The sequence below is a fragment of the Chrysemys picta genome, chromosome 4 (assembly GCF_011386835.1).
Source record: "Chrysemys picta bellii isolate R12L10 chromosome 4, ASM1138683v2, whole genome shotgun sequence".
NCBI classification, from domain to species: domain Eukaryota; kingdom Metazoa; phylum Chordata; order Testudines; family Emydidae; genus Chrysemys; species Chrysemys picta.
Window position 1 is genome coordinate 35,770,147 of NC_088794.1, and position 144,179 is coordinate 35,914,325.

The window sequence follows — 144,179 nt, forward strand, 5'->3', positions numbered from 1 at the left end:
AGAGCTCAGGGCTGGGGCAGCAGGAGATGTGTGCGGGGGGCATGGTGGGGGGAATGAGGGAGCCCAGAGCTCGGGTGGCAGGGGGTGTGGGTGGGAGGGGAAAGCCCAGGGCTGGGGCAGCAGGGGGTGCGGCGAGGAGCCCAGGGCTTGGACGGGGGCAGCCACATTTTTTTTTTGCTTGGGGCGGCAAAAAACCTAGAGCCGGCCCTGTGCCTCAGTGATTGTATGAAGCTACAAAGACTACCTCAACATTGTTCAAGAGAAGAAAGTGTAATTACAACCCAGCAAAGCCACAATAAAATTATACAATGGCATAGGACAATGTAAATTACAAGCAGAATAGCAAGGAAAAGTATACTGTCCAAAATTTCAGATAGTTCAAAATCACAGAAGCCACTGCTTTCAGCTAAAACAAGTTAATGCATAACCACAGTGACATTAAACCTGAGACATACAATTCGTACAAAAGACACACAAGCAAACCAAAAAAACATAATCAGAGCAGACAACATCTTGTGGCCTCCCTGCAGTGAAGCTGTTAAAACGTTACCAAAATGTATTCAAAGGAATGAGATGTCTTCCAGGCACATTACAGCTGGAAATAGATAAAATGATTGAGCCAATACAGCATCTGCCTTGCAGAGGAACCATTGCATTAAAAGGGAAAAAAAATAACGGGAGCAATAAAACATATGGAAAAAGAAGGCATCGTTGCTAAAGTCACAGAGCCATAAGTTGGATAAGCAGCACATTAGCTTTTGAGAAGCCAGGCAAACTCTGCATTTACATAGAACCAAGCAGTTTAAACAAAGCACTAAAAAGAGTTCACTACCAAATACCTACTTTTGAAGAAACATTTCCTTACTTGGCAAAAGCAAAAATATTCTTAGTACTTGATGCCAAAGATGGCTATTGGCAAGTGCTACTGTACATAAGGAAAGCGGTTACCTCACTACATTTTGGATACCACCAGATAGATACAGCTGGCTGAGAATGCCATGTGGGATCAGACTGCAGAGCGTAAGGATCCATGGGAGCAGAACCCCGGTCACAGGAGCCCGGGACACCTGATGATCCCACACTGCCCACAAGAGGCCACATAGAGCACTGTGGAGAATAGGTACTGCAGGAAGTACTGCCCAGACGTAGGGTTGCCTGGTGTCCAGTTTTCGACCGGAATGCCTGGTCAAAAAGGGACCCTGGCAGCTCCGGTCAGCACCGCGAACTGGGCTGTTAAAAGTCCAGTCGGCGGTGCTGCGGATCTAAGTCAGGCTAGTTCCTACCTTTCCTGACACCGGGCTGTGCCCTAGAAGTGGCCAGCAAGTCTGGCTCCTAGGAGGTGGGGCCCACAGGGCTCCCACGTACTGCCCCTACCCCGAACACCGGCTCTGCACTCCCATTGGCTAGGAACTGTGACCAATAGGATCTGGGGGGCGGTGACTGCTGCGCACAGAGCAGCGCACAGAGCCTCCCGGCCCCCCGCCTAGGAGCTGGACCTGCTGGCTGCTTCCGAGGCACAGTGAGATGCCAGGACAGACAGGGAGCCAGCCTTAGCCCCACTGCATCGCTGCCTGGGAGCTGCCTGAGGTAAGCCTGTGCCCAAACCCTGAACCTCAACTCCCTGCCTCAGCCCTGAGCGCCCCCAAACCCAGAACACCCTCCTGCAGCCCAAACACCTCAACCCCAGCCCCACCCCAGAGCCCGCACCCCCAGCCTAGAGCTCATACCCCCGCCTGCACCCTAACCCCCTTCCCCAGCCCAGTGAAAGTGAGTGAGGGTCGGGGAGAGCAAACCAGCAAGGGAGGGGGAATGTAGTGAGCAGGGGCAGGCCCTCAGGGAAGGGGCAGGGCCTCTGGGAAGAGGTGGGGCCTCAGTGTTCAGTTTTGTGTGATTAGAAATTGGCAGCCCTACCCAGCGAGCCCAGAGCAACAGCAAACTGCAGCCTACTGATTGGTCCATGCTCACTATTTAACCCTGGAGGGAGCTCCAGGATATTGTCTGGGCAACCACACAGAATTCTGGCTTGCTTCGACTCCAGCTGTCACCTCGCTTACTGATCTCTGGTTTCTGACCCCACCCTGACTGACCCTGACTCTGGCCTCCTGATTCCAGCCTGGTGCTATGTCTCATCTCCGGTCTCCAACCCCAGTCTGACTCTAACTCTGACTCTTGCTTATCTATCCTGGCTCTAGCAATTACTCTGTCGCTGCTCATTGACTCCTGCCTCTTGGCCATCCTTGACTTGACACCAGTCCAGCCGTGACTGCTAGGTGAGACGTCCTACACCCCAGTCCCCTGCCCAGACCACCTTTCAACCCCCTCCATGGAAGCACCTTAGCAGGATTTGGAAGGAGTGGGTCTACCACAACCCACTGGACCCCCTGGGGGACAAGAGCTGCAGGAGAGGATCACTCAGCTCCAATCCAAGAACCATAGGCTGCGGTCCCAAGTGGCATAGCTCCTAGCAAAAAATCAGACACTCCATGAGCAGCTAGCGTGCTTCCAGGAAGAGAAGCCTGTGTTCTTTGCTCAGGTTGGGCAACTGCCCTCTGAATAGGGTTCCTCTAGTACAGCTACCCAAACGTTTTGATGGGAACCGCAGGATGTTTAGGGGGTTTGTGAAGCAATCCCGTCTCATTTTCCTGCTCCGCCCTCGAATGTATCCCACTGATCAGGCCAGGGTGGGAATACTGATCAGTTTGCTAGCTGGAGAAGCACTGGTTTGGGCCTCCCCCCTAAAACAGCAGGACATCCCAGTGTTAACTGACGAATTCTTTCCTGTGAGCATTTTCTGCAATTTTTGACAACCCTCATTGTACTCACTCAGCAGAAGCCATACTATGAAGGCTCTAGCAAGGGCAAGAGCCAGCTACCTCGTACGCTCCCCAGTTCTAGAGACTCACAGCCAATGCTGAATGGAACGAGGCAGCCCAACTGCCCCGGCCAGCTTAGATGCTTTTGTTGACCTCTTTATCTATATCAACAATTGGCTGCATGAGCAAAATGAGGAGAGGAGGGGAACTGTGCCACCACCTCACCCATACCCCAGGCTGAAAACCCCAGGCCCAACCACCAACCAATTCAGGGTGATCTGGTCTGCCAACGATTGACCCTGGAAGAAAAGGAATGGTACCAGCACAATAACTTTATTGTGTAGCACCAGGACATGCCCTTGCCTCTTGTCCATTGCAGATTTTGATTAGGAAGGAATCAGGAAACAAACCCAGGCTGTACTGGGGAGAGCTAGCCAGGGCACAACCAGGGTACTATGCTGTGAAACTACCCCCCTACCCCAAACCTCAAGGAAATCCTGATTCAAGACATGTGTGTCCATCCCACACTTCCAAGTACAAATACAGTTATGTTCCATGGGCCAAGCTGATTCTCTGTCAGTGGGCCCTGATCAATTCATGGGCTGCTGATAATTTCATAGATGCTGAAGCCACTCAAGCCTTACAGATCCCCCTCTGTTTAAAGCCTACATCAGTTCTCACAGAGATGATAGATGGGTGACTCCTGTCCCTGGGACTAGTGATGCAGGAAACAGTACCCCTAGCGGCTATACCTAAGGGACATCAGGAGGTGCTACAATTCAATGTGATTCATTCAGCACACTTTCCCCTGATTCTTGGCATGCCTGGCTAGAGCAGCACATTCCTTGCATCTCCTGGTGAGAAGAGGATCAGTTTCCCCTGTGACTATTGCGAAAAGATCTGCCTGCCACATGAAGGCAACCCCAATCCTCCAGTCCTGGGCTTCTGTGGCCGATCAGAAGTGACAGCACTCGCAGGGGAACCCCAGATGGCAGCAGCCAGCCAGAAGGAACCACTCTCAAACCTGAGTCCCCATCTCCTTCATAAGTATCAGGATTATACAGATGTTTTTGAAAAGAAAAATGCAGATATACAACCTCCGCTCGGGGACTATGACTGCCCCATAGACCTGCAACCTAAGGCAAAGGACCCTTATGGATGGATCTATGCATTGTCTGAGCCGGAACTGACAGCCCTTCCTGTGTACATTCATGAAAACCTGGCCAAGGGCTTCATCTGGCACTTCACCTCCCCATCAGGGACTCTTGTCCTTTTCAATTAAGAAAAAAGATGGAATGCTACACCTCTGCATAGACTATCAGTCCCTAAACCAGGTGATAGTCTAAAACCAGCATCCTCTGCCCCTAATCTCAGAGTGGCTAGACCATGTGCAGTTTGCCAGAATTTTTACCGAACTGGACCTCCAAGGTGCTTACAACCTAGTACTCTTTATGGCAGGAAAAGAACGGAAGACTGCATTTCGAACCTGCTGTGGGCACTTCAGATATTTAGTAATGCCATGTGGTCTGACTAATACTCCCACGATGTTTCAACACTTCATGAATGATGTATTTAAAGACATCCTGGACGAGTATGTAGTTATCTATCTCAGGGACATACTTATGTTTTCAGACAACCCTGAACAACATTGTTACCACATTCGTTCCATCCTGTTAAGAGTATAGAAGCGTGGCTGGTACGTGAAACTGGAAAAACGTACCTTTGACCAATCCTCCCAGGAATTTTGGGTTATATTCTTACCCCAGCGGGCCTTAAGATGAACTCCCCAGAAAGTAAATGCCATCCGCAGCTGGGTAGTGCCCAGGCCCCCCTGGGAGTTACAGCACTTCCTGTGCTTTATGAATTTTTACTGACAATTCATTCCGGGCTTTGCAGGGCAAATAGCGCCCATGACTAACCTTCTCTGCAAGGCTATCAAATATGTTTGGATGCCTGAAGCTCACCATGTCTTCAAACAGCTCAAGGATGCTTTCACCTCCACTCCTGTTCTAGCATATCCAGACCCTGCCCAAGCAGTCATAGTGGAAGACAATGTAGCCAATGTAACCATTGGAGCCATACTCTCCCAGAGGCATGGGCCACAGCAATTGCTGCACCCCTGCACATACTCCAGAAAACTCACCCCTGCCAAATGGAATTATGAAATATTATATAAAGAATTACCCACCATTAAATCCACCTTTGATGACTGGCATCATCATAGAATCATAGACTATCAGGGCTGGAAGGGACCTCAGAAGGTCATCAAGTCCAATCCCCTGCTCAAAGCAGGACCAATCCCCAGACAGATTTTTACCTCAGATCCCTAAATGGCCCCCTCAAGGATTGGGCTCACAACCCTGAGTTTAGCAAGCCAATGCTCAAACCACTGAGCTATCCCTCCCCCCAATACCCAGGATCACATATGTTGATGGGCAGATATACATTCCACTGGGCAGTCCCTGCTAGAACTGCTTCATCTCTCCCACAACATCTTCGTAGGCCACCTTAAGTCTTTCTGCACTACTTTCTGATTCTTCTGGTGGCCTCATATGTGAACCAAAGCCCAGAGCTTCATTGACTCTGTGACCTGTGTGTGTGCACCAAAACGCTTCGTGCTAAGACCCTTGGCACCCTGGTGCCCTGGGTATCCCATGTAGACCCTGGGAATCTGTCACACTGGATTTCACAGTGGAACTCCCCATCTCTGACAGCCACACAGTGGTCTTGACCATTGTAGACCAAATGACCAAAATGGTGCATTTCATCCCCTGTCACTGCCTACCATCTGCTGAAACAATGGCTCATTTCCGGATGGTGCACGTTATCCATTTTCATGGACTTCTGACCATATCACTTTGGACCAAAGCCTGCAGTTTGTCTCATACTTTTGGAATGATATTCTCCAGTTACTGAACATTCGCAATTTTCCCTTCTCTGGTACCACAGCCAGCCAGATGGGAAGACAGAGAGGATAAATCAGTACTAGAGCAATAAGCCACTAGCGAACACTTTTTTTAAATATCTACGGCTAGCAGACCCAAAACACTATCAGCTACTGAAGCTGCAATGCTCTAATTTAGATGTATGCTACAAGAAAGGGACTGAGATGTACATATCTGACTTCTTATCCAAAGCGACCTTGCAGCATGAAAATATGGCAACTGAAGAAGAATTTGAAATCCTCAGAAGACACAGAAAGACCTAGAAAGCATCAACTAAATTAGTTATATATCAGTTTCATGGCAGGAGCTAGAAAGAATCCAAGAACAAACTATATATGATACAGATATACAAGTGCTCATGTCCAACATTGTATCAGGATGGCCAGACAAAAGGGATGAATCCCCGACGGCCTACCAGGAACACAGGAACTACCAAGATGAGATGAGCTTACAAGATAATGTTGTATATAAAGCAGCCAAATCAGAATACTCAGGTGATTGAGAACAGAAACTCTATGTTGTGTGGTTTGCAGAATGGCTCCAAACGACCTCATTACTGCAGACTACTATTCAAACTTCTAGGAACTAGACAACCTGTCAGAAACTACCGCAGTGACTATCATAGACCAACCAATAAAGTATTTCAACAGCCACTGTATCACAAACTGTTTAACTTCAGAAAACAGACCCCAGATGACCTGCGGTGAGTTTGTGCAATTTAGATGGCAATGGAAATTCAGTCATAGCCCGTCATCACCATATAACAGTGAGTAAGGGTATCTAGCCTATAAGATATCATTCATTTTATATATATATATATAATTTATATATATATATATATAGTTGAATATTTGGTGGATTTATATATATATATATAATTTATATATATATATATAGTTGAATATTTGGTGGATACAGTTCTTGTGAATACTGGATATATCAACAGAAATCAGAATCTGTTACCAAATGATCTCCAAACAGAAAAAAAGGCTACATTTGTTGGATAATTTCTTTACAATGAATAATGTTATCAGCTCTACTATCATGCATTACCAGTAAATGTGTCAGTATTATGTATGAATGTTTCATTATGGTTTATGTCAATAGTTTTACTTTACATAAGGGTGTATATTTGTTTGTGATTTACGGTTTTAATCACCATGAGAAAGTATTCAAGGGTGGACCATGAATTGCTCATCTCTGTATGCTTGGGACACTTTATTCAGTGCAAACAAAGTTGGAGAGTCCAGGCAATTCTTGGGCTAATCATAGTTAACTTCCCTAATGAAAAACCTCAGAAGAGACCTTTTGACTTCTTTGTGTGGATTTGCCGACCATAACACGACAATTTCTAATTTTCTCTGTACAAAAGGATTGCATGTTTTTCAAAAAGCAATGTAAGAAGCAGCAGCTGGTTTGTGGCTGTCAGTAAGACTGGGGAGCCAATAATTTTCACAGCATTTGGGCAGCAACTCCCCTCTTCTCCCTCCAAGATCAAATACACTGGAAAGTTCACTAAGAACCGACCATACACTGAGGATAAGAAAAAATCATAACTTTGGTGTGGTTTGATTTTGCAAAAATTAAATGACTGGTTTGGGTGTTGCTAATTCAACTGGATTGAACTCAGGTACCATTTGAAATCAATTCCCTTAAGCATCTGCAAGTTCAGAAAAATAAAAGATGGTCACAACTGGAGTTGGTTTTGATTTTCTTAAACCTAAACTAAGGATTGGTTTGAATCCAAGACTCATTTATTCAAATTTTCACATTTGAGAGGGCTTGATATTAATGGGTCCTTATCCATTATATTTACATATGATGGTATGAGTGAAGTCTTGACCATTGTAGACCAACTGACTAAAATAGTGCATTTCATCCTCTGTGACTGCCTACCTTCTGCTGAAACAATGGCTCACTTCCTGATGGTGCACGTTATCCATTTTCATGGGCTTCTGAACCATATCACTTTGGACCAAAGCCTGCAGGTTGTCTCATTCTTTTGGCATGATATTCTCCAGTTATTGGACATCCGCACTTTTCCCTTCTCTGCGTATCACAGCCAGCCAGATGGGTAGACAGAGAGCGTAAATCAGTACTAGAGCAATATCTAAGGTGTTTTGTCAGCTACCATCAAGATATATGGTTCTCCCTCCTGCTTTATGCCGAGTTCTCATACAACTACACTGACCATGTCTCCACGTGGAAGAGGTCCTTTTTTGCAAATTACAAGTTCCACCCTCACTTCCACCTAGCCTTGCCAGCAGCTTCCCCTAACCTAGTGACCGTCAACTGGATCCAACGAATTCCTCATCTCCAGGAGGACCTTAAGAGCCACTTTGAAGACACAAAAACGGACTACAAGCAGTATTCAGACTGTCAATGCCAAGAAAGCCCATCTCTGATAGTGGGCCAAAAGGTTTAGTTTGCAGCAAAATGCCTCCATACAAACAGGTCATCCCACAAGCTAGGGCACCAGTTCCTCAGACCATTCCAGATTTGTCAGCAAATCAACCCTGTCACCTTCAAATTGCAGCTCCCGCCATCCCTTAAGATACATCCTGTTTTCCATGCATCTCTCTTGAAACCTTATATGGAGAACCCCTTTCCCAACAGCTACCCCCGCCATCCAGGCCCAAGTGCATGAGAAATATATAGTCTGTGCTATCCTCAATCCTAAACTGCAGAGGGGGAAGACAGTACTAACTCTTTGATTTTCAGGGCTGTGGGCCTAAAGCACACTCCTGGGAACCAGCTGCCCACATCCATGCCCCTGACCTGGTAAAAAGAGTTCCATCAAGACACACCAGGTCTGGCAGCAACTCAGAGGAAGGGCAATAACAAAAAGATCCTTGGGAAGGGAACCCAAGTGTGTGGAGCCCAGGAGAGCTGACATTCCCATATTGCCACCAGGAGGCTATGCAGAGCCACATCCAAGGAACACTGTAGCGATTAGGTGCTGCAGGAAGTACTGCCCAAAGGGCCCAGAATGACAGCACCCTGTGGCCTTCTGATTGGCCCATGTTCACTATTTAACACTGGAGGGTACTCCAGGAAGTAGTCTGGGCAACCACACACACTTCTGGCCTGATGTGACTCCAGACCTCACCTTACTTTCTGATCTCCAGTCTCATATCAATGCAACCAGGAAGATGTACTAACAGGACTTTCAGGGGTTAGCATCATAGCTGAGACTATTCTAGTGTATGAATGCAGAGAGAGCAAGGTGAAAGCTGTGGCAGATCACAACCACAACCTCATCTGTGTGCTAAAAAGAGCCATGGAAATAAATCTAAAACTGAATAAAAACAAAACAAAATGAAATTACAATTGACTGCAATCTCCTACATGAGACACTCGCTGAGCTCCCAAGGGCTACAGCCTGACCACCAAAAGATAAAAGCAATACTGCAGTTGTGCACACCTGAAGATATTAAATCAGTTCAGAAACTAGATTTGTAAACTATCTGACAAAAATTCTTCCAAGCATCTTTCTACTGACCCCTGAGGTGACTAAAGGACAGAGGTGCAGTATGTACATGGCTTCCTCAACATGATGTAGCTATCATACATATCAAAGATCTGTGATTAATTATTTCATCATAAAATACTGCAATGCCAATGAAGAGGCAACTATGTAGTGGGAAGCCAGTGAGATGGGACCTGGGGCATCACTCGAACAAAAGGGACAGCAGGTAGCTTTCACGTCAAGGCCATTATCACTAACAGAATAAAGATATGTTCAAATTGAAATTGAATTTCTTGTAATTGTGCTCACTTGTGAAAAATTCAACCAGTATGCAGAAGCACTGGAAAACTTTTGAGTATAATGTAGCCATAAGCCACTAGCGAACACTTTTTTTTAAAATCCACGGCTAGCAGACCCAAAACACTATCAAGCTACTGAAGCTGCAATGCTCTAATTTAGATGTATGCTACAAAAAAGGGACTGAGATGTACATATCTGACTTCTTATCCAAAGCGACCTTGCAGCATGAAAATATGGCAACTGAAGAAGAATTTGAAATCCTCAGAAGACACAGAAAGACCTAGAAAGCATCAACTAAGTTAGTTATATACCAGTTTCATGGCCTGAGCTAGTAAGAATCCAAGAACAAACTATATATGACACAGATGTACAAGTGCTCATGTCCAGCATTGTATCAGGATGGCCAGACACAAGGGATGAATCCCCACTGGCCTCCCAGGAACACAGGAACTATCAAGATGAGATGAGTTTACAAGATAATGTCATATATAAAGCAGTCAAATCATAATACTCAGGTGATTGAGAACAGAAACTCTCTATGTTGTGTGGTTTGCAGAATGGCTCCAACCTACCTGTCAGAAACTACCGCAGTGACTATCATAGACAAACAATTAGTATTTGGTGGATACAGTTCTTGTGAATACTGGATATAGCAACAAAAATCAGAATCTGTTATCAAATGATCTCCAAACAAAAAAAAGGGCTACATTTGCTGGATAATTTCTTACAATGAATAATTGTATCAGCTTTACTGTCATATATTAGCAGTGAATGTATCATTGTCAAGTATAAATGTTTCATTATGCTTTATGTCAATAGTTTTATTTTAAATAAGGGTGTATATTTGTTTGTGATTTATAGTTTTAATCACCATGAGGAAGTATTCAACGGTGGATCATGACTTGCTCATTTCTGTTTACTTGGGACACCTTATTCAGTGCAAACAAAGTTGGAGAGTCCAGGCAATTCTTGGGCTAATAGTAGTTAACTTTCCTAATGAAAAACCTAAGAAAAGACCTTTTGACTTCTTTGTGTGGATTTGCCAGCCATAGCACGACAATTTCTAATTTTCTCTGTACAAAAGGATTGCATGTTTTTCAAAAAGCAATGTAAGAAGCAGCAGCTGGTTTGTGGCTGGCAGTAAGACCTGGGAGCCAAATGATTGTCACAGTATTTGGGCAGCAACTCCCCTCTTCTCCCTCCAAGATCAAATACACTTCAAAATTTACTACAACCCACCACACACTGAGGATAAGAAAGAATCATAACTTTGGTGTGGTTTGATTTTGCAAAATTTAAATGACTCATTTGGGTGTTGCTAATTCAACTTAATTGAACACAGGTACCATTTGAAATCAATTCCCGTAATCATCTGCAAGTTCGGAAAAATAAAAGATGGTCACAACTGGAGCTGGTTTTGATTTTGTGAAACCTAAACTAAGACTAAGGATTGGTTTGAATCCAAGCCCCATTTATTCTAATTTTTACATTTGAGAGGGCTTACATTAATGGGTCTTTATCCATTATATTTAGATATGATTGTCTGAGTGAAGTAGTTATGATATACATGGTTTTAAAGGTGATATAAACACCTTAGGTGACTTTTGTATTAAGTTAGTATAATCGATGTCTTTTATCTTGTACGTTTTCAACATAAAGAGAAAAAAATACAGTTGAATCAAGTAGGAGAGAGTATGCCAGGCACTGGAACTACTGATCAGATAACAACAGATGATGTTATATTTACTGTTATACAAGCCAATGTTAATGACCAATATCTACTATTGTAGGTTTTAGAGGTTAAGTTTAGATTTAAAGAGTCAAAAAAATCTGGACTCAGTTCCATTGCCTTCAACGGACCCAGGCTAATTTACACCTACCAGTGACCTGGTCCAAACTAATTGTACGTTATTTTGACAATGAGAGCCTCACTCTTAAGGCTTTAGGTTTCTTGAAATATTAAAATGAGAAAAATGGAAAGTACAAGAAAGAAAAAGGAAAAGGTATCATCACCCGCATGAACAAGTAACATTCCCTTGCGCAAACCACATATTTCAGTTTCACTGCCGGCGGTAATACTGGAAAGCAGCCCCTGAGAGAGGGATTCAGATTGAGTACCTCTTAATTATAAGCAAGATAAGGTCTTGTAAAAACACAAAGTAAACTTGTGTTACTAAAACACTTTCAACCTTGTTTTCAGTGTTTTTTCCTTGGTAATTTATTATACCATATCTATCTAGACTCCATATGGCCCTCCTCCCCATAGTATCTGAGCATCTTTGAGCATCTAAGATAACACTGCTCTACAGCCAAAATGCTTCTGAAATAAATGTAGTCAAACTTTACTAATTCTGGGTCACTGAGAACGAAAATGATGCTTAAAATTGTTGATTGGCTCTAGTTTTCAAGATATGCTATTGGGTCAGTATATACGACCCTGGACTTGGGAATGGCGGAGAATAAGTGAGTTATAAAGGGAAGGGATCTCAATTTAAACCAGGAATGACTAAAATACATCTTTGACTGGATCTATGAATAAATCTATGACTGGGTTTGGACAGTACTTGCTTTTTAGGCAAAACAATGAATGATGCAATCTGAAGCTGGTATTGCATCATATCTGATATGAATTGCATCATGTTATTCCTAGAAGTCATGGATGATGCAATCATAACGAAGCTTACATCACTCTGCTGAACAAATTGCCCTATATCAGCTCTAGAAATCATACAGTGTCGTGCTCTCTTATTTGTCAGTGTTTGATTTTACAAAGGGACACATTTCTGTTTAGCCAAAGTGAGCAGAGATGGCTCGTATTTGTGTGAACAGTGCAGATAACTTCTGCTATGTTTGTGGTGAAGTGACTTTTGCATCACAAAAGCGCAGTATAACCACTATGGTTAAGAAAGCCTATCACCTTTATTTTGGCTGCAAAATTGGAGATGAGGACAGGAGGTGGGCCCCACACATACGCTGCAACACTTGTGCAACAAATCTTCGCCAGTAGTTAAACAGGAAAAGGAAATCTATGCCTTTTGCAGTGCCAATGATTTGGAGAGAGCCAACAGATCATACCAGTAATTGTTACTTCTGCATGGTGCCTCCAGTTGGGAAAGGTGTGTCAAAGAAGAAAAAGTGGACTGTGCATTATCCAAACATTCCATCAGCTATACGCCCAGTACCCCACGGAGAAGGACTGCCGGTTCCTGATGCACCAGAATCATTCTCACTTGAGTCAGACGAGGAAGAGGAAGAGGATGAAACTTCTGGTCCTGAACCATCTATGTCACAGGACCCACATTTTCTCCCATCCTCCTCCTCTGAACCACACCTCATAACACAAGGTGAACTGAATGACCTTGTCAGGGATTTGGAACTACCCAAGAGTAAGGCAGAGCTGTTGGGCTCCAGACTACAGCAGTGGAATCTCCTGGCAGGTGATGTTAGGGTGTCCATGTTCCGTGACCATCAAAAGGATCTTGTCCCATTCTTCTTCATGGAAGGTGATCTTATAGCCTGCAACAACATCGATGGTGTGATGGCAGCCCTCAACATCGTTCACGACCCAGATGAGTGGAGACTGTTCATTGATTCATCGAAGACGATTCTTAAAGCTGTTTTACTGCATAATGGTAATGTTTTGCCATCAATTCCAGTTGGTCATGCAGTCCATATGAAGGAAACCTATGACAACATTAAACAACTTTTGAGGTGCATAAACTATGACCAACATCAGTGGCAGCTTTGTGGCGATTTGAAGGTTGTTGCTCTCTTGCTTGGTCTGCAGACTGGATACACAAAGTACTGCTGTTTTCTCTGCGAATGGGATAGTCGTGCAAGAGATTCCCACTACATCAACAAAGACTGGCCACTCCAACAGTCATTGGAGCCTGGGAGGAAAAGTGTTCAGCATCCACCACTTGTTGAATCAAGGAAGATTTTGATACCACCCTTACACATCAAGCTGGGTCTGATGAAGAACTTTGTCAAGGCCATTGACAAAACACAAGCAGCTTTCAAGTACCTCCGTGGAAAATTTCCATGGTTAAGTGAAGCTAAGATAAAGGAAGGTGTCTTTGTTGGTCCTCAGATTCGTGAACTTCTTCAAGATGATGCATTTGACCATGCACTTGCATGGCAAGGAAAAGACGGCATGGAAAGCCTTCCAGTTAGTGGCAATAAATTTTCTCGGAAACAACAAGGCAGACAACTACAGGCTGTTGGTGGAAAACCTCCTCAAGGCATACAAAAGCCTTGGCTGCAACATGTCACTAAAGATACATTTTTTGCACTCTCATCTAGATTTTTTTCCACCGAACTGCGTAGCAGTGAGCGACGAGCACGGCGAGCGATTTCACTAGGACATTGCAACGATGGAGAAACGCTATCAGGGCAAATGGAGCCCATCAATGCTTGCAGACTATTGCTGGACAGTGACAAGAGATGCTCCATTTAATGAATACAAGAGACAAGCCAAGAAGCGCCGAGTAGACACTGAATAGGACTAAACTATGTACATAATAGTTTTTTGCCTTTTGTTTCATAATAAATTTTATTTATATAACCCTTTTGCTGATTTTTAAAGTGTTACATAAACAGGACAGGTGAAATATTATCATGTAAAGCAACCATAAACACATGAAAAGACCTAGGTTTACAATTTATGATTAAAACTCTACTATCTACACAATATACATAGACATAAAATGTAAAAACTTAAATATCTTAGAAACAGTAGCCAATCAGTTGTTTTAATTGTCATATTTGAATTCAGCACATCAAAATACATAATAAATAGCACATTTTATCTCTGAAGCAGACGACTCCTCAAAAATTGTAGACCAGTGTAATTTATTCTTTAACCTACAAATATCACTTTAACTAACTCTCCATTTGGCTGATAAACTTTTCTTTTGCTGCATACTCTTTAGTTGATTTGAGGCCATTACAATCAGTCAACTCTTACAGCGTGACAGTTTTTGCGTTTCACTTTCCATCAGATGGAGTGAACTAAAATTTTTCCAGACGCCTCAACCATGAGTAACAGGTTTCTGATTCCTCAGACAGAGGAGATTGGAAACAGAGGTCTATGCAACTGGGTAAGGTGGACATTGGAATTTCACTTGGATGTTGTTATTTTATTGGAGAGCAAAGATTTCTTGTTGAATCAGCCAAAGACACTTCATAACAGATGACATTTTGAGCTGACATTTACAAGTCAAAATACCTGATCACTTTATTTTTAATACATGTGCTCATGCAGAGACTAATGTGCAGCAATTTAGTGAAACCAAGCAATACAGCGCACCGTAAAAGAGCACATTAAAGAGGAATGTGCATTCCTGTAGCCACAAAGAGTAGTGAAAAGCCAGAGCTGAAGAGGAGGTGCTGAAAAGGAAAGAGGAGGGGAGGGATAGCTCAGTGGTTTGAGCATTGGCCTGCTAAACCCAAGGTTGTGAGCTCAGCCCTTGAGGGGCCACTTAGGGATCTGGGGCAAAATCAGTACTTGGTCCTGCTAGTGAAGGCAGGGGGCTGTACTCGATGACCTTTCAGGGTCCCTTCCAGCTCTAGGAGATAGGTATAGGAGCACATGATATTAATGTTCTGCCTAGCATCATCCCCAAATGACAAGCTGTGGTGAAAGGAAACCAGATCCAATCCTATTGGGGTACCTAGTATTGTTAACACCTTTCTCATCCATGTCCTTTCCCATCTGAGCATAGAGTGCACCCAGTGGGATTTTGGCTATCTCCTGCTCATTGAGGGAAGGGCTCTCTGTGTCCCCACCAGCCCTTCTCCACCCGCTAAGACAAGATCTGTGTCCAAGGGTTTAAAGTAATAGATGAATCCCACAGAAGACTATGGGCCTGATGCTGCTCTCATTTACACTGGTGTAAAACTGGTCTAAACGAGGGAATGGGCCCTTGTGACTGTTCTGTCTAGTGCTGACACGGTGAACCCTACAGCCAGCATTCTGCACTCTTTTAAACTTAGGTGTTGCCGTAGTTTTGCTCCCTTGCTAAGACATTGGGCCAGATTCTCCACTGGCCTGCATCTTGCACAGTCATTTACACCAAGCATCTGCTCACGTCTTTAGAGCACCTCACTTCTCAGCACATGTTTCACTTCTTCCCAAGGGAAGCAAGTTTTTTGCTATGTCAATGTTAAGAGCTTTTAGTGGCACTGAATGTCATGTCCTGAATAATAAGCATCTCAGCTACCCCAGTGACATCTTTGTTTGGGAATCACTGACTTCTGTGATCTTAATTAAAATCTTATGTTCATGAATATTGAAGGTATAGTTTCTTACTATTTCCTTATTCTTTGGCTCTTATCCCAACAGGGCATCAATGTCTGGAACCCTATGCTCCATGAAGCACTGGCAGAATCCATTTTGTTAGGATAATTTATTTTTTTTACATGCTATGATTTGAACACAAATTGTCTCCCAGGGTATAAAAATAGGGTTCCATGCTTAACTATGGGAAGTCGTGCTTGTGTTTCCTAGCATACACTGATCACTAGATTGGCCCCAAGAAGGAGTCCTGACTCCTGACCATGGTGTCACAAGAGACCAAAGAGGCATCAATTGATTTCAGCCTCAACTATAGGCCCGCTAGAGCCCCAGTTGGCATGTGCATTGAAGTGCATGGAGCTATGCTGATGTAGAACAACTGTTTCTGTGTGTGTCTGAGTAAATTGAAAATTCTGTTCTTGCACTGAAGTCAGTGGAGTTACTCCACATTTACACCATTGTGAGTAGAGTTTGGCTCTAAACATCCAATTGCAGAACAATAGTTCTGATTCTCTACAGCCATATACCTCATGTAGTAATTTAAAGCTATGCAAAGCATAGGCATCAACCCCATGGGTGCTCCGGGGCTGGAGCACCCATGGGGAAAAATTGGTGGGTGCTCTGCACCCACTGGCAGCTCCCCGCCCCATCCCCCACCCCAGCTCACCTCTGCCTCCGCTCCGCCTCTGCCTCCTCCCCTGAGCGCGTCGCCGCATCCTGCTTCTCCCCCCTCCCTTCCAGTGCTTGCACCATGAAACAGATGTTTTGCGTGGCAAGCGCTGTGAGGGAGGGGGAAGGAGGAGGAACGCGGCACGCTCAGGGAAGAGGCGGGGCCGGGGCGGGGATTTGGGGAGGGGTCCAATAGGGGCAGGGAGGGGGTGGAGTCGGGGTGGGGCCGGGGCCGGGGCGGGGGGAGCGCAAGCACCCACCGGTGCCAAGGAAAGTTGGCGCCTGTGATGCAAAGCAGCTGTAAAACACTGCCCCAGTTAGAATTTATACGTGGGTGGCAGATTTTACATCCACTTCACACTCCCTAGGCCTGATTCACCACTATGTCCTTCCACTTTTAGACAGGTGTAATTCCATTGAATTCAATGGAATGATAGCATCTTAAAACTAAAGTAATGTAGTGGTGCATCTGGTCCACTTTGTACCAGTACAAATCACTGCACAAGTGGAGAATCAGACCGTAGGGTATCAAACACAAGACTGGCCCTAGTAACCAATAATATCAGAAGTTGCATGGGGCACCTACAGGGAAGGGGGCAAACAGAAATGCCAACTCTGTCACTTCTGAGCACAGCGTAGAACACGATAGATTGACTAGAACTATATGTACAACAGTAGCAGGATGCCCAATTTGACATACTGTAGATATCTTGTTCAAATATCTAAACAAGCCTAAAGTATATTTATCTAAAACATTTAACTGGTTTGAGCCAACACAAAAACTACATGGCATTTGCCTTCTCCACATACAGATGTATTGACATTAATTACAGGTACTGGCACAGAGTAAATTAATGTCCTATGGGCAGGAAGTCCAGGTTTTTTTCTTTTCTTTATTCCATTTTCCAGGGCTTCTGAACCATGAAGATGTAAACAACTTATTACTGACTCTTCAGATATGATTTCATCAGACATCCTGGATGTCTCGATAGGGATCATATACCGTGCGTGGTATAATAGAAAGGCTAGCATGTTGACCTTATGACTAACACTTGCGCATTTGGCCACCATCTGGAATTCAGTCCAAAAATCTATTAGAATAAAGTTTGAAAGTGTTATTCAGTTTTGTTCATTTTAGTATAATAAAATATTCCATTAGGAACCTGTATTCTTAACATTACATGGGACTGTTGTTAAAAAACAGTTGTACTAACAGCACTTAATGGAATGTAAAAGGGAGCCGAGGTGCAATGCAGTAGCATGCAGAGTGTTATAATTGAAAGCATTATGATTAGGGAGAATGTGTTTCCATTTATAATTGCAAGCAGAGATTTTGAAAAAAGCCTAAGACAGGGTGGACAACCTGAACCTGAGAAGGAGCCAGAATTTATCAAAGTACATTGCCAAAGAGCCACAGTAACACATCAGCAGCCCCCCGTCAGCTTCCCACCCCCACCCCCAGTGTCTCCCACCCGCCAGCAGCACCGCTGATCAGCACCTAACCCTCCATCCCTGCGCCTCCCGCCCACCACAATCAGCTGTTTTGTGGTGTGCAGGAGGCTGGGGGGGGGAGAAGGAAGAGGAGCAAGGGCGCAGCAGACTCAGGGAAGGGGCAGGGGCCTTGGGGGAAGGAGTGGAGTGGGGCTGGGGCATGGGGCAAAGCCAGGCATTGAGCAGTGAGCACCCTGTAGCACATTGGAAAGTTGGCGCCTGTAGCTCCCGCCCCGGGCTTGGCGCCTATGCAAGGAGCCGCATATTAACCTCTGAAGAGCTGCATGTGGCTCCGGAGCCACAGGTTGCCCAACCCTGGCCTAAGAGAATTAGATGCCCATTTCCCACTGAAATTCAGCCCCTAACTTCCTTAGACTCCTTTGACTATCTCAGCTGTAAGAAATTATAGCTACTTAATATCCCAGTTGGTCAGGCAGAAGGGCTCCAGACTGGCCTGTGAGAGGTCACCAGTTTGAGTCCCACCAGACGTGCTGGAGATGATACTTTCCCATTCTCCTGGAAACTTCCTCTCTCCTACAATTTACCTGTCTTATCTCCACTTCCATATATCCTCATCTGCATGATTTTCCTCCAGCCACCTGCAAGCTAGACACACAGTTGTGACTTCTCCTCTCCCCCTACACACATCAGACATGTGATCTTTCAGCTATCCCCCACACATACTCTCTCTTTCTTTGATGCAATAGTCCTCCCACCCCATCCCACACAATGAACACACAAACACAGGCATGCACATGGAAAGAGTGGATACATGCACATGGTGCTGACTCCTGACTCGGTCTGCCAGCTCCATTCTTACAAACTAGCAGGAGATTGAAAATGATAAGAATCAAGCTCTAATATGCTCTCAGAGCAGGAATATCATCAAATACACTCCTCTGTGGGCTCAGAAAAACAGAGCAAACAGATACTACAGATAACTGTTGCAATGTTTATGTTATACCTGACAGGTGTATAACCATATTGGTGATCCTGACCAACACAATGTACTGGACTGCATGTTGGCTTTTGCCCAGTTCATCAGGGTTTTAAAGAATGCCAAAGCCCTAAATTTGAAGATCGATGGGTTTTTTTCCCTAAATAAAAGGAGTAAATTTTAAAATGGAAGATTTAAAAGGCACAAAGCAAGAGTCCAGAAATGTTGACATTGTCTCTTTAAATATAAATTAATTCACATTTTTAAAATGATAAATTATTAATATTGGAGGTAACAATTGTGGAAAGGATTTGCAGGTCCATATCTGTGATCAGTACATTAACAGGTCTTGACAGATTTCTATTAACACAGAACATACACATACAGGGCCACAGTCAACACTCTGTAACACCACTTTTAGCTGTTGTAATTCCAATGATGTGAATGGAGTTAAGCTGGAGCAAAATTGGAGTAACACATTTGAGATTGAATCCCGCAAACATGATCACCCTGATTCTCCTTTCCCTTAAACTGGTGTTAGGTTGCTTGAGTTCAGTGGAATTACTTCCGATTCAGACTGGAGCACGTGAGAGCAGATTCAGACCCATAACTGACAATGGGATGACTCAGCAGTGTATGGATGTGATTCTAGTTCAGCAGACTGCCAAAGTAAAAATGTAGGGTCCAGATTTTCACAGTAACTCATCTCTGAATTTGGATCCAGCATCTAAAACAAAATGGAGGGAAATCTTGTGAAGACAATTAATTTCTCTGGTTTTCACCTCAACCCTCTCAGGATTCCCTCTTACCATTGTCATATGATGAGTTGAGAATCCACAGGCCCCCCAACAATCACGCAAGTGTTTCTGGGGTCTGAACTTCCAGTGGGTGGTGAGAGCAGTGTGGAGTGGACTGCAGTGTTTCTCACCACCCATGTCAATATGAAGGTCGGGTCAGGTTCCACCCTCAGTTAGACCCTTGTGAAATTACAGGGACAGTGGCCTGAATTTGCAGGACACAGAGAGGCAGCTGGGGAAGCGCCCAACTAATACCCCTCAATAGTCCACCCCATGGGCTTCCTCCCATAAGACAACAATTCTGAGTCGAGAATTAAGGTGGAAATGGGGCACTGGGAAAGAAGTGTTGGGCAGAACTGAAGGTATAACCTAGCAGGGACAGAGCCTAATTTCTACTTGCAAACCTTGGCAGTAGAAATCAGCCTTCGATGGGCTCTGGAAGCCTGGAAGATAAACCCAGAGCCACACAACTGGAAAATCTGAAGTGTTTGGATCCAGAGTGCAGGGTTTGGACCAATCTTTAATATAATCAGGATATAAAGCATGGATAAAAACAGCTCAAATCTCCCCAGGAAGATGCATAATGCTTGTTGTCTATGCAGCATGGAGAAATTCTCACTGTATGTGCTCACATAGTACCTGTCCTTTAGGGCTACAGGTCGCTTCGTATCACAAAAAGAATATCCACATCATGAGGCACCAAATTGTTTCTAAAGCAAGGAGGGTCCCCCATGCTGAAATGTTGCATCCTCTTGAGGACTAAGGAAGAACTGGTTTTCACCAGAGAGGAAACTGGTATCATTTACAGAAACTAGAAACATATAAGGTGACCTGCCTGTCATTCAAAAAACCACCAAGTGACTCAAAAGATCTTTGACTATTTTTTCAGGATCTGCTGTTAATGGGACAGGAATTGTTCTACTGTCATTCATGTTATGTTCCTTTATTAGCCAGAACCTTTAGAAAAATAATACTCCTCCCAAAATACAAACAAGCTTGGTCAGTCCCTGAGAAAAAAAGAGCATCCTCTGTTTATCCCCCAAACCTCACCTTCTCAGTCCCTGTGAAACAATCTGGGAGCAAAGCCAAAGTTTCCTGCTATATAAGACCCAGACAGTGCAGGTGAACTATTTCTCCTGACCAACATCTGACTCAGTATCCTTGTGCCAAACTCCACTCAGGATGGGGTTTGGTCAGGGGATACGGGTGTCCGTATGGGCCTTTATGTTAGGTGTCTGCTGTGCCCAAAAACAAGGTAAGAACCCATTCATATTTCATTTTGCTCTGAGAAAAGAAAAGAAAAAGTCTAATTTAATTGGCTCTATATGGATATAGTTTAAACAGTTTTATTTCTTTTACTTTGCAAACCTTCTAGATGGTTGCATTTAAATGAGATTTCTTTGTGTCTTTTTATTTTTGTACCATTTCCATTAAATATTTAATGTTGTGTATTAACTGGACTGATTTAATTTCATCTTGCCTCAAGCCAGTACAATTAACAACATTTGGATGAAGATAGTTTTGAAGATCAAAACAAAATAATAACTATCCATCTCTTGAAATGTCGTGATTTCACTATCAGTTTAAAATGTTTTAAAACATTTTATTTTTGGTGAGTTTTCCACTAGGATTGTTGTTAAATCCTACATTTTTATGTAATCATAAATGTAAAAATTACCCTATACTTGATCAGACCCCCATGGTCCATCAATTCCAGTATCCTGTTAATCACACTCTCCAGTACCAGATGCTTCGGAGGAGGGTGCAAGAAACCCTGCAATAGACAGTCATGGGGTAACCTGCACCCAAAGAAAGTTTTCCTCCTCACTCACAATTGTTAGAGGTGGTCTCAAGCTCTGAAACATGAGGGTTTATGTCCTTTTCAAATTATTTATGTCTGTTAGTATCTGTTATTAATAACTCTAGTTATTCTTGTGATCCATATAAGCTCTTGGATTCAGCGATATTGTGGTAATGAGTTCCCCCGCCTAACTGCATGTTGTTGAATTTGCCACTTTTCATCTGAGTTTCAAATTTGCCACTTATATTTGCCAATTTACATTGATTCTTCCCTTGTTTTTTTGTATAATCAGACAGGGTGAACTGAAGTACCTGATCTGTCTTCTCTATGTCATTCATCATTTTGTATGCTTTGTTATTATGATAATGTTACATTAATTAGAACTAATCCCAAAAGCCCTTACTCATGTGAGTATTCCTATTAAATGTAAAGATTACTTGCATGATTAAGGGCTTGCAGAATTCCTCCTATTCGTATATCATAATTGTTGCCACTTCTTGAGAAGTGTTTCCATAATCCTTTGTGCTAATGTAAATTTTCTCTTTCTTGTTCACCATTCTCTAAACACTGTCAATTGTAAATATAATGATTTTCAGTGAATTTTGTTCTTCATAAAAGTAAGGGCAGGCAGCAAATTGAATCAGGCATAAAATGGAGAAAGCAAGAATTGTACAAGCTTTTATTTAGAGTTCTGCACCTCAGCACTGATCCTTTGCTATTCTGGCCCAGGGACTCTTCTGGGCAGAAAAAGTTATTTCTACTGGATAATGATTACCTGACAGGTGGTTTTGTGATATGGACAGGTGGAGACTAGACTGAGGCCACCAAATTCCTTTTCTCTTGCATCCTACTGTTATGCAAGTGTCTCTTTCTCACATTCTCTGAGTAGAATGACTACAAAATAAGGATGCAATCCTGCTTTGTTAGAAAATGTTAAGGCGGGTGGATTCCTCCCACTACCACCACCCATAAACTTTCTATACTGATTTTTTTTCTTATTTGTCTGCAGCATTTACTACTAATACTCCATCTGGAACAGTGAACTTCATCCCGCCACTGACAACAAGCCCAGTAATAACATGTAAGTTAAGCAAATAGTCTCAAAAATTCCTCCATCTTTCTGAAGTACTGATCAGAAAGTTAAAATAAACAGGGAAACAGACTGATTAATCAAAAAAAATGGGTAGATCAGTGGTGTAAGGAACAAATAGCTGGATAAACATGATATGATGGCAAAACAATGAGTTGATTGATAGGTAGATAGGTGGGCAGACATATGATAGATAAGTAGAAACCCAGAAATATAGATAGGGTTGTACATTATAAATGGCAGACAGAAGATGGGTGGAGGAACAGAGATGGGTTAAATAAGTAGGTGGATAGATGGACAAATTGATTATGTATAGTGTCACAATTGATAAACGGACAGAAAATAAATGGAAGGGGACAGAGCAATGAATAAACTAAGGAAATGAAGGCTTGGGCAGACTGATATAATAATATTCACATTAAGTCAGGGAATTTCCAGTAAATTCTTACAAAGAGTTTTCAATCCACAGCCTTCAACCCTGCTCACAATGGCCGCGTATGCAGTACGTGGGGCAATTTCCACTTCAAGACTTTTGATGGGGACATCTTTTACTTCCCTGGACTCTGCAATTACGTCTTTGCATCCCACTGCAATGCTGCCTATGAGGATTTCAACATCCAAATCAGGCGCACTGTGGTGGAAAATGCTCCTACTATCAACCATATCACCATGAAGCTCGATGGGGTGGTTTTTGAAATGGCAAAGAACTTTGTTGTTGTCAATGGCAACAGGTAGGTTTAGACATATCACTGTGTGTGCTGAACATAGCTGTTTCCTCAAACCAGGCATATATTTCCGCACTTTCTTGGAAAAACTTCTACGCATTTTGATAAACCATGTAACTTTAACCATACACCCATCTCGCCATTCTTCTGTTAAGATATCACACTGTAAAGATGGGCCCAAACCAGAATGCCAGATCAAAATACCCCTGAATTTTGAGGAAGCTTGAATCCAGATCCAGATCCATATTTTTTGTGGCTTGGGCCCATCTTTTTTTAAACTGCTTTTTCTTCCACAATACTGCATTGTCGAAGAACCCACATGGACATCTGATAACACAAGCAACCTTTTCTTCGTATTCTGCATAGCAAAGCAAATACTTAGCATCTCTGATACTTTTTTTCTCCAGGGTTCAGCTGCCTTACAGCCAGTCTGGAATCATGGCTGAGAGAAGCAGCATGTATATAAAAGTGACTGCCAAAATGGGCCTGGTTTTCATGTGGAATGAAGATGACAGCATCCTGGTAAGAATAAATACTAGATGCTTCAGAGAATAGGAAACAGGCTATTAAAACATTTAGACTCAAATTTTTGACTGGCTTAAGAATTTGTTTGGGCACCCATTTGCACGCACTGATTCCACATTTGTGCACACAAACAGCCATGGCATATGCAAATCAAGTAGGTAAAGGTGTACAAAAGAGAAACTGCCTAAATATTTGACCATATTTGCAGGGGGAGGGATAGCTCAGTGGTTTGAGCATTGGCCTGCTAAACCCACGGTTGTGAGTTTAATCCTTGAAGGGGCCATTTAGGGTTCTGGGGCAAAAATCTGTCTGGGAATTGGTCCTGCTTTGAGCAGAGGGTTGGACTAGATGACCTCCTGAGGTCCCTTCCAACTCTATATCTTTAAAAAAAAAAGCCTAAATCTTGAGAGGTAGTACGAAGATATATGGTTAGTCCCTGGATATATTTGCCCCCAGCAGTTTGGGAGCTGCTGTTTCCCCGTGCTGATTATTTCTCCCATTACAGAGCTATGATTGCATTCATGCATTCCTGAAGAAAGCAACTGTGCTGTGTTCCTAGTGGAAATCAGGCCTCCCACTTAAAATGGAAAAAAGCACTTCCCTTACTTCATTAACATAATAGCATCATTACATCAGGTGCCACTCACCTCCTCGCATTTTATTTTCCAGTAGAATTCCACTGTCATAGGACTTCAGTGTCACAGTGGATTTGATTTTCTTTCTGAAGAAAAAAATAGATAGTAAAAAGGCTGATTATAATACAGATATTGCAGTGAAAACTAGTTCTGCATAAATAACTTGGATTCGATGAATCAGAAATCATATCCAAACCTCGTCCATATTCTATCAGCCAGGTTTGAATTGGTCTGCCAAAACATCTACACAACACTGATGAAAATTATGTAGGTGTAGCAGGCACAGCTGCTTGCACTGATTTTGAATACATTGTGGAATGTGTATGTTAACTTCTACCAACTTTTCCCCCATCATTTTAGCTGGAACTGAGTGACAAATATGCCAATTATACCTGTGGGCTTTGTGGGGACTTCAATGGTATTCCAATGTACAATGAGTTCTTTTCAAACAGTAAGTGTTAAAAATAATGACAGACTGTTGGTTTCTAGTAGCGCCAATCTCTACACCATCAATTTTTTTGTGTTCTCCTGGTTATACATCTTCAGCAGGCCTCTCTTCCAACCTGCTGAAAGATTTGCTGAGAACATCAGCACATTTGGATCTTTAGTAACTTGAATTATATATGTATTCATGTATACCAGTTGTCTATTTATTTCATTTGTTAGCCAGTTAGATGTGGGCGAAATACTGATGTTCAAGCATGATTAAATATAGAAATACATCCACAGACCAAAAGACAATAACAATACCAAGCAAAGCAATCACAACAATTTTTGGTTAAGAATGTTCTATTTTAACATGCTCCAAGATGTCACCTCTAAATTACATTTATATAATTTTATATATAAACTATATTTGCAAAGCCGCACACATTTTTGTCCATAATTAACATGCAAACATCAGCCCAACATCTCGATCCTGAGTTGCCCGATCCTATTCCACAGTGTAATTCTAGATTGGCCTACTGATTTACATAATCTTTACACTACCTTCTCCCATCCTATCTTTCTGACTTTATCACTCCCTCCTCTCTATATATTCTTCCAATCAGCTGGCTATAGGCCTCTATCCATCTCTCTTTTCCCACTGTCAGTATCACCATTTTGTTTACAAAGCTTTTAGGCAATTTATTCAAATCTCACCTTTCCTCCTAAATTCTGGCTCACAATAGTCTCTTCTATTCAAAACCTGTCTAAAACTTTCTCTTCTGTTATCTAACTACGGGGTCATCTAACCTCGAATGAGTTTGTCATTTTCCAACACAAATTCCAGTTTGCATGTTCCTGAAATTGTTTTCTGATAGAAGGGTGATGTCATTCAAAGTAAATTGAGTCTATGATGTCACAGTATTAATTTTGTCTATGGTGCATCAGTGTTAATTTTGTCAACATGCCAAATGTAATGTCTACATGAAAGAACTCAAAGAGAACCAACTCCATTAAAAATCCTATATATTATTAATGTATTTATTGCAGATGTCGAGCTGACTGCCACGCAGTTTGGAAATATGCAAAAGATGGATGGGCCAACAGAAGTCTGTGAGGATCCTACATCATCCTCCCTGAACAACTGCACGGACAATTTTGTAAGGATCTTTTTGTTTATTCATGTGTCTTTCATTTAAATGTATCCACTCTCTTTTCCTGTTTCAGGAGGGACACATGGAGAAAACTATGAAGGGATTGGAGGTAGAAGGAGGAGAATACAAGATGTCATTAAAGAATAATTTTAACAAATGGATAACCATATTAAAAACTGATCCTCTCTATTTTGACAGGTTTCAGAGTAGCAACCGTGTTAGTCTGTATCCGCAAAAAGAACAGGAGTACTTGTGGCACCTTAGAGACTAACACATTTATTTGAGCATAAGCTTTTGTGGGCTACAGCCCACTTCTTCGGATGCATAGAATGGAACATATATTGAGGATATATATATATATACTGGGCTATCTTGATTATCACTTCTCTTACTCAATTGGCCTCTCAGAGTTGGTAAGACAACTCCCACCTTTCATGCTCTCTGTATGTGTATATATATTTCCTCAATATATGTTCCATTCTATGCATCCGAAGAAGTGGGCTGTAGCCCACGAAAGCTCATGCTCAAATAAATTTGTTAGTCTCTAAGGTGCCACAAGTACTCCTGTTCTCTATTTTGAGGAATTTGTGGATTTAATAAATTGTTCTGTTTTGTTTTCTCTCTAGGATGACATCTGCCATAAAGTATTGACTGGCCCTGCATTTTCAGAATGTAATGCACTAGTTGAGGTTAGCGAGTACATTAAGTCTTGTGAACAAGACTTGTGCCGCTGTGACCAGTCTAAGAATGCCTTCTGTATTTGTAACACCTTTGGTGAATACTCCCGGCAGTGCGCCCATGCCGGTGGACAACCTCTGAACTGGAGAACCCCACAACTGTGTCGTAAGTGTCTCTAGAACTGGCCTTCATCTGTGCTTGCCAATTAGTCAGCAACAGAGTCCTATAGTTTGTTGGGGACTCATGGGAACTAAATGTTATTAAGTACTGGATTGGTTTCCAGAGGGCTTTTATATATAAATTCCGTACTTCAGGCCAGATCCTGGGGTGCAGCTGATCTCCCTATGGTTAAACTGTGGTCATTAATATTTATCAATGTAAATTCTGGAGTTAAATTCCCCAGGGTATAATTGGATACTTCAGTGATTTCCACAGAACTCAAATATGCATATGCACTGGAAAATTAACGCTTCCAAATTTCACTAGAAATTTAGATTCTTGAAAAGAGGGGACGGCAAAACAAACGCGCCAGAGTATATGCCTCAGAGATCTGTGAGACAATTACTCATGAATCCATAGAATTCCAGACTTTAAGTCACAAATCCAGTATCATACAGTTCTATCTGACACACAAGTTTTTGAAAAACACACCTAAACTACAAAATATGGATTGAGATTTCCAAAATCCAAGGAATCCTTGGAGCTCGGGTTTGGTGTGGCCTCATCTCTAGTGGGGAAAGGTTGAATGAGCATTCATTCTAATATGTAGCAAATGGGGATTACATTTGAATTCAGAAACCTGTCTTCCTTTAAAATTCCAGCCAAGAAGTGTCCTTTCAACATGCAGTACCAGGAATGTGGATCCCCCTGCACTGACACCTGCACCAACCCTGAAAGATCTCAAGTCTGTGAAGATCACTGTATGGATGGCTGCTTCTGTCCCCCAGGCAAGTTTTTATTTACTCCCATCTTTCATAATCTCAATAAAGAGCACTAGCAGATTTACATGTAGGAGTTTAGTAGCTTTCTCAGGGGTCAGGGCTCCTCCAGCTGCCCTCTTCACGGCTTCAAGTGGTAGGCCTTTACCCGTGCACAACAAGTGACAAAACACGTGACTGAATAATTAATTTCCTGTAGATATGCAACATCTGCAAAGTAGTGAGGAACAATCAGGGACCAAAATAGAACATAAAATGCTACCCGTCTTATAGGAATGAGATGGTTTTACTACAGCAATTCAGTATTATTCAATTGAATTCACCTTACAGGGCAGGAAACCCCTTGAAAGACCAATGGGATTTTAAGACTTCCAGGGCAAGACCCTCAGCTGGTGCAATTTGGCATAGGTCCCCTGACTTCAATGGAGCTATGACCATTTATGAGCTCCAAGACTGTATTTTATATTTGTAGTAAACTTTTTAAAACAAGAAAAACTGCATATTGTCTATATGTATAAAACACCTTTGTAATGTATCCGTTTCTTTCTTCATTTAGGAACTGTGCTTGATGACATTAACAATGCTGGCTGCATCCCCCTTTGGGAGTGCTCCTGTACTTACAATGGCAACTCTTATGCTCCAGGGACATCTTTTCACGCCCATTGCCATTCCTGGTAACTTACCTATTTTGCTGTTTCTTTTTTAGTAAAATGAATTAGTTTAATGGTTTATTATACACAATTTCATCATTAACCACCTCTGAGTGCATATTACTGACTTCCCTGCAATTCTAACAGAATCTCAAAAAAACGTTTGTCTCCTTTAGTGTCATTATTTAACAGGCTTTGCATTCTGACTCAAGTTAAAATAAGGATTTGTGATATATAGGTTTCTTACCTCTCCATTAAAATTCTCTCTCTTTGTTTGCTCCCTTGAAGTATTTTGACTTTTCCAAGACAAAAGAAACTGCAGCCACTCACTTATTTGCAAACATAGATTTCCCCTGAAGAAGCCAAGAATAATATGATGGGAACATCAGTAGCAAAACAACAAAACTTAATGACATTGTAACTCCTTTCCTCCACGCTATTATCGCTGATTGTGATTCATTTCTCCACTTTCCTTCCAGTACCTGCAATGGAGGCCAGTGGATTTGCACAAACATTCCATGCCCTGGATCTTGTACAGTAGAGGGAGGTTCACACATCTCCACGTATGATGAAAAACGTTACAATGTCCATGGAGACTGCACTTATGTTTTGTCTAAGGTAAGCACCATCAGGTTTTAATAGGTCATAGAGTCCTATGCAGTTATATGGAGGAAGGAGTGGGAGGGCTGCCTGAGTCAGGACTAGAGAAGCTAACCACACTTAGGAAAGAACATTGGAGAGTTTCCTGTTAAATCAGAAGAGCACTGTATTGAGCGAGAATATTCAACAATTCATGCAAACTGTATTAACTAGTTGTGATGTTGGGAGCAAGGTAAATACTGATGAATTTCAGATTCCAGGATGTGGTAATTGTTGGTAAATGCTGAATATTTGCAAGCAACTGCTGTATTTGGTCTATTTTCATAGCTGTCATACAATTCAACCCCCTTGCTGCGTGGCAACTGTTTTTGCCATGTTACTAGTCCTTGGTCATAACAGGTCAGGCAGGAAAAGATGGGGATAGAGAGTGAAGCGGAAGCACATTTTTTAGAGGGGGTTGAAACAAAACTTTGAGTCTAAACACCAGAACCAGATCCAAATTCTGTGACTAGTCCCAGTCTCTATCACTATAACACTAGTTCAAAATAGCCCTGAGCTTTGGGAAAGTTTGGACCAACCTCTAAGAAATAAATATTTTTCAGACCCGGGAACAAGCCTTTAAAGCAATAGTTGTTGGTATTGGTTTTTTCAGCTCTGTAAAAATGACACATTCGCTGTTCTGGGAGAACTCCGCAGATGTGGCTTGACAGACACTGAGACATGCTTAAAGACAATAGTCCTCAGCGTTAATGGAGGACAAACTGTAAGTATCCAAAACAAGTGGTGAAAATGCTGCAGGAATATTTTATAAAAATGTGGGGAGCATAAAGATTAAGCCAGAATGAGTCAGGGATAGAGCTTTGTTAATAATTGATTTTTCAATTCAGGTCAAAGGAAATGTTTCATTTGAGACAAAATGAAAAGATTTGTTTCGTTTTCAAGTTCTTTTATCTTTTAAAAAAAATAATAAAACTAAAGTTAAAAAGTCATTTGGAGTCAACAAATCTAAACAGTTCATTTTGAATATGTCAGAATGAAAGGTTTAAACTTTTTTCTTTTATTGAAACTATTTAGCAAATGCGACGTATTTGGAAAATGTTTGTCCACTTGAATCTGCATTTCTCAGCATAAAAAAAAGTTTAGTCTAGAAAATTTCACCCAGATCTAGTCAGGGAGTTGCATTTATCCTTCTAAGGATCTGCAGGTCTGAAAATATGTATTAGTTTTTAAAACCAAGGTAAAATAAATGTATCTTTATTTATCATAATAGTGAGGTAAGTAGTATGTTCAGCCCTGTGCTAGTTCAGTCAGAAAAGATACTTTATTCTCAAAACAGGAGAGAAGTTCTCTTTCTATTAAGTAAACAATGACACCATGATCTTCTTGGCTTCTCCCTAAAACTACCAGCTGCACTAGCTGTAAGTCAGTTCAGATACAGAGGCTCTGCATCACTGCAAACCAAGATAGCCTGACCACTGCTGCAGCTCTGTAAAGGACAAAGAATGATTCTTTAAAACAATTCCCTTTCTGAAGGGAAGGCAACCGAAGATTAAAAGGAAGGACAATTAAGATTTTAAAGGAAGGGTAAAAAAATCAGAAAATCAACCCCCTTTCATGAAATTCTTTATCATGCTGATATTACCAATGCATGACATAATGTTCCTTTATCTCTATCTTCCTTGCCAGATCATTGTGATCAAGCCTGGAGGTGGCGTGTTTGTGAATTGGATCTACACTCAGTTGCCCTTCTCAGCAGGTATGTTTCTCTCCCGGGGCCAATACATGACACTCTCAAAACTTCACCTAGATTCCTGCTTATTATTTTAAACTTCAAAGGAGTTGATGTGATGTCAGTATAATGAAGAATCCCATAGCCTAGCATGTTCACACTAGATTCTCACTATGATGATTCTTGACCCAAATGGTGATTCCAGCAATAGAGGTCCAAAGTCTCATGATACATTACAGCCCGTTGTCCAACTTGTTAAGATATTAATTTGGTTTTTGCTGTCTATCCTCATAAAGAATGATCCTCGCTGAAGATTTTTATGCCACCCAGAGCCTGCTCATTCTCCTCTCCACAATGGACTTGCAATGATCAAGATACGAGATTAGACACTAGAACAAAATTATTCTTGTTAATGCTTGATGTAATCCAATTTTTCCATTCATTAGTCTGTGGGAAGGAGCAGACAAAAGGAGCATTCTATTCCTGTGTAACTTTAATACAAACTTCACTTGCTAGCTCCTAGGCAGTCACAAGCAAATATTGCATTGTATTTTTCATTCAACTTTAAGCATATCTTGGCTTTACTCCACACTAGGGGTCTCTATAGTTGCAACAGTAATCCAAGAAGAGCCATAAGAATGGGGTGTTTCCAGCATTTGATCTCTTCTGAAATCTGATTATCCTGTTCTTTGTCCATAGCTAATGTCACCATTTTCAGACCCTCATCCTTCTTCATCATGGTGGAAACAAACTTTGGACTTCAACTGGAGATCCAACTTGTACCCATCATGCAAGCGTTTGTGCGACTGGATCCATCTTTCAAAGGGCAGACTTGTGGTAAGTGAATGTAACAAAACCAGTGACCTGCCTGAAATCCCCATTGGTCTTGTATGAATGATTCAAACTTTGTGCTTTTTCAACAGGTCTCTGTGGAAACTTCAACAATATTGAGACTGATGACTTCAGAGCCATAAGTGGTGTAGTGGAAGGAACAGCAGCTGCATTTGCTAATACCTGGAAAACACAAGCTTCATGCCCTAACATCAAAAATAACTTTGAGAATCCTTGTGCCCTCAGCGTAGAAAATGGTAAATCCATTATAGAAAATTGTCCATGACATGCGGGCAATTTGAAATTAGATTTCTAGTTTTCCCTACAGAGCTAATGGAAAATACTTGACATAAAGCAAAAATTAGAAGAAATAAGAGATTTTAAACATGGTAAAACATACATTTGGAATCAGAAAGAAATGTTAATAAGAGAAGAAAATTAGAGAGAAGCTAAGTAATAAAATAAGTGCAAGAATCATGGATACTTTCCAACAACAGTTTATCTTCACAGACTTAGGTTTAGTGCATAAGATGACAACTTGGTGCAGAATGAGTGTACAATAGCTATATGTTTATAAGGCTTTGGTGAATTCTTTGTTCAATCCATGGTAAGAAACTGCTTTTTCATAACTTTGGCTTTAACAAGTCTTTACCAAATGTTGCAGTGAGCAAAACAATGTGATTGCTATGGTAGAATTTCAGAATTGAGTTTACAAGAGATCATGAGTCACACAAGAGCACATTAGCACTAGGTTTTTGAGCCTAATGAAATAAAAAGAGTAATATGGATTTCTTTCATTTCCTCTATTCACAGAAAAGTATGCTCAGCACTGGTGCGGATTGCTGACGGACAGCACAGGACCTTTTGCCAATTGCCACTTAACAGTGAATCCAGCTGTTTACCACACGGTACTTAGCTATTTTTCTTTTTCCTTTAAAAAACAATCAATGCACTTGTGCACTTAAAACCAGCTGTTTGGAAAGAAATGTCCGAAACACGTCTCCCAGATTATGCTGTGTCTATATTTTAATCTGCATAATACATCACTTCTTTTTCTCTATATATGTTTCTTACTCTAGGTGTATATTTCCTACCCTTATTTCAGTCTGCAGTCTTGGTTTTATCATCCTGAATTGCTTTTACACTCTTTGTTAAACAAGAACTGCTATTTGCCACAGAGCAAGAAAACCAAAATGTAAACATATAAAGAGGAAGTTATATATAAAGTATATAAAATATATGAATTCTATATAAATTTTTGCTTAATAAAGCATAATATCTTCAGAATAATCCATATATTTAGGTAAAATGGGAGATTACGAAGCATACAATAGATTCTTTGGCTCTTATTTTTCAATAATAACTGCCAATATTTGGGGGTCTCCATTATCGCCATATCAAAAAAATCCTAAAAGGAGGTAGGAAAATATTAAAGATATGTTGACACTGCTCACAACTGAATGTATATGGAGAAGAAGCTGATACATAAGACCAGAAATTAACAGGACCTGTTTTTGGATGGGCAGTTCTGTGATGATTAATTAGTTTGTTTCTGCACCCCTAGAACTGTCTGTTTGACACCTGTAATTGTGAAAAGAGTGAGGACTGCATGTGTGCTGCCCTCTCTTCCTATGTGAGAGCCTGTGCTGCCAAAGGAGTCCAGCTGGAGGGATGGAGGACTGATGTCTGTTGTAAGTGTTATAGCCACTCCCGCGGTCTTCTATTCTGAAAGAACCAGTAGTAGAATTTATCTATCAATCATCATTTTATATCAATTTCTAGCCAATCCAGGGCTCTCCCAGTAAATTTTGAAGGAAAGATATTGAAAAGTAAAATTCTAACAATAATTTCCTATTTTTTTTAATGTATTGGAGGTTAGTTATGGTGAATACAGATGGAAGATACAGTTGTGGCTAGGAAAGAGACAACTGCTGCTGAAGGGGCTCTAACTCTCTCCGCAGAGGCTCTAAGTTAACTAGAGTTTCATCTGTCACCGGTTGCCATGGAAATGAATGTGTCAGATCACAGAAACAATATTAATTCTAAACAGAACACTTTATAAATAAAGAATGTTTAAACAAAGGGTTGTTTAAAGTCACCAAGCTGTTTTCTTTGATCCAACATGTCTGTTTCCAGTGCAGGAGTATTTATGTACCTCAGGAGGCCTCATGCCTCAGACTGCACCAAAGGTTTATAGGTTTCTGTTGTAACTGCCAACCTGTTGTGTGGTTTCTCTTTCCAAATCTCATTTGAAGACATATCTTTTTTTCATTTGCATATATCACTTCATTTGTCCCCCATCTACTGTTACCTTTTTTTTTTTTAATATAATGCTGTGCATTATTTAACTCTGAAAGCATGCTGGGATACATTTTGTCTGAAAAATGTGATACACAAAAAAATATATAGCATTGTTGTTTATGTTATTCACACTACATATTGCCCCTCTCTCCCCACCAAATAATATCTGGAACTAACAAATCCGTTAATGTAATTTTTGTTTTTGTTTTTCCTTCTCAAGCCAAATACACAACCTCGTGTCCCAAATCTTTGAGCTACAGCTATACCATCAGTTCCTGTCAACCCACTTGCCGGTCTCTGAGTGAGCCCGATGTCACATGTAACATCAGGTTCATTCCAGTTGATGGTTGCACCTGTGAAAAAGGAACCTACATGGATGAATATGGCAAATGTGTGTCTGCTAGTGAATGTCCTTGTTATTACAAAGGATCTCCCATTCTGTCTGGGGAAGTTGTTCATGAAGATGGTCTTGTATGGTAAGAGATTCTTTTATAAAACACTAAAGCTGCATTGTATAAACTTTCTAAATAAAAGAATACACCTCAGTTAAGCTGGCTGTACCCAGCCCTGCATGATTGTCAATACAATGCTCTGTCCACAGAATAGTTCTGTTAGACTATGAGAGCAGTGCATTTTTCCAGACATATGAGAACTATTGTATTTAGGCGAGATTCCTGCTGTATTCAATGATTTTTCCCAGCATAAAATACAAAAATACACAGTGAGAGGTTTTTAGTATAATAAACATCAAACTCACCGGGAAACACTGTCTGTCACATTTTCGGTCACAATTTTTCCTGGACATCTATAGCCGAGATCATAGGGAAATACCACCAGCTGTTGGGTTGACAAGAAACTTTTTTCTGTAACCACAAGGTGGCATGTTAGAATCCCATGTCCTATTGGAAAGTTCTGTAACAGCAGAAAAGAAGCTCAGTATGTGGGGCTTAGAACAGAAGGCGCTACAGAAATACAAAATAATAAATAATAAATATTATTATTATTCCCTTCCATTTCTGACAGCACTTGTGCACAGGGTAAACTGAGCTGCATTGGAGTTGTGAACCAAATCCCAGGTAAAAACCCTTCTTTAGCTTCTCTTTGCTCTCTAGCCTGTCCTTGGTTTTGCGTACATTTTCTCTTGGTGCAACAGAACAAAACTGAAACACACAGGAAAGTCAATAGGGTGGAAACCGTTGCTTAATTTCATCTACTATTTTTAAAATAAAACATCAGTCTATACAGTGTGACCAGTTAAAAAAAAAAGCACACAAAAATTAACATGCAGGTAATGAAATAATAATTACATGTAATTTCTAAAAGATTATATAAATTAAAAACTGCTGCTTCCTAGGGAATTCATAGCATCCTGTCACATAAGCCCCTGCATTCTTTTTTTAATTGTGCTGAATATGAAGAGCCTAGACTCCTTATAGCAAATTGAAAACGTGTTATTGTTGTGCAAACTCTGGTGCCTTTTCTCATCACTCTCATATCATTCTCTCCCCTAGTTTGTGCTCCTCCCATGGTCTACTTCGACTGCAGAAATGTCACTGCAGGCACCACTGGAGCCGAATGCCAGAAGAGCTGCCAGACGCTTGACATGCAGTGTGTAAGTATGAAATGGCTGGACACTCCTGTACACTAGAACTATTCATTGTTCACAAATATGGTCCTGAAGCTGTAATACTGATAGTCTGTTGTTTGTGCAATGAAACCCTGGAAGCGTGCTATGAAGCATTAACAATGGGATCACTAAAAGTCAAGTTCATGAGCAAATAAAAGTCAACTTTACTTGAAGCTCTCACATAGGTACTGACTGGAGATGCATCAGACTTTGTAGATCTAATTCAGATAACAATACCTAGCAAGAACTAGTTCTCAGCAAAACATCCAGAAGTTTGTCATGTGCACAATCTGTTCAGTAGAAAATTACTGGATGTAATCTTGATTGAAATTGTTAATATTTTTTGTGCCGTGATGCATTTTTTAATAATCTCTTACACATCCAATTATATTACAAAGGCTAGGAACATGATAACAGCGTGATTGGCTGTGTCATTTTATGAGACAGCATCACATGAGATAAATGGCAATCCAACTTAATGCATCAGAAAAAATGTATTAAACTATTCTTTTTTTAACTTATCATCCTCTCAGACACAGATCAGCAGGTCCACAGGTTCATCAGCAAGTCAGGCTGGTACCCAATTCAATATCTTTCCCACTTTCACAATCCATAGACCACCTATGGAGACTGGGACACATGAAATGTTGATGTTTAACAGGTTTTATCTTCCACTAAATCTTCCTTTAGCAACCAACCATATGTTTGAGCAAAATCCATATTTTCCTTCAAGCCATCTCTGATTTTAACTGCATGTAAATCAACAGTCCAGAGACAGGTTCTAAGAACCTAATCTTACTCTCTCTCTACTTGAGTAAGTAAAAAGCAACAGAGGGTCCTGTGGCACCTTTAAAACTAACAGAAGTATTGGGAGCATAAGCTTTCGTGGATAAGAACCTCACTTCTTCAGATGCAGGAAGTGACATTCTTACCCACAAAAGCTTATGCTCCCAATACTTCTGTTAGTCTTAAAGGTGCCACGGGACCCTCTGTTGCTTTTTACAGATTCAGCCTAACACGGCTACCCCTCTGATACTTGAGTAAGTAAGTTACATTTTCTGCTTGGCTTTACAGTACAGCACACAGTGTATGTCTGGCTGCATGTGCCCCTCTGGGCTAGTGTCAGATGGTAAAGGCAGCTGTGTTGCTGAAGAGGAATGTCCATGTATTCACAACGAGGCTACCTACAAACCAGGGGAAGAGATCAAAGTTGACTGCAACACCTGGTATGTATTCATTGAACTGTGTGGTTCATGGAGCCACCACATTGCCCTTTCCAAAGATCCATATATAAGCAGCACAATGGCGAAAAGAAATGTTCATTGGATTGGGTTGGCAGATGGACTTTTCAGTATATTAACCATAACAAGCCAGTTTTCTGTCAATCAAGGTAGATGGTAAAAGCAAAGAGTGGGAGCCAGGAAATCTTTGGGTTTAAGGTTTTCATAGAATCAGATTCATAGAAAAATGGGGGTGGAAGGGACCTTGACAGATGATCTAGTCCATCCCCCGTGCTGTGGCAGGACAAGCCTACCTGGACCATCCATGACAGGTGTTTGTCTAACTTGTTTTTAAAAACCGCCAAAGATAGGGATTTCACAACCTCACTTGATAATCTATTCCAGAGCTTAACTATACTTGTAGGTAGAAGGTTTTTCTTAATATCTAACCTAAATTTCCCTTGCTACAGATTAAGCCCATTACTTCTTGTCCTATCTTCAGTGGACATGAAGAATAATTGATCAAGTCCTTAATATATTTGAAGACTGTTAGCAAGTTCCCTCTCCATCTTCTTTTCTCAAGACTAAACATGCCCAGTTGTTTTTTTTTAAACATTTCCTCATAGGTCAGCTTTTCTAAACCTTTTCTCATGTGTGCTGCTCTCCTCTGTACTCTCTCCAGATAGTCCACATCTTTCTTAAAGTGCGGCATTCAGAACTGAACACAGAACTCCAACTGAGGCCTAACCAATGCTAAGTAGAATGGGAAAATTACGTCAGTCCTGTTAATACACCCCAAAATGATATTAGCCTTTTTTGCAACTGCATCACATTGTTGACTCATATTCAATTTGTGATCCAGTATAATGCCCAGATCCTTTTCACCAACACTACTGCCTAGCCACTTATTCCTCCTTTTGTAGTTGTGCATTTGATTTTTTCCTTCCTTAATATAGTACTTTGCACTTGTCTTTATTGAATTTTATCAACAGTTCTCCAATTTGTCAGCGTCATTTTGAATTCTAATCCTGTCCTCCAAAGTGCTCGCAATTCCTTCCAGCTTGGTGTTATGGGCAAATTTTATAAGTATACTCTCTATTCTATTGTCCAAGTCATTAATGAATATATTGAACAGTACCGGACCCAGGACAAACCTCTGCAGGACCCCATTAGATACATCCCCCGAGTTTAACACCAAACCATTTATAATTACTCTATGAGTACAGTCCTTCAACCAGTTTTACACACACCTTACAGTAATTTCATCTAGACCACATTTCCCTAGTTTTCTCATGAGAATATCATATGGGACTTTACCAAAAGCCTTTCTAAAATCAAGATATATTACATTTACAGCTTTTCCTCTATCCATTAGGCCAGTAATCCCATCAAAGCAGGAAATTAGGTTGGTGTGGCATGGTTTGTTCCTGACAAAATCCATGTTGGCTATTACTTATAGCCCTATTATTCTCAAGGTTTTTACAAATTGATTAATAATTTGTTCCAGTATATTTCCAGGTATTGAAATCAGGCTGACTGATCTATAATTCCCCAGGTCCTCTTTGTTACACTTTTTCCTTCTTCAGTCATCTGGGACCTCACCCATCCTCCATAAATTCTCAAAGATATTCATTAATTGTTCCAAGATTGCCTCAATTATTCCTGAAGTTCCCTAGGATGAATTTCATCAAGCCCTGCCAACTTGAATATAGCTAACTTATCTACATATTCTTTAACCTGCTCTTTCCCTATTTTAGTTTGCATTCCTTTCTCCTTGTTGTTAATATAAATAATGTTAACTATCTGGTCACAATTTACCTTTTTAGTGAAGACTGAAACAAAATAGGCATTAAGCACCTCAGCCTTCTTGATAATGTCCATTATTAACTCTTCTTTCCTGCTAAGTAGAGGACCTCCTTTGTCTTTCTCTTGCTCATAGTGTATTTATAGAACCTCTTCTCATTGTCTTATGTCCCTTGCTAGAGGTAACTCATTTTGTGCCTCAGCCTTTCTGATTTTGTTCCTACATGTTTCTGCTATTCTTTTGCTCTCATCCTTAGCAATTTGTCCATGTTTTCACTTTTTGTAGGATTTTTTTTTAATTTTCAGTTCATTAAAGAGCTTGTGATAGAGCCATATTGGCCTTTTACTATTCTCCTATCTTTCCTTTGCATCGGGATAGTTTGCTGTTGCTCCTTTAATATTGTCTCCTCGAGAAACTGACAACTCTCTTGGACTCCTTTTCCCCCTAGATTTCCGTCCAACAGGACCTTGCCTACCAGTTCTCTGAATTTGTTAAAATCTGCTATTGTTCTTATTTTGCTGTTCTCACTCCTTCCATTCTTTAGAATAATGAAATCTACCATGTCATGATCATTTTCACCCAAATTGCCTTCATCCATCAGATTCACAACCAGTTCCTTCCCTGTTGGTCAGAATCAAATCTAAAATGGCTGTTCCCCTGGTTACTTCCTTCACCCTTTGAAACAAAAAGCTGTTACCAATACATTTCAAGAACCTACTGGACATTTTGTGTTTTGCCATATTACTTTTTCAACAGATGTCTGGGTGGTTAAAGTCCCCCATTACTACCAGGCCTTGTGTTTTCATACAATATTATCTATATTCCTATTAACCCCTTCATGCTGATGATATAGAGCTTTTGCATTAATTGTTTGCTTGGAGAAATTCTAACTTTAACACTTGCGTGAACACAACATTTACCAGGACTGATACATACTGAATTAAATAAATATGTTGTGGGAATTACATGTGCATCAAGTGAGTAATTTTATGATTTAAATGTTTTCTTCTCCTTCTTAGCGTGTGTAAGAACAGGATGTGGAAATGCACCAGTGAACAATGCCTTGGTACATGCGCTATTTATGGAGATGGGCATTACATCACATTTGATGACAAACGGTTTAACTTCAATGGAGATTGTGAATACACATTAGTCCAGGTACTGAGCTTTTGTCTTAGCATTACTACTTGTGGAGTCACCTGTATCCTCCATATTGCAATTATCCATCTGATAACTTCATTTCTCTCTTCAGGACCACTGTGGGAAAAACAGCACAGTCAATGGAACCTTTCGAGTTGTCACTGAAAACATCCCCTGTGGCTCCACTGGGACCACCTGCTCTAAGTCTATTAAAGTCTTCCTAGTGGTGAGTAGCTTTTTTGGTACATTTTTGAAAAGAACATTTTTATTATGTATCCATTTGAGACTCAGGAGGAGCCAGAAGCTTCTGAAGTGAAGACTTTCCAAGGTTTGTAAAATACAATTTAAGCCAAAAACAAACAAAATATTTGGTAGTGCTTCCAATCTTTATTTATTTGTTTGTTTATTTGGTGGCAAAGCTATCCTATGTAGTATTTGGGCCAAATTTAATTTTCCAGGGGAGTTATGTAAAATAAATCATTTTATGGCGCACCCTATAGTACCTCTATAATTGTAGGCATTCTCTCCTTTGATTGACTTAAACATTTTAAAATGTATGTTCTTAAAACAGTTGTACAGTCATATGATTTGAACTATATAAATTAGATTTTTCTCATTTGCCTCAAAAATGAATAATTACTCATCTTTGCTGGATAAATAGTATTGTTCTCTTTAAAATGGAAAACAGACATAGTTAAGATCATTCCCAAACGTTTGTTGTTGGGAGGTGTCTCCTATACCAACAAACCATACTAATTACTGAAAAACTGATCCTTAGTCATTCCTTTGATTTTTTTCTCCCCATTTTAGGGCTATGAGTTGATACTCAGTGAGGAACACCTTGAAGTGGTAGAAAGAGAAAATGGAGGGCAAATGCCATACCAAGTCCGCTATATGGGCATGTACTTAGTTATTGAGACCAACAATGGACTGATCCTCATGTGGGATAAGAAAACCAGCATCTTCATCAAACTCAGCCCTGATTTCAAGGTAAGGCTTAAGAAGGCAGGAGTTTGCTGCCAACTATCATTGACACAAATGATGAATTATCATCCCTCTTGAGTGAGAAAGCAATATTGATTGAAAGGAAACAGAGTACAGTTGAAAGTCTTGTGTAAAATGATAGGAAGTATGTTTAACCATGTCTCAAATACAGATGTTAAAGGCAGTGTGTGGCACTATACTAGAGTTTGTCAACATAGCTATTGATGTGTGAGAAGGGTATTATATACCATAGGAAATGGGAATTTTGTCATCCTATTTGCATACTACACTGACTTTTCCATTAGGGAAATGTATCAGGGAGTGGTTCAGCCAGCTTCAGAAATTTATGTAGAAGTGTATTCTAATGCTATGAGTTCTTTAGCTAAATAATACACCAGAATCAAATAATTTCCCCCCACAAATATGGAATGTATGTATTTTAGATTCATACATACAGCCTAGTATTAACATCAGCCTTGCTAAATTTTACCTGCTCACTTGCCTAGGGTGACATTTTTTGGATGGACAAGCAAAGTATTCATTTTTATCACTGTCATTAATTTTGGTAAAGAGCAAGTGAGTAGATTTTGTGCCTGGAGTGGGCTGCTCATTTTCATGACAGTTTTGTAAGGCTGTTTTATCTATGTATGTCTATTGTATATCTGTACAACACAAGACAAACAAAAGAATATGCAATTAGCTAACTGTAGATTCATCATCGTAACTCACCAGTGATGGGGCACAATAACAAAGCAATTTTCTTATTGTTCAAATTTTTAAATAAATTACTAGGCATATACCCCTCAGACCAGTCATCAGGTCCTTTTACTGAGATAAAAAGCAGATTTTGTGGAAAGTATGTTATCTTAAAAAAACAGAGAGTCAGGATATTACCAAACAGTTAGAGATAACATGCAAAATAGGGAATTCCAGAGGTGCTTTTAGTCTGTGATGTTGCTGCAAATTTTCTATCATCCTTTTGTGTGTGTGTGTACGTACAGGGTCAGGTCTGTGGCCTGTGTGGCAACTTCGATGGCAATGGCATTAATGACTTTACCACCAGAAGTCAGTCTGTGGTAGGAGATGTGCTGGAGTTTGGAAACAGCTGGAAAGTGTCTCTTACTTGTCCTGATGCCAACTCTACAAAGGACCCTTGCTCTACCAACCCTTATAGGAAGTCCTGGTCACAGAGGCAGTGCAGCATCATCAACAGTGAAGTCTTTGCTGCATGTCACTCTCAGGTATAGCAAATCCTCAGAGCAAAATTCTCCTAAATAAAGACTATCTTTTTATATTCCTCAGATGCCTGTGCACTTGACATTGAGTTGTCACTCCTTACATTCCATTGAATACAAGTAGTCTGCTAAACATGGGTGTGAACAAGAGCAACTGGATCCAGCCCCACACTCAACCTTTGGGTGTTTGGATCCAGCTCTGAATTTTACAACTGAGGCTCATCTCTAATATATACACTACATTGTTGAAGAAACCCATCCCTTAGAAGATAGGAGTCAGAGCTAATTACTAACTAAATTGCTGACTATCCAGAAGTTTCATTTGGGTCCATTTTCTCCCTATTCCAAAAGAACTACCCCCATTGAAGGTTGTTCTCATACATTCTGAAACAGGTGCACAATTCATCAGCTAACATATGTTTCACCTTGAATTGTCATAGGTAAATTTCAGGCTGGATTATTCTACCCAACAAGAATGGGCACTGCACCTGTAGAACAATATAACGTTTATTTTACAGGAAGCATTCTTGTTTTTCTTGTGTAAAAGAAGGATAATCTCAAGTCAGTCTGAGTTTTATTTTTAGTGTGGGTTAGTTAATATTTTCGTCATATGCCATGTACAGAATACAAGTGTAACGCCAACAAACCCTGGTCATCAGCGGGTGGCATCGAACCGGGGATTTCTGGAGCTTAGTGCATGAGCCTCTACCTCATGAGCTAAAAGCCAACTGGCTGTTAGCAAAGGCTGTAGAGCAAACTCATTAATCTCTCTTTCTAAGTGGTCTTGGTGCCACTAGATGGGACAGAACACAACACCCAGAAATTACACAAGCTCTTGGGTTACACAAGCTCTATCCCTGGGTTAATTAATAACATGCTGGAGTAGCAGGGGGAAAGAATCAGTGTAGATATCAGCAGCCATCTTAATTCTTTCCATAGATACAAATCCTAATTTTCAAACATAGTTGCCTGTTTGAAACCTGCATTTTGGGTCTCAAATCTGCAATTGTTTGCAAATCTGCTTATGTGAATGATCAAATGTATGATTTAGACATACTGTTTCAGCATCCACATGGGAAAATTGGGCCTAGTTTGTCTAGCAATGCAAATACAAGAAAATGAAAGTTACAGATTTTCCCTTTTTGTGGCATGTTAATATTCTAGAAGCGTTACTCTGGCAAAGCAAGATGACTCCAGAGAAAGTAAAACTTACATTTACTGCTTTCTTTGTCTAACAGGTTGAACCAACTAAATATTATGAAGCATGTACGACTGATGCTTGTGCTTGTGACAGTGGGGGAGACTGTGAATGTTTCTGTACAGCAGTAGCTGCATATGCTCAAGCATGTAGTGAATTTGGTGTCTGTGTAGCCTGGAGAACTCCATCAATCTGTCGTGAGTATTAGCCCATAGCTCAGTGGTGACTGAAAGAGTAGTGTATCAGTTTCAAGGCAATTGTTTTGAGAATGTTATTAAATATGTTATTAAATATATGACAACAATTTGTTCTCAACCCTGTGTTTCATTTCAAACTGGGTTGACAATTATGCAGTTTCAGCTCTTGATTCATGACTTTCAAGACTACCCAAATGGTATAGTAGTGGTATAATGGAGAGCTATGAAAAAACTGAGGCATTTTGTTCTGAACATGTGTTTTCCGGTTTCCCCTCAGCTCTGTTCTGTGATTATTACAACCCAGAAGGGGAATGCGAGTGGCACTACAAGCCTTGTGGAGCTCCCTGCATGAAGACCTGTAGGAATCCAAGTGGAAGATGCCTTCATAAGTTACCAGGTTTAGAAGGTGAAAAGAGCTATGACAGCATGTTGCTTACTGTAGAGTGCACAACTGGTTACCATTTTTTTCCAGCTCTGTCATTGTTGCATCAAATTCTCTCTTCAGATACACCCCATACAATCTTATTTTCTTCAGTGGGTTGCATTGGTATAAGTGAGGGCAGAGTTTGGTCCATGGGGTTTGAAAACATTTGTAGGACTCAGGCCTGGTGGGGTCTCCTAATGATAATAGTTTGTGCTACGTGAGAGAACTGTATTAGTATCTTGGTTCATAGGCTAGCATCACATTCACAGCTTAGGGGCTAGGGGAGCCTTGTTTGCTAAATAATAACACTGTGCCAACCAACAAAGGAACCATTAACAAGAATCCAGAAGCAGTAGTTTCCTTTTATTTAGAAGGACTCATCATATTATAAGGAAGGCAAGCCATAGAAAGTGAGCCAGGGGAAGGAGTACAAATTTGGAAAGCCCTTGTGCCTGAGAAATATAGCCCAAAGTAGAAAAATAAAAAGGAATTACCTTCTGCCTAAAGTTCCAGCTTAAACTCTTCCAGCTTATACTCTTTTTTTTTTTTTTTTTTTTTTTTTTGGTCTCAGGCTGCTATCCAAACTGTCCAGCAAACAAGCCATATTTCAATGAGGATGAGATGACGTGTGTTGATAACTGTGGCTGTTACGATGCCAAAGGAAACTACCACAAACCAGGAGTGAGCTTCTACTCACGGGACAACTGTCAGTCATGGTAAGATTTAATGTACAGTCTGACCATGTTAAGGAGAAAGGACCAAAGCAGTGTTTGAAAGTTATGCGCCGCTATCCCACGGAAAGGTGAGGATGTTGCCTGTGCAAAAGCGAACCCTTATTGTCACATACCAATTTCTGTAATACTAGTGAGCAATATTTGATTCTGTTGAAGTGATTTTTGATTCTGTTGAATTTGTTCTCAGTATCACAGTAAATTCTTCAGCTTAGTGCCCAGAAAAAAATATGATGTGCTTTATAACCCGGTTTGTTCTATTCTGTGCTCCTATCTCATGGTGATATTCCCATAAGGTCACTCATCACCATGATAGAAGAGTGCAGAATAGAACAAACCCAGTTATGTAATATATAATATAGATTTGTTGCTGGGGTTTATTCTACATCCACATATAATTTAAAGTTCATAACTAATATGATCCAATATTCAGACTTTTTCCTTTTCTAGCCTCCGGGCCAAAACACTTGACGAATGTGACAAGTAGCCTCCCTAAAGACTTGTTTCTGTAGTTTCCGATGGTCTTTGACTTCATTCTCGCACAGGAGCTGAGGTCTGATATCAGGGAGATGGTTGGGGAAAGAATGGCAGTCAGAGGAAATGACATGAACTGGCTATAAGGGGGATGGCATAAGAAGAGATTGGTCTAACAGTAAGGGGATGGGAAAGGAATGGACCCTCTTCTTAACCCTCCCTCTGATCCATGCTGCTCCAATGTCAGAACTGGCTTTAGGGAGGAATCAAAAAGCAGCCTCTAAGCTTGACACGCTGCAGGTACTGTGGAGAGGGAGCAGCTCCTCCTCTTAACTATTCAGCTGGGAAGAGGTATTTTAATCAGAGCTGACTATGAGAATATTAGCTGGAAACTAAACAAGTACTTCTCTGAACTTAAGTCAAACCGTAATTCAGAATAACTCCTCTCTGGCTTATGATTAGTCTCTATAAATTCAGTGAAAATACCATAACAGTAAAGCGAGTTCATCACCCTTCATGCATCTTCAGTCTCACATTTCTTCTCTGTTATTTCTTTCAGTACATGCACAATGGAAGGCTTAGAGTGCAAGTTTGATGCTGAAGGTAAGTTGGCAAAGAAAATTTATGAATGAAAACAAATTCTTGAGCTTTTGTTTCATTTGACAGGTAACTAACAATGTCATTCCACCTCTTCTGTTTTACAGCATGTTATTGCTATTATGAAGAACACAAATATAAATATAAGGATGTCATTTATAACACCACAGATGGGATTGGAGGGTGTTTGAGTGCAATTTGTGACATCAATGGAACAATAACCAGAACATTCTTTGAATGCAGTGGAATTACAACTACCATCCCATTCACATTTAGTACAGTTCTACCTCCGAGAGCTGCAGGTATTTCTATGCATTTCTCAAAATATCTGAAAAAATCTTTGCATACTGCGGGGTAAGGGTCACTTACTCCTCTAATTGCACGTGTTTGTACTGTAAGTTGGTAATTTCTACCATAACAGTCAGAAACTCAGCTGGCAGCTCCCCTCACCCCCCATCTTGAGGATTCTCTGCCCAGCAGGTGCAGAGAGATACAGCTTCTATAAATTCTCTCCCTCAGTCCCCACTGTTACCCTGGGTAACACCAACACCAGGTGCTCCCAGAGGAAAGAAAGTGTAGCTAGTTCATCTTTATGCCCTGGAGATCCCTGGCTGCCATGAGCATGAAGTAGAGCAGCTTTAAGGGCAGCTCCCAGAGAGCTGTAGACTGGGCGGGCATTTTTACTACCTCTCCCTATATATATGCTGGACAACAAATAACAATTTTAAAATAAACTGAACACATTAGTGCAATCTCAAAGCTAAAAAATCCAGTATGAGGGAACTTTCAAGGTATTTCAGAATGTCCTTTGACACTCCTCCTGATTGCTAAAGATTTTTTTAACCAGCTAATGCTTTCTTCCTAAAAGCTCATTTACTCCTGCTTGATCCTGCAGTTGATGCATCATGCTGAACTTGCAAAAATGACAAATATATCCATAGCATCGTACAGTAATATCATGAACACAACATGATGAATTCAATGTTGGATCAAGCAGGAGCAACCATTCTGTGAACAAGATGGTGTTTATTCAACATAAATGTCTCAGTAATACCAAGATGCAACAGAAACCTACGTTAAAATAAAGAGAAAAGTTCTAAATATGACTGTCCCAATTGCCATTGACTTCTTCCTTTAGTAGTCACAGTGATGTGTGTGTACCGTTTTGATTGTCTAGAAATCAATTGTAAATGATTACAAAAGAGATAATACAGTGGAAAATCAGTCCCTCTTCTTTACACTGTACACAGTAGAAAAGTGCCTCTTAAAAATTCATTGACTCCTTTATATATTGAGCCTGGATACACAAGACATAACTTGGAATATTTTTAACTGCAAAAGCAGAGAGAAACAGACTATAAGTCAGGTTAAGTTTTGATACTACAGGCACTCACACAGGTGATTGAAATTGCTCTTCCAAAACACTTTGCTGGAGAACAGCGTCTAAGATAATAAAGGTCCCCCATGTGGCCTAAAATAAATTCTCTGAAAGATTAATACCCTAATCTTTCCAAATGCAGTAGTAATAATTAGACATTAGACAGTAATTATTAACAAGAATATTGAATCTAAGGACAAGCAAGTACTTTTTTTTTCTTTCTACCACAGGAACAACAACTACACCACCAGTTACAACAGTGTGTGTTCACAACGTATGCCTTTGGTCAGAGTGGTATGATGTCAGCTATCCAACAGACTCCAACGATGGAGATTTTGAAACATTTGAAAAAATAAGAGCTAAGGGATTTAGTGTTTGCGAAACTCCAAGGGATGTGGAATGCAGAGCAGAAAGCTACCCTGCCATACCACTAAACGACCTGGACCAAAACGTGACATGTAGCAAAGACTTTGGACTCATATGTAATAATAGGGATCAGATTCCACGAAACTGCCTAAACTATGAGATCAAAATATTATGTTGTACTTATGTACCATGTGACTCTTCAACATCTACCCCATCAGTCACAACTAGTGGACATCCAACTACTTCAATAAGTACAGAAAGTCCAACTCCATTCCCACTTCCCATCACTTCATCTGTCACCACCACGCTTGTACCCCCAGTTTCCACTACTCTATCAATCACCTCCACTACTTCTCCTCGAACTCCAGGCACAGCAACAGGCTCAGCTGGTACAGCACCACTGAAAACAGGCACAATCCCACCTCTGACAGGCACACGTCCACAACCTGCACCAGGCTCCACTCTTCCTTCTTCGGGACAAACAACCACTGAAGGCACCACACTACTCGCTACGCAGGCAGCATCACAGCGAAGCACCACCATGCTTCTGCCCCCAGTTTCCACTACGGTATCAATCACCTCCACTGCTTCTCCTCCAACTCCAGGCACGCAGCCACAACCTTCACCAGGCTCTACTCTTCCTTCTTCAGGACAAACAACCACTGAAGGCACCACACTAATCTCTACGCAGACAACAACACAAGGAAGCACCACCATGCTTGTGCCCCCAGTTTCCACTACTGTATCAGTCACCTCCACTGCTTCTCCTCGAACTCCAGGCACAGCAACAGGCTCAGCTGGTACAGCACCACTGCAAACAGGCACAATCCCTCCAGTGCCAGGCATGCGTCCACAACCTTCACCAGGTTCCACTCTTCCTCTTTCGGGACAAACAACCACTCAAGGCACCACACTACTGTCTAAGCAGCCAACATCACAGGGAAGCACCACCACGCTTGTATCCCCAGTTTCCACTACGGTATCAATCACCTCCACTGCTTCTCCTCCAACTCCAGGCACGCAGCCACAACCTTCACCAGGCTCTACTCTTCCTTCTTCAGGACAAACAACCACTGAAGGCACCACACTAATCTCTACGCAGACAACAACACAAGGAAGCACCACCATGCTTGTGCCCCCAGTTTCCACTACTGTATCAGTCACCTCCACTGCTTCTCCTCGAACTCCAGGCACAGCAACAGGCTCAGCTGGTACAGCACCACTGCAAACAGGCACAATCCCTCCAGTGCCAGGCATGCGTCCACAACCTTCACCAGGTTCCACTCTTCCTCTTTCGGGACAAACAACCACTCAAGGCACCACACTACTGTCTAAGCAGCCAACATCACAGGGAAGCACCACCACGCTTGTATCCCCAGTTTCCACTATGGTATCAATCACCTCCACTGCTTCTCCTCCAACTCCAGGCACGCAGCCACAACCTTCACCAGGCTCCACTGTTCCTTCTTCGGAACTAAAAACCACTGAAGGCACCACACTACTCTCTACACAGCGAACATCACAGGGAAGCACCACCACGCTTGTACCCCCAGTTTCCACTACGGTTTCAATCACCTCCACTGCTTCTCCTCCAACTCCAGGCACAGCAACAGGCGCAGGTGGTACAGCACCACAGCAAACAGGCACAATCCCACCTATGACAGGCACGCGTCCACAACCTTCACCAGGCTCTACTCTTCCTTCTTCAGGACAAACAACCACTGAAGGCACCACACTAATCTATACGCAGACAACATCACAGCGAAGCACCACCACTCTTGTACCCCCAGTTTCCACTACCGTATCAGTCACCTCCACTGCATCTCCTCCAACTCCAGGCACAGCAACTAGTTCAGGTGGTACAGCACCACAGCAAACAGGCAGAATCCCACCTGTGACAGGCACGCGTCCACAACCTTCACCGGGTTCCACCTTTCCTTCTTCGGGACAAACAACAACTGAAGGCACCACACTACTCGCTACGCAGGCAGCATCACAGCGAAGCACCACCACGCTTGTACCTCCAGTTTCCACTACCGTATCAGTCACCTCCACTGCATCTCCTCCAAGTCCAGGCACAGCAACAGGCTCAGTTGGTACAGCACCACTGCAAACAGGCACAATCCCTCCAGTAGCAGGCATGCGTCCACAACCTTCACCAGGTTCCACTCTTCCTCTTTTGGGACAAACAACCACTCAAGGCACCACACTACTCGCTACGCAGGCAGCATCACAGCGAAGCACCGCCACGCTTCTACCCCCAGTTTCCACTACAGTATCAATCACCTCCACTGCATCTCCTCCAACTCCAGGCACGCGTCCACAACCTTCAACAGGCTCCACTCTTCCTTCTTCAGGAGAAACAACCACTGAAGGCACCACACTACTCTCTACACAGCGAACATCACAGGGAAGCACCACCACGCTTGTACCTCCAGTTTCCACTACCGTATCAGTCTCCTCCACTGCTTCTCCTCCAACTCCAGGCACAGCAACAGGCTCAGGTGGCACAGCACCACAGCAAACAGGCACAATCCCACCTGTGACAGGCACGCGTCCACAACCTTCACCAGGTTCCACTCTTCCTCTTTCGGGACAAACAACTACTCAAGGCACCACACTGCTGTCTAAGCAGCCAACATCACAGGGAACCACCACCACTCTTGTACCCCCAGTTTCCACTACCGTATCAGTCACCTCCACTGCATCTCCTCCAACTCCAGGCACAGCAACAGGCTCAGGTGGTACAGCACCACAGCAAACAGGCACAATCCCACCTGTGACAGGCACGCGTCCACAACCTTCACCAGGTTCCACCTTTCCTTCTTCGGGACGAACAACCACTGAAGGCACCACACAACTCTCTACGCAGCCAATATCACAGGGAAGAACCACCACTCTTGTACCCCCAGTTTCTACTACCGTATCTGTCACCTCCACTGCTTCTCCTCCAACTCCAGGCACAGCAACAGGCTCAGCTGGTACAGCACCACTGCAAACAGGCACAATCCCTCCAGTGCCAGGCATGCGTCCACAACCTTCACCAGGTTCCACTCTTCCTCTTTCGGGACAAACAACCACTCAAGGCACCACCCTACTGTCTAAGCAGCCAACATCACAGGGAAGCACCACCACTCTTGTTCCCCCAGTTTCCACTACCGTATCAGTCACCTCCACTGCTTCTCCTCCAACTCCAGGCACAGCAACAGGCTCAGGTGGTACAGCACCACAGCAAACAGGCACAATCCCACCTGTGACAGGCACGCGTCCACAACCTTCACCAGGTTCCACTCTTCCGCTTTCGGGACAAACAACTACTCAAGGCACCACACTGCTGTCTAAGCAGCCAACATCACAGGGAACCACCACCACTCTTGTACCCCCAGTTTCCACTACCGTATCAGTCACCTCCACTGCATCTCCTCCAACTCCAGGCACAGCAACAGGCTCAGGTGGTACAGCACCACAGCAAACAGGCACAATCCCACCTGTGACAGGCACGCGTCCACAACCTTCACCAGGTTCCACCTTTCCTTCCTCGGGACGAACAACCACTGAAGGCACCACACAACTCTCTACGCAGCGAACATCACAGGGAAGCACCACCACGCTTGTACCTCCAGTTTCCACTACCGTATCAGTCACCTCCACTGCATCTCCTCCAAGTCCAGGAACAGCAACAGGCTCAGCTGGTACAGCACCACTGCAAACAGGCACAATCCCTCCAGTGCCAGGCATGCGTCCACAACCTTCACCAGGTTCCACTCTTCCTCTTTCGGGACAAACAACAACTCAAGGCACCACCCTGCTCTCTACGCAGCCAACATCACAGGGAAGCACCACCACGCTTGGACTTCCAGTTTCCACTACCGTATCAGTCACCTCCACTGCTTCTCCTCCAACTCCAGGCACAGCAACAGGCTCAGGTGGTACAGCACCACAGCAAACAGGCACAATCCCACCTGTGAGAGGCACGCGTCCACAACCTTCACCAGGTTCCACTCTTCCTCTTTCGGGACAAACAACTACTCAAGGCACCACACTGCTGTCTAAGCAGCCAACATCACAGGGAAGCACCACCACGCTTGTACCCCCAGTTTCCACTACAGTATCAATCACCTCCACTGCATCTCCTCCAACTCCAGGCACACGGCCACAACCTTCACCAGGATCCACCTTTCCTTCTTCGGGACGAACAACCACTGAAGGCACCACACAACTCTCTACGCAGGCAGCATCACAGCGAAGCACCACCATGCTTGTGCCCCCAGTTTCCACTACTGTATCAGTCACCTCCACTGCTTCTCCTCGAACTCCAGGCACAGCAACAGGCCCAGCTGGTACAGCACCACTGCAAACAGGCAAAATCCCTCCAGTGCCAGGCATGCGTCCACAACCTTCACCAGGTTCCACTCTTCCTCTTTTGGGACAAACCACCACTCAAGGCACCACCCTACTCTCTACGCAGCCAACACCACAGGGAAGCACCACCACTCTTGTACCCCCAGTTTCCACTACCGTATCAGTCACCTCCACTGCTTCTCCTCCAACTCCAGGCACAGCAACAGGCTCAGGTGGTACAGCACCACAGCAAACAGGCACAATCCCACCTGTGACAGGCACGCGGCCACAACCTTCACCAGGATCCACCTTTCCTTCTTCGGGACGAACAACCACTGAAGGCACCACACAATTCTCTACGCAGGCAGCATCACAGCGAAGCACCACCATGCTTGTGCCCCCAGTTTCCACTACTGTATCAGTCACCTCCACTGCTTCTCCTCGAACTCCAGGCACAGCAACAGGCCCAGCTGGTACAGCACCACTGCAAACAGGCACAATCCCTCCAGTGCCAGGCATGCGTCCACAACCTTCACCAGGTTCCACTCTTCCTCTTTTGGGACAAACCACCACTCAAGGCACCACCCTACTCTCTACGCAGCCAACATCACAGGGAAGCACCACCACTCTTGTACCCCCAGTTTCCACTACCGTATCAGTCACCTCCACTGCTTCTCCTCCAACTCCAGGCACAGCAACAGGCTCAGGTGGTACAGCACCACAGCAAACAGGCACAATCCCACCTGTGACAGGCACTCGTCCACAACCTTCACCAGGATCCACCTTTCCTTCTTCGGGACGAACAACCACTGAAGGCACCACACAACTCTCTACGCAGGCAGCATCACAGCGAAGCACCACCATGCTTGTGCCCCCAGTTTCCACTACTGTATCAGTCACCTCCACTGCTTCTCCTCGAACTCCAGGCACAGCAACAGGCCCAGCTGGTACAGCACCACTGCAAACAGGCACAATCCCTCCAGTGCCAGGCATGCGTCCACAACCTTCACCAGGTTCCACTCTTCCTCTTTTGGGACAAACCACCACTCAAGGCACCACCCTACTCTCTACGCAGCCAACATCACAGGGAAGCACCACCACTCTTGTACCCCCAGTTTCCACTACTGTATCAGTCACCTCCACTGCTTCTCCTCCAACTCCAGGCACAGCAACAGGCTCAGGTGGTACAGCACCACAGCAAACAGGCACAATCCCACCTGTGACAGGCACGCGGCCACAACCTTCACCAGGATCCACCTTTCCTTCTTCGGGACGAACAACCACTGAAGGCACCACACAACTCTCTACGCAGGCAGCATCACAGCGAAGCACCACCATGCTTGTGCCCCCAGTTTCCACTACTGTATCAGTCACCTCCACTGCTTCTCCTCGAACTCCAGGCACAGCAACAGGCCCAGCTGGTACAGCACCACTGCAAACAGGCACAATCCCTCCAGTGCCAGGCATGCGTCCACAACCTTCACCAGGTTCCACTCTTCCTCTTTTGGGACAAACCACCACTCAAGGCACCACCCTACTCTCTACGCAGCCAACATCACAGGGAAGCACCACCACTCTTGTACCCCCAGTTTCCACTACCGTATCAGTCACCTCCACTGCTTCTCCTCCAACTCCAGGCACAGCAACAGGCTCAGGTGGTACAGCACCACAGCAAACAGGCACAATCCCACCTGTGAGAGGCACGCGGCCACAACCTTCACCAGGTTCCACTCTTCCTCTTTCAGGACAAACAACTGCTCAAGGCACCACACTGCTGTCTAAGCAGCCAACATCACAGGGAAGCACCGCCACGCTTGTACCCCCAATTTCCACTACAGTATCAATCACCTCCACTGCACCTCCTCCAACTCCAGGCACACGGCCACAACCTTCACCAGGCTCCACTCTTCCTTCTTCGGGACTAACAACCACTGAAGGCACCACACTACTCTCTACACAGCGAACATCACAGGGAAGCACCACCACTCTTGTACCCCCAGTTTCCACTACCGTATCAGTCACCTCCACTGCTTCTCCTCCAACTCCAGGCACAGCAACTAGTTCAGGTGGTACAGCACTACAGCAAACAGGCACAATCCCTCCAGTACCAGGCATGCGTCCACAACCTTCACCAGGTTCCACTCTTCCTCTTTTGGGACAAACAACCACTCAAGGCACCACACTACTCGCTACGCAGGCAGCATCACAGCGAAGCACCGCCACGCTTCTACCCCCAGTTTCCACTACAGTATCAATCACCTCCACTGCATCTCCTCCAACTCCAGGCACGCGTCCACAACCTTCACCAGGCTCCACTCTTCCTTCTTCAGGAGAAACAACCACTGAAGGCACCACACTACTCTCTACACAGCGAACATCACAGGGAAGCACCACCACGCTTGTACCTCCAGTTTCCACTACCGTATCAGTCACCTCCACTGCTTCTCCTCGAACTCCAGGAACAGCAACAGGCTCAGCTGGTACAGCACCACTGCAAACAGGCACAATCCCTCCAGTGCCAGGCATGCGTCCACAACCTTCACCAGGTTCCACTCTTCCTCTTTCGGGACAAACAACCACTCAAGGCACCACCCTACTCTCTACGCAGCCAACATCACAGGGAAGCACCACCACTCTTGTTCCCCCAGTTTCCACTACCGTATCAGTCACCTCCACTGCTTCTCCTCCAACTCCAGGCACAGCAACAGGCTCAGGTGGTACAGCACCACAGCAAACAGGCACAATCCCACCTGTGACAGGCACGCGTCCACAACCTTCACCAGGTTCCACCTTTCCTTCTTCGGGACGAACAACCACTGAAGGCACCACACAACTCTCTACGCAGGCAGCATCACAGCGAAGCACCACCATGCTTGTGCCCCCAGTTTCCACTACTGTATCAGTCACCTCCACTGCTTCTCCTCGAACTCCAGGCACAGCAACAGGCCCAGCTGGTACAGCACCACTGCAAACAGGCACAATCCCTCCAGTGCCAGGCATGCGTCCACAACCTTCACCAGGTTCCACTCTTCCTCTTTTGGGACAAACCACCACTCAAGGCACCACCCTACTCTCTACGCAGCCAACATCACAGGGAAGCACCACCACTCTTGTACCCCCAGTTTCCACTACCGTATCAGTCACCTCCACTGCTTCTCCTCCAACTCCAGGCACAGCAACAGGCTCAGGTGGTACAGCACCACAGCAAACAGGCACAATCCCACCTGTGACAGGCACTCGTCCACAACCTTCACCGGGTTCCACCTTTCCCTCTTCGGGACGAACAACTACTCAAGGCACCACACTGCTGTCTAAGCAGCCAACATCACAGGGAAGCACCACCACGCTTGTACCCCCAATTTCCACTACAGTATCAATCACCTCCACTGCATCTCCTCCAACTCCAGGCACACGTCCACAACCTTCACCAGGTTCCACTCTTCCTCTTTCGGGACTAACAACCACTGAAGGCACCACACTCCTCTCTACACAGCAAACATCACAGGGAAGCACCACCACTCTTGTACCTCCAGTTTCCACTACTGAATCAGTCACCTCCTCTGCATCTCCTCCAAGTCCAGGCACAGCAACAGGCTCAGCTGGTACAGCACCACTGCAAACTGGCACAATCCCACCTCTGACAGGCACACGTCCACAACCTTCACCAGGCTCCACTCTTCCTTCTTCGGGACAAACAACCACTGAAGGCACCACACTACTCTCTACGCAGCCAATATCACAGAGAAGCACCACCACGCTTGTACCCCCAGTTTCCACTACAGTATTAATCACCTCCACTGCTGCTTCTCCAACTCCAGGCAAAGCAACAGGCTCAACTGGTACAGTACCACTGCAAACAGGCACAATCCCACCTGTGACAGGCACGCGTCCACAACCTTCACCAGGTTCCACCTTTCCTTCTTCGGGACGAACAACCACTGAAGGCACCACACTACTCTCTACGCAGGCAGCATCACAGCGAAGCACCACCATGCTTGTGCCCCCAGTTTCCACTACCATATCGGTCACCTCCACTGCGTCTCCTCCAACTCCAGGGACACGTCCACAACCTTCACCAGGCTCCACTCTTCCTCCTTCCGGACGAACAACCACTGAAGGCACCACACTACTCTCTACACAGGGAAGCACAATCACGCTTGTACCCCCAGTTTCCACTACCGTATCAGTCACCTCCACTGCTTCTCCTCCAAGTCCAGGCAAAGCAACAGGCTCAACTGGTACAGTACCTCTGCAAACAGGCACAATCCCACCTGTGACAGGCACGCGTCCACAACCTTCACCAGGTTCCACCTTTCCTTCTTCGGGACGAACAACCACTGAAGGCACAACACTACTCTCTACGCAGGCAGCATTACAGAGAAGCACCACCATGCTTGTGCCCCCAGTTTTCACTACCATATCAATCACCTCAACTGCTTCTTCTCCAACTCCAGGCAAAGCAACAGGCTCAACTGGTACAGTACCACTGCAAACAGGCACAATCCCTCCTGTGACAGGCACACGTGGAGAAATGAGAACAGGTTCAGCCTCCACGGGTAAGGGTTCTACCATCACTGGAAGTACTATGCTTTTTTCCACAAGTCCAGCACAGCCAACATCACGGGGAAGCACCACCACACTTTTATCTCCAGTTTCCACTACTGTTGCGGTCTCCCCAACTGTAAGCATTAGAACTCCTCCAACATCTACTCTTTCAGGGCTTACTTCTTCAGTATCTGCAACAACAGAAGGCCCCAGTACAGCCTACAAAGCACCTGAAAAAAGTACGTCTTTCACTTCAAGCAGAGTAACACCGTGTTTATGCCACGTGTCTGGTGATTTCTTTTCTCCCGGTGAGTTTATTGTTTCATGCTTTTAAAAACTGAGATACAATATTAGCATTCACCTTTTTAAAATTATATTTTACTGTACAGTGTAACTTAAAAGTGAGAATGTTTTCTTTATATAAAAATATGATGAATGCATACAAGTTAAAACATTTTAATATTGTTTGTTTGATTTTTTGCTGAACATTTTACTCAGCCATTTTATTTCATTTGTATTATTAATTTTGTTTCATAGGCGAAGTTATATACAACAGAACAGATAGCACTGGTTGTAGTTTTTATGCACTTTGCAGTAAAAGATGTGAAATTGAGCGACTCCAGGGGCCATGTCCTACAACAACTCCTGTTGCATTAATCCCGTCATCTACAATACCAAGCTTATCAACCCCAACAGCTGTATCTTCTTCAGTGCCAGTAACTCCAGAAACTACTCCAATATCAGGTTGCCCTGATGCTGACCCGCCAAGAAAGGTAATCCAATTATCTATTTTCTTTTTCTACAACACCACCATTCCCAAAATTGACCCAAATTCTGCCATCAGATAGACCCACATCCAACTTTCATTAATTTTACTGGGAGTTGCTCATGTATATGTCCGGGCAGGATTTGGCTATTTGAAAATAATCTGGCAAGATGTAATTTTTTGTGAACTTGTGCTGTCAACTTTTCCTGTTTGCAAATTGTCCACAGACTGACTTGCAGTTTTTACAAATTTGTTCAATATTCAGAATTTCTCAATATTTTATGCAAATAAATTTCATCCTAAAGATTGTTTACAAAGTGTTCCTTATAAGTGTTCCTTGCGTATTTGATATTCAAGCTGTATGATTGATCACTGAAGTCATATAGCATAGTTGTCATTCCCTAACTGGATGACGGAACTTTTATACTGGGGTTTTTTTGTTTTTGTTTTTAAACTTTTATCCTGTTCACCCAAAGTGTGTTTGTTTTATGGGTGAAGCTAAATCCTATTACGGAAGTCATTAAAATGTCCATGAATAACTTTTTTCAATATTCATTATGCTCTAAACCCGGATATGTAAGGGCAGTCACTCATAGTCAGCTTCCTCTTCAGATATGTGACCTACTTTCTTTGAATTCCATTCTTGCTAGGTCACCCATAGACAATCTTACTTGAAACAACCTGAATCCCAAAGATTGATTATTATATTATTTTAAGATAGACATCTAAATTCTGCCTCAACCCAAACCATCTGTACAAGAATTTCCTTTTCTCTTCTAGATGAATGAATCCTGGATGTTAAACAATTGCACTATGGCAACTTGTGAGGGAGACAACAGAATTGTTCTATTGCTTCCTCCAGCTGTAGAGATGATTACTTGTGCAAGTGGACTCCCACCAATAAAAGTCTATGATGAGGATGGCTGCAACTACCACTATGAGTGTGACTGTAAGGGAACCAAGAAACAAGCAAAGCACTAATGCTGCACAATATACTTTAATATTGCAGAAAAAAGAGGTTTTCGGAATGTCTTGATTCATCTAGTGTTGTACTATAGCAGGCTTTACCCGCCAAATTATAGTTTACAAATTTATAATATTGTTGTGATGAGTCAATGCTTTAGGCACTCTATTTTTCTCAGAAGATAGAATCAGGCTAAAATGTTTGAATTACAAGAGTATATCATTACATTATAGATTTTTCTATCTAGCTTGGTATTTATTATACATACATTGTAGTAGCATCTGACACTAAGTAAGAATTTAATAATCCAGATCATCGGCTAAAATAAAGCTAGATATATAGACAGAAAAACGGATATGAATACTTAACGCCAACTAAATTCTGCTTCTAGAATCTTTATTTTTTCAGATGTCATACAAGGGAGAAAGATTTTAGTTTAAATATGATATATCACCTTCAATTTCAGTACCAGCAGCCAATCTTTCTTTGACTGGCAGATTAAGGAAATTTGCTATTTTTAGCTTTTGATTATAAATAGATACTTTTCTTTTCTTTTCTTTTCTTTTCTTCCTGATAGGTGTTTGCAGTGGCTGGAGCAATTCTGACTACTTGACTTTTGATGGAACTCACTACACATTCCATGACAACTGCACATATGTGCTGATGAAACAGATTGTGCCCAAATACAATTTCAGAATCCTTGTTGACAATTACTTCTGTGATGTGGCTGATGGACTCTCCTGCCCTAGATCTATCATTGTGAATTACAACTCCATGGAAATAGTGCTAATCAGTCAGATACACCAAGGAGAGAAAAATAATAAGGTAAACCTTAATGGATTTTCACATTTTATAAATTGCTTCAATAAAAACATTTTAATAATAAGAGAAGGCTTGTTTAATAACACCGTATAAAAACAGCTAAAGATTATAAACACAACATTAGATATGTGGTAATTATATTTAATTTCATAAGAACTCCATAGTGTGTGTGTGTTTACCGCGCACATGTGTGTGTGAGAGAGATTATTTTGTAATCTCTTTCTCTTATGCCTCTTTTTTTTCCATGAGGAACATAATGGGGATCTTCAGATCTACAGAGAGGAACTCTGCTCTTTCTTAACTCTTAACACTGCCATCATGTGTTCAAAGACTTGTCTCCCTGCCTAAGACATAAAATAAACCTGTGCTTTAGCTGCTTTTATTTTGTTGGGTTTTAGATTCTTGTCAACAATGAGCCAATCAGTGGAGGCTTCAGCAGAGATGGCATTTCAGTTGCCAATGGTGGAACATACATGGTTGTTGAAATCCCGGACATCAAGTCTTACATCTTCTTCAATGGACTCACCTTCACAGTGAAAATGCCATTCAGCATATTTGGACACAACACTGAAGGCCAGTGTGGTGAGTAGAGTGGTTTAATCCCCTCTTTTCCATAAGGCAATTCTCAGGAGACTTTTTTCTTTATTTATGCTATGGTAAGGTGCACTTTAGCTGATCATTTAAATTTCTAGGTGCTACAGCAAATTAAATAAAATAACCACAGTGGGATTATGGAACATATCACTTTTTCACTATTTCCAGTCTCAGCATCACCTCAAAATGCAATTTACATTAACAAGAATATTTCTACTTTCAGTCTTTCATAAAGTGTTAGGACCAAGTAAGATTAGTGGTATCGTAGTAACCTGAAAATCAGGTAACCAGCCCCTGAGTGTGTTTGTTACATTTAGCGTGAACATTCCCTCTTGTACTTACCTTGCCATGCTGAGTTGCTCTATTGCCAGTGCTTCAATACCTTTCAGACTTGGTTCCATCTGTTTTCTTCTAGGCACATGTTCAAATGACAAAGTGGACGAATGCCGCATGCCAAGTGGCGAAGTAATTTCCTCTTGTTCAGAAATGGCTGCCGCCTGGCAGGTTCAGAATGAAAATAAGCCCAATTGTGAAAGGCCCCCGGTACCACCTGCCACGCCAACAACTCCACCTGTGCCCTGCAATTCTACTTCTCCTCTTTGTGAGCTGATTTTGAGCGAGTAAGTTAAATTCAAGCTTAGGGTACATTTGAATCTTGTGTATTGAAAAGCAAAAAAGTGTTTTGGAAGCCTTAATAATGGTCTCTGAAGTGGCATTTAGTAACGAAAATATACACTGCATTACTGATTGTAATAATAGCAAAGTAGTCTTGGTTTGTTTTTTAAGAATACAGAATAGCTGTGTAGTTTGTTGTGGCTGTTACCAGAGCTGGTTCTCTGGGCATCACTTTAGTCTCTTTTAGAGTTACACTATCTAGAAACCCAGTCTGCCCTTGAAGAATTCTCATTAAATATAAACTGTGTCCCACCAAGGGCTATTATTACATTGTCAATAAAACACTCACCTGGGACTAATATCGTATTTTAGTCCTAAAAGACCATCTAGGCAGTTGATTACCCTTTAATTATTTCACTCGGACAAGTCTAGATTTTTATAGTGATTATGCAGCGCAGCTCAAACTTCTCTTCCATTGTATTTAAAGTCTCTTTGCAGAGTGTCATAAGATTCTGACGCCCAGCATATTCTATGAGAGTTGCATCGCTGATTCATGCCACATTACCAATGAATCTATACCATGCTTCAGCTTGGAAACATATGCCTCCCTCTGCTCTGCTAAAGGTGTCTGTGCCAACTGGAGAAGCAAGACCCAAGGACAATGCCGTAAGGAGCATTAAGAGATACTTTGCCTTGGATCTATGGCGTGCTTATTACAAACTTATTCTGGAAATGTAAACTTCTTCCATTATTTTGGGAGGGAGGAATAGATATGTATCTAAACTTTACTTTAATTTCATTCCTGTGGAGATGGGTGAACTAGTTCCGATAAAATATAAACAACCCTGAACCTTTGCTGTTCTCTCAAATTCAACCAAAGTCACATCTTTTGTGAGGTTCAAAATCATTCAGTAGCTGTTACAAAATATTTCTGCTTTTCTATTTCCTGATCCAAAGGGTTGATGAAGTGAGACCACCAGTGGTTGTTACCCCTCCACCTACATAAAATTAAAAGCAATTGGAAAGCATCATCTCTGCTTCTTTACCTTCATACAATGTTTCATTTTCATATTGATTTTATTTTTGCTCCCACACAGCATACAACTGTCCTAACGGCAAGGTGTATGATGCATGTGGCCCTCTTAATCCTGTCGCCTGTCATTCCGGGTAAGGCTAAACCAAATAATTAGCTTTACATTAGTGTAATGTCACTGTGTTCAACTGTGTCTGTCTTTGGACGGGAGACCTCGTAGTAAAAACCAACTGCTTGAGGACAGGGTGGCATTGATGACTGAGTAAATCCTCAAAGTGGTGACAATGTGTTGTTACTAGAGATGCCATATTTTATTTGTGGCATTGAAACTGAAGTCCTGACTCCTTTGATTATTAAAAATCCCATGGCACTTTTCACGTGAGTAGGAAGGCCAGCATTTAGGGCCTAGCCAATTTCTTCCTTGGATAATTACATTGTGCTACCTAAATCCCTCTACAATTTCAAATGGATGCTGTATTTTCACTTCCTGCTATTTCCTAAACAGAAAAACATGCCCAGCATTGCTGTGAGCTGTTAGGTCGATGTAGTGCTCCACTTCAGAGTTGCCTATAGTTCAGTGATGGGTAAAAATGATTCCCGTACATAGATCATTTCTGAAGGTTTACAAAGTGTTTTGTAATATTTGGGGATAAGGATTACCATATTGTATAAATGTACATTTTTTATATATATTCAGGAAACCTTACCTGATTGTTTAGAGAAATTCTTCTTCATGCCTCAATTATGTTAGTGCTGTAAAAAGTTATTGATCAGATAATGCTGGGAAAATGTACTTTAATATCCATTCCTTTCTTCCTTGTAGAACTGTTAACCATACAAGTGAACATGTTGCTGAAGGATGCTTCTGCCCCAAGGATAAGATTCTCTTCAATTCATACACTGACATCTGTGTGTCAGAATGCGGTAAGTTTGGGGGGGACAGGAAGGAGGGAAGGAGAAAGGGTTGGAGGAGGATGTAAATAATGTGAATATTAGTGTTGATGAAAAAAAGAGATGGACAGGACAACCTAGTTCTAGGTATAGCGTGAAAAAATGCTATGGAAGCTTCTATCACACAGCTCTGCTCATGGACCTTAATCCCGCTCAGCTTTACCCATTCTTGAATATCCAAATTCTGCTAGCTGAACCAGTCTGACAGGTAGTTTTGTAATTATGACAAATTCACACTAGGGACTAAAACTACTGACCGTGTTTCACTTATAATATATCACATTTAAAGCCTGATCCCTCATAGTTTAAGATTCGCATATTAAACCCATTACTTTACCCTCCTCGCCATTTTATATTACATTCCTAGAATTTAGTGAACCTGCATAATATTTACACTGCCAGTGAAATGCCCCATAGACTGTTTTCAGACTCAGCCTAATAGCAGATTTTAGTCTTGCATCATCATCATCATCGGAGTAAATACACCAGCCACTTAACATGTGAATGCTCAGTGCCAAAACTGACTTCCCCTTGAGAATGGCTAGTTATTTCCATTTCCATTTTTTTAGAAAGTGACTGGTAAGTGGCATTAGCATCTGTGTCTACTTGTTGAAAAAAATGGGTCTGAGCTGAATCATGAGACAAGATGAAGGTTTAAAAGTAAATCCTTTGTGGATAAAGTGTGTAGCAATAATAATATCTGAAAAGTGCCTTTATGAACCCTTAATTAAAAGGGTAAGCGAGATTCATTTGTGTATCACATGGGTCATCAGATCAGCATCAATGTAAATCTTTATCCTTTCATTCCCCTCAGCTTGTGTGGGACCAGATGGAATGCCCAAACTGGTGAGTATTTCAGTCAGCACTTTCTCCAAGGCATCTTTCCCAGAAACATCTCCCAAATACAGCTGTTTCCAGGATTTCATTGCATTTTCCCACCTCTTAGTCCTCACTTTGTTATGAAATGTGCAAGGTTGTGGCAGGTTAAATTCTTAGCAGAAATAAAATGGAAGGAGATGATGGTAAGGACTTGATTGCAGCCAATACACTTTGTATTCTGTCATCAACTGCACCCAGTTTTTTAAAAAAATATATCACATTTTAAAACCCCCAAATGCCCCAAAAGAACTAATATGAATTGTGTGTAACAGCTTCAAATTGCACAATGGTGTGTCTATATTGCTTCAGATAAATTGCTAGTACTTCAATTCCAGTGTTGTATCATTCCGTTGCCAAGTATTGGAAATGTTATTTATTTATGGGTCTCCTAACTTGGGAAATTGAAAGCAGCCTGTCTGAAGATTTTCAGCCTGCTCTTTGGGCCAGATTCAAACCCATTGAAATCAATGGGCTTGGGATCAGGCTCCATGAACAGTCTATCTTACTATCCGCTTTGAGGCCTTCATCCAGGTTGACCCTGAAAAAATACCTATGATCATGAGCATCAGAGAACAGGTAAGATAAATTTTTTTTATATTTTTACAGCCTGGAGCCATTTGGAAGAGTAACTGCCAGGAGTGTGTCTGTGACCCATTCTCTGTTACTGTACAATGTAAGTCACTGTCATGTAAGACACCCGAGACACCCGTGTGTGAAAAAGAAGGATTCATACCTGTCCCAGTGTTGACACCAGAAGACCCATGCTGTCCTGAAATGGAATGCAGTAAGTACCGGCTACTATCTTTTATAGCCAGCTCATAAAAATATGGTGGGCCAAATATTGTCCTCAGTTACAGCTGCACATCTCTCACTAGCTAATCTAATCTAGTTAAGGTTTTCATATAGTAACTATCACTGTAATATCTAAGGGCTCTTACAATTAAGCATTATTCCTTGATTGATTCATAACTGTACCTAGGTACCAAAAGTTGATTTCTGAGTTAGTTAGATGTACATTTTTAGTTGGTAAAACAAAATCTTTTTGGTGTGTGTTTGTTGCAGAAGGGGAGAAGAGAGGTAAAAGGTTTTTCTGAGTCTTAAAGTAGCTGATAAATTAGCTCCATATTTGTGGGTTATACAGTGTTTCTTTATACACAGATTTTATGTCTCAGAATGGCAATATTAATTTAAATAGAGCTAAACAGGTGAACAAACACTAAAGCACGAGCCAGTAGCTGTATGTGATATAGTGCTATCTGTTTAGAGATTTTTTTTTATTACTGATATAGTGAAGTCAAAAGGGAGAATGTGCCCACAGTTTATTAGCCTGGAACTAAACAAATGAGCAGTGGAGGGCTAAGCTTGAAGTGGTCCTGTGAAAAATATGAGTGGGATGTGAGATGCTACCAAATGATTTGATTATGATGGTGTGGCATATTTATTTCCTATGAGGATCAGTCGTCCAGCCAAGCCACTTGCAGACAGGTTGCAGAGGACTCAGCCATGGGACAGAGGTGTCTTTTGAATTTATCACACTGCTGTGGGTTATAGAGTAAGAGATGATTTGCTCTAACTTGAGGAGGAGCTTGATAGCAGTAGGAAAAGAGAGGGCTTTCTCAGGCTCCCATTCTAGTTGAAGGCCATTTATCCTCTTAAATCTTCTCTCTCCCTTTAGGGATACATCCCTCCAGCTTCTTCAAGCTTCAGCCATATGCTAGAATGTAACTCGAGCTTTATGCACATCAAGTTTTTAAAAGAAGTTATCAATAATCTTTCTGTGCCAGAAGCTGGGAATGGGCGATGGGATGGATCACTTGATGATTATCTGTTCTGTTCATTCCCTCTGGGGCCTCTGGCACTGGTCACTGTAGGAAGACAGGATTCTGGGCTAGATGGACCTTTGGTCTGACCCAGTATGGTCGTTGTTATGTTCTGCGCCCTTCTTTGTGTTAGGCTCTCCACATGTTCAAGGAGCCGAAGCACCAATTACTTCTAAGCAGGAAAACAACAACTCATATTGCTAGCTTTATCCCATTACGCACTTTCTCTTCTGGCTTATTCCACAGGATGCAATACAAGCGCCTGCTCCCAGACCAAGAAGACTTGTGAGCCAGGGTATCAGCTAGCCACAATCCTTTCAGAGGGAGACTGCTGTGTCAATTATATATGTGGTAAGTTACTGTGTTTCTTCTGACCTCTGGGTTATAAAAGGCTCTAATTTCAATTTCAAAGGAGATATGGAGTTAAGAAAAAATTTATGAGAAGTGAAGAAAGTAAGTTCAGTGTACATTAAATAATCATTAAAAAAAACCCAGTTACCTTCACTGAACTATATCCAGGGGAAAAACTGAACTTTTTTGTGCATTCAGACTCTGGCAGTTTTAAAGATTTTTTTTTTCCATTTCTTTTTTTTTTTAAATAATTGATTCTTTTTTTCAGAACCAATACCAGATGTCTGTGTGCTTAATGGAACTATTTACCAGGTAAGAACAGTAGTACCACACCAAACATACTAACGTATACTGATATTTCAGTAAAAAGAAGAACAGGAGGACTTGTGGCACCTTAGAGACTAACAAATTTATTAGAGCATAAGCTTTCGTGGACTACAGCCCACTTCTTCGGATGCATATAGAATGGAACATATATTGAGGAGATATATATACACACATACTGAGAGCATAAACAGGTGGGAGTTGTCTTACCACCTCTGAGAGGCCAATTAATTAAGAGAAAACAAACTTTTGAAGTGATAATCAAGCTAGCTCAGTACAGACAGTTAGATAACAAGTGTGAGAATACTTACAAGGGGAGATAGATTCAATGTTTGTAATGGCTCAGCCATTCCCAGTCCTTATTTAAACCGGAGTTGATTGTGTCTAGTTTGCATATCAATTCTAGCTCAGCAGTTTCTCGTTGGAGTCTGTTTTTGAAGTTTTTCTGTTGTAATATAGCCACCCGCAGGTCTGTCACTGAATGACCAGACAGGTTAAAGTGTTCTCCCACTGGTTTTTGAGTATTTTGATTCCTGATGTCAGATTTGTGTCCATTAATTCTTTTGCGTAGAGACTGTCCGGTTTGGCCAATGTACATGGCAGAGGGGCATTGCTGGCACATGATGGCATATATCACATTGGTAGATGTGCAGGTGAACGAGCCCCTGATGGTATGGCTGATGTGATTAGGTCCTATGATGATGTCACTGGAATAGATATGTGGACAGAGTTGGCATCGGGGTTTGTTACAAGGATAGGTTCCTGGGTTAGTGGTTTTGTTCAGTGATGTGTGGTTGCTGGTGAGTATTTGCTTTAGGTTCGGGGGTTGTCTGTAAGCGAGGACAGGTTTGTCTCCCAAGATCTGTGAGAGTAAAGGATCATCTTTCAGGATAGGTTGTAGATCTCTGATGATGCGCTGGAGAGGTTTTAGTTGGGGGCTGAAGGTGACAGCTAGTGGTGTTCTGTCCACATATCTATTCCAGTGACATCATCATAGGACCTAATCACATCAGCCATACCATCAGGGGCTCGTTCACCTGCACATCTACCAATGTGATATATGCCATCATGTGCCAGCAATGCCCCTCTGCCATGTACATTGGCCAAACCGGACAGTCTCTACGCAAAAGAATTAATGGACACAAATCTGACATCAGGAATCAAAATACTCAAAAACCAGTGGGAGAACACTTTAACCTGTCTGGTCATTCAGTGACAGACCTGCGGGTGGCTATATTACAACAGAAAAACTTCAAAAACAGACTCCAACGAGAAACTGCTGAGCTAGAATTGATATGCAAACTAGACACAATCAACTCCGGTTTAAATAAGGACTGGGAATGGCTGAGCCATTACAAACATTGAATCTATCTCCCCTTGTAAGTATTCTCACACTTGTTATCTAACTGTCTGTACTGAGCTAGCTTGATTATCACTTCAAAAGTTTGTTTTCTCTTAATTAATTGGCCTCTCAGAGGTGGTAAGACAACTCCCACCTGTTTATGCTCTCTGTATGTGTGTATATATATCTCCTCAATATATGTTCCATTCTATATGCATCCGAAGAAGTGGGCTGTAGTCCACGAAAGCTTATGCTCTAATAAATTTGTTAGTCTCTAAGGTGCCACAAGTCCTCCTGTTCTTCTTTTTGCGGATACAGACTAACACGGCTGCTACTCTGATATTTCAGTAGCTCTCTAAAACCCTGATACAGAGCATCTCACTAGGAGTTTCCATGAGGGAGTTCTTTATCGCCTACATATTAAAGAACCTTTGTATCAAGTTTGCTCCTTGGTCATCAGCCCAGATCTGAAATAGACTTTGTTTGGAGGAGCTCCCCTTTAACAAGGAGCCAAAGTAAAAACTTAACCGTTTTTATTGAGAGGGGTGAATTGGTTCTTTATCCATTCCAGATGTGGGCAATATAACTTTCTGATGGAGCAGAATTTTGAAAGTCTTTTTTTGTGGGGCAAAAGAATGGAAGCCCCTCAAAAAATAAATCTAGGACTTTGGCCTACACCTCCAAGTTGAGACCTTAACTTCTCAGTCAAGATTTTCTCCTTAAGATCACAGCTGCCATCTTGGAATGTGATGTTGGGTCAAATTTTCAAAAGAGGCCTGAAGTCCATGTGTAAAGAATGTGTACATATTTATGCTCATGCAACTGGATACACCAATGGGTAGATGTTTTAATATCCATTTGCAAGAGATGACTGCTTCACCAGCTCTGAAAACAATTCATAATGGAAAGCTTCTTTTGCGACAAGTGTTGTATTGATGAGTTTGCAAAATACTGAGGCGGCTCAAACCAGTCTTATGTAGTACCCAAACTCAGCATGTTCTTTTGATCTTTCTTGGTACATTCTTGCCATCTCTTTACTAGCCTAAGTATTTTGCATAATTTCAATTAGCTTGTTCCTATACATGCTTTTTGCACTGGCCCCACATTTTCATATATTACGTGCAACATAGTTGCTTTATGCTGTCTATTGGGTAACTCAATTTCACTTGTGTATCAGCATCTTTTATGTTCACAAAATTGCTTTAAATTATCTCCATACGTTATGAGGTAACATACAGTAGATCTCCTTAAAATAACGAGATTTGCTCAGACTGAATGTTCTCTCTTTGGCTTCTCCCAGCCTGGAATGTCTGTTCCAATGGACTCTTGTAAGACATGTAGCTGCAGTTCTGAATTAGATCCAGTCTCCAACAGAAACCTTCTGCAATGTGAGCTGGTCCGCTGTGACACCACTTGCCCCCTGGTGAGCTCCATTTTTTATTTCACCTCCCAGTTAGTTTCTAAACTGGTGAAAATGGAAGTCTCCCTTATTGACTCAATGTATTTTCTCTCTCACTTCTTGAACAGGGTTATGAATACATGATGAAAGATGGAGAGTGCTGTGGAGAGTGTGTCCAGGTGGCTTGCACAATCAAGCTGACTAACAACACTGTCCAGGTGCTCAAGGTAACTATTTCCTTTGATTCTCATTACACTTGGTTTTAGCCCACCACAGGGGATAAGTGTTGACGAAAGCAAGGGACAGCTCTCAACCAACTTATGTCCATTTTTAGTTACAGCAGGATATTTTCTACATTTATTCTAGCTGGACACACATTTGAATAACTAAATCACATATTTAGGTGCTCAAATGGACTGGGGGTGGGGGTGGGGGAGGGAATATACATTTTAGGCATCTAACTACAGACCTGAGAGTGCAGGTCTAGGATTTAGCCTTAGGCTCCCCACCTAGGCAGTGAAGTTTCAAAATTAGGCTCCCCGTGTTTAGTGTTTCAGAGGAAGTTAAGAGGGAACAGATGAGTTCCTTCTAGGTGAGAGCATGAAATTGCTCATCGGAAAATCCTACACCAGGCTTTGTCAGAATAATCACACTACACTTATCATAATTACATCATTGATCACATCAGAAAAGCAATAATGCTAAATTTGTTTTATTCCCAATGTCAGCCAGGTGATATCTGGAAGCCTGAAGATAATCCGTGCAGCTATTACAAATGTGAAAAAACCGAAGATCAGCTTGTTTCAGTCACAGTTCTGAGAACATGTCCTGCCTTTGACCCAGAGGACTGCAAGCCTGTAAGTTTCAATCAGTCCTTTATTGTTTGCTATTTGTTAAGTGCTACTACACAGAACAAGGGGCAAAGTATACAAGACAAGACAAGACAACATGGAACCAGTATCTCTAGTTATTAATGGCTCCCACTGTGTAAACAGCCATTTATCAGGAATGGTTTGAGAGTGAACTTAATCTTGTCACAGTGTCAATTGTAATGGACAATCCCTCCAGAACAGCCCTGTCCTCCCAGTTAATAGTCTGCTACCTCTTATTTTTGGATATGTGGATTCAAGAACTACATGGAACCAAGCTGGCAAGATAGCCTTCCTGGTCCACCAGCCATGGTTTCATTCAATATCCACTGCACAGCCCACCTCCTGTTAATGGTAAAAATGCTAACCAGTGCTAGAAAGCTCTTGACTTGTCATTCATACACTAATTCTGAATGCTCTCTCTTTGTTCCTGCACTGAAGGATGAAGTACAGCTGACTCCTGATGGCTGCTGCAAAACCTGTACCTCTGGATGTAAGTAAAGCTATTTTCTGATGTTCTGCTGCCAATAGATTCTGTATAATTATAATATTTCTAACCTTTTTCGCGTGGGATGGGGAAGTAAAAGTTTCCTCCAGGATCCCCACTCAGGTTTTCTTTAGTTCTCATTGTCAAGGGCCCCACGTTACACTGACTGGTCCTTCCAAAGAAAAAGAGAAAACATGGTTGTTTGACAGTGTCAAGATACTCCCCATCTCATCCAAGATCTGTTTATACTGCCTCAGCAGTGCTCTCTGCTACCAATGACCTAATGTTGAAAGATTAAGACTGGGACTTAAACTCAAATCCCCAACTAAATTACTTGTGTGTTTCCTACCTATAGCACGAATCCTGCATAATCAAACATCTTCCTCTCAGAACAGCTTTAAGCATTCGCTTAGCTGTGAATATGAAGAGACGTGAAGCGTTTCTATTTATTTTTTCCTCTTTCTTAGTAACAAAATGCAAAGTTCACAAGAACTCCACTGTGATCCGCCACAATGAATGTGAATCTTCTGAGCCTATTGAACTGACGTACTGTGAAGGTGTTTGTGCCAGCTCCTCAGTGTAAGTGGCAGCGAGTACATTATATCCTCTCCTTGTATCTATTTCTCTTTGTGGCCTCTTTTCATCCAACTGCTCAAGTGGTATTGAGCATGGACTCACCTATGCACTTTCAATTAATTTAATATACACTTGAAAAGCAAGGGTTTCCATTAAGTGTGATGGCTTGTACGTCTGAAGTGTGTGTCAGTATTTGGGGGAGCGGGAGAGTGCTTACTCTATACCACAGTAGTTATCTCCCATCACTTTGCCTGACACACAATATAACATGACGATCCCAATGTCAAACAACCAGACTCACAGAAGTAAAAACCTTGTTCAAGTCACAAAGCAGAGTATTGAGTATCTGACAGCAAAGCACCCATTGGAACAACAGTGAGGAAGATGCACACTGGGGTTCTGATTTTCCTCTGACTTACATTCATTGCCATCAGTAGAGTCACACCTGATATATTGCTGTGACTAAAGAGAATCAGATCCTGCATTCATAAATAAGCTATTACGGCTATTTGGCAAATAGAGTACATCACATATAAATTGGCCCATCCTTCCTATCAGTTGTTCTTTAGACCACCTTGATTTCTCTCTCTGTCTCATACATGCTCAGAACTAACTGCCATTAAATGATGATGAAAGCCAGTGGAGACACTAGAAAACTCAGACTAACACCACAAAATTTGATCTTTCCTGTTTATATTGAGCTACACACACACACACGCTTGAAAGCTGGAAATAATGGGCCCAATCTTGCTTCTATTAAAATGAAAGGCAGATTTGCCACAGAGCACAGTGGGCGCAGGAACAGGCCCTCTATCAAATAGATACGTTTTTTTAAAGTGTGCAATATTTAGCAGAGTGTGTGCTATATGAAGACTTTTACAGAGGGGTATAATTTCTTTTCTTTATCTGGTGGGGCAGGTATTCCTTTGAAACACAGCAGATGCAACACAAGTGTACCTGCTGCCAGGAACTCAACAGCCACAAGAGAGAGGTGACCCTGACATGCAGCAATGGAACAAGCATGAATTATGACTATGTCTATGTGGAACAGTGCCAATGCATGACTGCGTGCATTCCAGAAACCACAACCACACAACAGTTCCAAAAGGAAGAAGAACAGAAAAGAACAAGATGATCATAGGAAAAAAGAACCCAAGAGGTCTAAAGCAGTTAAAATCAAAAGCAACATAGATAAAATAACCTGTGCACCGGCTTAAAACTCTGTTTCTTACTTATTTCAGCTTCCACTATCACCATTTTTCACTTCTTAAATATGAGAATATTCAGCAGCCAAATAACTAAGTCTTCATATGTATTTTTATTTCTAAACAATACAACTTTTGAGGGGGGAAGGATAAACAAAATTATAACTTGCATTGTTAGAGTCGTGAGTTAACCCAAAAATTACTTTCCTTTACCATTTCCCCTGTGAAGTTTGGAGACCATTTAGTTCTATTCTTTTCACCTATTTCTTTTTTTAGTATTCTCACTGTTTCAATGGGTCACCCATTATGGTTATTTGTGTGCACGTGTATATCTAAAAACAACTGAAGACCCCTGACAAATATCCCGTTTACATCATGGGAATTCGCAATTATTCCAGTCAACCGTTTACAACATTAATGTTTTAGCAAGAAGTAGTAGGATGACTCTTTAAAACAAAAATAATGGTGATGGTGAGTTAATGTTTCATGTAGAAAACTGAATTTTATAGTTACGTTGCACTGTCCTTTGCTATTTATTTGTGAGTAGAGAAATAATTTTATTGGGGGGGGGGTTCATTGTCTATGGATTTAAGGTTTTGTATGGGGTTAACATGTAATCTTTTCCTGTTCATTTTGTTCTTACATGATTAATAAAACTTTCAGCATTTTCAATTTTGGTGACTTTGCTGTTTTCACTTGCTGAAACCTAGCCTGACCATGTATCTGATCACTTTGGCTGCAATGTGTCTAGCTGCTCCACTCAGGAGGGTCCATGCCTCAGATAACTACAAATCCACTCCTTAGTTGCACTTGGGCAGGGAGGCAAGTCCTTTGTGAAAACCCTTCTCAAGGGCAGTATACTCCTTGCACACAGCCAGCCTGCTCTGTTGATTGGCATGTAGGTTGGGCAGAGCTCTGGTTTTGTTCCCTCCCAGTCCACCAGCTCCTGAGATGGAGGGGCAGCATACAGGGCCTCAGCCACTGTTTTCCACATGCCTGGAGCTGTGATTTAGAAGGTGTTACTGCAGCCCTGCAGGACTGGGAGAACCTGACTCTCTGCTACTCTCCTGCATTACCATGTTAGACCAGGGAACAATCTAGCTCCTGAGAATTAACTGCTGCTCCTTATCATTGATACAATAATGACATATTTAGACATCTTTACATGTCTGAAGGATTTTTAAATTTTTTTTCTCTGCTAACAACAAAATGTTTATGAATGGTTTTTAAAGATACAAAATGCTATTTAGGATCCCAAACATATTGGTAACTTAAAATGTACAGATAGCTCCATAGTTTACAACTAAACTCATTTTCTTCCTTCGCTTACCTGCCAAATCTTGACTTCCAAGGACTTACACCAGGGAAGAATTTGGCTGCATTTCCCCTCAACAGTTCTTAATATTTGCCTGCACTGTTTTGGGTGGCTGCTGTATCAGCAGCTGTTACAGCTTACACACAGAAGCCTAAACTAAGGATTTTGCAGGAAAGTAAAGGCAGAACTGACTTTTCAAATAATCGTATTCAGTTACAAATTTTAAACACATATAAGAGGAGGGCCTAATTCAGACCCTGAATAAGGTCAATAGCATTATACCCTTTGGCCCACAGAGTATTAACGATATGGGATCTCGTGTAATATTTTTTGCCTGGGGGGGGGGAGGAATTAAACTCTTCAGTTTATGGTCACAAAATTTTATACTGACAGTTTCTTGAGTTAAATCAAAGTTACTTAACCGAAAAATTGCAAATACATTGGGAGAGAAAGTATCTCGAATGTGTCACTAAAGAATTTTAAACTCCTAAGTGTATGTCTGTAATGTAATCTGGAATAGTACTTGAGCTCCACTCTATCTTAAGAGAGGCGTTATAGAGATGATGTCTTGGCCCTATGCTATTTAGCATTTAGGATGTTGATAAATTGGAGAGGGTTCAGTGCCAAAAGAGTGATTAAAGGATTCGAAAACATGCCCTACAGGGATAGAATTCCTTGAGCCTATCTCTCTAGTTCAATAAAGCAGGTGATGGGCTCTTCAATCTAGCAAAGAAAGGTATGACACGATCCAATGGCTGGAAGTTGAAACCAGACAAATTCAGACTGGAAGTAAGGTGTAAATTTTTAGCAGTGAGAGTAATTAACCATTGGAACAATTTACTAACTTTTAGTGGATTCTCCATCATAGCAATTTTTAAATCTGAACTGGATATTTTTCTAAAGACATGCTCTAGGAATTATTTTAGGGATGCTCTATGGCATGTGGTATACAGGAGGTTGGACTTGATGATTACAGTGGTCCCTTCTGGCCTCAGAATCTATGAATACATAGAACCACTCCTCCATATAGCCTGAACTAATTCGCTGGCCCTACTTCTCCTCCAATATTACTGCTTCCTGGATTTCTTCTTTCAGTTGATTACTTGTGGCTTTTCTAAGTTTCTAATTTCCCTAGGTCCCAACTGTTTTATTTCTCTGACCTTAACAATTACATATTGAGCTGCATTGGGTAGCCCTACAAAAAAACTGTGAAACACATAATATCTACTACAAGGTGCCTTTACTATTTACAAGTTTTCTCAGTAATAAAGAGGAGTAAACAACAAATAAACCCATTACATAAATGATCCACAACACAGTGCAATCACAATATAAAAAAGTGGCTTAATAATTAGGTTCTCTAATAACTCCTTAAATGGCTACAAATAATTACCCCAAATGGTTGAATTCCCAGGTGATTTGCCTGGATAAGGTAAGTAGAGATACATCAGAGCATTAACACTTGGATCCAAATTACCACCCCACCCTCATCCGCTATCCTATATACAAAGTTAGGAAGATTTGGGATCCAAGGTTTCACTTCAAGCCTATCTCCACTTACACGGATCCCTTTGACCTAAACCAAGCCCCCTTAATCAGCTACCATAGACATTAGGCTCAAAACTCAGAAATTGCTGTTCTACTAATTCATATTTTTAACAAGCTCAAGTAACTTCCTCTATACAAACCAACAAGGAAGCTTTTACAGTGTCTCCCTAATAACAGGGTGAGTCTCCAGCCCAGAAGTGAAGTCAGTCCTCAAGGTAAGCTTAAAAAGAGGGGTCCCAACAGAAGTGACTCTCTATCCAAAGTTAGAGGGGGACCAGTAAGCTCCCACACCCGAATAATCCTCTATTTCTTCCCCACAAGAAAAGAAGCAGCCATAAAAAATGCTAGCCCAAGGGGTTCATCTACCAAATCTCATCCTATTTCTATACTATTAGTGTACGAAATAGGATTAACCCGCCTCAGCGGTTCTCAAACTTCATTGCACCGTGACCTCCTTCTGACAACAAAAATTACTACACAACCCCGGGCGGAGCCAGAGCTGGACCCTGCTGCCCCAGGCTGAAGCCTTTGGGGTCAGTTTCAGCCTGGGGTGGCAGGATTCAGGCTTCAGCTTCAGCGCTGGCCCTGGTGACCCTATTAAAATGGGGTCCAGATGCACAGTTTGAGAGCCACTGGGTCGGTAGTGTAAGTGGCTGCTTGTCCACGAAGAATGTTACTGAGATCAGTTCCCCCAAACTACAAACAATAGAGATTATGGTAGAAATAAAGCAAAATATGTGAACAGTTCTAGCAGCGGCTTGATTTTTAGTGGTGCTGAGCAAACTCAGCTCCCCTTGAAGTCCATGGAAACTGCAGGCGCTTATCACCTTTAAAAATTGGGCCAAAAGTTTGGGTGTTTTTGTGAGACTATTTGGTCCCCTACATTCTGATTTACTCATGTGCTCACCAGTTACAAAGCCTGCAAAACAGGTTATCTGGTTTGTTGGCTTCACTTACAATTATTTTAGCCACTTTATAAAATGTTTAGTACTTACACTTCAAACGTTGCTCAGCTGCCCTCTAGTGATGATTAGGTGTTTCAGTCAACAGAGTACTGTATTCCTAGGAGACCATCCAATACAAATTTTAGTACAGGTGAAACTTATTTACTCACTAATCTCACGGGGGGAGGGTTTGAAATCCTACAGTACATGCAATACAAAATTTAAATACAATAGACAAAGGGAGACTGGATGGCTCAAGGCATTGATAATGAAATATAGATCTTATCACCTTTGTCACTATTGAAAAGTATTTTTTATTTTACAGGGTCCAGAGTGTGGTGGGTGGTTACTCAACTTGGGTTAGTAGTGACCACAGCTAATTGCTGTCAGTTGGCTGCTCAGTGGCATGTGAAATGAATTTGATTATCTCAGTGCAGTCCTCGGTGGACATGTTGTGACATCATTAAAAAAAAACACAACTGGCAACACTGTAGTGCCAGCTGTGGTGGGTTTTGTGCTGTAGACATCTGAACATTGGGAGAGAGATTGAGATCATCAAAATTGTACTGATTTCTTTAATTAGTAAATGTCAATATTTTTATGGCAAGTCCTCCATCTAGTATACTTGCTCGTTGCCTCAGCCAGGAGACCAAAGAGTACATGGGCATAGGGACAAATGACCTTCTTGAGGTATGAACCGGAACTTGCTACTTGTCTGTGAAGTACCTAATACACTTTTTAATATAAATAATGACTTAAAAAAATAAAAAAGAACTGATGGAAAGAGGGACACAGGCTCCTTTCCCCCCAAAACCTAACAAGTGAAAAAACTAGTCTTGCATTTCCTAATTAAGGAGTTTCCACACCCTCTTCCCCAGCTAAATTGAGAGTCCAGGATAGAGGAGAAAGCTGCTAGAGCTGATCAGGAAATGTTGATTCCTCAAATCCAAAGTGTTTCACAGAAAGGTATCTTGTTTGACAAACTTTCAAAGAACTGCAGCAGGTTTCCATTGAAAATCTGCCTGATTGGCTGCTGGGACCCCAAGGATTCCAGGATCTGCAACTCTAGGGCAGCCCTGCCATGCAGACTGCCCTATGACCAGGGAGCTCAGGGCTTCTGGACTTTCAGGCCAGCTGGCTCTGCCGGCTGCCTGATTCCCATAGTCTCTAAGACAGCTGTCCAAAATGTCTGGCAGCCTGGGGAACCAGCTGGCCTAGGAGTCTGGAAGCTGTGGGAGGCCTGGCCCTGGTACAGTCTGTATGGCAGGCCTGCCCGGAAGCCACAGAACCTGGAATCTCTTGGGTCTCCGGCCCCAGGACAGACCACACGGTGCAGTCTCCCGAGAGCTGTGGACCCTGGAAGCCCTGTCAGTGTCAATCAGATGGTGGGCAGTACAAAACTGACAAGAATCATGTTAATTACAGTCAGTTGCTGCTGGAGTCATGGAGAACAAATTTTGTTTTGGAAAGACCATGTGTTGGTGTTTCCAAAATGAAAATTTGACAGAATTTCCAGCTTGTGGGAATTTTTCCACAAACTGGAATATCTGAGATTATGCCAGTTGTAAAAACTACAATCTTTCAGAAACAATTGCTACAGAATGATCACTACAAAAGATCAATAGCTAGGAATCTCTAAGAAAGTGAGAATCTGAGACACAGATCTATCAATAACGGCATAAAAATAACATGAAGATATAAACTTGTGGCTGACAAAGTGATCATTGTTTTTTGCTAAGACACCATATATATCCAGCTACCATGTCTCCTTTTAATCTAGTTAATCAGAAGAAGAAACCTAACTCTTGAAGTACAGTTAAACAAATACATCGCTACCTCGATATAACGTGACCCTATAACACGAATTCGGATATAACGCAGTAAAGTAGTGCTTCGGGGGGGGCGGGGCTGCGCACGCTGGTGGATCAAAGCAAGTTCAATATAACGCGGTTTCACCTATAACGCGGTAAGATTTTTTGGCTCCCGAGGACAGCGTTATATCGAGGTAGAGGTCAGTCTCATGGCAAAATTCTTGAAAACGTTAATTGTGTATTCATGCTATAAATCAATGCAGTTACAGACTAGTGAGGATACTGCATTTGAAAAATGAACAAGAGTATGTCAGATAAAATCAGCACTGGACAACTTTGCTAACAGTTGTTACAATATACTAGATACATTTAGAAAATGTGCACTTTGACCTTCCAAAAAGATGAGCTGATGTCCTGATATTTCATTAGGAACCGTCCATGAGTGGCACTTGTCTACAAAAGAAAATGGGGTGTCAGGATGTTTATCTAATCAAATTGCTAAATACAGGTGCTTTGGGGTACTGTTATTAGGAATGGCCATGTTGTAAAATATGCACATATATGCTTCTATTACCCAGTTGGGTACAGTTAATTGGTCTCTCTGCACAAGGTTTGTTTTGCCTGTTCCTTTATGTAAGCAAATCTGTAAGCTGTCTCTTAATATGGTCTCAAGTGTTTGTCCAAAAACAGCTGCCTACTTTACAGCAAATTTACAGTTGTTATGAGTTCCTTATCTAAACAATCCATTGAAAATGTCAAGGTTAATTTTTTCTTTTGTAAACCTCTGTGTTTACTAGCTGAATTGTAGCGCTTATGAATGTGAGAGAAGCTCGTGCTACTGAACAAAGGGAGGCAGTGTGTAGGGGTGGGGTGTTTGCACAATATTTTCCCACAGCTCATCGCAATCCTGATGTGCTGCATGTCTCATTGTGCCCGCCTCGGCTTCTCCTGAATAGGCGCTGTCAATCATACCCAACTTGCTGGTGGTTTGGGAAGTCATAGACTAACCAAATTAGTTTCATTTTGAACAGAAGATGGAACCAATCCCCCCTAAACACTAAGGATATGTGGGTCTGAATTTTAAAGCTTGGACTCACCCTCTATTTTTCAATCTCCCCCAGTCGCCCTCCCCACCCCCTTTTTTTTTAATTAACGTAATCAGGCAGCATTTGATGCCAAGAGAAATATATTGTTGTCCTCCCCTCCCTCCCACTCCTGCTCCCCAAAAAGCAGAGCACTACCTGGTACATTGCAAGTATTTCATAGGTTCTCAGAGCATCATGAAATTCCTCCATTGTAGCTCTCCCCTTAAGTGCTCCTCTACAGCTGCCCTTTACGCAACACGTACTCAAAGTATAGGAGTTATTTTTAAGCATAACATACCTAACCATCTGTCATAACTATAAAGGGAAGGGTAACAGCTCTCCTGTGTACAGTATTATAAAATCCCTCCTGGCCAGAGACTCCAAAATCCTTTTCCCTGTAAATGGTTAAGAAGCTCAGGTAACCTGGCTGACACCTGACCCAAAGGACCAATAAGGGGACAAGATACTTTCAAATCTTGGGGGGGGGGGGGGAAGGCTTTTGTTTTTGCTCTTTGTTTGGGAGTTTGTTCGCTCTTGGGATGGAGAGGGACCAGACATCAATCCAGGTTCTCCAAATCTTTCTGAACAAATCTCTCATATTTTAACTTGTAAGTAAACAGCCAGGCAAGGAGTCTTAGTTTATCTTTGTTTTCTCAACTTGTAAATGTACCTTTTACTAGAGTGTTTATCTCTGTTTGCTGTACTTTGAACCTGAGGCTAGAGGGGGTTCCTCTGAGCTCTTTAAGTTTGATTACCCTGTAAAGTTATTTTCCATACTGCTTTTACAGAGATGATTTTTACCTTTTTCTTTAATTAAAAGCCTTCTTTTTAAGAACCTGATTGATTTTTCTTTGTTTTTAGATCCAAGGGGGTTGGATCTTGATCCACCAGGAGTTGGTGGGAGGAAGGAGGGGGGATGGTTAATTTCTCCTTGTTTTAAGATCCAAGGGGTTTGGATCTTGATCCACCAGGAGCTGGTGGGAGAAAGGAGGGGGATGGTTAATTTCTCCTTGTTTTAACATCCAAGGGGTTTGGATCTGTATTCACCAGGAAATTGGTGAAGGTCTCTCAAGCTACCCAGGGAAGGGAACTAGCTTTGGGATGGTGGCAGCGGACAAGATCTAATCTGGTAGTTAAGCTTAGAAGTTTTCATGCAGGCCCCCACATTTGTACCCTAAAGTTCAAAGTGGGGAAGCAGCCTTGACACCATCACACACAAAAATTCATTTCCTTTTCCACCCATCGAGGGATGGATAGTCTCCTTTAAATTCCTTTTTAATAATACGTGCACATCATCTTCTCACAAAGAGGACATCTTTTATTTTAAGATTCTTCCTTAGTTATCAGAGAGGTAGCCGTGTTAGTCTGGATCTGTAAAAAGCAACAGAGAGTCCTGTGGCACCTTAAAGACAGACAGGCTCTGCTCCCGGACAGAGACTCCGGGTGCCCTGAAAGGCGAGCGGCGGGGGGGGGGGGGCAGCAAGTCGGGGCCAGGTGACATTTGGGGAAGGCATGGGGGGGCTGCAGGTGGGGCCAGGGGGGACATATGGCCCCAAATATTGCTGGAGCTGGGCCCCGGCTCTGAATATTGCTGGTGCCCGAGCACCACCTGGATCGGCTTTTAGGCGCCCCCAACCACTAGGCGCCCTAGGCGTCTGCCTAGTTTGCCTAAATGGTTGCACCGGCCCTGTCTGTGGCCCATCTTTACTAAAATATTGGATTTGATGTGGGGGAAGAAATCATACAGGGGAACCCATGGAATCAATAACAAACTCTACTAATTTTCTCTTTAGCAGAGATTGCATAATTACATACTTCATTTTAGTTATTTCTTTTCCTTAAATGCAGAGATTAGAGCTGGTTAGAATTATTCAACCATTTTATTTTATGGAAAAGTATAGTTTTGGCAAAAACAAAATATTTCACAAAATGTTTGATTAAGATAAATTTTTTTATTTTTCCATCAAAGAATTCAAAAGGAAAATGTTTTTTCACTTCAAATATTTCATCCATAATCCAACTTTTTCTACAAATATTTCAAACAAATCATTTTGTTTGAAAAATTTCAAAGAAATTAGACTTTTTTTTTTAACTAATTTGAGGAGAGAAAGACCAAAACTAAATCCACAAATCCAATATCCTAGAAAATTTAAGATTTATATCTCAGAATCCATCCTGAGGTTAGCCTATATCTAGACAACACCCTTTCTCCTAAATCAGGTACAGGGAAAGACCAAACTGGGTTTTATGTCGTGCCCAGCAGGAAGAGATTCAGGTTCACCCCAATGTAAGCTTCATTTTTCTCTCTCATTCCCTCCTATATCATAGCACAAATGAGCACCCATTTAAAATATAAAAGCAATATCAAAGAAACAAAGATGCTGTGTTCTGATGTCTTGTATCAGAGCAACAGTGTGGGTGATTTTATGCAGATACAATCACAATGCATTCCTTATGCTCATGCTACTTGCAGACAACCGCCTGTGTTGCTACACTAAATTAATTAAGCTCCCCCGATTTTCCCAGCTGCTATGGGTATTTTGGGTATGGCTATTTTGTCTGCTGAAACAAGGTCATAGAAATGTCTTCAGTTTGAAAACATGCCACTGGCACTCACACTGAGCTGAATTGTTTCTGATGTGCACTGAATATAACAGAGGCATGAAAGTGAGACAATGTGTTTTTGTTTTAATTTCTGCAGGATCATATACACGCAGCAACAAGGCTCCCTCCTGATCTTACAGGACCTATATCACATGCATAAGCCCTGAGGTCTGCCAGGAGGTACTTAGCTTTTTTGCTTCCATGCTGTGTGACTATGTCAAAGCCCTGAAAAGCAACATAAATCATCCTTCCTTTTTCTCTAAAGTAAAATGCGCCCCACAGAGAAGCTAGCAGGGGAAATGTTTAAATGACTTTCTACATTACGAGCTGTTTCAAACAATGGAGTAAAAATGACAAGCATTTAAAACTAAATTTAAAGTTACTCCCACAGGATTTCATTGTCAAAGAAGATTTATCACCATGATTTTGGCACCAGTATGCTGAGTGTTTTTGAGATATGCACCCATGGTTTTATCATTTGGAGATGGACTGTTTAGGATTAATAAGAATAGTATCTGCAGTTCCAGTAGCGAGGATAAAAATTACAAGGGCTATCAATCCTCATGCTTCAGGGCATTAGCTGATTCCTAAATTCAGTTGGCAGAACATCCTCCACCAGCATGGGGAAAAAAAATCACACACAAGTACATTATGGTTTTTTTTCACCCATGTGAAAGTCATCCGCTGTAGACCACTGGCCAAGGCAGGATAACAGACAAGACAAACTTTTGGCCTGTTTCTGTCTGGCAATTCTTTTCTTTCCATGTTAGTAAGATTCAAAGCTGATGTTAAAATACCTAACTAGATTCAATACCTGTACACATCCAGGCAACTTGACCCCCCTGATAGCCAAAAGATGCAGCTTGAAGAAGATAAATGGTAAGAGATCTAAAAATTTTAAATATCCACTAATTCACACCCTCTACAGTGCTCACCACTTGAACCGCAATATCCAATATAGAGCCTGATTCAAATCCCACTGAAATCAATAGAAAGATTACCATGGCCTTTGGATCAGACTTATAGCCCCTTATCTCTGTTTTCCCATTCCCATCCCCCCACAACCTCCTGCCCTAACTCACCTCCACTCCGCCTGCTCCCCCGGGCATACCGCCGCGCCGCTTCTTCCCACCTCCCTCGCCTGAGAGGGAGGGGGGAGAAGCAAAGCAGCGGCGAGTTCAGGGGAACAGGTGGTGTGGAGATGAGCTAGGGTGGGGGGGTGGGTGCAGGAAGTAACGGGGGGGTAGATGAACCGCTCCCCACTCCAGCTCACCTCCGCTCCACCACCGCCGCCTCTCCCGAGCACCCCGCCACTCCACTTCTCCTCCCTCCCAGCCTTGCTGCGTGAAACAGCTGCTTCCTGCGTGGCAAGCCTGGGAGGGAGGGGGAGAAGCGGAGCGGTGGTGGTGCACTCAGGGGAGCAGACGGAGGCCAGCTGGGGCGGTGGGAGCACTTTTTCCCCATGCCCCAGAGTCAGCGTCTATGATGGCCGGCGCCAGAATGCCGCCCCTAGAAATGTGCCGCCCCAAGCACCTGCTTGTTTTGCTGGTGCCTGGAGCCGGCCCTGCTCACCCTGTGCAGTAATTGAGGTTCTTCGAGATGGTTGTTGCAGGCACAGGGATGCAGATTCATCTAAAATGGAGCACCCACAAGGACACACCTCAAAGAAGGATCAGTTTTAAAATGCTGTACATAGCTACTGTTACCATAAAACTTCAAATGCACATTTTTGAATTTGTGTAGCCAGAGTTTGGCGTTTAAAGCCATATTTAGGCACCTAAAAAAAAATTAAAGATATTCTCAGATGTGCTGAGCAACTGCATTTTCCACTGACTTCACTGGGATTTGTGGGTACTCAGCACTTCTGAAAAACAAGACCACTTTTAATTAGGTAAGAATTACATAAGAATGCCCATACAGGGTCAGACCAATGGTCCATCTAGCCCAGTATCCTATCTTCCAACAGTGGCCAGTGCCAGACGCTTCAGCAGAAATGAACAAAATTCAGTGACCCACCCTCTGTCATCCAGCTTCTGGCAGTCAGAGGTTTAGGGACACCCAGAGCATAGGGTTGTGTCCTTTGCACATGGATTCAGCAGGATAAATTTGGGCACCCATTTATGAAAATACTGGTTTAGATCTACAGTGGTTCTGCCTCCCTCCACCTCCAGCAACATTAAAAAAACCCAACTTCTTATAAGAAGAATTCTTATACTTGTACTTGGAGTGTTCTTTTGTAGTTGGCAAGGTCTTTTTTTTTGTTACCATGCTGTTTTACCCTGCTGTTCAGTATTACGGTAACAACCTTTTCTATCTAAAAGATGAGCAAACAAAGCAGTTTCTGCCATTTGTTATCAAATCTTGAAATCACATTGTGTATTCCTCTACTTGAAACACTTCAGGCTTGATTACAGCAAAGCGATCTGGATCAGGGGGCTTAGCAGAGTGGAGGAGGAAAGAATTGTCATCCTTTTGCAAAGAGTTGTTAAGCATCAGTGAAGTGCTCTGCATCTCTACCCTGAGCTGTTTATTATGGAAACACCACAGAGAGTGTGTCTCCTAGGACAGAATACCGCCATCTCCAGCTCTTAAACCCTTGGTTACTCACACAAACACAACCTGCATTTGTAAGTAAAAGTAACAGGGCTATTTTATTTTGGGCCACTACCATCCAAAGTGGCCATGTAGAATTTAAAAGATGTATCAATTGATCACCAATTTACATCAAACTCTTCATATAAATCACCTTTGTGAAAGTATAAGAAAGAAAAGCAAAGATTTGTCTTGAGCTTTGATTAAAGTGACATGACTTGAGGGAGCACGATCCTAGCACACAAAGAAGATGGACTACCCTTACTAGTCGATACAAATGAAGTTATTTGGAGCAGCGTACACCGGCTTAGAATTGTAAGGAGCCAAAAGACTCCAAATGTAGCAAACATCTTCACAGCACTAAGATAAAATAAATTCACTATGATGGATCACAAGTGTGTTGCTTTGCCTAGTTTCACCGTGACCATTGAACTATGACCAGTACTGAGACCGGTCCAATATGGGCACGTCAGGACACACAGAATAAACTGCAGACTGCATCACTGTTGAGCAACTTGTGCTTCCACCACAAAGCAGTGTTTTACAATGGACCAGATTGGAGATGGGTGTGGGTGCGTGAGGTAAGATACGGGCACTATCCCCTAATAAATAGCTTGGATCAGTGATGCAGTCACATTTGCTACCATGAGACTTGGGAGAGTGGTGTAAGTGTTCTTAAGCACCTCTTTGGATCAAATTTTGATGAGTGTTCCAGCCCTAGGAGATACTGTCAATCTTCTTTGCTGCAGCAGCAGGCTATGCAGCTGGAATGCAGCTACTAGAGAGGAGATATGGAGTTTGAGCCTAGTGTTACTCAATGATAGACCATATCAACTATTCATAGTGACCAAATAATTTCCAGGGCTTTACCACTTTGCGAATAGTGACAATGCCTTTGAGCCGCACTCAGGTTGAGTGAGTAAAAAGGGAAGGTAGTGCTTTGGGGCTTCCAAACAGCAAGCTTTAGCTCAGCCTATAACATATCTGGGTTCCACAAACAAGTTTGTTGTTTGGAATAAGGGCCACACCACATTAATGCTTGTATATGGCAGGAAAGAACAAGAGTTAAATAACAAAAGTTCATTAAAATTTCTAAAATATATACACACATCCACTTCCAGTGAGTACATCTATGATGGGGTTTCTTCATTCATGATCCTACTGATGATTAGGTAAGATATTTTGCAATTAAAGTATCAGAACTCTCCACAAACCAGGTAATAAATTACACCAAACCTATTTAAAATGCTTGATATACACCCACACTGCTCCCAGGGACAGTGTTCTTATGATTTAAAGAATTCAGTCTGTTTACTTCATCAGAAAGCAGGTTGAGAAGTGACTTCATTATACTATATCTGTATCTTCATAAGGAGAAAATGTCAGGTACTAAAAGGATCTTTAATTAGGCAGAGAAAGGCATAAGAACCACCAATGGCTAGAAACTGAAGCCAGGTAATTTCAAATTAGAAATTAGGCATAATTTTAATTTTTTTCAAGAATGGTGTTAGAATGGTTAATCGCTCTCAAACTAGCAAGGCAAGTAGTGGATACTCTCTCTCTTTATGCCTTCAAATCAAGACTGGATGACTTTCTGAAAGATCTACTTTACCCAAATACAAGTTATGCGTTAGTCGAACTAGTTATTGAATTCATTACAAAAACAACAAGGAGTCTGGTGGCACCTTAATGACTAACAGATTATGCATCCGAAGAAGTGAGGTTTGTACTCACGAAAGCTTATGCACAAATAAATCTGTTAGTCTTTAAGGTGCTATCAGACTCCTTGTTGTTTTTGTAGATACAGACTAACACGGCTACCCCCTGATACTTGAATTCATTACAGGGCTGCCTATCTCCTCTTGGGATTCCCAGCCATGAAGCTCCTCTCTTGGAGTTAGGTGCCTAAGCCAAGTTAGTTCTTTCTCACCAAAAATGAAGATGTGGCATCCTCTTCCCACCTACCTTTCCCTCCACAATACCCTACTGGGTAAAGCACTCACCTGGCATATCAGAGACCCAGAATCAAATCCCTGCTCTGCCTGATTTGGAGCAGGGACTTGAACCCAGGTCTCCAAGCTCCCAGGTAAGTGCTCTAACAGCTGGGCTATAGGGTCAGGGGCAGCACAACCACCTGTTGAGTTTTATGCAGGCCCCAGACCAGTTGGCCACTTCTGAAAATGCCTACCAGATGGTGCCCTGCAGGTGAGAAAGGCAGGGCAATGCCTAATTTGAGAATTCCTTTATGGCTTAGGTGCTAAGCAATTTGGCAGCATCAAGACTTAGGTGGCTTTGCACATGCCCACCAGCAGAAATGTAAGCACATGAGGCATTTTGCCAGCAGAAGTGTAGTCACCTCCAGGATCAGGTGGCAGCTGAAGAGGGGTTTTGAGGATCTAAATTTTGAATTCAGGTACCTACATCCCTTTGTGACTAACCCTGACTCATGAACTGCAAGAAGCCCTTTCTTTGGGCTATGGGATGTAGTCAAGCTACTACATTTTTATAAGAATTTTGCAGGTCTTGCCTAATGGTACACCAGCATGCAAGAGACTGGCTCAGTTTCTGGTGCTGGGCTTTGACACCAAGAAGGTCTGCAAGCATTACAGAAAGCAAACAAAATGCTTACCTCACACACCACTCAGTGCTGGCTCCTTTAGACTAATTCAGTTCTTACTGTGGGAAGCTGCGCAAAAAGTTTCAAGTTTGAGGACATATATTAAATTAGGAAATATAGGGATTCTCACAGCTCTGAAACAGACCCCCAGAAAATTCCCCCTTGGATTTGTGGGGAGGGACTGGAGAAAAATAGTAAAGAAACAAAGGAAATAAGGTGAAGGCTTCTTTGGCAATGTGTCCACTAAGGAATTAAGTCGACTTAAGTTACATCAACGATCATAAACCGCTGTAATTACATCGCTTGTGCATGTTCACATGACCCCCTTGTATCGGCAGAGCAAGGCCACAGTTGGTGCTCTACCGCTGACAGAGCAGTGCGCTGTGGGTAGCTATACCTCTGTGGAAATCTCCACCTTCTCCCGCTAGGAGGTCTGGAAATGGATCTCAGTGCATCACAGGGGGCGGGATCACCGCCCCATGATGCATTTTTCTCCATCCCATAATTCAAAGGGCTTCAGACTATGTTTCACGCCGTTTTTCAGCTGCCCTCATAAACTTTGCACCCGCCATCTCTGACTGAAAGCATGGATCCTGCACTGCTCACCAGTCTTGTAATAAGCATTATGAACACAACACGGCTGATCCTTCAGTATTTCATGAGTTGTGAATCTAAACAGAAATGCATGGTACCTGACCTGCTGAGTGCCATGGAAAGAAAATTCAGGACTGATGTTGGCATTCACGGAGCAGCTGCACATGGTGAGCAGCTGCACATCAGTATTGGGCTCAGGAAACAAGAACTGAGTGGTGGGATCGGATTGATGAGCAACAGCTGCAGAACTTTCATATGGGCAAAGTCACCTTCCTCGAACTCTGTGCGGAGCTCACCTCCACCCTGTGGCACAAGGACACCAAAATGAGAGCTACCCTAATGGTGGAAAAGAATTTGGAGATTGCTGTGTGGCAGCTGGCAACTCCAGACTGCGACTGGTCAGTCACAAATTCGTTTGGAGTAATGCAAGCGTGGCGGGCCATTAATCGCCTCCTACTTCGAAGGACTGTGACTCTGGGCAATGTGCAGGAAGTACTGGATGGCTTTGCAGCAATAGGATTTCCTAACTGCGGCATGGCCATAGATGGCACGCATATCCCAATTTTGGCCCCAGACCATCTTGCAGCAGAGTACATCAACAGAATGGGCTGCTTCTCTATGGTGTTGCAGGTGTTGGTGGATCACCGGGGTCGTTTCGCTGACACCAACGCTGAGTAGTCAGGGAAGATAAATGGTGCCCGCATCTTCAGGAACACTGGCCTGTATAGAAAGCTGCATGCAGGGACTTCCTTTCCAGACCAAAAGATTGCAATAGGGGATGTTGAAATGCCCATAGTGATCCTGGGAGACCCAGCCGATCCCTTACTCCCGAGGCTCATGAAGCCCTACACCAGAAACCTTGACAGCAACATTTCTTACAAGGGACATGAGAGCGAGAAGCACTCTCCGAAGTGAGGATCTCACAGCTGCGTGTAAGTCCAGCTGTCATTATAGAAAATGTCCCTGGGGTGGCATGCAACGGGGACTGAGAGAGGTCGGGAACATGAGAGGAATGAAGAGCTGCATGTGCAGGCTAGATACCTTGTGATCCTTACCCCAGAAGCAAACATTTGAAATATACAGGTATAGAGCCAATACTCATAACTTCAAATACAAACATGATACATGGATACAAATAGCATAATCATATTCAGCAAATCATAACCCTTCCATAGACATCTTACATGCCACATTTTGTACAAGATTTGTTGCAATTATATAATAGTGGTTGCAACAATGTTCTGTATGGTCATATTTTAATCAGATAGCATCACAGCAGCAGCAAAGCAAAATGAGTACTTACTGGAGCTCCTCTCTCCTGTTTCAGGCATGCCAGAGCAGGAGTAATGGGACTGGCTAGACTCCTCCGGAGTCAAAAAGAGGTCCTGGCTCGCCACACCACGTCACGCCACCAGATGAGCCTGTTGCCTGTCACACATCCTCCTTCAACTCGACCTCCTCATCCACCACTTCGTCTTCAGCGATGACTCCACTGGCCGCTGCCTCCAGTCCCCTCGAAGTATCCACAAGACTCTTGGCGGTGGAGGATGGCATGCAGCTCCTTGTAAAAACAGCATGTTTTCAGCGCTGCACCAAAATGATGGTTGCTTCCTTTGCCTTCTAGTACACCTGCCTCAGCACCTTGACCTGAGCATGGCACTCCTGCATGTCCCTTTTGTACCCCTTTTTATCCGTGCCATGAGCAACTTGCTCATAGGTCTCAAAGTTCCTACAGCTAGATTGGAGCTGCGACTGCACAGCCTCCTCTCCTCAGAGACCCAGTAACTCTGGTGTACTCGAGGCAGGAAGGCGTTTGCTGAGGAAAGCCAGCATGGTCAGCTGGGAAGATATGATGTGACACTTTGTCACTAACTTTGTTGTAAAAGGCTCTATGCTGCTTGTCAAGGTGGTTTTATTATGTCGGCATAGCAGGAGAGTTAAATCGGTGGGAGAAGCATTGTTGGAGCACACCTCCACTGTTTTGTTGATGAAACCTGACTTTTGTCGATAAAACTGTGTAGTGTAGTAGGGTTACCATCCGTCCGTATTTCCCCAGACATGTCCGGCTTTTGTGTCTCTAAATAGCCGTCCGGGAGGAATTGGCAACAAGGTTAAAATGTCCGGGGTTTTTTTCTCCCTCCCTTCCATGTAGAGTGCGGCTGCTGATTGGGCGGCCAATTGAGGTCTCACCAGTGCCTTGTATAACGGTTGTATAACCCATTGGCTTCCAGGAGACCAGAACTGCACACAGTATTCCAAATGAGGTCTCACCAGTGCCTTGTATAACGGTTGTATAACCCATTGGCTTCCAGCAGCCAGAGCCCTCCCCTGCTCCCCCCTCCCTCTGTCTGCAGCCCTGTGTAACACACAAACCGACCCACCGGGCAGTGTGTTTTGCCTACACGTGGAGCCAGAATGGTAAGGGGAGTCTGGGGGGGGCAATCAGGGAGCGGGGGGAGTGTTGGATGGGTCCCCGGCCTCCACCTGCCACCTCCCTCCACGCATTCCCCCCCCGTGGACTCTCCCTCCCTGCCTGCCTCTCCCTTGCCTGCTTGTACTGCCAGAGCCAGCAGCAACTGCTGTCTGCTGCCCCCGGGTCCTAGCATCCCCCATCCACTAATGGGAAGACAGGCTGCCCTTACCCTGCCCTTCCACCCTAGCCCTGAACCTCTCCAACGCCCCAAACCCCTCAGCCAGAGCCCTCATCCCCCCACACCCTAATCCTCTGCTCCATCCCTGAGCCCCCTCCTGCATCATGAACCCCTCACCTCAGACCCACAGCCCTCACCCCTGCATCCCCTCCTATCCCCAAACTCCCTCCCCCTTCCCACCCCCCCCTCCTGCCCTCAAACTCCCTCCCAAAGCCTGCATCTCTCACCCCCTCCTGCACACCCACCTCCTGCCCCAGCCCAGAGCCTGCACCCAGCACCCAAACTCTATCCCAGAGCCTGCACCCCTCCTGCACCCTAATCCCCAGCCCAGGACCTGCACCCCAGACCTCCTCCCAGAGCCTTAGGCAGGTGGAGGGGGGGGTTCTGGGCACCACCAAAATTTCTACAACCCTGCCACCCATGCGAGTGGATAAGGGTCAGGGCAGTCAGGGGACAGGTAGGATCCTAGGGGGGCAGTTAGGGTGGGGGGTTCTCAGCAGGGGGCAGTCAGGGGACAAGAAGCAGGCGGGATTGGGGTTCTGAGGGAGGCAATCAGGAGGTGGGAGGGAGTGGATGGGGCGGGGCAGGGCAGGGGTAGAGCAGGGCAGGGCTTCCCCTCCCCAGTGTCCTCATTTTTGATTGTGGAAATATGGCAACCCTATAGTGTAGAAAAGGTCTTAAAGAGGCATGGCCAAGTGGCCTGAGTATGCAACTTGGAGCCATGAACTCCTCTGCACTAATATTAGCTCTGATAGCACCTTTGGCTTTGGAGAAATCAAACCTTAAGTTTCTGCCTCTAAAAATAGGATAATATGTACTTACTGTGATGCTGTTAGACAATTCCAACAAATCTTATACAAAGTATGTCATGTAAGATATCAATGGAAAAGTTACAATCAAATATGTAAAAAGCAACAGAGGGTCCTGAGGCACCTTTGAGACTAACAGAAGTACTGGGAGCATAAGCTTTCGTGGGTCAGAACCTCACTTCTTCAGATGCAAGACTCTGCAGAAGTCTTGCATCTGAAGAAGTGAGGTTCTGACCCACGAAAGCTTATGCTCCCAGTACTTCTGTTAGTCTCAAAGGTGCCACAGGACCCTCTGTTGCTTTTTACAGATTCAGACTAACACGGCTACCCCTCTGATACTTGAAATCAAATATGATTATCCTGTTAGTACGCATGCATCACCTTTGTATCTAAAGTTATGAATATTGACTATGTACCAGTATTTCAGATGTGTTTGCTCCTAGGGTAACACCCACAAGGTAATTTACATGCAGTCTGGCCAGCTAATTGTGAATGAACTATTCAATTTGATGGCCCATCAAAGAATACTGCGTTCTCACAATGGGTCATAGAAGAAGCTCCTCTCTCTGCTCAGTGAGCCTTCCTGTCCAGTGGTTCTCAAACTTTTGTACTAGAGACTGACAGCTCACACGCCCCCATGTAATAAGCTCACAACCCCCTGAAGGATCCCAACCCCCCAGTTTGAGAACCCCTGCTGTAGACCCTTTAGCAGGAATATGGGTAATGGCTACTCCTATGAGTCCTCAAAGAATGCAAGGGCATGTGATTTGTTCACGTGACCCTGGACTCTATCTTGCAACTATAATTTCCCACAGCCTAAGACAGAGCAGTCAGGCACATAGGAAAAGGTATAAAAAACCCTGGAAGCATCTCCATTTTGCCTCTTTCCTGCTCTGATCTCTGGACTATGGACTTTACACTAAAAGGAGCATTCCAACCAACGGGCTGAGGACCTTCCAATCTTTTAGAAGTTACCAGACTTTACAAGCCAGCAGTTTATTCCATCACTGCTACAAACCTGATGCAAGAACTTTGCAATGATTGTATGTATATCATTTCTTTGACTATTTTAACTTTTTCCTCTTTTCTTTTACAAATAAAGCTATTAGATACTAAAGGATTGGCAAAAGCGTGATTATTGGGTAAAATCTGAGTTATATATTGACCTGGCTATGTGGCTGATCACTTGGGATTCGAAGGACCCTTTGTTTGATGAAATTGGTTTTCAATAATAGCTTGTGAAGTTAAGTGTCTGAGTGATGGAACAATGGCTGGGATGCCTAAAGGAGACTGAAGTTTGAAATTCTTGTTAATCAGTGTGGTGAGACAGAAGTTTATTTTTGTTTCTGGATTGGTCTATCTAATAATAGAATTACCGCCAGTTTGGGGTGAGTCTGCCCTACGTTACAGCAGTTCATCCTGAACCTGGCATCCTAAGTCATGACCCACCGATACACGATGACACCTACTTCACAAGGATAGTGAAGTTTTCTGTTTTTCTGTAAAGCACTAAGCTGGGGTACTATTAAAAGCCAGTAATAAAGAACAAACAGTGAAAGAATGCAAACTGTAACAACAACAAAAACCTGAAGAACCAGAAGACTTGTTAAATTCACACCATATTAACTGTATTTTCTCTGAGGAGATGAATTCCACTTTATCAAGGGACTCTAAGATCTGCACAGCAGCTGTTTCCTGCTGGCCCGCAGTGTCCCCAATGTTCCGTATTTCTATCTGGAGTTTCATTGTAAAACAATTTGAAAACAAAACAAATATTTGACAGTGATTGTCCTTCACCTTAAGCAAACGATTTGTGTGTGTATCCTGAAGAGGTAATGCGCTTCAGCTCTGCCATGTAAATACCACTCCTAAATTCCAATCCATAAAGTTGTATCAGCACCAACCTAGAAGACTACAGTGCCTCATGCTCTCAGAGAATGAGCAGACACTATTCCTAGTAACTGAATAATCCATCGTGCACTACCAAAGTAACTGAAGAATAAATCAGTATTGTAAGTCTTGCTTTGCACATTTTATATCTAGTCTGCTTTGTACTTAATCATAGACTTTAAGGTCAGAAGGGACCATTATGATTATCTAATCTGACCTCCTGCACAATGCAGGCCACAGAATCTCACATACCCACTCCTGTATCAAACCTATGTCTGAGCCATTGAAGTCCTCAAATCATGGTTTAAAGACTTCAAGGTGCAGAGAATCTTCCAGCAAGTGACCCGTGCCCTATGCTGCAGAGGAAGGCAAAAAAAACCCCAGAGCCTCTGCCAATCTGCCCTGGAGGAAAATTCCTTCCCAACCCCAAATATGGTGATCAGCTAAACCCTGAGCATGTGGGCAAGACTCACCAACCAGACACCCAGGAAAGAATTCTCTGTAGTAACTCAGATCCCACCCCATCTAACATCCCATCACAGACCATTGAGCATATTTACCACTAATAGTCAAACACCAATTAATTGCCAAAATTAGGCTATCCCATCATACCATCCCCTCCATAAACTTAGCAAGCTTGGTCTTGAAGCCACATATATCTTTTGCCCCCACTGCTCCCCTTGGAAGGCTGTTCCAGAACTTCACTCCTCTGATGGTTAGAAACCTTCGTCTAATTTCAAGTCTAAACTTCCTGATGGCCACTTTATATCCATTTGTTCTAGTGTCCACATTGGTACTGAGCTTAAATAATTCCTCTCCTTCCCTGGTATTTATCCCTCTGATATATTTATAGAGAGCAATCATATCTCCCCATAGCCTTCTTTTGGTTAGGCTAAACAAGCCAAGCTCTTTGAGTCTCCTTTCATAAGACAGGTTTTCCATTCCTCGGATCATCCTAGTAGCCCTTCTCTGTACCTGTTCCAATTTGAATTCATCCTTTTAAACATGGGAGACCAGAACTGCACACAGTATTCCAGATGAGGTCTCACCAGTGCCTTGTAGAACGGTACTAATGCCTCCTTATCTCTACTGAAAATACCTTGCCTGATGCATCCCAAGACCACATTAGCTTTTTTCATGGCAATATCACATTGGCAGCTCATAGTCATCCTGTGATCAACCAATACTCTGAGGTCCTTCTCCTGCTCTGTTACTTCCAACTGATGCGTCCCCAGCTTATAACAATAATTCTAGTTATTAATCCCTAAATGCATGACCCTGCACTTTTCACTATTAAATTTCATCTTATTACTATTACTCCAGTTTACAAGGTCATCCAGATCTTCCTGTATGATATCCCAGTCCTTCTCTGTATTGACAATACCTCCCAGCTTTGTGTCATCCACAAATTTTATTAGCACATTCCCACTTTTTGTGCCAAGGTCAGTAATAAAAAGATTAAATAAGATTGGTCCCAAAACCGACCCCTGAGGAACTCCACTAGTAACCTCCCTCCAGCCTGACAGTTCACCTTTCAGTACGACCAGTTGTAGTCTCCCCTTTAACCAGTTCCTTATCCACCTTTCAATTTTCATATTGATCCCCATCTTTTCCAATTTAGCTAATAATTCCCCATGTGGAACTCTATCAAATGCCTTACTGAAATCAAGGTAAATTAGATCCACTGCATTTCCTTTGTCTAGAAAATCGGTTACCTTCTCAAAGGAGGATAGCAGGTTGGTTTGGCATGATCTACCTTTTGTAAAACCATGTTGTATTTTGTCCTAATTACCATTGACCTCAATCTCCTTAACTATTTTCTCCTTCAAAATGTTTTCCAAGACCTTGCATACTACAGATGTCAAACTAACAGGCCTGTAGTTGCCCAGATCACTTCCCCCCCCCCCCCCCCCCGTTAGATAGCAACTATGTTAGCAATTCATACAACCCCTGAGTTTACAGATTCATTAAAAATTCTTGCTAATGGGCTTGCAATTTCATGTGCCAGTTCCTTTATATTCTTGGATGAAGATTATCTAGGCCCCCCGCTTTAGTCCCATTAAGCTGGTCGAGTTTGGCTTCTACCTCGGATGTGGTAATATCTACCTCCATAACCTCATTCCCATTTGTCATCCTACCATTATCCCTAAGGTCCTCATTAGCCTCATTAAAGACTGAGGGAAAGTATTTATTTAGATATTGGGTCTTGCCTAGATTATCCTTAACCTCCACTCCATCCTCAGTGTTTAGCAGTCCCACTTCTTTCTTTGTTTTCTTCTTATTTATATGGCTATAGAACCTTTTACTATTGGTTTTAATTCCCCTTGCAAGGTCCAACTCTACATGGCTTTTAGCCTCTCTCACTTTATCCCTACATATTGAAGTCAGAACAAGGTAGCTTTCCTTGCTGATCACTCCCATCTTCCACTCCTTGTAGGCTTTCTGCTTTTTCTTAATCACCTCTCTGAGCTGCTTGCTCATCCAGCTTGGTTTCCAACTCCTGCCTATGAATGTTTTCGCCTTTCTTGGAATGCAGGCTTCTGATAGTTTCTGGAACTTTGACTTGAAGTAATTCCAGGCCTCCTCCATCTTTAGAGCCACAAGTTCTTTGGTCCAATCCTCTTCCCTAATTTCCTTAATTTTTTAAAGTTAGCCCTTTTGAAATCAAAAACCCTAGTCACAGATCTATTTTTGTTTATCCTTCCATTTAGTTTAAACTGAATTAACTCATGATTGCTCAAACCAAGGTGTCCCCTACAACCATTTCTTCTATGAGGTCCTCACTACTCACCAAAACCAAATCTAAAATGGCATCCCCTCTTGTTGGTTCAGCAACTACTTGGTGAAGGAATCCATCAGCTATCGCATCTAGGAAAATCTGAGCCCTATGATTATTCCTAGCACTTGTCCTCCAGTCTATAGCTGGGAAGTTAAAGTCTCCCATTATCACACAATTCCCATTAGTATTTACTTCATTAAAAACATTAGAAAGGTCTCTATGCATATCCAAATCAGATCCCGGTGGTCTATAGCAAACCCCAAGCACTATCTCACGGGAGGCTCCAGTAGCTTTCTTCCCCAATGTGATTTTTGCCCAGACAGACCCTTTTCCATTCCATCCCTTATTTCTTTACAGTCTACCTCATCATTGATATACAATGCTACTCCACCACCTTTGCCTTTATTTCTGTCTTTCCTAAACAATACATAGTCTTCAATACTTCAGCTGTGTGCAACAAATTCATTTCCAAATATACATTCCACACTAAGGCTATACATTTAGCCAGTGACAATACTGTTCACACTTCCTTTCCACCTCCTTCACCAATATACAGAGACAGTTAATGATTGACTTTGAAATATGGAAACTGGGTAAATGGAAATAACTTTCCCACTTTTAAAAGCTGAAAATAAATTTCTTTTCGTATAATTACTGCAAACTTTATGTATGTGGAATGTAATTTTAGCCTAATAACACTCATATAAAGTAGTTATGTATTCTTTGGTAAGCCAGGAAGGTTAATATTCATTCAGGGTATACAAATTGCACTGTGAAAATAGGTATAACTTGGATTTTGAGCAACTTGACCGAAGACCAAGGAGAGACAAATTAAATAATCTGCATTAGGCTACTGATTTAACTTTCCCAGCATAAAAATCTCTCAATAGATTTTCCCTTATTCTAAAAGAAAGGAAATGCATAGTGTATTTTCATTATTTTTCCCAGAGGCCAATATTTTCGTTAGTATATTTTAATGTTTTAATACTTAAACAACAAAAAGACTTCCCACATCTGTGTTGCTCTATTAGCATTGAAATGCTAAAAAGTCCTAAAATTAAAATGCTAAATAGATGTTTTGACAATCACTAGAATGCTACCACTTCCCTAAGCAAATTCATCTTCATATTTTCCCCTCTTATCTACTACAGCGCATTGAAAAAATGCAAGAGCCCCAGTGAGAAGCTTTAGAACTTTAATGGGGATGGAAACTGGCATTCAACTGCCAACTGATAGTGCAGTTAGAGCACACAATATGAAATGAAATTGTGTTAGCAGTAAGTCCTTAGTTAAGGGAGTATGCCAAGAGGGGGGGAAAAATGGTCAAAGATTCACCACCCTCCCCCACCAATGCATCTTCCTTCTGCCACACAACTGATATAGCTCAGAATGAAAATCAGAAACATTGTAAAATAGATATCTAATTACAATCCAGAAACATTGTTCCAATCCTAACATATGAGAAAATAAATTTAAAATAAAGAATGGATATTGATGCAGTAATGGGTGCTAGGTAAAGCAATGTGTTGACTTTGAGAATGGGACTTTGTTTCTCAGACAGTCAAAAAACAAGAAATTCGTCATTTTAAAAAGGTCCTCATGAATAGAGCTGGGTGAACAGTGGATTTTTCAGTTTGCTGGCAGTTCCAAAACAAAATGGTTTTAAATTTTTGATTTGGGTCAAACCAAAAATGAAATTTGGCAAATCAAAAAAAAGTTAAGTGTTTTTGGGTTGGATCAAAACATTTTTATTCTGGGCACTTTAAAAAAAAAACCAAGGAATAGATTCACAAAATGGGAAAGGGTGGAGAAGAGCTGGTGATATTGGTGTTGGTGGTGCTGCTCTCCATATAACTTTTTAGCCCAGTGGTTAGGGCACTCAACTAGGGATGAGAGCACCCCAGGTAGTGTAGAGAAGGGATTTAAACTTGGGTCTCCCACTGGGCTATGAAGCTTTCTCAATCTCTCCTGCTGAAGCTGTCCCACTTCTTATAAATAATCATCAGAGCAGGCACTTGAACTTGGGCCTCCCATATCCTAGGGGAGTCCTCCAATGTCACTCATGTCAATGAATAATCATTTGGCCAGGAAAAATGTGTGAATGAGTCTATAGCCTAGGGGTTAGGTCACTCACATAGGATGTGGGTGGTTCCAGTCCCTGCTCCAATAACTATTCATTTATAAAAAGTCAAACAGCTTCCACAGGAAAGATTGAGAAAGCCCCACATGAGACTAGTCCATAGCCCAGTGGTTAGAGCACTTTCCTGCAATGTGAGAGAGAGAAATTGAAATTCCTTCTCCACATCAGGCAGCAGGGCAACTGAACCTGGGTCACCCACCTGAGTGCCCTAACCACTGCCTCTTAAAGTTATAAAGAGGGCAATACCCCCAGAGTTTTGTTAATATAGTCCTTTGCTTTTGTTAGAAGTGTCCCAAAGTCTAAACCAAAAATTTTGAGTTGGTTAAAATGAAACCTTTTGTTTCAGCCTTTCCAATAGGAAGATCATAATAAACACAGAATTCCAACTCAGGCCATTAAGTGGTCAGAAGTAACTGGAGGGGCTTTAGTCCGCACCTCCCTTTATGCTCTTGAGTCAGAGGATGACAGCAGCTGTGCATGCGCAGACCAATGGGCACTACTTGCTGCAAATCTCTGGTCTCAGATGCATGGAGGACATGTACCCACATGTGGAATACATAGGGACCAGAACTCAAAAGAACATTTTGATTTTTTGAGGCTGAAATGGGACTGCATTTTTTTGCTGAATAAACTATTCACCAATACAATTTCACCCCACTCTACTTATAAATAAGCTGGTTACTAGCTTACAATACCTTTACATATAATTAGCGATTTTACTAACTGAAAATTGTCAGCTATATTAGAGGACTAATTCTTATGTACAGCAAAAAATAGTTAATAGTTAATATTCAGTTGCCCACTTATTCATTAGCAGGAGACCACTGTTCTCTAACCAGATTTCATTCCATTGAGATGATGGAGCCCATTCTTCTCCTTACATGAGTGTCATTCATACACAGATATAGTTGATTTTTGTTTCAGCTACCTTACAATTATGCAGACTCTACTTCTTCATTCTGGGCAAAATTTCCTTTGGTGTTACAATACTAGATAATATTCTTGGAATAGAACAACATCCAAAATACCAATAAAAACAAAAAACACACCTATTAGTAGATTTGCATTTTCTTTTGGCCACAGCATTGCACTGGAAGCTTATGTTCAAGCTGATTTTCCACTATGACTCCAAAACCTTTTTCAGAGTCACTGCTTCCCATGATGGAGTGCTCCCTCCTGTAAGTCTGTCCTACGTTCTTAATTTCTAGATGTACACATTTTTGTTTATGAATGGTGCATGCAGCCACTGTAGGACATTTTTAAACACTTACTGTACTAACACAGCAGACTGATTGCAGCTAAATTCTTGTACAGATGCAATCTACAATCAAGTAACTGTGGTATTAGAAAATAAAGTGACTCATCAAGTGGAAGAGTGATGTGCATAGAAACCGAACATTGTGCTCAAAGATTTTGCAAACATCCGAGGTGAAAAATTTTTCACACCATCCTAGATTTGTCTTCATTTTTATTTTGACTGTTGACCCCAGAAACTGAAAGCTGGATTATTTAGTCTGAATGTATACAGGTTAAGAGGTATAGCTTCCCTCAAAGGACTGATTCTTCTATTTTAGTATACATGATACATTTATTAAATTAGATAGAATGAAAAAAAGTCAATGTATTTTACAATAAAAGAAAAACATGTGGACACTGGGCCTCAATACAGTGAGAAACAATGCCTCCAGAATGATTACAGCAAAAACATCCTCTGTACAGTATTACATGTCAACCAACACAAGCAGTAATATTTGCAAAGGGAAAACATTTGGTACCTTCAGCACACAAGAACAGCGGTTGAAGAGAAAGTAGCAAGGATCTAGCTAGACAAACATATTCCTATCTTTAGCCAGTGCAGACCCTTGACAGAATTGAAGCTAGTGCAAACAACACTAACTTTTAGCAGATGCCAGTATTACACAGCTGGCTTTGGCTCCAGGAGGTTGTAAGCTGCTGAGTGTGACAGAAGTACGATAAAGACATATTATTCTATTAAATGAAGCATATATGTCACATGCTGCAACAGAACATGTGATGTATTTAATTGAAAACAAAACCCAGCAAGGTATTGCCTTTCAGTTCTGCATTTCTGGACCCTCAACTGCTAGCTTTAACTATTCCTTGCCAGTTTAAAATCCCTCAGAACTGAAACTGACAAGAAACAGCAAAACAATTGTGTGTGTGCGGGGGGGGGGATATCATATATTGAGAAAAATTGAGTAGGCTTGTGATTTCTGTGTTGTTAATTTTAATGACAAAAAATACAGTAGTGCATCTTGGAGGCTTCTTTTTACATGCATAATGCTTGAGCCTCCATTGAATTAAAATCCCCAGGTCAATCTTTCTTAATATGAACACAGTATATTTTAATCCCATAGAGTCCAATTTATTGGCCATTCTGCTCCTAAACTACTCACCTTCAATCTATGCAGCTCTCTGCTATACTTCATATAACAAATGCATCTTACAAAAAAGGACTTCCAGTAGGTCTAGGGGTCCCATGGAAAATGTAAGGATCCCCAGAAATTCAATCTAGTTAGTCTAACATTCTCACTTCCTCCTCCTAATTGTTAAGAGCACTCAGAGCTGTTTGTTCTATGCTTACATTTCAGCCATAACAGAATTAGCAATACAATCTCAGGTGACAGCAAAATTACTTTCCCAGACACAGATCAAACCAAGACTACTTGCTTTAGAAAAATCTGCTACTGTAGACTAAGTAACTATATATAAATCTTTATTATACACATTTTCCCTGAATTGTTCTACTCTAGCAATTCATACCATTTGTACTAGTGTTATAGCAAGGGACTCATCCCTAAATTTTTACCAAGGAGTTGAGTGATGATCATCTTTTGCTTTAAGGTGTAGGCTGGCAATGCCACAAGAAGTCGCTGTGTTATGAAGATAAAAACCAGATGCTCAATCTAGAGTTGAGTTTTGTGATTAACATGCGATAACAGAGGTTACGAACAAGAGGAGCAAGGCTAGCTTCTTGATGAAAAGTTGTTTCTAGAGAAGCAAAAGGTAAAGATTTACCTGCATAGCCCATTACAATGCAGAGAGAGACACTGTAGCCTTGAATTCTTAGGGAAATGTAAAACCAGTGGGAGAATGTGAAGACAACTAAATTTTTACAAGATGTAAGTCTGCCAACTCAGACAATGGGGAATTTTTAACATAACTAACAAGTGAGTGTCTGATACATCATGAAAAGAAGTTAAAAAAAAAAAATCAAGCAATGAAAAAAACCGGGACAACTTTGGTATTGTATTTTAAAAACTCTCAACCCCCACACTTAAAGATATTGGGGAAAGCAGTTTATTCGTAAATATTGAAGAATCTTGTGCTTGGGGAAGAAGAAAAAAAGAGGGGAAGGAGAGAGAATAAAGGCTCTTTCCTTATTCCAAACCTGGCTTACTAAAGTTCTCATGAACCACTCTTGAGATCCTGTATTTCAAGTGTACATTCAAACACGAAGAAAATACAAGCTATGGCTATTATAGAAAGTATTGTAAAACAGTTTTAAAAACACCACCAAAAACCAGAAGAGTCACATTGCACATTATTGAAAATAAATTTGTGCATACTACTTAAAGTGCATTGCTTTGCAGTTTTAAAAAAATTAAGAAGCTGCAGAAATTTATCAAACAGGTATAATCTGTTCCCTCTCCAAAGGCTCTGCAATTCTATGCTAGAATGTTGCATACACATTAACACAGGCAATGACTGTATGCAATCTCCTTCCCCTTTATGAGGATCTGCCAATTTAGGATATGTCAGATTTTCCATTATCTCACAAGATAATTTTGATATTTGTATGCATACAATTCAATTTAATTAGTTAAGATCAACTGTAACTCAATGAATCATCAAAACAGCTCTTTAAAAACTTTATACCTACTGAAGATTCTGCAGCTCTTTGCTACTCCTTATTCCAGACTACCAAAAAACCTTTCCTTATTAAAAAGTATTTTTTTCCTCCATGCAAAAAGACAGTTTTGCTGAAAAACAGGAGTGTAGCATGTTTCTTCTTAAAACAAATGCTATACTTAAAAAAAAAAAAATACCCCCAAAAATGTTCTTATTACAAGATAGCTCCTTAAATAATTAAATGCTTATTTTATACATAATTTTCCAGGTATAAATTCTTTCCTTCTGCATTCATCCTTTGGAATAATCACAGGAATGTAGAAGCAAGAAGAGTGCAAGTAACTGCAGGAACACATTAGGGCCCAATCTTGTCCTCTGATGCACAGTGTGTATTGCTGTATATAGAAAACCACTTCCTGCAGATTTTACTAATACAGCAACATCACATGGTAGGATTGAGCCCCCAAATGCCCACCAAACAGATATATATTGCTTTGGTGCCCAATCACGAGGATAGGTGGGTGGGGCTACCTAATTAGAAACACTAAAGACTACAACAAGAAAGCCAGCTTGTTAGTAAATTTAAAACTATGTTAAAGATAGTTGGACTATTCACAGCAATAACTGAACACCACAGGACAAATCAAAGGGCATTGTGTAATCATTTTTTATATCTCTGGCAGAAACAGGTGGCTTACTGAAACAAAAACATTTTATTAAAAGCAGTATGTAAAGAAAAAAATCCAACTCCCAGAAAACATAACTCTTCCTATCTAACAGAGCAGTAAATCCTGTACTGCATACTGTTAAGAGAGATCATATGAACATGGTCTTGTTTTCAAACAGAGAGAAGGAAGAAAAAAGCAGCATACCCACACACCCCTGAAAGCAATATAGCCACATATGATAAGGCTGGTATTAACAAAAAAGCTTCTGTAGAACATATGTAAAACAAACTGTAGAAGAAAAAGTGAAAAAAATGTGCAAATATCCAAGGAGAAAAAGGGGTACAATCTCTTTTAGACAGAATGCTCACAGGAATGTTAGGAAATTCTTCCTCTAGCTAAATCCCTGGCTTGGCAAGTCAAAATAAAGGTGGCATCAAGAACAGCGACAATGCAGGGCTTGGGGTCTATAACTCTTCTGCAATCTGAAGTAACGAGTTGATAGCTGCATCCTTGTTCCCTCTCTGGGCTTCTAGCACTGAACGAATTACTTCCTTGTCCATATTGGGGAACATGTCTTGGATTGATTTCAGATCCTCTTCATTACACACGTGCTGAGGGTTGACTGGAGGAGGTGGCACTGCCACTGGTACCATGCCTGGGTTACAGACTGCAGGCATTCCTGAAAACAAAAACAGAGGAAATTAAAAATTCCTCCTACATGAATAATAAAATGCTCATTGTTGATCAAACGAAATAGGCACAAAAGGGTCTTTATACTACATATTTCAGAGAAAAGTGTTGACTTAATTTGTAGATGGAAAAAACATTGTGATATTTGGGAAGTCATCTGACTGTGGCAAACAAGACTTTTCCTATAATTACGTTTTGATACTAGCCACACTATTACCCTCTGCGCAATGTTCCAAAAGTACTCAGCGAATGCAGTGATGGGCTTGGCATAAAGACCTAGACAAATAAGGCAAGCATAGGCAGGCTCTACAGTTTTAGAAAAGGCACCCAGGTACTATGATTTCAGGCTACACAAAAAACATAATAAAAAAAAGACAGTGTTCGCACTCTTTTATTAAGTCCTTATGGGTTTATATCATGGTTTGCAGGATCTTTTTGTTACACGTAAAGGCCATACCACTAATGAACTCGATGCAATAAAATTTCATTGTTGAAAACAAAATAAACTAAGGACAAACCCTGATCCTATATGAATAGTCTGATGTCCGAAATCATGTTTCTTGACAAGGGTAATCAAGAGAGCTCTGATAAAAGGAGATTTCCATGAACATGAGCTCCATTACATCGAAAAAGGAATGCATTAAAGTAACTCATTGTTCCCAAGTAGATTGGGAGCAGATATAAGTGAACAAAAAAAAAACCCATGAATTTTGAGGTCATGTCTCTTCTCGCATAAATAGTATCCAATTGTTCAACATGTGACATCAGAGCTATGCTGCAAGATGAGGAATTCTGGTTTTTATTCCCATAGACTGACACTTTCCTTGACCTTACTGTGTGTCCCAGTTTTTAAGGCAGAGGACAGAAACCACTTCAGAGGTATTTTATTTTGGAACTTTTGCATTACATTGTTAAGTCACAGTACTATCAAAGTCAAGAAAGAAAAATTTACAGTGTAATATGGAGAGGAATATTTAAAACCAGGGCTTTCTGAAACAAGTTCCTAAAAAATCATGCACACTCCATATAAAAAGTACATTTTTACCATCACCTGATGACCTTGTAAATAATTCAAATCATGCCTAAAGTTCAGAAACACAACTAAAAGAGTTCCACAGTTACAGTTTATTTTTATAAAGCTAATCTTGGTAGCCAAGGATGGTGCACTAAAGACCTTTGTAAAGAATTCTGTAATTATTTCAATTGATTGCATTCTAAACTATGGCATTGTTGTACAAGACATCATTTGACTAAAAAACTTTGACTGGGGAGTACTGGACACTACATCGGTTTCCTGCTTATGCAGCTTATAAAATAAAGAACCTTTTTGTATCAAATTTGGTTTTAAGTTAGAGAAGTTAATTTGTTCTTCTGACCCTATTTTATTTGAAACTGGTATTCCAGGGATATGATTTTTATTTAAAATGTCCCTCCATGATCCAGAATGTCAGGTGGTAGCTGTATTTGCAGCAGCATGGTCAAATCCAGAGAGTTTGAGCTGCTGAACAAGACTTACCAAGAAGAGCCAGCATACAAAAATTTGCAACGATTCACACTATCAGACATGTTAGTGATAGAGCCCTTATAACATAATTCCCATGTAACTGGTGTATCCTTTTGCACCGAGGATGCCTCTCCATGGGAGGGAATCCCAGTTACTAGGAAGAGACAAGTAATGGTAATGGAGGATTCAATCATTGGAAATATAGATAGCTGGATTTGTTATGACCAGGAGAACAGCATGGTCAATTTCCTGCCAGGCAAGAAGGTTACAGATCTCTCGAGACATCCAGACAAACTTATGTGCAGTGCTAGGGAGGAGCTGATGGCCATGATACATGTGGGTACCAATGACATAGGAAAATATAGGAGAGACGTCCTGGAGACCAAATTTAGGCTGCTAGGTAAGAGATTAAAGTCCAGGACTTACATGGTAGCATTCTCTGAAATGTTTCCAGTTTCATGTGCAGGGATAGGAAGAACCGCAGGGTCTCAATGCATGGATGATGTGATGGTGTAGAGAGAAAGGTTTTAGATTTATTAGGAACTGGGGAACTTTCGGGGAAAGGAGGAGCCTATACAAGGAGGACAGGTTCCACCTAACCAAAATGGAACTAAACTATTGGCATATAAAATTAAAAAGGTCAGAGGAGTTTTTAAACTAAGGGCTGAAGGAAAGCTGACAGGTGTGGAGGAGCACACGGTTCAGATAGAGACATCCTATAGGGGAGGATCTATTAATGGGGATTCTCTATAGCCTAGTAAAGAGGGAAAGATAGAAGTTGATAAAGTACAAGTAGGAACTGAGGAGAAACAGTCAAATGAGAGAGTCCCATTCAGTTACATGACATGATGGCAGACAACTAAAAAGTGACAAATTTTATAAGTGCATATACAAAAATGTTTGATGTTTAAATACTAAAATAGGTGACCTTGAGAGCCTGGTATTAAATAATGATATTGATTTAATAGGCATCACAGAAACTTGGTGGAATGACGACAATCAATGAGACACCAACACCAGGACACAAAATATATAGGAATGACAGCTCATGCTGTCAGGGGAATGGCAGTATATGAGAAAGAAAGCAGAGTCAAATATAGTAAAAATCTTAGATAAATCAAACTTGCTATAAAATCTCTATTATTAGAAATTCCATGCTTGAATAATAAGAGTATATCAGAAGGTATATACTACTGACCACCTGACCAGGATATTGATGGTGACTGTGAAATGCTCAGGGAGATCAGAGGTGCTATAAAAATAAGAAACTCAATAATAATGGGGGATTTCAACTATCCCCATATTGACTGGGTATATGTCGCCTCAGGACGGGATGCAAAAATTAAGTTTCTAGACACCATTAATGACTGCTTCGTGGAGCAGCTAGACCTGGAACCCACAAGGGGAGAGGCAATTCTTGATTTAGTCCATGATTTAGCATAGGATGTGGTCCAAGAAGTGAATACAGCTGAACCGCTCAGTAATAGCAACCATACTATAATTAAATGTAACACCCTGGTGGGGGGGTGGGAGAGAGAGAAGAGGAAGGGGAGAATACCACAAAAGCCACCATGGTAGGTAGCATTTAACTTCAGAAAGGGGAACACCACAAAAACGAGGAAGCTAAATGGAAATTTAAAGGAATAGTCACAAGAGTGAAATGCCTTCAAGCTGCACGGGAACTTTTTATAAACACCATAATAGAGGCTCAAATTAAAACAAATATGAAGAGGACCAAAAAAAGGCCACCATGCCTAAACAGAGTAAAAGCAGCATTTAGAAGCAAAAAGGCAGATTTTTAAAATTAGAAGTCAAAGCCTACTGAGGAAACTAGAAAGGAACAAACTCTGGCAAATCAAGTATAATTAGATAGGCCAAAAAAGAATTTGAAGACCAACTAGCAAAAGACAAAATAAACCCAGCAAACACATTTTTAAGTACACTAGAACCAGGAAGTCTGCCAAACAGTCGGTGGGATCACTGGTCAATCAAGGTGCTAAAGGAGCACTCAAAAAAGACAATGCCATTGCGAAGACACTAAATGAATTCTTTGCATCAGTCTTCACTGCACAGGATGAGAGCCCAGGAGACTCCCACATCTGAGCCACTGTTTTTGGCTGACAAATCTGAGGAACTAGCCCAGACTGAGGTGTCAATACAGGAGGTCTTTGAACAAACTAATAAAATTAACAGAAATAAGTCACCAGGAACAGCTGGTATTCACCCAAGAGTTCTGAAAGAATTCAAATACGAAACTTCAGACCTACTAACTTTGGTATGTAAACCTGCAACTTAAATCAGCTTCTGTACCAGATGACTGGAGGACAGCTGATGTGACTCCAATTTTTTTTTAAAAAGGCTCCAGAAGCAATCCTGGCAGTTACAGGCCAGTAAGCCTAACTTTGGTACCAGGCATATTGGTTGAAAATATAGCAAAGAAAAGACTTATCAGATGCATAGATAAACATGATTTGTTGGGAAAGAGTCAACACAGCTTTTGTAAAGGGAAATATATTATTATTTGTTTGAGAGGGTCAAGCAAACATGTGGAAGAGTGATGCAGTGGATATAGTGTACTTAGACTTTCAGAAAGCCTTTGACAAGGTCCCTCACCAAAGGCTCTTAAGAAAAGTAAGCTGTCATGGGATAAGAGGGAAGGTCCTCTCATTAATCAGTAACTGGTTAAAAGACAGGAAACAAAGGGTAGGAATAAATGGTTGGTTTTCAGCAGGGAGAGAGGTGAATAATGGTGTATCCCACAGATCTGTACTGCAACAGTGCTGTTCAACATATCCATATACCATCTGAAAAGAGGAGTGAATAGTGAGATGGCAAAGTTTACAGACGATAAAAAATTACTCAAGATAGTTAAGTTCAAAGCAGTCTGTGAAGAGTTACAAAGGGATCTCACAATACTGGGCAACAAAGTGGCAGATTAAATTCTATGTTGATAAATGCAAAGTAATGCACGTTGGAAAATATAGTCCTAACTATACATACAAAATGGGGTCTAAATTCAGACAAGAAAGTTTTTGGAGTCATCATGGATCTCTGAAAACACCTGATCAATGTGCAATGACGGTCAAAAAGGTTAATGTTAGGAACCATTAGGAAAAAGATAGATAATAAAACAGAAAATATCAAAACGATACTCTATAAATCTATGGTAAGCCCACACCATGAATAGTGCATGCAGTTCTGGTTGCCCTATCTCAAAAGAGACAAACAGAAATGGAAAAGGTACAGAGAAGGTCAACAAAAATGATTAAACGTATGGAACAGATTCCACATGAGGTAAGATTAAAATAGACTGGGACTATTCAGCTTGGTAAAAAGTTGACTAAGGGAGGAAATGATAGAGGTCTATAAAATCATGAATGGTGTGGAGAAAGTGAACAACACAACACAATCAAGGGTCACCCAATGAAATTAATAGGCAGCAGGTTTAAATAAACAAAAGGAAATACTTCACATAATGCGCAGTTAATCTGTGGAACTCATTGCCAGGGGATGTTGTGCATGCCAAAACTATAACTGAATTCAAAAAAGAACTAAAAAAAGTTCCTGAAGGACAGGTTTAACAATGGCATTTGTCAAGATGGCCATGAATGCAGCCACATGCTCTGAGGGTCCCTAAGCCTCAGACTGCCAGATGCGGAGACTGGACACCAGGGGATGGATCACTTGATGACTACCCTGTTCTGTTCATTCCCTCTGAAGCACCTGGCATTGGTCACTGCTGCAAGACAGGATACTGGGCTAGATGGACCATTGGTCTGACTCAGTATGGCCTTTCTTATGTTGGGAATGCTGATAAAAGCCAGTAAAAGTTTTCCTTCCTTAAGAGACATCATCTTTGACTTTACTGACGATAAGACCTGACATTTTACCATTAAGAATTTTTGTAGATTTTGAAAGACTGAAATATAATAAAAGCAAGTGAATGAGGATCTCTTTAGTTGACATAGGCCTTCAGATATGTAAGAGAACTTACCAAAAATGAATTCCACCAAAAACTTGTCTCTACATCACAACCCTGAAGCAAGCAGGCAGGAAACCAGCCATTTGCACAAACTTTTCAGGAACTACATCTTTCAGTTAACATTTTGCTTTCCACTGCTCTTCTTTCCATAGAAGATTTGTGGACTAAGACCACCCTGCTTCATGAATATGGCCATACCTTAATAAAACGTAAGTCCTCCTGCTTTCCATAAACAAACCCAAGACATGCAAGAGTTAAACAAGAATCTTGTTCAGTTAGTGAACCCACATTTTCCAATGCACCACAAAGTGTTCCAATTCCAAACATTCCTCCTTTTTCAGTGATTTAAAAAGGTGTTTTGCTCCATTGCCTTCCTTTTTCAAAGACCTACATGAAAGCAATTTAAAGCTCATCCACCTTAAGTAACCCATCACAAAGGCCCTTTTTGGGGGGGGGAGGTGGGGGGAGTTCCCCCATCCAGGAATATATCTGTGTTTATTACAAAAATATAAAAAACAGGTGGAAAATTGGTGCAAAAACTTTACTTCACAGCCTTCTGGATAAAAGTCCAGGTTAATATTGGGGGACAGGAAGAAAGGGAAAAAAACAATAGAGATAACTAAGAGAACTGAAAGTAAAAGCTATTTAATGCTGTGACTTATTTCATGAACTGTATATTAACAGTACATACACATATGCACCTGCATCTGTGCATGTGTATTTTCCACTACATTGCCTTACTTTAACAGACAGCATCACATTTACATTTAGACTAATTTATTGTTAACAGACAGATCTATCTAACGTAATATATTGGAGTCTTAACAGAATGTGCATTTTCATGTACTTCAATGGTCCAAAGTTTGGATGAAAAATAAATCCAGAAAAATACAAAAATGAAGGGCCTTGCCCATCAGGCACCTTGCCCCATCCTAAATAAGCTTGACTTAGAACTGACAGAAACATCACAAACTAAATATACATGTCTAAAGCCTTCATCAGTGAAGATGGCTTCCGTGTAGCACAAGGAAGACAACACCATATATGGGTAAAGCAACCCAATCAAATGTTTTGGTCTCTTACTATCACTGTCAAAAAAATAGTTGGGGTGCAAATGATCTCAAAACCTTAATTTTCAGCCACAGGTTGTCTTTTAATAGAACACCAGTTTCTAGACACAGTTTGTAAAACTGTTTTAAAAGATTCATTAAAAAAATACTTAAACAAAACAGATTCAGCATCAGGTGAATAGCACAACCAATAACCATCTTACTCAAGAAAGGCAGTATCACTCTAGTTAGTTTCTGAAGTGATTCACAAACAATAGAAACAGATCAGCTAATCCACAAATTTAAAGTTGTATGTCTTGTCACAGTCAGAATCACAAAGGCCACAGGGTTTCCTTTCCTACTGTGTCATAAGAACGTATTAACTCTTGAATCAGACATTTGTAAAACCACTACTGAATAAATATTCTCAACTTTAGAGTTTAATATATTTTTCTTTCCTAACGATTCTAATACTCCATCTTCTCCCTCATTATTGCACAAACTGCAGACAAGTGGTTTTGAACATTTTGTATCACTTTAAATTCATTCGGTGCACAAAATTAGTCCAAGCACAACTACGTTGAGTACCATAAAACAAAGAGTGATATTTAAATACCATGATGAAAGTTTACTTTGTCTCATTTACTGTATATTCTCTATCTAGTTTTTCAAAATTTAAAGAATACGTTTTTTTAAATAAAAATCAAATATCACTCCCAATTTACATGACAATCTTCCTGTTAAAGAATTAGATTTTTAAGATTAAGAGTTTTTTTTTTTAAACTAAAACTGCTTGACACATTAAGTAGTTTTAATTTTATAACTTCATTTAACATACTGTGTAACAGCTCATTTTTCATTCACAAGCATAGACAGAAGATAATAGTATTAAACGTTTTCAGAGGAGCTGGAATTGCACACTGCCATTACGCTCTTGCTTCCAGTACTACATAGAAAGTATAAATTAAAAGTGGAGAGTCTGTTCTCTAAAGCATCAGCGTGACTGCAGTGGGAAACATGCTGGCACAAGCGATGACATTCCAATAATATAAAAATGAACATGTAAAATAGCAAGTCAGTTGATAGCATATTGTGGTCATTTAAGAACAGCAGTAGAAGCAGCAAGGGGAAATTTTTTTATCCAGATTGTACACAATGCATTACACAAATATTTTGCGTCTTAGTTTTTAGTTCAGTCAAGTGCCTTATGGTCATTTCTTTTCCTCAAAAGTTTTAACAATGAAATATGACACTACATACAATAGCTCCTTGCAGGCTATACCATTTTAATAGTTCTGTGGAAATGCCACTGGGGGGAGCTTTTCGATGGCATCCAACTAATTTTTGCCTAATTCATTCATACCTTTGAAAATTTCCCAAAATGTTTGTTTTGTACAAAGACACACTTGTGTTGGGATTTTTGGTGTTAAAAACTATAGGCCATAATTTTATTTTTAGAACATCAAATTCTGTCTCAACATATCCAGTTATGGCATTAACTACAAAATGAACTGACATGGAAAACATGAACATTCTCCAATCCCACAATAATTCTGGTGCTCTGGCAAAGCTAACTAAGATAGTAGAACCAAGCCAATCAAGTTGCTTTGTATTTTATTTACACCATTTTATCTGGAATTCAGGATGCTAGTAAATGACATTTGATTTATTTAAGAAGAAATCTAGCCCTTCATGAAGGCACTGGACTGGACTTTTTAATACTAAGTTCAAATTGAGGATGTCACAATAGCTATTTGAGAGTTCAAAATTAAGGATTTGTCAGTGTATATCACTTTGACAAACTATTCAAGAGAAAGGGAGTCATCTGTTAAACCAGTGCCTTAGGCCTAGAGTCACAAAAATACCACAGTACCTAAACTCCAGACTTAAACACAGAATGAAGTGCCTAGGTGCAAAAGTCCCAGTTTTTGGCTTCAGTGCGATTCACAGAATTCATGCTGAATCCCGTAGGTTCCTAACCTCACTTGGCATCTAAGTTTTTGCAATAAAAAGTTCCCTAGATGCCCGTTTCTGCCTCTGGGCATGCACACTGCTGCCTCACTCTAAGGGTCTGGGCACCTATCTCCCATCTAAGCAACAGAATGATTCACTAACCAGGAAAGACAGGTGTTCAACCAGCTAACTCGTGCACAGGGCCTAGTAAGCATCTCAGAGACAGCCTACCGGATTGGGCACCTCAGGCAAGTTCACACAAAACAGCTGAGGGAGGACCTCCCTCATAACTTGTAGCCCAGTGGTTAGGGTTCCACTGTGGATAAATAATTAGTCACTGTGAGGGGGGTGAGGGGGAGGGGATAAGAGCACAGAGATGGACCTACACAAGCATGAGAATGATTCTATAGCTTGGTGGTTAAAGGACTCACCCAGGATGCGGTAGAGCCAGAATCCAATCCCCTGCTCTAACAACTAATTATTCATCCACAGTGGAACTGCTTCAACAAAAGAAATGGAGGGATCCCCATATTATAATACCCCATAGCTCACTGGTTAGGGCACTCAGCTGAGAGGTGGCAGATGCCTGTTCAAATCAGTTTTCATTGGGGGGTTCCCATATCCCAGATGAGTACCTGACCACTGGGCTAAAAGTCAAGCTAGAGGTCCTCCTCCACTGGCTACCTTCTTGCAAAAACACCTGAGATGCTTAACTACAGTGTTCACAGCTGAAAATTGCTAGTAGAGATAGGCATCCCCTGCAGTCCAAACTGAGGCATCTATCTCAGTGAGAGGGGAGGGACTTAGCACATCCCCATCTTACTGGCATCTCCCATTGGCTAGTTTGGATGGCTTCCTGTCTAGCATCCTGGCTTTTGTGAATAGTGGTCTAAGGCACTTCTCTCTCCCCATTCAGTGTATAAGGAGCCTAAGTGCCTAACTCAGTCTTTGAGAATCAGTGTGTTCCTAGGTTCCCAAAAGTTAGGTGCTGCACGCCTCAGCATCACAATGCCGAAGTACCTTTGTGAATCTAAGCCCAGCTACCTTGAGTAGTGCTCACACAGAAATAGGCATCAGATGACGTAGCTAAGACTAATAATCAAAACGAATATTGCTTCCAAAAGGCACATGGTGGTGAAAAAGTTTACCCATGAGAATGCAAGGTGTAAGGCTTCAGCCTGCTAAGGTAAGAGGGGTGGGGAAGGGAAAGAAAGGATAGGAAGCTTTGTCAATATGTCACTGGAGAACCTGTTAGTACATGAGCTTCCAAGAAGTTTTTGAAGTCCCCTCCACTCCCACAGTAAAAAAACAAAAAACTTAACAGTAGCAGGGGTTGGGATAGTCCTCTCTCCCCCTATAAAAAAGGTACACGTGCAAAATTAGTGCTTGTTGACATTAAGAATGGTTGCTACCTGAACTAGCCCACAAGACTACTTGAACCAGATGCTGTCAATGACTTTGGAATTTGTTCTACATCTTTCCAGCACGGCTTGCCTTTGTGTATCGATGACTTTAGTATACAGGAAAACTTTACTACTTTCATGCTGTTTTAGTTTAAAAATCCTAAAACTAATAATTTTTAATCTGTAGACTACTATAACTAATCCCATTTATTTCTGAAGTCTCTGGAAAGAAAAAGAAAAAGAAAACGTTAAAAGACCATTAGCACCTGCAACAGGGCAAAGATGCTTTTGAATCTTAAAACAGATGTATTAAAACTGTTTTATTGTGACATCCAAGTGCAATGCTCTGTGGTACAATATGTCGTGTACAAACGAAAAGCAATTTCAATGAGCTCGTGCAAAGATTCTCGATCCAATATGGTGGGGTGAGATAAGAGCTCAGAAGACTTACCCAGAGCAAAGTACTCAAGCCCTGAGGATAGGTAGGAAAGGAATAAGACATGGAAAAGAAACATTAATCTACTTTTTACCAGGAAATGAACAGTTTACCCTCCAAGGATGAGAGTCAGGCAAATTCAGATACAAAGCTGGTAGACTATGGATCCCAGCCTTCATATTTCCAGTGTCTTTTAATTAGACGTACCTTGTTGCAACAGTCAGATCAGATTTCCTGAAGATATAGTGAGGTGGTTTACAGAAGTGGTGATCAGAAGGAAAGCTTTGTACCTAGACTGCAATTTCCTTGTGGCAGTGACTTTCTTTTCTCCATGAAAGGCAACATATCCTTATAGCACTGCATACAAATATTTAATACTGATGTGGACTAAGAGCAAGGCGACTTGTAGATCTTAACAGACACAAGCTATTATACTAGCCCTCAGCTTTCATATTGTAATAGACTAATTTTTTTTATTCCTATCAGAGAGCTTTTCATTAAAAAATGGTCACTGCAATCAGAGTTTACAATTTCAGAAGAATGAGTCTGCATAAATTAAGGCATCTCTTGTTAAGATGTGCAAGAAGGTGTAGGCACAATAAGCTAAGATTAGATTTGCCTCATTGGTAAGAGATACTCTATGCCCTTGATGGAGCCCTAACGAGCCACTTTTAACGTCTTGTAGTTCTGACTTAGGCTATGTCTGCACCACACATCTTTTAGCAACACAGCTGTGCTGCTACAGCCGTGATGCTAAAAGTGTAGCGCAGTGTAGCCGCTGTTTGTCAGCAGGAGAGAGCTCTCCTGATGATAAACTTCCAGCCCCAATGAGCAGCGGTAGATTTGTCAGCAGGAAAGCTCTCCTGCCGTCAAACCGCTGCTCACACCAACGTTTTTCATTTGCAAATGTGGGGGAAATGTTTTTTTCACACCCCTGAATGACAAGTTGTGTCATTCCGGTTCCAGTGTAGATAAAGCCTTAGTCAATCAGAAGTGAACTTCCTTTAGAGCCTATTAATGCTATTCCTTAGCTGGCTGTAGATGTTCTATTCAACGAAGCAAGCTCCTATTGCTTAGGGCTAGTCTACACTGGCAACATCAAAGCGCTACTGCGGCAGCGCTTTAACGTGGCTTGTGTAGTCGCGGCAGAGTTAAAAAAACACCACCTGCACAAGGGGTGTGGCTCTCAGTGCTGGTGCACTATCTACACTAGCGCTTTACAGTGCTGAAACTTGCTGCGCTCAGGGGGGTGTTTTTTCACACCCGAGCAAGAAAGTTGCAGCACTGTAAAGTGCCAGCATAGACAAGCCTTAAGTCTACTACCTCTGCTAGACTACTAGCTCATCAGCCCAGTCATTTGAGAGTTAAGCACCTGAATACTTTTGAGGGTCTGGGCCTAAGTGACTGGGACTGTGAAGGTATATTACTCTGTAGATCACATGCCTAGCTGAACTTGCATGACAGAGTTGAGGGGGAGCGGGTTTGTTTGTTTTTTAAAAACATAGTGCTTTAAAAGTTAGATGTTTCAGCAAAACACCAGTATAACCTCCACCACAGCTCCACTCTGCAAATCAAGGAGAGAACACTAGTCATTGGATGGCATAAAATGCTTTTCTTACTAACAAAAGTAATGTTCATAAGTGAAGTTAAATATCATACAGAAATATTCTATTAGTATTTCTGCTCTAGACCAGTATTGCGCATCTCCCCCATCACAGTGTAAAAATGACCCCTTGTTACTCAACGTTTTCTTCCTGTGTATATTTCGAGTCTCATCCACTTATTGTAGTGTCAAACCATTTTTTCCCTACTTTTTACTCCAGTTAGTACTACAAAGGCTGAGGGAGAGAGAGATTCTATTCTGGCTTGCACATCATGATTAACAGTCCTGCTTGCACCAAGTTCCAAATGCAGAGTCTTTTACTGATGAATGAACCAGAAAGATCATAGCTTGACTTTCAGATAACAGGTCGAGTGATTAGAAAGTTATTTCTCTTTTAAATTGAACAAATTGTGGAAGTCAGACATTTTTACAGTTTTTTTTTTAAAAGAATAGCAGTTTAACTTTTCTGAATAGACATTAAAACCCAAACACGAGGCAGTGTTTACTGCTATATTTCAGTCACAAAAAAAAGCCTTATCACCAAAACTTTCACTTAGGAATCAGTCTGCAAGATCATTGCTGGAACAGAATGACACCTAGTGGCTATTTACTTAATTGCAGACGTAGTTCTCTGGGAGAAATTAAGGGTATGTATGTCTACACTGCAATTAAAAACCTGTGGCTTACCCAGCTGATTCAGGCTCACAGGGCTCAAGCTGCAGCGCTGTTTAATTGCCGTGTAGATGTTCAGGCACAAGCTGGAGCCGAGGCTCTAAGACCCTGAGAGGTGGGAGGAGCCCAGAGCTCAGGCTGTATCCCAGGATCCCTACACCACAATTAAACAGCCCCTTAGCCCAAGTCAACTAGCACCGGCCAGGCACAGGTGTCTAACTGCAGTGTAGACAAACACTTCATAAACCCCATTGTGTAAGATTTTCTCTTTATGATTCCCATTAAGGGGAATGGGACAAGCATGGCTAAATGCCTTGTGGCCTTGGATTCACTTTGAAGGCAAGGGAACTTCTTGAGAAGAAGTGCCAATTGGGGCATCCGACCTATGTCCTTCCAATCTCACTCAAGTAAACAGAGGATGTAACCCCTCTGATATTTAGTTCCTTCCACTAACAATATGTTGTCAGACTCGACAATCTTGAGTGAGATAACAGTAACTGTATCTTCTTCAAAACACATTCTACATGGACTCCCCACTGCAGGCAATTGACAAGAAGTCCCCAGACACAAAGGGGGTGGATCTGGAGAGTCTTATCTGATTGCAAGGCTGTTTGCCTCAGAGTATCTGATCTACAGGCCAAATTATTAGTGTTACTTCAAGTGAAAATATGGATGGACCTTCAGGTAGTGTCTTTGCATCTCTTAACAATGGAGACTTTTCTGAGGCATGTATTTGAGGCCTGGTAAAATGTACCTTAATATGTCATGAACTAGTGGAGAGATTCTGATCTGCTTGGAAATTTTTACCGTTTCCTAGCATGTGAAGATAATGCTACAAATAAGACAGTCATCTAGGTGTTTTACAAAGCCCTGGTCAGGCAGTAACTTAAAACCTTACTAACAATGTAGCCTAGCTTTCCCTGCTGATAAGTTGTTTATGTGGAAATCACAGGTCACCTTCAACAAGAATTTGAAATGCAGGTATACCTTTATCTTATCATTCTGGAACACTATATATAATGGCTGAACCATTAATACATAGCTCTCACTCTTCAAGCCAACATGATCATGACCAGAAATGCAGGTCATCAAAAGACAGATGGTCCAGGAAACATTTGAGCTGCTAAAATTGTGTTTGTAGGCACCACACAAGTCCCAGAATGGGGGTAACTCCTGAACAATAGGCAACACAATGACATAATTATGTTCAGTTCATGTAGGATTAGAGAATATAGTGGAATCTTGCACCAGTGAAATTGTAAGCCAGGTGCATTCTGACCAAACTGAAGGAGAGATTAGGTTGCTTGATGTAAAACAAGTAGTTCACAATAAAAGATTAACAGAATAATAATGAAGTTCAGATCCTTTAATCTTGCCCAGACAGAGAACCAGGTCCATTTCACAGAAAGTGAATTTTCGGGTGGAATATTTCCTCCTTTCAAGTAGAATTTTCTGGTCTTTTCAAATTCAATCTAAACTGTTCAACTAACCAACCACTAGGCAAAGAGCTCAAATCAGGATGTAAAAGCTTCTGGGTCAGGAGATCTGACAAACTGAGCAGAGAAAGAAAGATTGGAAGTTCTAGCACGCCAGAGTACAAAACCCGATGAATCCAAAATGGGGTTCTACAGCTCCATGGGTGATGTTCCCATCATCTCTAACGTGCTGTGGAATGAAAGAAATATCTCACTCCAGTTAGTGAAGATCTCCTGTTGGGATATTTTAAAACAATACTGTCTATCCCTAGGAGATTGAGAACTATGGGCGTGCTGTAATGGACACAGCAATCCAAAATTTCATAGCCTTCTACCATAAGTATGGATGATGATGATATGGTAAAATTATGCATAATTCACCGCAATGTTAATGGTAAAAAATAGATAAATTTCATGATATGGTCATTGCGACCTTGCGGACTATGCTGCCATGCATTAACAGTTCATTAGTTCACTTTGAGCTAGTCCTGTTTGAAACAGGACTAGGTTAAAGCAAACTAACAAACAGTTAATGCACAGCAGCTGATCAAAGTGAACTAAAACTGTTAATGTGCAGCAGCAAGGTCCATATAAGTGGCAAAATTTACAGATTCTGTGACGATGTTGACCACCGTGACATAGTCATATCCTTAAGCAATAAGCAGGCTCCGCCCTTGTAGTTATACATGGTAGTATCATCTCTTAAAATCTGGAGAGAACACCCTTCAGTAAAAGTGAAATGGAATTGGACACTATAAACAAGTTATTCGGCCCAAGACCCCCTGGTCTGAGGTAATGTCATTCTAGGAACTCTTTCCTTGTTCCTACACTGCAGATGAAACTGAACTTGCAGAGGCTGAGATATCATCACTCATAAAGGATAAGATGGTAGTGGTCAATAAGGGTATGCTGATTCACCCCTTGAGTTGTCCAAAAAGCTGAGGGATTCCAAAGTGTAGCATTAGTAGGTTTAAAGTATCACCTAGAGTGGAGACAAGTAAATAGCACTTGAGGGGAAGGGACTCCAGGAGTAGCTTTAATTGTATCCTGGATACTGGCATATCGATTACTCTTTACATTCAGTATCTCTCTACTCTGCTCTGTTCTGACTCTGAGATTCTGTCCAAGCTTCCAGAGATTATCAAATGCAAACTTGGGAAGATGCCATGTGCAAAATGAGCTGAATTAAAAAAAAGTTGATTTGGAATTCAAACCCCCTAAAAAAAAAAAAAAATCAGAAGCATTTAATAAAAACCATTAAACTGTTCGTAATATTTTTCTTTTAAGTCACCTTTGGAGTCTTTTTTTTTAATACACAGTGGAAAAATCTGACATTTGTTAAATAAAGAAAGCAATTCATGATGGTCTGAAAAATAAAGAATTGTTTAAGTAGAGAAGCAGGATTTCCTAATACTTTCATTCACAGTAATAACTGAAGCAACAAGTTAACTCTGAAAACAAATGCAGCAGTAATGAGTACAGTGCTACATACAAGTGTTCCATAGCCATGGCAGAAGTGTGCTACACCACCCATACCAGTACAGGTATGTTACCAGATAAGGACACTTCTATACTACACAAATATGAGTTAGGAAATTAGACGTTTAATATAGGAAATAAATAAGGTCATATGCACTAAATCTCAGATTTCTGTACTTTTCTGCTTTGAAGAGTTTCACCAATAAAAGTTCTTCAAAAGATTTTTTTAAAATATTTTCAAATTAAAGTGGAAAGGGGCAGACAACACTAGATGGTGTGCACATCAGATTACAGAAAAGCACTAATCTTTCAACTCTGAGGAAAGCTTAGTTTTCTTGTGACAATAAGTCTCAGGTCAGATCTACATTACAGACTTCTGCTAATACAGGTCAGGGACCACATGTCTTCACACCCCTGTGCTTTTAATGGTATAACTTGTTTTGTTGGTAGGGGCTAGTTTTACTACACAAGTGCAAAGCGCAACTTTGCCACTATAGCTGCATTCGCACCAGTACTTTGCTAGTATAGTATACCAGTATTCAGTGCTTAATTTGTGCCAGGGCTAAGCCCCAGCACCTCTGGGCTTGGCAGTACATTGCCCTGGCATCTCTGGGCTTGCCACATCAGTTATGAAAGTAAAAAAATTGCTTGAGCCCTGGCACCTAATTGCTTGAACCCCAGCACCTCTTTCATTACAAATTAAGCACTGCCAGAGCACTCTTAGTGGAGGCATGGTCCTTACTACAACATGCAATAGGACTGGGCCAGACAGGCTAGCATTGCAATTTTTTTGTAGAGCTGTTTGAGAAATTCTGTACAGCATTCAGTTGTAATCTCCCAGGACCATTCACACCCTCTTGTTTGTGGAGCACTGAAATTCACAAGTACTGTATATGAAGTATTTTTTTATGACATTAATGATTTTGAAGCTACAATAAGAAAAATATTAAATTCTAATTGAAACATGCAAGAACTACATATGCATTTGGTTTACATCATAATGGAATTGCACTTCAGAGTATATGAATTATAGTCAAAACTAGTTAGCTGGCTGATGAAATGAGGTCTAACACTCAATTAAATGGCATTTCTCTGTAACACAATAACTTTTGAATGCTGGAACTGATGAATTCCAAGGTTTCAGAGAATGCTCTCCCAGTGGACAGAACCCTACTGATTTTTTTTTTGAGGAGGGGGAGGGGGGAGAATCAAAGCTGAAAGGAAGAAGTGGGGCACATGCAGTTTCAGCATCTGGTTAGCAGAGCCAGCAGCTTCAACCACCTTTCTTAGTTGTCTATAGATCAAAGAACCAGTTGCTGGTAGCCATTAAACACATTGCTACATAACAATACCCTTCCTCCTCCCCATTTTTAGTTCCTGATACAGTTTAAAATGTTGCTGCCCTGAAAGACTTCTTCCTCAAGATTGGAAGAAAATGAGAGTGGAAAGGAGAAGGCAGTGGTGCACAAAGAACCCCTGGCTTGGGGGACCCAGAACCACCAGCATGAGGGAGGGAACTGTGTTGCAAGGGGGTTCCTTAACAAGGGGGAAGTGAAAGAATGCCAGAGTCCCTGTTGGGTGCAATGCACTAGGACTACTAAAGCAACAAAGTGTGCAAACCTCTAGTACACTCACTGTTTAATGCTTCAATCTTTTGTATGTGCAGTTATTTCAATGGTCTTGTACACATTACTACTGTGGAGTAAATTTGCTTCCACATCCAGGTAACCCAGATTCCTGATGGAATTTAAGCTTCATATTAACTTTAATAAATGAGTTTGGAATCAGAATTTGGGTTCAACCCTTGGTGCTATGATCATGCCCTATCCATTCTGTCACTTATTCACATAGACTTGAATGCATTTATTAACTTAAACCAAAAAACCCACACTGAATTCAGTCTTTCCCTTTGATGTACACAAACTGACATTATATTAGAGTCAGCTATTGCACCTGAATCCATGTCCATATCATATCAGAATGAAACTTTTAAACACCATATGTCATGTGAGAAATAAAATATCACAAAAAGCCTATTAAATACTTTAATGCTGCTTCCGAAGTTTGAAAGGCAATTTCACAGTCTAATTGATTTTTACTACTTTTTTACAAAAATAAAAGGGGCTCTGCTTCAAAGTATAGGCTCTCTCCTTGTCCCAGTTGTGTACAATAATGCAGTGAATTTCAGCAGAGAAAGTCTATGCTAAACCCTCTGAAGAAAAAGTTGGTCTTCAGCTACTTGTGTATCCTGGCTGCCATTTTAAATAACTTTCTTCTACATGCTATTGCAAAGAAGCACTCGTGGGTAGATTCTGTCCCTCTGTGAGCACAGAAGACCCTGCCAACAGAGTAGAAGTGGTTCAGTTCTGCTACACAAAAGAGGATTCGGAGAGTCTACAGGAGCCAGGACTCCCTGAGTAACAGATCCCAGCTCCATGGAAGCTTCCTGTGCACCACTGTGCAGAAGGAAGTTGGGGTCCAATTGACATGCTGCCATATAGATCCACTGACAAATCCTCTTGGGAGGATGAGCACAAATACAAAAGAAACTACTTGAGTCCTGTGGCAAGATTCCCAAGTTGCAGAGCAGCTCTGCTGCTCCTCTGTGGCCTCTGGGGAAGATTCCTCTCCCGCACCACAGTGCCTTGGGAATTCCCCATTGCACCTTCCTACTTCCCTTGGCCATACTCTAGAATGAGAAATTGGAATTTGGAATAGAGAGCACTTCCTTAACCCCCAATACAAGTGATCTCCATGATGCTCCCAATCTTTGGTGGGTTCAGGTAAGGGATCCATTTGAGCTGGTAGTAGCCAGCATGCTATCTTAGTATTTCTCTGGCAGCCTCTGAATTTCTGCAGAATTTAAACTAATTTAAAAAGAGCGACTAAGCATTATAAGTGAAACTGAATTGATGCAAGGATGGAGAACATACCTGCAATAGGTACATATCCAACTCCTTGCTGGTATACTGTGGGCATCAGGACCACTGGCTGCGGCTGCATCATCATGGCAGCTGGTATGGACTTGATACCAAAAGGATGACAGAAAAGAACAGTTAAACACAACTAAAGTTGACAATGCATTTGAGCAAAACCTTCAAGTCTTGCTAGTCACTTTACATTGACTAGTACAGCAAACTAGCAATAATAGATATGAATATCACTTTTCAGGAAGTCAATGAGTACGCAAAATGAATTGCCATTTGAAGGAACGAATCTATAACCCACAAAGCCGTGTCAAATTAAGCTAGCTTTTTGTAACAATTCCCAGATAAAAATGGAGGTACTCATTAGTAAGAAGTAGGAAATAATCTGAATTTCCAAAATTTCTTGTATACGTTCATGAATTCTGCTTCATTTCACAAATTGTAAAGTTTTTACAATAGAGTAAATTCTGTATAAAGAGCTTTAATCCATTACTATTTAAAAGGGAAGTCATTTCTCAAAATCAAGTGAGTGCAGCTGGATTACTTTAGACGAGCCAAAGAATGTGAATTTGGTTTAAAGCAGTCTCAATTTAGACACTGTACAACTTCCATTAATACTAATACTCTCACTGATCAAAGATAACAAAACAAACAAACAAAAATCATATTATCCATGTCCACAAGGGGGTGTATTGCATCTTGCATAGTGTTTTAAAGGTTGATGTCGTCTAAGGCTCCTTGAGCTCTCTGAACATGTTATCTTTTCTTCTTTAATTGGCAATTTTTGCAGGCACTGCTTAAGTCATTCAATACCTACCTTTAGTGATCTAAACTGTTTGTAAAAATGGTGGAATCTTTGTCATGATCAATAAATAATTTGGATCCCAAGGTTTTGAACAAGTCAAACCCAAGATCAAGTTGGTCCTGAGTTTGCAGAGTGCTTCTTGCTTAAGTTCTGCCACCCTTACTCCTCAATTAGTAGTACTTAAGAGTAGTTCCACCACTCACTGCAAGTACAAGTGGTAGAGTCCTCCCCATCTGAACAGTGCCTTCTGGACCAAAAGCCATCTAATTTTTCCAACACAAAGATTTCCCAGCATCTTCCCCTCGATAAAGGTTCTTTTAAACTATTCTTAGCCTCGTATGGCTTTTGAGGTTATGAATTTGTAAGTCTCCAGTTGAGCATAAAACCTACAGTCTTCCAAGTAAAAGTTCATTAAAAAGAACAGGAGTACTTGTGGCACCTTAGAGACTAACAAATTAATATGAGCATAAGCTTTCGTGGGCTACAGCCCACTACTTCAGATGCATCCGAAGAAGTGGGCTGTAGCCCACGAAAGCTTATGCTCATATTTATTTGTTAGTCTTTAAGGTGCCACAAGTACTCCTGTTCTTTTTGCGGATACAGACTAACACGGCTGCTACTCTAAAAGTTCATTTTGAATTTTGAGCTGTCTGTGCCATCAACCTAAATGATTAAAACTAATCATTATAGGAGCACTCAAAATACTCAAAGTGGAGAATGATTAGTTAAGCCTACTCAAACAAACAATCAGGAATACTACTATACAGGTAACTTAGAAAGCTTGTAAGGGGTGAAGGGTTATATTGTTATACAAGCAGCAACAGTTTCACACAGAAAAACTAAACTTCAGCTGTAGATAGAACAGCATGGAGGACATGTCATTTTTGAAAAACCAGGAAATATGAAGAACCTCAAAGAATCTGGATACCATTTTTCTCCTTTCAACTCATGGTGTGCCCACCTTTTAGGATAACATGCTATACAGCAAGTGCAACATCCAGCTCTCTCACTGAGTAGAATGGCAGTGTTTATTGATAGAACAGTTAAAAATATTAGGTTCACTTACATCAATAGGTTTCAACAATATAAAATCAACATGACAAAACATGGTTTACTGAGCTGTTCTATTATATCAGACTACTCCTCTGTTCCCATCCCTAAGAAAGCCATATCCTGAGGGCAAAAACGCATTTGGCTTACCGCATACGACATGACCAGGTTAATCATTCCTTCTTTGTCATCACCCTGCCTTCCACTCAGGCTATACCACTCATCCTCCACCTTTCCTTGTTTCAGAGACTCAGGAATAGTAACGTGTGTCCAGGCGATGCGGTCATCCATTGAAAAGGCTCGCTGAAGGGCATTGGAAATAAAATATTGCTGATCAAACTTGCGGCCTTCAGAAAAAAAGTTTCTGAACATGATTTCTGATTAACGTTCTTTGAACTCAAGTCTCAGTGTCACATTTTACCCATTTCAGTTTTAAGCCATCCTTTGCAACACAACTTTGACAGCAGAAATTAAACACTAGGCTGTTCAGCCAATATTCCCTGCAAAGATTTTTCCCTACTGAAGATTGTATTCCAGAAAGGATACAGCTAAGTACCTTTTTAAAAGAGGGACTATGGCTTTTCAGCATGGGGAGCTGCGACAGGGTAGCCAGAGACAGCTTATTACTTTCATATCCACAGATGGAATATGCTAAAGAAATGCAACATTGGCATCAGTATGGACTGTACTGACAGCAGCTCCAAAGTGATATATATTGTAGGTTCTCAAATGCTGATTGATCTGAATGCCTCTAGTTGCAGTATTGCTACTTTGAACTACTAGCCATCTATTCATCCTCACTATCTTAGCTCACTAAAGGATCCAAACTACATAAAACTGGAAACCAACTTGAGGAGGGGAAAGTTATTTTGCACTTTAGACAGCAAGGATAACCTGGCATTTATCAGAGATGTTTTTTTACAGCCCCAGGAAAAAACTAATTAGTTCCAGTTTAAGGCATTTCCTATTTTTATTTGTAGTTAATACACATCACATTACACTTAGTTTTAGTTACATATTCAAGTTGTGGTTACATAAGGCAATAGATTTATAGATTATTTAGGGCTGTACAAATAAAAGTAAATTGCAGTGGGTGTAATACTAATATAGTCATAATATAGAACATCAGAATGTATGTATATATTTTGGTTTGGTATTTTCTCAAGAAAGTTAAACAAGTCATGACTCATTTCAGTTTTCAATATTATATAAACAAGAGTCAAAAACATTCCAGTATAGAAAACAACAAGGAAGCGATGTAGGCTTGAAGCATTAAACCATCAGAAGCATGAAGAGTTGCAGACTACCAGTCCAGGGCCATTTGGCTACGCAGCATTTGGCAGCAGCAGACCAACTTTGATGTAGTGGATAGACTGACCCTATTCCTAACTTCTGAATGGATGTATCCAGTTTGAAAAGATTTGTTCTATGGTTGCTGAACTTGCAGGACGCTGATGCAATTATTTTTTCCCAATTTCCAGGTTTAAACTGGGTTTAAGCTGGTATTTACCTGCACCGTCTTCAAGTAGTTTTTCCTGGGAAATTGCCAACTCTGTTGCGCAGAAAAGTGTTCCCTACAGTTGGAATCCTGAAGTGGAGCCTCCAAATCCACCCTCAGCAAAACCAGTTTTACTTTTGAATGGCTTGACTGTTCACATCAATTTTCTTTGGAGAGGGGACAAAATTAAGCTTCCAAACCGGAAGCAGTGAAAGCCCAATTGCTTGACACATTTAACCCAAAACTGGACAAAAGCATTAAAAACATACTGTAAGGAGCAATCACACAATGGCAGTAAGATTGGTTATCGAGTCTAACAGGTATTTCCACATCTGATTTTTATGATTCTCTAAGCCAAAACAGACTTACTAAAACCAGCACTAGATAAATTTGCTAGAGTAGAATTTTTTATTACCACCACTACTGGTCGAGCTGCAGAGAAACTTCGGTGTGAGGGCAGAGAATGTATAAAGTAAAACAAAAAGTTAGAGAGCCTACCAACACTGCCTCCTTTTTGAGGAAGCATATGCTTTGATTCATTTGCAATCATCTCTATCCACTCACCATACACCCACATCTCTTTTATGATTTCTAATACAACAGTATGTGAGCACCTACCAAGTATCTAAAGATAGAAAATACATATTTTTTCATTCCTAGAATGTAAAAGAAACCCTGATTAGTTTGTAGGGATTCTCTTGAGTGCACATGCATGGGCCTATGTGGAGAAACTGAGGGTGAGCTAGGCAGAAATGAGATTTATGTGTAGTTGTCGAATTATTAGTGAGGATGTTGGTCATTTCTCTTGTGGGAGTGAGTTCCACAGGTCCAGCTCCTGTGAAAGTTCTGTCTGCTGCAATCACAAGCTTCCACATATTCACCACAGTGCCATTGTTCCAAAGGAATACATCTCCCATGAAAATTAATGTTTTTTAATTCAAGAGGCTGTTGGGGCAGACAGCGAAGCACATGTTCAAAGTGAACAGTTCTGTTAAGTAGATGGGCTATTGCATTTTTTTTTTTAAACCAGATGAAGCTTTTTAAGGGAATGTGGTTTCATTTCTACATTTAACAAATTTCAGTAATCAAGGCAGGAAGTCACGAATGCACAGACCACCACAGTCAGGTCTGAGTCCTATAGGGTCACCAGTTATTAGTCTGTGGTTATCTAGGCATCCAACTTATTCTGAAGGAAAAATGCCCTTGATAGTGGCTCATGCTACAAAACGAAGCAAGTTCTTCAACATGCTTCCCATCAGCACCACCTTAGTCTTGTCTGGGTTCCAGATTAAGACAGCTGCTTTGTAGTGGGCCAATTTCACTTATGTATTGAGAAATGGACCTATTTACATTTGGTGTAAATGAGAACTCTCCTAATGGTTTCATACTGATCTTGAATAACGTGAGGGGAGAGAATTAAGCCTTATTGAATTCTGCAGATGGAAAGCCCTGGAGATGATCAAATGCCCACCAATAATCCTCTGGATTCAGCCCAAGGAGGAAGGACCTAAACCATTCCACTGCATTTCTGTTTGGCTCTGCAGCTTCTTGAGATCAGGACAAGAGTAATTTGGTCATCAACAATATCAAGTGTCAGAGAGATCCAATAAGTTGAGTACAGATGTACTTCCTTGTCTGTGGGCAGGTGATCATCCACAAGAATAAGCATTATTTAAGTACCATGTCAAGTCTTGAACCCTAACAGAGGAATCCAGGATACCAGCAGAACAGAAGGTTTTGTTTCTTGATAGCTTGCTCAAAAAAGGGAAGACTGTGTGAGGTCTCTTGTGTAAAGGGATGATTTCTTCATTGCTGGTCAGATTATTTAGGTGTGATGGCAGATTCCTCTCAAAGGAGAGACTGATGGCATCTATTCATTGAGAACCATGGGACTATCTACCATGACTATTCAGGAGTTTGAGTAGTTTAAGGTTCCAAAGTACACTATCCAGCACTTATTGTCCAAAAGATTGGCCACCTTGACATAAGACAATTATACTGAAAGAAAAATCTTGAAAGCTATGAAAACCCATAGATGTGATTTCATACCCGTAAGGTACAAGATTCTAACATGTTACCATTATAGATAGCTTTCTAAAGCTACTGTCTCTCCCACACATGCACCAGGAGCAGCAGTGAAAGTTTTAGGCACCAAGGATAGTAAGAGAGGAGCTGGGAGGAAGAGATTCAACGAGTGAAGTAGGAGGCAGCAGCAGAAAGAAGCAGGAGGAAACTATAGCTGCAAGGAAAGAATGCCTGATGTGAACCTGGGATTCTGGCTCATAATCATGTACGATGAATTTTAGTCACCAGAACCCTGTAGAGGAGCGGACTCACCCCTGCGGCACCTCCTGCTGGTTGCTTTGGGAATTAGTTCATTCCAGCTCCTGGAGCACCCTCTGCAGGCCGGTGACCTGCCTGTCCTCTGGCCCCGAGTCCCTCCCAGGACCCCAGTGCCCCTGTACCTGGGGTGCTGCCCCCTAGCAGTAACCCCTCACATACTAGGTCTCTCCTCCCAGGGGAACCCCTACTCACTAACCCCACCTCGCCTCAGTACCAGGCCACTGCCAGTCACTATCAAGCCCCCACTCCCTGGGGCAGACTGCAGTGTCAGCCACTCATCACTGGCAAAGGGGGGTTTGGACCTGCTGCCTCTGCCTACCCAGGGCTGTCCCTTTGCAACCCCAGTACCTAGCTGGCCTTACTCTAGGCCTGCAGCCTGGAGGGTTCCCAGCCCAGAGTTCCCCAGCTCCTTTAGCCTTCCTCAGGTACCTCTCAGCTCCAGGCAGCCAGGCCCTTCTCTCTCTCTAAAGCAGAGAGAACTGTCTGGGCTTCTGGCTGTCCTGGCCTTTATAGGACCAGCTGAACCTTAATTGGGGCGTGGTCCCAGCTGAGCCTGACTTCCCACTCAGCCAGGGAGCTGCTTGCCCCAGCCACAGCCCCCTCCCAGGGCTGCTTTTAACCCCTCTGGACCGGAGTGGGGTGACTACCCTGCTACAAACCTCTTAATGGAATCATTTTTTAATTCAAATTTGTCTACAAAGATTATTCTACATTTAACTGATTTACTGTCACCAAAACTCTTACATCTTGGATTCAAGCTGTGATCTGATTTGAAAAGTCTTGCAATATCATCTCCTAAAGAACTGCACGAGCAGCCTATTTTTAGTTTAAAGTGCAGAATATAAGAATTCTCCTACGTACTGCACTGTAGTTTAACATTAGAATATTCAGAAACCACTTGACTTTAAGGCTAACATAACCCTCTCACAACCCCTATGTCATCCCTCCAGAACTCATATAATTACATCAGAATCTCAGCTCTCATTAAAGACAGTGCCTCTACCTGTTGTGGTTGAAAAAAAAAATATGTTCAAGTGTGAGCCACCCACACAAAAAAAGTGACACATTCCAGGTGCTGGTATACATCACTGGGCTACGTCACCTCAGTACAGCTTTGTAAGGTCCCGCCCCAACCACCAAAGCAAAAATAAAATTCTAACCTCATCAAATATCTCAAGATAGAAAGAGTCCACACCCGGGGGAACAGTACACTGAATAACTTTGTTCCAGCGTGGGTTTTTGGCTCCATTGTGCGCTGTAGGAGTTTCATACACAGCATAGCCAAGCCGTACCCGACAGTATGGATCCATGCGGGTCATACCATAGTTCTTTGCCAGTTTTGCCTGGGAAGAAACCAAAAACAAAGAAAGAAGAAGAAAATTAACAAAAAAATTAAGTTTGCCATTTTCTTTATTAATTATGAGTGAAACTATATTAGTTTAGAAGAAGTCTGTCACGATAGAAAGGGGATATTGACTGGGCCCACCTATGATGTAGGCAGAGACTCAAATAAAAAAAGCAATCCTCAGGGGTAGAGCAAGGCTGAGTTAGGTTAGATGGGGGGGGGGGGGGAGAGGAAATCTTTCTAGCTCTGGAATAGGCTTTCCAAGGGAGGTTGTGAAATCCCCATCATAGGAGGTTTTTAGGAACAGGCTGGACAAACACCAGTCACGGATAGTCTATATTTACTTGGTCCTGCCTTAGTGTACTGGGCTGGACTTGACTTCAAGGTCACTTCCAGCCCTACGTTTCTCTGATGCTATGATTCTAGGATAAGTTATACAATTGCCTAAATAAATGTGGTTAGCAAAAAAGCGCCAAATTTAGTGTAAAGGCTATATTTTATGACTGTCAATTGCAACTAACACCTGCGACTAACTGAAAACAACATTAAATGCATTATTTTTTTTAACATGTTAATAGCACATCTCTGAGGGTGGGGGGGGGGAGGGGGGGAGGGAGAGATGAGTTGGAGTCCCAGAGCCCTGCATCCACCAGGGCTGAAGGTGGGGGGATAAAGTATCCCACCCTTAGGCTTTAGAGCCCAAGCCACAATGTTTACACCGCTCATTGCTACTGAAAGTTTATGAGAAAAAGTTTACTGTTAAGTCAGTTCCCTTTGGAATTTTTATAATTACAAATGTATATACAAAAATATGGACAGTGTCTGGAATGAAGGCAATGAAAGGCTGACTAGAAGAAGCAAGTCTTGGGACTTACAGTATTCTTACACATTAATAGCATAGTGTCCGACAGTAATTCCTCTTTAGTTCTGGCTCAATGTCAATATGACTCTTTAAATGCTTTTAAAAAACCCCACAAGTAACAAGGGAACTAATTAGCAAAATATATTACACTACTTCTTAAGTGAATGATGTGCACAGAAGATTATTCTCTGTGAAGCAGCAAAATATTTTAAGATTCCAATAATGTCAATGTTTTGTCTGTTGGTAGTCCAAACTTGTACCTCATCTGGCCTCTTTGGCCCTTGCCTTAGCTCACTGCAGTCTGTCCAAAAGGCTGTACCAAAAATCATTTACCTTGTCTATCAATTAGAATGTACCCAGACCCTTCTGAAATTCGTTTAACTGCTCCTTTTAACCTTCTGTATCGAATGTAAGGACTCTCCCATCACTTTCAAACCCATGCACAACTTAGGTCACATCTACTTCTCCAATATAGTCTTTTATCATAATTTCTTAACCAGAAGCCAACTGTTATTTCGTAAGTCAAGTTATACGAGGAGCTTGGTTTCCAAATATCCCCACCCCAAAAGAGGAAGAGTTTACTTAACCAACACTAGATTGCAAGATAATTGTTAATGAAAGGAATGCAAAAGTTTAGAAGGCTAAGATGATACAGTAGTTATCTAGGGAATGTCCCAGAAACACCAAAACTTCTCACTTTGACATGAGATATATATCTATATATAGAATCAGACATGTAGGGCTGGAAGGGATCTCAAAGGTCATCTAGTTCCGCCCCAACTGCACTAAAGGAGGACCAATATTATAAGCTGCAGTTGCAGTCATACAGTATCTTATTTTACACCTTGATGAAAAAAAGCTTCTGCCCAAAAGTTATTTTAACAAAAGATGTTATGGAAGCTGCTGCTCCTGATGGTTTAGTAACCCAATGACTGAAGCACATGTCCACTCAATTACTGTACGTGGCCAAAATAGTAAATACTGATGAGAAGTTTTAAATAGGAAAACGGCATTACTGTGCATTACTGTTAATGCTGTGCAATTTAGTATGTAAACACTGCTAGGGACTGTGTGGGCAGGTCATATTTTATAATGAGAGACTAATACACAGAGCCACTTAGCTGGAAACTAAGTTATCCAATTAGTGTAGCAACTTCAATTTCAGCACCAGATCTCATGGGGCCACTGTTGGAAGATGTAGCAGATTAACAAATGTATTAGAAGAGAGCAACAAATCATACCTGTACTACAGTGATGCTGAGTCTGCCTACTGTGCCCATCGGTCCTCCATACTGTAACTGTTGAGCTGCCTGTGCATCCAATTGGATCTGCTGCTGCTGCTGTGTTGGGGTGATACGTAAGAAATCCTGAGGAAGCTCACCAATATACACCTGTAGAACAAACAAATCAGATTCTAATTTATAGCTCATTTCCACTAGTAAAAGGTTCTGCAACAAGAAATGGAGGAAGGAAAACAAAGAAATGGCCACCAAGTCACTTCAGCATGTTTTTATTCTAATTTTGGTGGCATGAACAAAGTGGTAAGTTTGCATGAGCTATGCTTAAGAGAAACCTATAAAGGCATTATTATGCAGGTCTTTGGACATCAGTGCTGAGTTATGATGGTTGTGTGTAATATTTTTATTTAAATCACATCACACATTTTAAAAGTTTGCTTTTAAATTAAGCCTGATAGATAGGGAATACTGTTTATTTGTATTACTATAGCACCTAAGTCAGGACACCATTATACTAGCTGCTGTACAAACTCAGAACAAAAAAAAACAGTGTCTACCCCAATAAGATTACAATCTAAATAAGAGATGAGACAAACAATGGATACAGTCAGATGGGGGAAGTACAAGGAAATAAGACAATATCAGTCAGCATGATAAGCAGTGGTGACTGCACATCATCAGCCTACTCATTGCCAAGTTTTTTTTTTAGCCGTCTTGGCAAAGGAGATGTTTGAGGTGAGATTTAAAGATGGATAATGAGGTAGTTTTGTGGATATTTAGTTTGTGGATGAGATTACCCAGAGATAAGATGTAGAGGGAAAAGAGAAGGGGACCAAGAACAAAGCCCTGTGGAACCGCCACAGAAAGCTGGTGGAAGGGGAGATGAGGAGGATCTTTCAAAGGACACACAGTGAAGGAGCAATTAGAGGCAGGAGAAGAACCAGGAGACTGCAGATTCACAGAAGCCAAAAGGGGACAAGCTTTCAAGTAGTCCATGGTCAACTGTCAAAGATGGATGACTCATCAATGAGGATGAGAATGGAGCTGGTTCTGTGCTTTAGCTAGGACAGTGTCAGAGACATGCACGGGGCAGAAGTCAGATTGGAGAGGGGTTAGGATGAAACTGGAAGAGATGAACTCCAAACAGTAATCATACAGTATGTTCATTGACCTTAGAGATTAAAGAGAAGGGGCAGAAATTGAAGGGATCGTAGTTGAAAAGACAAGTGGGGTCATGGGTGGATTTTAAGATGAAAGAGACTATAGTGCATGCTTGTATTATAAGGGGAAAGAATCAGAGGACAGCAGGAGATTTAGGCCAGATCCACACCACAGACCTATACTGGACGCCCCTGAGCAACAGTTATACGGGGCTAAGTCATTAAGCATTGGCTTTAATTTTGAGATGGGGGGGGCTCATTTTTAATCAAGTCCTAGCTCAGAGAAAGTTTTACCAAAATTATAAACACTCTCAGAATAGAAGGATAAAGTTAAACACATTAACTGACTCTTGACTAAAGTGTTACATTATCCCACTTGTGTCAATTAGCCCACTAAACAAATGATGCAACTTAAAAAGTGAATAGAAATGGGTAAAACAGCCTCTATCAATCTACAAAGGCAAAATATTTGTATATTTATAATATGAACTGTGCACTAAATAAAAGATCCTGAATCTATTTTAAAACATTATATACAAATTGCTCCATTTTCTACAGAGCCTTACAGATCCCGACAATGGTGACACTCAGAAGTATCCCACAAAAATGAGCAACACTGTCATTCTTGCAAATGCTTATCTACAACATCTTATTGTAGAAAATTAGAACATCTTTAAGCTACAGTCTGAGAATTACAAGCTTTAAGATATAGCGGCTATACCTTTTAGATACTATGAAAAGTAATTTGGCAAGAGCTGACACTCCTAAACAAGACTGTCAGGATCTCAGCAACAGTAGGTGCAGCAGGCCAGGACTGAAATGTATTGATAAAGCTAGGGGTAAGGAAGACAACCAGAATGTTCATCCACATATTGCCAATTTAAGTTAAGAATGGCAGAATGCAAATGTGGTACAGAAACTCCTCGCTTAATGTTGTAGTTATGTTCCTGAAAAAAATGTGACTGTAAGTGAAACGATGTTAAGCGAATCCAATTTCCCCATAAGAATTAATGTAAATGAGGTGGTTAGATTCCAGGGAAATTTTTTTCACCCAGACAAAAGACAGACACACACACACAGAGTATAAGTTTTAAACAAACAATTTAATACTGGTACACAGTGATGATGATTGTGAAGCTTGGTTGTGGTGGAGTCGTCAGAGGGTGGGATATTTCCCAGGGAATGGCTTACTGCTAAATGAACTAGCAATTGACTGAGCCCTCAAGGGTTAACTCTCACAACACTCTACAAGGCAGCAGGAAAGGAGGAAGGGCAGACAGAGACACACCCTGTGTGTGAGAGAAAAAATGCGCATTTCCCCTTTAAGTACCTGACCCCAGGCTTAAGTATACTGCCTTGTTAATTAAATCAGTTTGCTGAGACCTGAGACCTGCAGCTCCTGCCTAGAAGCTCCCTCCGTTGGGCGTGTGTCCCCCCCGTTCTATGGAAGATGGGGTAAGCGGGGTGCAGGAGCAGGGGGGAGGGGGAGACACCCTGACACCTTCTTCCCCCCTTCAGCAAGCAGGAGTCTCTGGGAGCTGCTCCAAGGCAGAGGGCAGGAGCAGTACATGGCAGCGGGGGGAGGGACAGCTGCTGCACAGGGAACTTAGGAGAGTGGGGAGCTGATAGGGGGGCTGCTGGTCCACCCTGGTTCCAACCACCCACCAGCTAGCTGCAAGGGGCTGCTCTTCCTGCAAGCAGTGGACAAAACAGGTGGCTGCCAAACGACATTAGACGGGACCATTTCACAACTTTAAATGAGCATGTTCCCTAATTGATCAGCAACTTAACATCCAAACAATGTTAACCCGGACGACTTTAAGTGAGGAGTTCCTGTATTTAAAATCTCTTGTAATGACATCTCAATTGCCAGTGTTCATTGATAAAATGTGATCATGGACAGTTTGTTTCAATTAATAAACCTAATACAATCAACACTGTTTTGTGCCAGGCCCAAACTCAAAACTAACTGAAAAACTGCCCTGTGTCTTGTATTGTAGAAGTTTGAATATTTAGTTTCTGTAAATTTATTCAGAACTTTTAAGGCCCAGAAGTGACAGTTACTTCTTGGCTGAGTCAGTCCTGAAATATGCAAAGAATAATGGTGTACTTCAAATACTTGTTTAGTCAGCTTCAATTTAAGAGTAGATAATACATTTTAAACATTTATATAATTGCTATTTGACCCTTAACACAACAATATGAAAGTTCACATCCTAGTTCAAGAGTCAGTCTTTCTAGTACCAAGAGCCTACATCAAAACGTAGAATTTGTAAAGCACCATGAATGAGGCTAAGTTTTTGTCACGAATATTTTTAGCAAAAATCATGGACAGGTCACGGGCAATAAACAAAAATTCACAGAAGCCCATGACCTGTCCCTGACTTTCATAAAAATCCCTGACAAAAGGGGTAGGCACGTTCAGCACCCACTGCTGCTGGGGATCCCCGGTCCCTCACTGCTGCGGGTGTGGGAGCTACAGGGTCTCCTCACCCCCCCTGCAACTGGGCATCTCAGGGGGGTTCCCCACCCCCTGCGGCAGCTGGGCAGCTCTGAGGGGTCCATCAGCTTCCCAGGCGGCAGGCAGTGGGGACTCCCCACAGCTGTCCAGCCTTGGCAGGCAGGGGGACCCTACAGCTACCCAGGCACAGAGTCCTATGTCCGTCAACCCCCCGCCGTGGTTAGGCAGCTGCAGGGTCCCCCCACCAGGGTTGGGGCTGGCAGCTGCGGGGGCGGGACTGGCTGGGAGCTCTAGCTCCAGGGCAGAAAATGTCATGGAGGTCAATGGAAGTCATGGATTCCGTGACATAATAATAGCCTTAACCATGAACTATAACAGCCCCTGTGTGCGCGCATGGGGAAGGTACCAACCCTTTAAAAAAAAAAACGGCTAGAGCCTACAGCTGAAGCCTAGGAACAACAGTAACAGGAAGCAGAACAAGGAAGAAAAGCAGTGAGTGGCAGTTGCTCCCAAGGTATCTGGATACAAGTCTAACCTGATTCAGAGACTTAGGTGTGGACTGTCAGTACAGGACTCTATACCTGGGGCCTAATAAAATGATTGTTGTAATGATTCTTGGGCTGAAGCCTTATTAAAAAGATACCCACTAACCGAATGCTATGTATCTGCTTCTCCTTGCCCCTGGGCTGTTCAATGGCAATCTATTGCTGCTCCACTTGAGGAAGTTACAGATGGGGCACACCTGTAGTGTCATGCCAGGCCAAAAGGGGTTGCTCAGGTCCTGACCACACCTTTACGTAGCACTATTATCTTTTAAAAATAAAAACATTTATATATAATCAGCGATCCCCCGATTTGAGGATGATCTCTATTTCGGATTTACACATGGGTCCTGAGATGACTCAGGAGTCCAATCCTGGAACCACATCAGTTTTCTTGAGATACTACAAAGATGCAATGAAAGCATGTTTCCTCTGACCTATGGTCAGAGATCTCACGGTGCTGAGCTGAGAGTAGAGGACTTGTTTTTGGAGGCAAGAGTCTGGCATCCGCACACAATGTCCAACCCAACAGAGTTGGTGCATGAGAATCATTGTTTCAATGCCGGTGACATTGTCTTCAGGGAGGATGCTGGAATTAGTGCAGCGATCTTCCCCACTGATGAGAAGGATATTACAGAGGTATCGTTGGTGGTACCTCTCCAGACTCTTGAGATGCTGTTGATAGGTCACCCAAGTGTGATATATATATAAAAATAGAGGAGCGTAGGACAACAGGGTTCAGAAGGAAGAGTTACATTTTGACGTATCTGTGCCACGACCGTTGTTTTTAAAGATGATTTGCAAAGAAATAACTTCACCACTGCATTCAATGACCCTGTACAGTCTAAGGAGGCATTTCACTATTAAGTTTGTCAAATGCCCCTAAGGGTACATCCAAGCTGCAATCTACAGCTCAAGTAGGTATACCCACACTAGCCTTAATCTAACTAGTACACTAAGAATAGCATGGAGACAAAGCATTGTGGACTCTGCATGGGCTGGCAATTGAGTATCCACCCATGATCCCCAGGCAGGCTTGTGAAACCAATGCTGAAACTTGTGATGCTTACAGTGTAGACATACCGTTAGTGGTCTCTAAGTGATGAGAAGAGCTTCCTACCTGCTCTGTACCTGGAAGCTATTATTTTGGACCCTGCAATGGAAGCAATAGTCCAAATGCTTTCCTGAAGAGTTAGAGCCCCTATGTTTCTAAGAGTGGGTCCCAAGAAAAGGTGACAAACTATTGTCCCTGGGATTCTCTCTCTCTCCAGTGCCAAACACACACATATTTTAGCTAGCTGAAAACAAACAAATGCAGTGAAAACCCTCCTAGAAGGGCGAAACAGAAAATCTGAAGTCAAAATCATTGTTCAAAAAAAGAACACAATCAGCCTTCTAAAAAAACCACAAGCTAACATCAACTCAACTCTTTCCAGCTGAAGGTGAGTTGCAAGGAAAAAAAAAAATACCCACCCACAAAAACAACCAACTCATAGCTCAGACAGGATTATCGCCTCTTGGTATTGAGAAGACTTCATTCAATCCCACTACAAACAAAATAGCAAGTTTACAGTCTCCAAAAAAGGTGTTTGTTGGTGTGGAATGAAACTTTCCGCACCGTCCAGACCTTCCATTCCTAGCAGTCCCCCTGTGACGCATGACCAGAAAGGGTTAAGCATCCCACAGGATAAATGACTCAAATTCAACCCTTCAAAACATGGGGGAGAAAATGTTTGTGTATTTACATATATATTAGTAGAGGTCAACAATGTAACCAAACAGTCCCTGTCTATGCTGTATTCTGTTAATTCAGAGATCAAAAGGACATCTTAACATTTACATGAACTGTAAACAGTATATCACTGTATTCATCTCTTTGAAATGTATAGCAAACCATCTGCGAATGGTGGAAAAACAGGCAATTGCCTTATGTTAATCTGTATGGATCATCACCAGGGATGCTTAGAAAATGGGTCCACTTCAAGGTCCCCATGTGTGCCTTTTGTTCACCTAAGGATTCTGAGCTGTCAAAGAAGGCCTGAAACTGTATAAAAAAATGGCTTGGGTCCTGATCCTATCATCTCAGATCTGCTTGAGGCTTCATGCAGGGGAAGCCTAAGCCATATGAACTGAGATCCCAGTCTTGACTGGACCACCCTCTATATAAACATTGGACTATGAACTATTTCTGAAAGAACTCTCTGCATCTACAAAGCTGACCATCTCTGTTACAAAACTGAACCTCAAGAATTGTGCTCAAGTCTGTATGTATACTGAGCTTTTAACCAATTCTCTTTCTTTTTTTAATAAATTTTAGTTGAATAAGAATTGGCTGTAAGCGTGTATTCGGTTAAGATATGGAATATTCATTTACCTTGGAGATATCGTTTCCAATCCTCTGGGATTGGCAGAACCATTTTTATATGATGAATAAGATTTTTAGTAATCCTCCTCCTATTTGACTTAGATGTCTAGGTGGAGACCTGAGGCTGGGTTACTTTAAGGGAACTGGTTAGAGAGTGGTAGCCGTGTTAGTCTGTATCAGCAAAAACAACAAGGAGTGTTAGTCTCTAAGGTGCCACAAGGACTCCTCATCGTTATTTTTAAGGGAACTATGTTGTCGGCTTCTGGGTAACCAGTAAGGTATTATAAGAAGCTCTTTTGGCTTGCTTTGGTAAATCTAAGTATTGGAATATCCACCAGCTTTGGGGATTGTCTGCCCCATTCTTTGCAGTTCACCCTAATTGAGTGACCTCAGTTGGCTCCCCTGGGACACTGGTCACATCCCCACCAGCCAATTTCTTTCTCCATAAGTATGTTCCAGAACCTCCAAAAAACTCCAGCTATACTAGACTTGGAGGGTCCAAGCCCATGTTAAGCTGGGACTAGGATCTAAGCCCTATTGCTTTCCTGTGTGCACTCAGATTCCAGAAGTCCTCTGGATGTATCCCAGAGTTCCTTACAGCAATTTCCTTAGTCCTCTCTATGCTGACAATCTGTGTTGCAGTCTATTGCACTCTGCTGCTAATGGAAGCCACACCTCCCTTTGCAAACAGGAGCTGCTCAGATCACTGTTAACCCATTGTCTGCTGAACACTGGTCTGCAAACACAGTATCACAGATCCTGCCCTGCAGGATGACAGAGCAGCAGAGCTCCCAGATCAGTATAGCTGCTCCCACACCCTGTAGGGCAGCCACTTGGTCACTCTCTGCTCTCTGGTGCCCCCTGCACTCCGTAGGGCTGCGTGCACTGTCAGGACAGTGAGTGGGAGCCAACCCAAGTAACTTCCCATAGCTTCCTGCAGCTCCAGCTCCTCATTGCTGCTGTGTAGAGTTTGCCCAGAACAGGGAGCAAAGCTGACTGGCAGGAGGAAGTTCTTGGCCAGGATGTTGGGGGTCATCCCTCTCCCAGCCAGGCTGAGCTGGGAGTTCTGCCACTCCCCTTCCCTGCAGGGAAACCGCTTGGTCCCACTCCGCTCTCTGTTCCTTGTTCCCGGCCCCCTCTACCCTCCCTGGGGCTAGGGTTACCACCTTTGAAATGCAAAAAGGCACCCCCCTGCCACAAGACAAGCCCCCCCCCAACCCCAAGGCAACTCCACAACCTCCCCCCGCCCCAACAGCCACCACAACCTCCCCCCCCCCCAACAGCCACTTATAGTATCTAAAGAGATAACACATATAGATAAGATTGATAACATCCCACTCGCCTCACTCTTGCCTGACTCAAACCCCCTCTCTCATACATGTGCAGTGCACTTGACTCTTGGTGGGCATACAGCTGCTATGTTTTCAATAATTTTGATCTGTTATCTCTTAAACTGCAGAAGTGGGAACACTGCAGCATCTTTGGCTGGATACAGAAACTTTTAACATTAGATATCCTAGTGGATTCTGATAATAATGCAAATCTTTAGACTCACATAAAAAAAACAGCAAATTAAATTATTTTTCTGGCAACTGGTGAATTCATATAAAAAATGGGTAGGCCAGGCAAATACCAGCTAGGTGGTAACCCTAACTTGGGGCTACATGCACTGTGAGGACAGTGAGTGGGAGTCAGTCCCAAAACTCCCCCCCAGCCTCCTTATCCCTGCACCTGCTGCATTGGCGAAGGGATCTCTGGGGCTGCCAGGGGATGCACTTGACTGCTTTGCAGCCAGCAACAGCCAGACTGGGTCTGGGTGTTTCCTCCAAAAACCCACAATTTATGTCAATCTTCAAATTGAACAGAAAAAAAAATAAAAAAAAACAACCAAAACAAAAACATCTTCATTGATCATTTTAAAAATTACAAATTGCAAAGTTTCATTTTAATAATTTGATGGCCCTGGAGACGAACGTCCTAATTATCTCCAGAACAGGTGCACGTGAATATTTTCCTGCCGATGTGACTCAGCCTGGAGATGGAGAACCCATTTTCAGATTGAATGGTAGTTCGGTATAAAGCCTTCTCAAATTGTAGTCATTCTACTGAAACAGCCACCAAAAGAGCTAATTATGCAACTTATGTACTCGTGTGCTCCTTATGGGCACCCGAGTTCCATCAATGGCACTGTCACAGTTAGGAAACCGGGTGGGCCGGAGAGTTTTCCCACAGTGCAACACTGTCATAGGGCTAGTTTAGACACTGAGGAGTTGGTGGCGCTTGGAACTCTGGGATAGAATTACTTGAACTCAGATCTGTGCACTGCAGTGTAGATGTCAGAACCCTAGGTTTGAGCACGGGTCAGAAAATCCTTAACCTAGGCTTCAAATGCAATGTAGATGCTCATGCCCAGGGTTCCCTGACATGAGTCAGCTGACTCAAGTCCCACTAACCTTTGGCTTAGGGTATGTCTACACAGCAATGTAAGAGGGAGCTGAATCCATACCACTCCGCCCTACGCCCTCTTGACTCTTCCCTACAATACTACCACTAGCGCCAAATGGCTTGCCAGTTATCTTTCCTGGTCAGCAAGCCCTAACAAGGGCTCCAACTGGCCCTACTGAAATATATAGGGCTGTGATAGTAAAGCTACTAGTACAGAACAAATATGATTAGTTCCTTTAAGAGAGATTTGCCTTACCCTACGTATAAGTCTACTTTTATTGGCATTAGCCTGATTTTAGAGAGCAAGACGTACACTGCAGGTAAGTATCAGAGGGGTAGCCGTGTTAGTCTGGATCTGTAAAAAGCGACAAAGAGTCCTGTGGCACCTTATAGACTGACAGACGTATTGGAGCATAAGCTTTCGTGGGTGAATACTCACTTCATCAGACATAGTCACCCACAAAAGCTTAAGCTCCAATACGTCTGTTAGTCTATAAGGTACCACAGGACTCTGTCACTGCAGGTAAGTGAGCAATAATCCATCATATTTACTATTCATACATGGAACAAACAAATATTCTTAATGCTCGAACACCAATGTAAAATCTGTTCTCATTACTCACCTCTCAGTCCAGCTTTCAATATAAAACATAAGAACGGCCATACTGGGTCAGACCAAATGTCCATCTAGCCCAGTATCCAGTCTTCCAACAATGGCCAATGCCAGATGCCCCAAAGGAAATGAACAGAACAGGTAATCATCAAGTGATCCATCCCCTGTCACCCATTCCCAGCTTCTGGCAAACAGAGGCTAGGGACACCATCCCTGTCCATCCTGGCTAATAGCCACTGATGGACCTATCCTCCATTAACTTATTTAGTTCTTTTTTGAATCCTGTTATAGTCTTGGCCTTCACAACATCCTCTGGCAAGGAGTTCCACAGGTTGACTATGTTGTGTGAAAAAATTCTTCCTTTTGTTTGTTTTAAATCTGCTGCCTATTAATTTCATTTTGTAACTTCTATTTCTTGTGTTATGAACTAGACTAGAGACCACCACCTTTGAAAATACCCAGCTGTACAGTCCAAAAACTTTCTCCCATCACTATGCAATAGGGAACGATGGAATTTATGATAAATCATTAGATCAAGCTAGCTCTTTGGTTTTAAAGTGGGATTAATATAAACAGATTCCATTAAAAAGGAGTCAATGCCAGAGGGCATGAACTAAAAAATCTTTCACCACAACACAGATTAGTTTCTACGTAACATGACAGTTGCCCTCAGTGCCAGCTCATCAAGCCAGAATTTTTTTTTTTTTTTTTTTTTTTTTTTAAGTTTTCTAGCAACCAGAACAAGCTACCAAAGAAACTGAAAATCTATAACCTTAAAATATTCCGGCTAATGTAGAAAAACTGCACTAAGTGCTGGGTTGCACCTGTTCTCAATTTGCAGTAAGGATTGTTTTAGGCCAGATCAGGAACTTTTGCCTCTACAAAAAAAATCAGGAATGTGAGAGATTTTTTGTAACATTTCTTTGCTGGCAAAAGCCATAGTGTAGACTCAGTATAAGAGTGCTTTTGTCAGTATAGCTAGCAAAAAAGGATAACCTATACCAGCAAAAGCACCTATCTGCTAGTATATACTGCATATTCACTAGGAGGGTTTTGCTAGAATACTATATTGGACTGATAAATGTTTTGCCAGTATACATATAACTATAGAATGAGGCCTCAGTACCTGTTTGTTCAGCACTTGGCATAGTAAATTCCCCAATCCTGAGCAATGGCTCTGGGTGCTACAGTGATACAAACAATTAATAATAGAGAGCAGGTGGTACAGTCATTTGAAAGGACTAATATGAATTCCAAGACAAAAAGCTATATTAAAATAGATTTATAGTTGAGAGTAAGTGTCAGTAAAATAATACAGTATAGAAATATTGAAATTATCCCCAAAGCAGACATTATAAACCTAGGGAACTCAGAGTTCAGATTTGTTTCAAGTTTTACCTTAACATGTTACAGTAGGGAAATGCAGAGTTAGCACATCAGACATCCTTAAGTGTGCCTTGTAGTAACACCATGCTATACCATGATTAGACTTAAATCATTTTAGTGTCTGAGGTCCCAAATTAGATTAAACTGATTAAATAACACTTTAGATTTTCTTGCCATCTCCCCCACCCCTCAACAGTGTTACTACAAGGCACAATTAAGGTTGCTCATGTGCTTTAGAAGAGTAGTGTAGGTAGGCTTGAAAATACCTAGAAATTTACTGTATCCTCCTCTTCTCCTACCCCATGCAAATCCAGAACCAAGACCAGGCGCTGAAAACAAAGACCTTTGCTGCTGCCCTTCTAGTCTGGACAGGAAATTCTCACTGCCCTCTTGGATCAGCTGTTCCTGCTATATGCTGGGAAGCCCTGGCCAGAAGTGGCCTTCCCCTGTCCCCAGTGTGTGGAGAGGCTGGGAAACCTGAAGCCTCTCTCCCCAACTCTGGCTCCTGGAACACAAGAGGGGGAAACGTGACAAGTATCCCTGTAAACCCTCACCTGTTAAGTTATCAAAACAGCAGACCCCATAATAATCTCCATTTTTAAGTCTTACTCCTTCCATTTGTAAAAAGAGCAAGATGTTTTGGATTTCATCTTTTAAACTATAGTGTTTAAGAGATGCTGTAACATCCAGCACACTCCATGTTTCACCAGCAAGCTGCTGACCACAAAATCCTCTCTGTTGTCCGCTTGGCACTGACTTGCGCATTGTCTGTATCCATCCCAATTAGTTGGGGTTTATACAAAGCTGGTCTTTGAGCCAACAATCATCTGCAGAGTGTGTTTGTTTCCCACACTGAAAATACACAGTTGGAGTGTTGTCCATGTTGTGCTTTGAAACCAGTTCCCAAACAGGATGCACAATATGGAGTACAAGCCAGAGAACAGTGACAGAAGTTGAGAGGAACTGGAAAAGCTTTCAAATTGTAAACACCTACAATTTTCGTTCCTAGATTGAAAAATACTGAGCAAAGAAAATTCATATGTAGAGAGATTCATTTAAGAAGTAGTACGTCTTACCAACTTTAGTTTATTTTTATAAAATTGAGCTGATCAGTAGAGTGAATTTGTCTGTTTGAAAAATAACAGTCATTGATTGATTTGGATTTTCTTGCACTTCAAAATCTATTTTAATGAATCAACCAAATTCCTGAATATTTATATTCTAATAACTAAACATACCTTCATATTTCAATTGGTTATGATTTTCTTCATTAAGAATATGTAGTATTGCTGGCTGAAAAATTTATGGCATATTTCCATTTCAAAGCTGGCTACAGACAAAGAATGGTAGGTGCAGCAACTATGTATTGAGAGGTCAATTCTGAAACTTGGATACCTTAAATGCCCATTTGGGTGTCCTTTTAAGTAGCAAAATTGGGGATTTTGGCACTCAACCTTGAAAACTGGGTCCAAAACCTGCAATGTACTTTGGGAGTTTCCTATTTGATGCCTATGCTACATAAATGAAAAGAATCGTTATACCTTTGAAATGTTGCCACAGTTGGAAAACACAGCCATCTAATTATTCATGTAAGAACCCTGCCCCTGGGGCTCAACAAGCCCACTCAAAACTGTGTGCATTCAGCAATCTGCTTAGACCCATTTCACCTAATTCAATAAACTGTTTATTCATCATGCAGGATCCTTCTTTTAAAGGACAGTTATTCTAACTATGGTTATTTCAACACTATGGTTGAGATTTAAACACACAGCTTAGAGAAAGGAAGATTTACTTATTAGTAACTAGAGTTCAGAATATATTGGCCTCTGTAGAGACCCATTGACCTCCCACTTCCCTTTTCCATCAAAGTCTTTAAAAATAGACTTCAAAAAGCTTCTGATAAGTGTGATACAGTTAATATACCTCAAAATTATTGTTGTTGCAACCATTAAGGAAAATCAAGTTATTCTGATATCTAAAGTCATAACGCAATTCAGTAGCACATTTACGCCTACAAGACTAAAGCATTTTAACCATGTCAGGGCAGTGACTTTTGTAAAGAGGTCTCCCGACATGGAACAGACAGGGCCTCATGTCAGTATTTTAGTAAGAGGAGAAAAACAAAGTTCCAAGGCGAAGAGTGCTGTATGACTAATAAATTTCTTAAAGGTGGTGTAGGAAGATAAATGCTTGCCCTGCAGCTTCTCTCAAGTTCAGTCTGTTTTGGTTTTGAGTTTTGTTTTTTTAAGAAAAAGGTAGCATACGGGTATTCAACATAAAATAAATATTTCCCAAGCATCGGAAAACCAAGTCTTTGAATGTTCTCCTCTATAAATATTTGTATTCTGTAAAAATCAAATTTCAAATAGGAAAGGTTTAACCTACAAGTTCCAAGTACCTCCAGCTACTGGTATTCAGAAGGAACCAATATCATGAAGGCAGTATTGTGTCAGGGTTACTGATAGTGACTGAATCAGATCTGAATTCTGTTGTAAGTTGTGCAAGCTTTATACCTTAGTTTCTAAACAGTATGATAATATATTTTGTTCCTGCTGTAACTACCTAATAAAGATGTTGGAAGTCTTAATTCATGTTTGCAAAGAATTTTGAAATGTTAAATGAAAGAGGCTAGAGAAGTGTCAAGTATTATAGCTGTAGCACAATAGATAGCTCTGCTATGGTTAAGGTTGAGGCCAACTAACTGTTTGGAGCTCTTAGGACAGCCGAGCTTTAAAATCTATATAACTAATCGGACTGACTTGAAATTCCTCATGGATTGCTGACCATATCTCATGCTCCCAAATTGGAGGATAAATAAAACAGTTTTTCTTAAATGTGTGTGTGCGCACGCTCACAGTTAAAGACAAAACCACAGCTCAGATCATAACAAGGTCTAAAATGGTTAACTAGAGCAACAGTTCTAAGGCTCATATGCTTTTTCATAGAACTCATGTACTACATGGTGCATGCACCTACAGAGGAGTTAACAAGATTTTTAACTTTCAAAGTGTCTCACCAGCTGAATAGCTCAAGAGATAAGAAACAGTCCTTTGAACCAGACCCACCCAACCACTGTCAACTGGAATCCCATCTTGGGCAAAATCTGGAAAAAGGTTGGAAGGCATATTCCTTAAATCTGTTGAGGAGGGGGAGTTATTTTAGAAGACTGGGAGCAAAATACTTGCTAATGTCCAACCTAAACCATTTTCCTAATGTCCAACCTAAACCTCCCTTGCTGTAATTTAAGCCCATTGCTTCTTGTCCTATCCTCAGAGGTCAAGAAAAACAATTTTTCTTCCTCCTCCTTGTAACAGCCTTTTATGTCCCCTCTCAGTCTTCTCTTTTCCAGACTAAACAAACCCAATATTTTCAATCTTCCCTCATCGGTCATGTTTTCTAGACCTTTAATCATTTTTGTTGCTCTTCTCTGGACTCTCTCTACATCCTTCCTGAACTGTGGTGCCCAGAACTGGACACAATACTCTATGACCATGAAATTGACCAAAATGGACTGTGAATTTGGTAGGGCCCTATCTATGGGCCCTTCCACAGTGTCAGTTCAGCAAAACTCAAAATATGTATTTCATCTTTTTCTGAAGTTTGAATTTTGCTGACCTTGACACTCTGAAGGGGACTAGCTGTCACCAGAAAACCTTAATTCTGCATTAACAAACTGGTTCTTGTTTGATTGGTCTTTTTTGGGGGGGAGGGGGGGGAGCGCTATTTAGTTAGTATTATACGACATGACTTTTCACATGAAGAAATATCCAGTTTACCTACTGCTGCTCTACACGTAGCCCATGCAAACTAATCATGCCCGGACAATGCAAAACTACTATTCTAGTATCATGATCCATAGAAGAGATATGTTTTAGTGGTTTAAGCACTGGACACCAGGACATCTGTGTTCTACTGT

At 41.6% G+C, this 144,179-nt stretch overlaps 2 protein-coding genes across 3 annotated transcripts in view; one reads left to right on the forward strand and one right to left on the reverse strand.

The window, feature by feature from the left end:
- The first annotated feature begins 4,723 nt into the window (after positions 1-4,723).
- Positions 4,724-71,657, forward strand: LOC101937878 (mucin-2-like). Its single transcript, XM_065594053.1, has 50 exons — positions 4,724-4,876; positions 6,292-6,461; positions 21,899-21,924; positions 22,527-22,598; positions 23,077-23,338; positions 23,740-23,854; positions 24,853-24,943; positions 25,969-26,078; positions 26,699-26,915; positions 27,572-27,697; positions 28,245-28,362; positions 28,818-28,956; positions 29,591-29,701; positions 30,625-30,694; positions 31,367-31,504; positions 31,591-31,755; positions 32,312-32,406; positions 33,063-33,189; positions 34,020-34,275; positions 34,823-34,875; positions 35,311-35,411; positions 36,501-36,652; positions 39,470-39,608; positions 39,703-39,816; positions 40,401-40,580; positions 41,576-41,815; positions 43,048-43,204; positions 43,482-43,610; positions 44,200-44,344; positions 45,393-45,436; positions 45,538-45,710; positions 47,014-56,368; positions 56,598-56,833; positions 57,607-57,775; positions 58,368-58,615; positions 59,011-59,194; positions 59,622-59,826; positions 60,309-60,487; positions 60,919-60,988; positions 61,678-61,778; positions 62,620-62,651; positions 63,291-63,468; positions 64,751-64,855; positions 65,124-65,167; positions 67,822-67,944; positions 68,049-68,147; positions 68,649-68,777; positions 69,231-69,282; positions 69,744-69,855; positions 70,771-71,657. Exons 1-50 carry the CDS (start codon positions 4,724-4,726, stop codon positions 70,985-70,987), a joined length of 16,026 nt encoding a protein of 5,341 aa, XP_065450125.1. The 3' UTR covers positions 70,988-71,657.
- Positions 71,658-98,004: 26,347 nt separating this feature from the next.
- The window catches only part of TOLLIP (toll interacting protein), a 50,390-nt gene continuing 4,215 nt past the window's right edge, over positions 98,005-144,179 (reverse strand). The window contains exons 2-6 of one of the 2 annotated variants that reach the window (XM_005307788.4): positions 129,295-129,444; positions 127,007-127,189; positions 122,156-122,308; positions 120,157-120,247; positions 98,005-101,656 (exon numbers count right to left, since the gene is read on the reverse strand). In XM_005307788.4, the coding sequence (XP_005307845.1) occupies positions 101,442-101,656; positions 120,157-120,247; positions 122,156-122,308; positions 127,007-127,189; positions 129,295-129,444 (792 nt within the window). In that variant the 3' untranslated portion in view covers positions 98,005-101,441. Of the gene's footprint in view, positions 101,657-118,590; positions 119,562-120,156; positions 120,248-122,155; positions 122,309-127,006; positions 127,190-129,294; positions 129,445-144,179 lie in introns of those variants that run through there. The other variant, XM_042840119.2, reaches the window with a different exon arrangement.

What these genes read in the sequence shown, in the direction of transcription:
- LOC101937878 (XM_065594053.1), top strand. Translation starts at nt 4,724, where the DNA reads ATGACTAACCTTCTCTGCAAGGCTATCAAATATGTTTGGATGCCTGAA. An exon ending in TTAATGGAACTATTTACCAG is followed by an intron (nt 65,168 to 67,821) that starts GTAAGAACAGTA and finishes GGCTTCTCCCAG; the next exon opens with CCTGGAATGTCTGTTCCAAT. An exon ending in CAAAACCTGTACCTCTGGAT is followed by an intron (nt 69,283 to 69,743) that starts GTAAGTAAAGCT and finishes CCTCTTTCTTAG; the next exon opens with TAACAAAATGCAAAGTTCAC.